Here is a 144,179-nt window from a genome sequence, read left to right on the forward strand (position 1 = left end):
AGCTCAATTAAATGAATTAAACACACACACATCCACACACCCACACACCTACATATACTCAATCCTTTATTTACTGAACTCATGCATATTTATACTTTAATTTGAGTATGACTTCCTTAAGAAAATATTCTGATTCACCCCCACATAGTTTAGTTCAGTTTTCTTTTGTTATTATCTACTATAGAAATATTTTTCCTTATGTATACCTAGGTGGCTCAGTCAGTTAAGCATCTGACTCTTGATTTCAGCTCAAGTCATGGTCTCAGGGTCATGAGACCAAGTCTCATGGAGTTTGCTCCAGATTATTTTTCCCTCCCTCTGCCTCTCCCTCCTACTCTTGCACTCTCTCTCTAAATAAATAAAATCTTAAAAAATAATTTTCATTTGCTTACATTGTTATCTTCCTTTAATATATAATTATACATGTTTGAATGATTTCATGGTTATTTTCTGTCTTTTTAACTACAGCTTAGCTCCATAAAATGGGGCATCTTGTGTAAATATTTCATAATATTTTTTGAGTTAATAAGCAACCTTTGTGAAACATTCCTATAATCCTATTACTTGATCTTAGAGCGTAGACATGGTCTTAAATTTTGCATACATATTAATATTTAGGATTTAAAAATTACTTAGCACAATACTAATTTATTTCACATGTATTATTTGTTTTTCAAAGCAGTCAAATGAACGATATGTACATATTGTCATTTTATAAGCCAGGAACGAAGATTCAGATATAATAAAACTTTTTTTACCTGGAAAATAAAAGGTGAATTTAAATTTACCTTTAACCCTAAAATACATGTTCTTAGTGATTTAAAAAAAAAAAGTCCATTATCATTTTTTTCTAAATCTCTTTAGACTATAGATTTTGTACAAACATAATTTTCATACTTTGTGAAATTTGGATATAATTACATCAAATAAGGAACATTTGTAATAGGATGTTATAAATCCTGGGTTAAAGTTTTATTTTTAAAAATTTATTATTATTATTATTTTTTCCTGCCAACCTCTGTCCCAGTCACTGTACCTCTTTCAAAATTTCAAAAGCTGAGGAGCTGGTACCAATCTTTTAGCTTTAGGCAGAAACTACTGTAACACATTTCTCAGTACAATATTTCAAAGGTATATATTGACAGAATGAAAAAGTCTGTTAAATCAACCCAGTATAATCCAAAAGGAGAAAGTGACAATCTCATTAATCATAGTAACCATTGCTTTCTGAGTACACACTAGCTCTGGGGTTTCACTTAGGTTAGATTTGTATAATTATTTCAAGAATGCATGCATATATATTTAAAGATTTCTGTATTCCAGGGAAATGATAGATCTTGTGGATGTAGATCTTAAGAATGTATCAGCTACATGCCAAAGAATGAAACTAGACCATTTCCTTACACGGCACACAAAAATAAACTCAGAAATGGATGAAAGAACTCACTGTGAGATGGGAATCCATCAAAACCCTTGAAAAGAACACAGTCACAGCAACTTCTTCCAAGAAACATCGCCAAAGGCAAGGGAAGCAAGGACAAAAATGAACTATTGGGACTTCATCAAGATCAAAAGCGTTTGCACAGCAAAGGAAATGGTCAACAAAACCAAAAGACAACTGTCAGAATGGGAGAAGATAGTCACAAATTACATATCAGATAAAGGGCTAGTATCCAAAATCTATGAAGAACTTATCAAACTGAACACCCAAAGAACAAATAATCCAGTCAAGAAATGGGCAGAAGACGTGAGCAGACATTTCTGCAAAGAAGACATCCAGATGGCCAAAATACACATGAAAAAGTGCTCCACATCACTTGGCATCAGGGAAATACAAATCAAGACCATAATGAGATACCACCTCACACCAGTCAGAATGGCTAAAATTAACAAGTCAGGAAATGACAGATGTTGGTGAGGATGCAGAGAAAGGGGAACACAACACTATGGAAAACAGTGTGGAGGTTGCTCAAAAAGTTAACAGTAGAGGTACCTTGTGATGCAGCAATCACAGTACTGGGTATTTACCCTAAAGGTACAAATTTAGTGATCCAAAGGGGCACATGCACCCAAATGGAATGTTTATAGCCACAATGTCCAGAATAGCCAAAGTATGGGAGGAAACTAGATGTCTATCAACAGATGAATGGATAAAGAAGATATAAGATAGATATAGATATGTATATCTATATCTATCTATCTATCTTTATGATAGAATTCTATGCAGCTATCAAAAAAACCTAAATATTGCCATTTACAATGATGTGGATGGAACTAGAAGGTATTATGCTGAGCAAAATATGTCAATCAGAGAAAGACGGTTATCATATGATCTCTCTGATGTGAGGAATTTGAAAGACAGTGTGGGGATTCATGGGGGTATGGAGGGAAAAAAAATGAAACAAGATCGGATCAAGAGGGAGATAAACAAGAACAGACTCTTAATTTCAGGAAACAAACTGAGGGTTGATGGAAGGATGGGGAGTAGCGATAGGGTGACTGGGATATGGACATTAGGTAGGGTATGTGCTATGGTGAATGCTGTGAATTGTGTAAGACTGATGATTTAAGTCCTGTACACCTGAAGCAAATAATACATTATACATTAAAAAAAAAAAAAAAAAAAAAAAAGATTGGATCACTAGGAACTCACATGGTGATCAATGGTTCTCAAATCCTGGCTATTCTACAGACAAATTAAAGGAGGAATCTGGGAATGAGAACCAAACATCATCAGATTACTGCAAATTGCAATGAAAGTAGAAAACTGCTCCTCGAGGCACCTGGGTGGCTCAATGGGTTAAGCTCTGCCTTAAGTTCGGGTCGTGGTCTCAGGGTCCTGGGATCGAGCCCCATGTTGGGCTCTGCTCAGTGGAGAGCCTGCTTCCCCCCTCTCTCTCTGCCTGCCTCTCTGCCTATTTGTGAGTTCTTTCTTTCTGTCAAATAAATAAAATTTAAAAAAAAAGAAAAAAAAAAGAAAACTGCTCTAATGAAATGATCACAGCTATGGCTCATCATGAGAATAATATGGCTGGAATGAGGAGAGGGCTGGATTTAAGAGCCTTCAATTATAAATTTAATTCCAACTTCTTTAACTCCATGCTCTTTGTAACTGTTTATCTTAATTGAATCCTGTCTGTAATATGAAGACATGAGTCCTTCTGAAACCCTATTTTAAGTCAAATCCATTTATATTTTGATACTTGATTTCTCTTAGAAGCAAAGAGGCAGGGTCAGAATTTTCTCATATTTCCATTCCTGTTCTATTTCTCTACATTTTCTTACAAAGCTTTTTTTGTTTTGTTTTGCTTTGCTTTTCTTTGTTTTGTTTTGGGCTCTCATCATTTACTATCCACCTTCTACCTCATTTCATTTTGTGCATAAAAACATATGATTATGTTTCCTCAACATTTTTTTTTCAATTTCCATATCTGGGTGCCCATAACTTTACAGTATTCCTTTATATCTTTGGCTTGTGCATCATTATGGAACATGGCACTTCCCTATGGACAATTAAAATTCATTTAGCATAGAAGCTCATATCTTTCACTTCCCTACTTTCTGTCATCTACCAACTTCTTCCCACTATAACCCTCAAATTCATATTTAATCCTTGTCATTGTATAGAAGTGATTCCTCTTATACTAGAATTTTTTAAAAAGATTTTATTTGTTTATTTGACAGAGAAAGACACAGCAAGAGAAAGAAAACAGGGAGAGTGAGAGAGGGAGAAGCCAGGGCTCCATCCCAGGACCCTGAGGTCAGGACCTGAGCTGAAGGCAGACATTTAATGACTGAGCCACACAGGCACCCCTGTACTAGAATTTTGAATAATATTATCTATTCAGGAAACATTCTTATAGACTATTAATTTCTTGTTACCACTAAACAAACTCACTGAAAGCAATATTTATTTGTTTTCCGATTCACCACTACATATTGGTTTCCCACACATTTAATATTTTCCAATTTACTCTAGAATCTATAATCATCACTAGGACTTAATTGTTTCCATTCTTAGACTTTAGACACTTCCTTTTCACAATTTGTTATTTCTTCCAGTTTCTGTATCAGATATCGTTCAAAAAATTGTCAAAGGTAACTTAGCATTCAAGAAATAAAAATATCAAGTAACCAAAGACAGAATCTTTCTTGGTTGGAATAATTGGGAAAAGCCTAGGAATAATTGCTTTGTTTCCACAAACATAAACCTCATAATGTCACCAAAGAATGATATGCCATTGTTTTTACTCATTATTTTCTCTGTATCCACACTTAAATATTAACTAATATACACTAATATATAGATGAAATTAGATAATATATGAGAAGTAGATAGATACACATATTAATATTGAATGAATAAATGGATGGATTACAGGATGGGTAGAATATAAACCTGCCAAACCATTTTCATTTTGTCCTCTAAAGAAGGAAGTTATACTTACGGGAAACTGACCAAATTTTACCACCAAATAAATTACAGGGCACAGGGGTTGCTTAGCCCACTAAGTGTCTGCCTTCGGCTCACCTCATGATCTCAGGGTCGTGGGATCGAGCCCTGTGTTGGCCTCTCCGTTCAACAGAATCCTACTTCTCCCTCTGCCTCTGCTGCTCCCCCTGCTTGTGTTATCTCTGTCAGAAAAATAAATTATATATATATATATGTATATATATATATATATATATATATATATATATATACACATATATTGCAGATTAAAAAGACTTAAGATGTATTTAGGGACACCTAGATGGCTCCATCCTTAAACAGCTGCCTTCAGCTCAGGTCATGATCCTACAGTCCTGGGATTGAGCCCCACTTTGGGCTCTCTGTTCAGTGGGAAGCCTGATTCTCCCTTTCCCTTTGCCTGCTGCTTCCCCCCCTCTGTCATATAAGTGAAGAAAATCTTAAAAAAAAAAAAAGAATTTGATGGAAAACAGAAGAACTGCTCTTTTATTATTCTAATTGTATGGTGTATCATTTGTTAACACATTGTACATGACCTTGTTTTTAATCCAGCAACTCTGTTTATGCCTGGACATTCAGGGTTTGTATGTAAAGCATAAATAATAAATTATATTAGTGGTCTGTAAAAAAAGAAAAGAATTTGATTTAAGATATATTTAAACAATTTGAATCACAATTCAATTAATTTTCAAAATATATATAATTTATCTGATAAGAAAATATGAGGATTGTATATATATATATAATATGAGATTTTATGTATGATAATGATATTATGGCTAACATTTTAGGAAGAAACTATTTTTAGAGATTGATTACTGAGATGTTTACATATGAAATAATATGAAGTGCTGTATCTGTTTCAAAATAATATAGGCCAGGAAGAGTGGATAGTGATACAATGGAAAAAGAATGGCTGGATTTGAAGATTACTGTATTTTTGTGGTATGAATATGGACATTCATTCACCTATTCTTTCGCCTTTTTATAAGATAAACATTTTCCATAACAGAATGTTAAAAAGTACAAATTCATAAAGGAAATGTTTAAATAATCTTCTATAAAACGTTTTTATGCATTCAAATGAGTTGACAGCATTAATAATATATCCTTTAATAAACACAAAGAGTGATTATACATCAATTCATGCTATCAAATATTCAAATATCTTTTAAAAATTATATAACACAAAGAAAGGAAAAATACTAGTTCAATGGATACATGCACCTTGATGTTTATAGCAGCATCATCTACAATAGCCAAATTATGAAATCAACCTAAATGTCCATCAGCTGAAGCATGGATACAGAAGATATAATGGAATCAGCCAAAAAAAGAATGAAATCTTGCATATAACAATGCTACAGTTAGACCTGGAGTATTTTGCTAAGTAAAATAAGTCAGTTAGTAAAAGACAAATACCATATAATTTCACTCATATGTGAAATTCAAGAAATAAAACTAATAGGGGTTAAGGTTAGGTGAAACATAAGTTTAAGGAGTGTACTTGTGATGAGCACCAGGTGTTAGATGTAAGCATTGAATTAGCTAAATTATACACTTGAAACTAACACTGTACTATATGTAAAACCTGGAATTTAAATATAAACTTAAAAATCATATAATGAGATAATGATCAAAAGTGAGTTTTCTTTTTCCTGTCTCTGTGACACATCAGAGTGGCTTTCAAACCAAAGGCATTGACATAGCCATGTTTCATTCCAACCATGAGCCAATGACAAATCTGTCTGCAGGGAGTGAGAAACGTAGGATACTGTACTACTATAAATTGAGATTGAGTAGAGAACTTTGTTGTTTAAAACTCTTCTTGAAATATCACTGCTCTTGCACATTAAAGTTTATGACAACATTATGTAAAATGAAAACTTGAAAATAAATTAAGTTCAATGTGATTCTGGAAGACATGGCTATATAGAGACAGGCTATATATCCAGCACATCAAATAAATTGGTGCAGGATGAATAAGAATGAGCAAATAAAGTGAGAAATTGAATACAATTTGTCTTTCTCTCTCACTCTCCTTCTTTCTTCCTTTATCACTCTCTTTCTCCCTTTCTTTCTCCCTCCCTCTGTCTCTCTCTCTCTGACACACACACACTTGTGGGCTCCAGTCTAATTGATATAAAATTAACTGTATTTCATATATATGTATTTCATATACATATATTTACATAATGGAATATTATATATAATGGAATATTATTTAACCATAGAAAAGAATAAAATCTTGTCATATGCAATGACATAGATAGAGCTAGAGGACGTTATGGTAAGCAAAACAAGTCATAGTGTATGATTTCATTGATACATGGAATTTAAGAAACAAAACAGAGGAACATAAGGGAAAAAAGAGAGGCAAACCAGGAAATGGACTTTTTACTATAGAAAGAAACAAACTGAATGTCATTGGAGGGGAGGAGTGTAGGGAGATACATTCCAAACATGATGGGTATTAAAGGGAAATTTGTGATGAGCGCTAGGTGTTATATATAAATGATGAATCACTAAATTCTACACTTGAAACGAATATTGAACTGTATGTTAACTAACTGGAACTTAAATAAACTTTGAAGAAAATTAGATAAAATAAAATGTGTAGCTTCTCAATAACTATGCACTCATGTTTCCATAAGTCAATCTAGTTAATGAATAATTCAGTAAAATCCATTTGTATTGATCAAGTGTTCTATATTACAAAGAATATTATAAAATCACACAAAAATATGTAACTATGTAGATATATCTATTATAGATGTAGATATATACAGATGATATATATATAATTTATATATCTATACCCACATAGATATATATAATAGAGTATTATTCAGCCATTAAAAAGAATGAAATCTTGCCATTTACATAACATGAATGGATCTAGAAAATATAATATTAAGAAAAATAAGTCAGAGAAAGACAAATACCATCTGATTTCACTCATATGTGGAACTTAAGAAACAAAACAAACAAGCAAAGGGGAAAAAAAAATAAGGAAAGACAAACAAACCAAACATACAGAACAAACAGATGGTTACCAAAGGGGAGGGGGGTGAGGGGTTGGGTGAAGGAGACTAAAGAGTACACTTAATCATGATGAGAATGAGTAATGTATAGAATTGTTGAATCACCACACTGTACACTTGAAACTAATATATATTAACTATATTGGGATTAAAATAAATTAATAAAAATTTTGGACAGGGTCTTAGGAGGAAGATAGGAATGGCAGAGTAATCCAGGAATTATAAATTTAAGGCATCAATACCACCATAGACATAAATGATAAGGAAGATAACAGTTACTAAAACCTCGAGAGGATGTTAGTTTGAAGAAGGCTGTGCTTTTTTGTACAGAGATGCAATAAAATGTGACAAATTAACAGAAATGGAAACAAGAAAAATAAACATCTTATCTCCTTTTCTCCCTCTCCTTACTCCTTCTGGTGCCTTGCATTGATTGACAATTTACAGCAAAAGTCATAAGAGAAAGAATCTTATAATATATCTCATGAGAGTTATTCCTCTGAGGCAATATACATGATGTGGGAGGATGGGGTAGAACTATGGAGTAGCAAGTAGGATATACATAATACAATATATCTGTATTATCTAATATATCTTTAAGTCTTCTACCATTGTCATCACTGAACTGCTACTTAGGGAATACAATTAATCTTGTTTTGATTTATTTTTCCTTTTTTTATCCTTTATAATTCTTATGATATTATCTCCATATATGGAGATAAGTAGGTTATATAAACTATGAAATATTTTCTCAGAATATAAAGGAGTGCCAGAAATTAAGTAATAAGATGAAAACTACCATTTTGCAGAGCATTAACAGAGCTACTTGTATAAGTAATTTCAGGATCTCAAGTTGAAGACTTTCTCTGGCCCTCAAATCTAATAGTCTAGACAATCGACAAACCTTTGCTTGACTCACATGATCTCTGTTTCTCCCAGTATGTTCATCACAATCTTTTTGTGACTTAACTTCATTGGGATTTTTTCTTCATCCTATAGGTATGATTTCTATTTTGTTTTGCTTTTTATTCTTCAAATTGATTTTCTCTAGAATTCATAGTTAATAACTTGAGACTCTCAGGTTACTGATTCTTTACTGTTCTGAATCTTTATTTACAGCTCTATTATTTTTGTCACCCTGTACCAGGTAATTTCCATCTCTACCAGCCACTGTGCCTAGTCTATTAGAGATGTCAACATTTCAGTCAACTTGGATTCCATAACATATTTGTCTTTATTTTTCAAATCTCCCATATTTAATTGAGACACTGTATTTTGTTCATTGTCTTTGGGTCTCATCTCCATATCTGCCTTTACATGCTCACCTCAGTATCACCAGTGTGTAGAAACCTGAAAATTACATTCCTCATACTTCCTTGCTAGCCAATCAGAGGCAATAAATGAATATCTTAAGTGAAAGGATGGAAGAAAGAATTGTTCTTCCTTTCTGGTCTGTTGCAGTGTCCAGTAACAAAAATGGCAACTTCTTCCTTAGGAAGTGTGGTGCCAGTAAGAACAGCTGAGGGACCTCCCAGCAGCCTCAGCCAGCAGCATAGTTCCCATGGAGTTGGTTTCGAGAGTGAACACATTAATCTCAGTAGCAGAGTCCGTAGACTGACTTCTGCAGTACCCATAACAGTAAAATATTTTGGTAATCTGAGACTGCAAAGCCTAATGATCATAATGAGATTATAGACTTCTGGCTTCTGCAAAACTTTAACAATGTTTATTCTAACAGCCACAAAACTCACAGATGCCCTAGAAACCTGAATGGCAAGGACGTTGGTTCTGGGCAATATTCTCATTACTTTTCTTTACTTCAAAAAGCATAGTGTTCCCTGCAATTTCTCATCATTGAGAAAATTTTCTTCACTTTTCTCACTTACATCTTTCTAAAACTTTTGCACCTAATTTTATACATTAAAATCTTCTGAAATACTTAGAGCGATATTCTAACAACATTTTGACAAATATACCTTTATCTAATTATCCTTTTGTTTGACTATTTTAACTATATTTAAAATAAAATTTAAAAAATAAAATAAAATAAAAAATTGTTATTACATAATGTGACATTGTATAATTTGAACACAGTTTATTTAGTATCTGTATCATTAGATTTGTTAAAGAACTTGAAGCAACTATCTTCTTTTTGCTAACATTGGATTGAAATACCCTTTTATTTTCTCTCACCCGTGAATCCAATTACCCTACTTATCTTCCAAGTAATTCAGGGTATTTTCTTATTGTAGAGGTTTATTTTCCAGCGCTCTCCAGATTAGGAAGTGCTTTTATCGCAAACCTTCTGAGCATAAATTTATATGGAAACTATTATATCATAATAATAAATCATAATCATAAATTATATCATAATCATTAACTATTAATAGTATAGCTAAAAAAACAAAATTAGTTTTTCTTCTTTAATAAATATTTGCACATGCAAATTTGCAAAACTTCTCTCAACTTTATCTACTGTATTATGGTATTCTTCTAATTTGGTGTTCTCAGAAATGACATTTTAAATATCCATATATCCTCAACTAGGGTAAAAACCTACTAGAATCTAATATACATAAGTGTATCATGGATAAAAAATATTTATGGATAAATTACCTCTGGAAAAATAATCAGTGTGAATTCTCTCATTCTTTTTTTTTTTTTTTTTTTTTTTTTTTTTATTTCCAGCATAACAGTATTCATTATTTTTGCACCACACCCCGTGCTCCATGCAATCGGTGCCCTCTATAATACCCACCACCTGGTACCCCAACCTCCCACCCCCCGTCCCTTCAAAACCCTCAGATTGTTTTTCAGAGTCCATAGTCTCTCATGGTTCACCTCCCCTTCCAATTTCCCCCAACTCCCTTCTCCACTCTAAGTCCCCATGTCCTCCATGCTATTTGTTATGCTCCACAAATAAGTGAAACCATATGATAATTGACTCTGGTGCAGCCACTCTGGAAAACAGCATGGAGGTTCCTCAAAATGTTGAAAATAGAACTGCCCTATGACCCAGCAATTGCACTATTGGGTATTTACCCTAAGGATACAAACGTAGTGATCCAAAGGGGCACATGCACCCGAATGTTTATAGCAGCAATGTCCACAATAGCCAAACTATGGAAAGAACCTAGATGTCCATCAACAGATGAATGGATCAAGAAGATGTGGTATATATACACAATGGAATACTATGCAGCCATCAAAAGAAATGAAATCTTGCCATTTGCGACAACATGGATGGAACTAGAGCGTATCATGCTTAGCGAAATAAGTCAAGCAGAGAAAGACAACTATCATATGATCTCCTTGATATGAGGAAGTGGTGATGCAACATGGGGGCTTAAGTGGGTAGGAGAAGAATAAAGGAAACAAGATGGGATTGGGAGGGAGACAAACCATAAGTGACTTTTAATCTCACAAAACAAACTGAGGGTTGCTGGGGGGAGGGGGTTTGGGAGAAGGGGGTGGGATTATGGACATTGGGGAGGGTATGTGCTTTGGTGAGTGCTGTGAAGTGTGTAAACCTGGTGATTCACAGACCTATACCCCTGGAGATAGAGTATTATGCCTCCATCAGAAAGGATGAATTCTCTCATTCTTATTTTTACAAATATTGTTAACATAAGTTTGCTGCACTTGCAACTGTCACATATATCTCAGACATATAGATTATTCAATGTGCTTTGTGGAATTTTATTATTTGTAGAACATCACTACATCTATGTTTAAACTTATGTGGGTACAAACATCAAGCCAGATCATGTCTTCTTTTGTAATGTGGATACCATCATAAAAGTTTCATTACATATAGAAACCCTAAACTGACAAAGATTTTGCAAACACTGGTTTATATCCAAGCTCTTCTCCATAATTCACTTATTTATTTATTTTACTAACCATTTTTGTGTTTATATAAATTCCATTTGATTTCCTGATTCCTCACAAAATCAATCTTAACCTCCATCTTATCTTACTGCTCTGCTATTTCAAGCCCTTTTATGGATAAATAATAAATTGCTCTCCTAGTAATACTTGATATTCTACATCCTCGTCATTTTTATCTCACATTTTATAACTACAAATGGCACAATTTTGCTGTAGTAATAACAGTTAACTTACTTACAGCTGAATGCACAGCCATCACCATACAGGAGACATTCTATTATATAATTTATGTAAATGGAAAATCTAAGAGAATATTTTATTGCTTCTTTTCTGCATCCAATGATGTCATTCCTTCTACTTTTTACTGTTAAATACAAATGAGCATTTTTTCAGTGTCTAGTGCTTTATATAAGGAATTATTTTAGTATAATTGTCCTTTGACAGCATAATTTATCTGAGATAAACCACAAACGTTTTATGCAGATAGTGCAGTACTATACTTTGCTCACAGAATTGCATTTTTCTCCAACATCCTAAAAGTTTATATTAACAATTTACTTTACCTAGAAGATTATGGCCTTTAGTTACTTTTAACTAAAGGTAATGGTCTCTAGAGATTTGCTAAAAGTTAGACAAAGATTATTTCACTTTATGATGTATATCCTCAATTCACTTGACCATATGGCTACATAGTATAGAAAATGAGTTTGCTTTATCTGCCACAGGCTAAATGCCTCAAAGTTATCCATCAGTTAGTAGTGCCACTAAACATTTGATTTTTGCAATTAAACTGCTCTTACAAGAAATTAAGTAAAAAGAAAAAGAAAAAAAATGGTCCATAGGAAAAGAAATTTCACAAAATATCATAAGATAGTGTCAAAAAATATAAAGAGAAAAAATGAAATTTTTCACATGTAAATTAAAAATCAAGATTTCTAAACAACACTTGATTGTGAAATTGTCTAAACGTTGAAAAATGTATTCAAAGAGTATGCAAAATATTTCAATAACTTAAGCCTTTTAGGTTAAGTTAAGAAAGTTTCTGCCTAAAATTTCACTATCTGCCCATTAGTACTGATCGTTTTTTGTTTTATCATATTAGTTACAAGAGGTGGATTTCCTGGTATAACACCTCCAAATAGAATTCAATTATTGTGAATTTCTCTAGTCTCGAAACTCCAGCAGTAGCTTTGACATTACTAAATTATAGGTGTTCTCTTAGAAAGATTCTGATGTGAATTAATCAGTCTTTCTGAATGCTCAGATGTTTTGTTTTTTCATCTAAATCCATCATTTTCTAAGACTTGAAGATAGAGGCATTTCTCATTTGCCTTCCAAAAAAAAAAAAAAATACAGGTCTTTTCCGCCTTAAAAATATTTCTGAACATGCATGTTTTTGGAAGAAATATTTTAGTTCATGGCAACATAGTAATCAGACTACCAGATTGAAATTCATGTCCTTCTAACACACACTATCACTGGCTTGTTTTATTACTCTCTCTAACGCTGATAGTCTCATCTATGCAATGGGGATAATAATAGACTTGTATTTGGATTTGTAACTAGGATCATATGAGATAATGTATATAAAATGTTTATCAGAGTGTATTTAGTATTAAAAATAACATATTTAGTATACATTATCTCTAGGTAGTCTTAAAGTTATAGAACTCTGATTTGCATAACATTTTATTTTTCCATATATATATTCCAAATTTTGATGAATTATAAGTTCCGTAATGATAACTGTTCATCCTTTATTCAACTTTTAAATTTTCGTCATGCCTAAAAATGTTCTCTGAATACCATTTTAATTAAACAAATACATATATTTACCTGTATGATATACCATAATGAGAACACACTATAAAATGTGAAGTTTTAGTTGTATATATAAACAATTCAAACAACACATTAATATCTCAGTAGAGAAAGCTATTTGATTCAACTGGTTATGGATCATTTTAATAAGTGTAATATTTTGTCCCTTCAAGCTTGTCTTGACTACTTCTGGTTTTAGTGATTTGTATGTAATTTAACAGAGCTTGAGCTACTAACTTTAGAACTACCACTGTGAACTCAAAATGAGTTCATGTACTTGGTGATGTGCATTACATGCTTAATTATCATTTCTAGAAATGTATCAGTATTTTCCTGTGCTTCATTTAGATAAAGCTGACTGTGTGATGGATGCTTTTATGGATTTCATGTTGCTAGTAAATACTTTTTGGTGAAGTCTCTTCAGTAGATAATATAAGTAATATGCAAACATTTAAAGTATTTACTTTGCAAAGGCTCCATTATTTCACTTGGTTCAAATATTTTTGACACTCAAGCTTTTGAAGTCATCAGTTTTATTTCTACCTGATTTTAAGGCCTTATTATTTTATATTCACACAATCAATTTCTTTTGGAGTGTGTGCCATTGAATATGTGTATGTGTGTGTGTGTGTGTGTGTGTGTGTGTGAGTGTGAGTGTGTGTGTATTCTAGAACTCTCCAGATTTTTAGATTGTATAAATTATCACACTTTAGCATTATCTTTCTTATCTTTTTTCCTGGTAGTATCATTTTCACTATGGCTGGCTACTCTAATTTATCTCTAATTTATGACAGTAAGTTAATAAAATACTTATTATATGATAAGAAGATGTGTCAAACTATCCAGGTAATGTTTTCATAAACATTTAGATGATAAAATTTAAATGCAAATTTTTGACCAAACTGGCCATAATTTTAGGTACCATGTAAAATAAATCTACAGGGAAAAAATATATATATTGTAGTGAGAATAGTCCATTTTGTATATGCTTTCAGCAACCTCTTCATTCATGCATTGGATTCATTGGGTGTTTAATATATACCAGACACTGTTTTAGGCATGAGGGAGAATAAAATGAGTGATGAAAAGCTCTGCCCTGAACAGACTTAACTTCTAATGAGTAGATGTCAACAATTAAAGTAAGCATAACAGGGGCACCTGGGTGGCTCAGTGAGTTAAAGCCTCTGCCTTCAGCTCAGGTCCTGATCCCAGTGTCACGGGATCGAGCCCCACATCAGGCTCTCTGCTCGGAGGGGAGCCTGCTTCCTCCTCTCTCTCTGCCTGCCTCTCTGCTTACTTGTGATCTGTCTGTCAAATAAATAAATAAAATCTTAAAAAAAATAAAGTAAACATAACATTTAAGTGATTCTGTGGTCTTTAATAATAGCATAAGTGATGTTATGGGAAAACGAAAACAGAAAAGGTCATCAGAACAGTGAAAGAAGCTTTTAGTATTGCTAGGATAGCTTCATTGAGAAGCCAATATTTATGCAGAAAAAGTTTAGGTATATGGGACAAGAATATACCAAGTAGGGGGAACAACATGTGAATACCTGTTATGTTCCAAAAACAATAGGGAGGGTAGTATAGCCAAAGAGATTATTATAGGAGACAAGACCAGAGTTCTAAGAAGGAACACAGCTTTTCAGGCTATTACAATTATTTATTTATTTATTTATTTATTTATTTATTTATTACTCTCAGGAAATGGTAAGTCCTTGAGAATTTCAAAGGAAAGAAATGACAGTCACTGATAAAGATTTAGAAGATTTTAGAAGATCATTCTGGCAGCCATGTTGAGAGTCAAAATAAATAATGGGAAAGTATTTTGTGCCTTTTGGAATATATCAGTAGAAAGATTGTGGTACTTGGATGGCTGGTATCCATGGAGATAATTAAGAAATGATACAATTTGTAATCTATTTGAAGGGGGAGCAGCAGAATGTCTAATTGATTGAAGAGGAGTTGTGAAATAATTTTTCAACTTGACATATTTATCCTATCTTTATGTTTTATTACATTTAGTCACCATGACTTGATGAGTTTACTTATAAAATATTTCTCAAACCTTTTAGGGATTTACATTTTTAATTAAATTACCTTAAAATTTCATTAAGTTTTTGCTTTTTCAAATCATTTTCTCTCTTAATTTTCTTTGAGCCTTTTTGAAAGCAAGGACTGATTTTGATTCTTCTTTGTAATAAAACTTCCAGTGAAGGTTTCAACATGTAGTAGATGCTAATGGTAATTTTTGCTTAATGAGCTAGTTCTGACCCTTATCATCAAAATCAGTTTTGTTTAAATATGTTCATAATTTGCCTTCCTGTCATGTGTTGTATTAGAAATGTCTCGGATTCCTCCTCACATTCTACTGGCACACTTTTTACACCAGACATTGGGCAAGGAATAGCTTTTAAAAGACATTACCTGATGACATTCTCCATCAACTGTGGTACTTGTCTCATATTCTGTACAGTGCTTCTCTGATCCATTATGTGATGTTACTAGGAAGCATAGTAACATAGCATGTTACCTAGAAGCATAGTGAAATGAATGTGTCATGTCTAACTCATTATTCAATGGAAGAAAAGGTGAATATATATTTCCAACTTCTGTTGCACACATAGGAAGTACTAAGATACATTGTACACATTTATTTAGAAGGTCCTGGTGGAATTCAGCTACAGTTGCCCATTGTGGTGACCAAACTTGAGAGTATACATTTTTACTGCTCTTCCGTTTCCCTTAGCTTGGCTTTCTGCAGACTCCATTTATACTCCATAGGATCTCTTCACAAATAAATTAAAACAGTTATGCAGTAACTTCTTAGAGGCTTCAATTCTTATGGGAAATGTAGAGTAAGACATGTGCCCTCTCTACTCGTACATATGTGATCCATTATGTAGATCCTGCCAGGTCAAGCTTCAGAGGATGCAGTATTCACCATGCCTTTTTAAAATTTTTTTCTGCCTAGAAAATGTCTGAACTTTTGACCTTCACACTATAAATACCATGTCTTAATGTATACGGGAATTCAAACAATTTTTATTTTATATATATATATATGTATATACATATATATATATATGACTGGTAATGTCAAGATTGTAAGTGTTCTTTAGTTATTGTCTTATTAAAATTAAATTTTCTCTTCAAGAAAATAGTTTTATTAGAGGCAAGAAATAAATTCTTTGATTAAAAAAATTTTCTTTCTTACAGAGCCTAGCAACGTGTTCCCATATATTAGACACTATATAGTTTTTGATGGATTGAATTAATGTCAAAGTTTGGAGGCTAGAATTTTATAAACTTCTAAATTCTACTGAAGCTTATCATTTTGAGAAAAAAAAAAGCCTTGGAAATAGATAGTAAAATTATAATTGCCACCTGACAGCTCTAGAAAATTTTAAGATTTTTAATTAAATTTTCCATTTATCCTCAGGGGCATGTTAAAAATAAAAACACCACACCAAACACAGGCAATTACAGCTGAAAGGGCATTGTTTTTTTGAGCCATGGGGCATGGAACTCTGTTTTATTTGTGATTGGTGAATCATCTGTTTTAGATTATCATTTTTTCATTTTTGTAATGTGGAATCCAAAACTATCTTTTCTACAAGATAAGGTGCTGTTAAGTTCAAATAAAAAAATTGTGAAATTATCCTGTGATCTGTACAGATATAAAGGGAAAATTATCATTATGGATAAAAGCTTTCTTCAAGATTTATGTTTAAAAACATTTTTCACTATTGGTTGACAAATAGTCTTTAGCAACATCAAACAGACAACAAAAAGAAATAAAAGGTATTCAAACTGTCAACGAAGAAGTCAAACTCTCTCTTCGCATATGACATAATACTTTCTATGGAAAACCCAAAAGACTCCATCCCCAAACTACTAGAACTCATACAGCATTTCAGTAATGTGGCAGGATACAAATCAATGTGCAGAAATCAACTACTTTATTTTACACTCACAATAAAAATATAGAAAGGGAAATTAGAGAATCGATTCCATTTACTATAGCACCAAGAACCATAAGATACCTGGGAATAAACCTAACCAAAGAGAAAGGGATCTGTACACAAGAAATTACCGAATACTCATGAAAGAAATTGAAGAAGACACAAAAAGATGGAAAAGCATTCCTTGCTCATGAATTGGATGAATAAACATTGTTAAAATGTCTATATTGCCAAGAGCAATCTATACTTTCAATGCCATGCTGATCAAAATTCCACCGGCATTTTTCAAAGAGCTGGAACAAACAACCCTAAAACTTGTATGGAACCAGAAGAGACCCCAAATTGTTAAGGAAATGTTGAAAAAGAAAAACAAACCTGGGGGCATCACATTGTCTAATTTCAAGCTTTACTATAATCTGTGATCACCAAGACAACATGGTACTGTTACAAAAACAGACACATAGACCAGTGGAACAGAGTAGAGAGCCCAGATATGGACCCACAACTCTATGGTCAACTAATCTTCAACAAATCAGGAAAAAAAATACACAATGGATAAAAGACAGTCTCTTCACTAAATGGTGCTGGGAAAATTGGACAGGTATGTATAGAACAATGAAACTCGACCATTCTCTTAGATCATACACAAAGATAAACTTGAAATAGATAAAAGACCTCAATTTGAGGCAGGAATCTATCAAAATCCTAGAAGAGAACATAAGCAGTAAACTCTTCTACACTGGCCACAGCAACTTCTTTCAAGATATGTTTCCAAAGGCAAAGGAAAAAAAGCTAAATTAAACTTTGGGACTTCATCAAAATAAAAACCTTCTTCACATCAAAGGAAATAGTCAACAAAACAAAAAATCAACCCACAGAATGGGAGAAGATATTTGCAAATGACACTAAAGACAAAGGGCTGATATCCAATATCTATAAAGAACTCCTCAAACTCAACATGCACAAAACAGATCATGTCAAAAAGTGGGCAGAAGACATGAACAGACACTTCTCCAAAGAGACATACAAATGGCTAACAGACACATGGAAAAATGTTCAGCACCATTAGCCATCAGGGAGATTCAAATCAAAACCACATTGAGATACCACCTTAAACCAGTCAGAATGACCAAAAGTAACAAGACAGTAAACAAGTGTTGGAGAGGATGTGAAGAAAGGGCAACCCTCTTACACTGTTGGTGGGAATGCAAGCTGGTGTAGCCACTTTGGAAAACAGTGTGGAGATTTCTTAAGAAATTAAAAATAGAGCTTCCCTATGATACTGCAATTGCACTACTGGGTATTTACCCCAAAAATACAGATGTAGTGAAAAGAAGGGCCACCTGTACCCCAATTTTCATAGCAGCAATGGCCACAGTTGCCAAACTGTGGAAAGAACCAAAATGCCCTTCAATGAAGGAATAGATAGGGAATATATGGTCCATATATACAATGGAGTATTATGCCTCCATCAGAAAGGATGAATACCCAATTTTTATATCAACTTGGATGGGACTGGAAGAGATTATGCTGAGTGATATAAGTCAAGCAGAGAGAGTTAATTATCATGTGGTTTCACTTACTTGTGGAGCATAAGGAATAACACAGAGGACATTGGGAGATGGAGAGGAGAAGTGAGTTGGGGGAAATGGGAGGGGGAGACAAACCATGAGAGACTATGGACTGTGAGAAACAAACTGTTTTGGGGGGGTTTGTTGTGTGAGCCTGGTGTTGGGTATTATAGAGGTCATGTATTGCATGGAGCACTGGGTGTAGTGCATAAACAATGAATTTTGGAACACTAAAAATAAATAAAATTAAATTAAATTTAAAAAAAATCAAACGCAGACAAAAAAAAAGTAGTTCCTGACAACATCTAGGTGTTGTTAAAAATAAATTCATAGTTTTTAAAATTATCCATTCTCTATTAAAAAAAAAAAGGGAACCCCATTATTGACTCTTTTGAATTTGACACAGGAACACTGCAGGAAATAAGATGACTTCAGAATTATATTTGTTACAATTTTAATTCAATAATTTATTTTCCTAATAACCAAAAAGTAGAAAAATAAATTACAAATGAAAAATATATATATTTATATATATGTATTTGGGTACTATGCTGCCAATATCAATTGGATGTGTCTTACAAGCCATACAAAGTCCACAAACACAAATAAGTATAAAAGAGGAAAAATTAAATTAAACAAAATATGTACACATATTCTTATATCAGTTTTATTTATTTATTTATTTTTACTTTTTAAAGGTTTTATTTATTTATTTGACAGACAGAGATCACAAGTATGCAGAGAGGCAGAGAGAGAAGAAGGGAAGCAGGCCCCCTGCTGAGCAGAGAACCCCATGCAGGACTCGACCCCAGGACCCTGAGATCACGACCCGAGCCGAAGGCAGCGGCTTAACCCACTGAGCCACCCAGGCGCCCTAGTTTTTTTATTTTTTTTAAATTTTATTATTATTATTATTTTTGATAGAGGGAGAGAGAGAATCTTAAGCAGGTTCCATGCCCAGCACTGAATCCAACCAGGCCTCCATCTCATGACCCTGAGATCATGACCTGATCTGAAATCAAGAGTCAGATGTTCAACCAACTGAGCCACCAAACACCCCTGTTATATTGGTTTTTATAAACTGTCTCAATTTCTCTTTGGAAACAAGCAGTATACAAATATATAGTAACAATAATAATAGTATGGCAATCATAAGTTGTTTGCTATTGGGTGTTTATAGAGTTTTATATAGCATTGTGTTTTTTCTTGCCTCAGATTCATTAAATATTAGTTGTTTTTATGGTTTTTCACTTTTATTCCTCATAGTTCTATTTATAAATATCAATAAAAATGAATCATTTCCAACAAAATCAACCAAATTCTGGAATTCCATGCCAGACAAACTCATTTGGTACTGTGGGCATTTTTGATGTTTCTTCAATGGAAACCTGGGACATAAATGAATCAGTGGACAAAAGAAATATTGAGTAAGCCTGAACAGCCTGCCTGACCATAGAGAGATAACTGCAGTTTATGTACATGTTTTATTGTGAGACAGAAGGTTATAAAATTTGCTAAAGAACAAACAAAGCAATAAACTTGGTTTCAATTAAGTGTTAAAATATTTATATATTTAGTCCTTCCTTCAATCAAACTCAAATATGTGGTGAAAAAAAAATCCATCATTTCTGGTAAACTGACTGTTCAACTCACTAAATAGTTTGAAAATTATCTGAAATTTGATAGAAAGGGAAAATGTACAATTACAAAATATCAGGATGTTTGGAAATAAGACTATCTCCTGATTCCAGGCACCACAATTTAGTAGAGTTCATAATAAACTTGTATGTAATAAGGAAGCATCATACATATTTTAAAGATTAGAAGATGAAAAAGCATAACTGTCCTTAAACGTGGACACATGGCAAGATGTGAAAAGTCTGGATACATACATTCCCATAAATCTTCATGCAAGAAACGGCAACTTTTACATGATAAGATTTTCTGAAAAGTCAATTACAGCAGTGTTCCAGGGAATTTTGGTTTTAGATTTCCTGTCAATTGGAAATATGATGTCTTAAAAGAGGATTGTAAATAGAATGGTCTCAAACACAATAGTTTTGAACTAAGGGAAAATGGAAAAACCTAAAATCCTCAAAATAATTAGAAATATATATTTCATCTCTGCTACCAAACACCTCAAATTTTGGCTGTTATATTAGTAAAAAGGTGATTAGTAAAAGGTTTCTACATTTTATATATCATAGTTTCTGTGATGTGAATATAACCTGGTTATTTCAACAATCTTGATGCCAAATATTTGGTATTTTTTCTTAGAGTTTTTCAATAAGTGTATCTCATGGTATGGTATTCTTAGTACTGTCTTAGTCCTTAATCATCATATAAGCAAAACAGAAGTCATCACTGCAATAGCAACTCTTACTGTCTATGAAGAGACAATTATTAATTGAACAACCACATTTAATCCAGTCAAGTTCAGTGGTAGGGTTTTAAACTAGGTTTACTTGAATCCAAAGCCAATGCTCCTAACTAATATATCTATTAGTTGAATCCTGGAATCTTGCCCAGGTTCAGACTCCCCATTCTCAAGATTTCTGACGTTGTTCTCTCACTTAGATGAAGTTTCCTAGTTAAAAACAAGTTGTTGCTGTTGTTTCCATTCTGATATTCTAATGTTTTATTGTTAGCCCTATAAGATTTAATTTATCTACTTTGATAAGATTAGATTATACTATTTTGTTTTTTAATACCTAAGTGTGTGGACAGAAATCAAAACATATTCTATTTAACAAAGAACATACTTCATCAATATCTTGGCATTTCAAGGAATAAGTACAGAAATAAAAATAATTGAATAATTTATAGCTTGTTTTCAATTGCATTGGTTTGTAAGAATTAAAAATAAATCAAGTTATGATAAGTATGTGACCATATTTTTAGGAAATAACTCAGAAATAAATACTAAGAAAGCAAGATAAGTTTTTAAGTATTTATTTTTATTATGGTGGATTTTTTTAATGAATAAAATGTGAATGAGAGGATTTATAAATTTGTCTGGAGTTCAAAATAATATTGAATAAACCTTTTGAAAATATGGATAGTACTGGAGAATAAGAACTCATCACTGGCAATGACATGAACAAAATAGTTTCATATCAGAAAATGCATGTCTGGAAGTTTGAAAATTTAAATATAGATCTATCATTAAGTAAGGTACATTTAATGTACATAGTACATTTTGTTTTCTTGCTTGAAAGATTTGTTTGCATATTTATTTCATTAAAATATAATAAATTGTGTAGAAAAACATTTAACATAGCATTATTTTCTTTTATGACTTTGAAATATACTGGACTTTCAATGGGGCATATAAATATTCTTTGTCCTTTTGAATCTGTGTCTTTTATTTAAACCTTGAAGGAGAAGTTGCTGTAAATATTTAACAATTCTGAATAAAAGTGGTAAAAGTGTATTTATTCTAAAACAGAGATAATGATGTCTGAAAAGTTTAATGTTAACAATAAAATAGCCACTGTACTCTAAGAAAGGCAATGGCACCTCTCCTTTTCTTCTCTTCCACAAAAAGAAACTATTGAACATGACAGCAATTAAATTGAGTTCATAAAATAGTTACAGCAATCCAAGACAGTTTGGTCTTCATAGGTTTTGCCTGTTACTGCAGATAAGGGTGAGGAACACGTTTAAACCAACATGGAACATGTTTTTAATTCATTGAATTGTTTTACTTTGATACAGGAGGTGTTTTGTGTAAATCTCTATTTTCAACATATAAAGAAAGATATTTGATTATGAACTTGCAGCATTTCTTTTCTAATGGCAGAAAGTATTTATATTAGAACAAAAAGGGACATGCTTTACTATACTGAACTGTAACAAGGATAGGGCATAATGCATACATAATCATATGCACATACATGCACAAACACACACAGCCATGCTTCCTGAATTCATAGAAATCAGCAAATCTGTTGTAATTATTTATATGTCATGCCCATTATATGTAAGCATTTATTGATTTTTCAGTAAAAAAAAATCTTTCATATCCATTTTTCTATCATTTGCATAGATGCATCAGAGTGGTAACATTTGTTTAGATTAGTAAGACCTCAATGAAAAGCAACATATTTTTTTTATTTTTTAAAGTTTTTTTGAAATTTATTTGAGAGAGAGAGAGACAGAGAGAGCATGAGTTGGGGGGGTAGTGGGGGGCAGGAAATAGACTCCCTCCTAATTCGGGGTTCAATCCTAGGACCCTGCCAGCATGACCTGAATCACAAGCAGATGCTTAACTAAGCCACACAGAGCCCTTATATTTTTATTTGTGTAGATTTTTGTAATCTTTTTAATGGAAAAAAAGAATACTTCATTATTTAGTTCTTATGGCTGCTGATAATTAAACAAATGAATTTCACTTATATTTAAACAGTCTTACCTCTGGCATCATGGCACTAAATAAACTGTTCATTCAGACGAGATCGGGCGCATTCAGGGTGGTATGGCCGTAGACTAATCTTTTCATTCAAAGGCCCACTACCTTACACATGTTTTGCCCTAAAGAGTATATCAAAATGGCATTGTCTTCTATATAGCCTCAGCACATTTGATCAAGTTCTATATCATTCTCATCAAACTTACTCTTAAAAACTCGGACCTATATTAGAAAAATGATCAATAAGAAAGAAAATAAAGCAGTAATTTCTTGAAATATGTAAGATTTGGAAAAATGGATGAAGAATAGCGATGACACATGCTCATTTGAAAAACAATACACTTTAGAAGTTCAGAAAGTTGGTTATGGAAACAGACTATTTAGTTTCAAATACTGACTCTACTATTTAATAACTATATACCTTTCTCCATATCAAAGTTTTCTTTCCTGTAAAATAGTTATCACACTCTATCTCATACAGATTTGTGGGGATTCAATAAATTTCTACACCTAAAGCACTTAGTATACCACCTAGTACATTGTGAAAGCTCAAATACTACTGAAAGCTTCCATTATATTTTTTCCAGCTGTATTAAGGATAATTGATAAACAAAACAGCATGTATTTAAGGTATACAATATAATGATTTAATTTATGTATGCATTATAAAACAATTACCACAATCCATTTAATCACTTCACATTGATACCTTTATTTTTTTTATTTTTTTTTAGAACACTTACCATTTACTCTCAACAACTTTCAAGTACCCAACTCAGTATTATTAATTATAATCATTATGCTGTATATTAGATCCCCAGATCTGAGTCATCTTATAATTGAAAGTTTATACTCTTTGACCAAAAAATTCCCATTATCCCACCCCTAGTTATGACAATTACTTTTTATTTTGTTTCTGCATGGTAGATTTTATTAGAATCCACGTATAAGTGAGACCATACAGTATTTGTCTTCCTGTGTTGGACTTACTTCACTGATCATAATGTCTTACAGGTTCATCAGTGCTGTTGCAAACTGTAGAATTTCCTCTTTTTTAAGATGAACTCTTTGTTAAATGAAATTTCACATTTTCTTTAACCCTTCACCCACTGGCAGACATTTGGGTCATTCTGTTCTTTATTGTAGCATAGTTATTCAGTGTCTTCTAAAGCAGATCCTACTTGCTAAGTGTTGCACTATTTATTTCACATATGTTAAGTTAGAAAGAAACAAGCTTCAAAATAAGTAACTAGAAATTTGCTTACTGACTTGCCCGTATCTTTTCCCATATATTTGCAAACCATATATTTTATATCTTCTTGAATATTTGTACACCTTTATACTGTCTTGAATACTCTCTCTCTTATCAAGAAATAAAAAAAATAAAAACAAAAGATAAACAGAATTGCCCCTTGGGGGACAGAAAGGCAGAAAAGCATGAAATGCTTAAGAATGTGGACTTCAGGAACAGTTCTATTTGGTTGGGTATTAGGTTAGCCATTAATCAGTTAAATGATATTAGGCAGGTTATTTAAACTATATCAAATCTCGCTTTTTAACTAAAAATCAGTAAGTAATAGGAAACTTACTCTGTATGGTGTTAGAGAGAACTCACTAAAACATAACAGGAAAAGTTCCTAGCAAAACCAAAGCAAAGAGTACATACTCGATATACAATTACTTGATCTTTCAAAATTTAGCTATAATCTCCTGTATAATGTCTGTACCAATTCCTCCTTTCAAGAATGACCACACTATATTAAGAGTATGGTGATACATTTTCCCTGCTTAAACCACAGCTCTCTCATCCATTCTCCTCCTCTCCCTCCCCCTCTCCCTTCTCCACCTCCTCCTCCTCCTTCTTTTCCTTCTTTTTCTTCTTCTTCTTCTTCTTCTTCCTCTTCTCTTTTTCTTCTTCTTTAAATAATATGTGTGTCAATGTTTTGGACTATGATATCCATAAATTCAAACTAGATATTCCTTTGTAATTCTGATACATAATCAGTACTCGGTAATAGTTTCATGAATAAACAAAAAAGGAAAGCTCCCCCATTAAAACAGCGATACAGTTATATAACTTAAAGTATTAGAGAAAAGGACATGCCTGTTGGATTTGGAAAAATATAGGTACAAAGATATATATCAATCTTTGTACCTATATGCTTTAATAATATATATATTATTAAAGTAGATTTATCCTTGAAAATTATACAAAAATCTTTGCTCAACTATAGGTTTGGGAAAATAGTTGTATTTTGGCTAAACAATTTTAGTTTAGAGTAATAAACAATTATTGAACTGCTTTTTAATATCTATACTGACTTTTCTACTATAAAATTATCAAATTCAAGGAATATTTTATTTTGCATCCCAACTGTTACTCTATAATGCTGGTTATTTTTTCATCCACTTGTGTCATAAATTTTTATTGAAGTATTTTTTAACATTTAATTATTTACAAAGTTACATGCCAAGTGCTTTGGGGAAATAAAGATTAAATAAAGTAAGGACACTGTGAGAACTTCATAATCAGGTTAATAGTGAAAATATCTATACACACTAACAAAACACAAACATTTTATTTTGTAAAAGAGGGAAGGCTGACTCCTATTAGGTGAACAAATTTGTTTGGGTGAACAAAGCAAGAGAATTTAGAGACCTCATGCAGCACAAGACAAGAAACAACAAGCGTTGAAGAGGATGTGGAGAAAGGGGAACCCTCTTCCACTATTGGTGTGAATGTGATTTGGTGCAGCCACTTTGGAAACAGTGTGGAGATTCCTTAAGAAATTGAAAATAGAGCTTTCCTTTGACCCTGCAATTGCACTACCAGGTATTTATGCCAAAAATTCAGATGCTGTGAAAAGCAGGGCCATCTGTACCCCAGTGTTCATCGCAGCAATGGCCACAATCACCAAACTGTGGAAAGAACCAAGATGCCCTTCAACAGAGGAATGGATAAAGAAGATATGGTCCATATATAAAATGGAGTATTATGCCTCCATCAGAAAGGATGAATACCCAACGTTTGTATCAACATGGGTGGGTCTGGGGGAGATTATTCTGAGTGAAATAAATCAAGCAGAGAAAGTAAATTATTGTATGGTTTCACTTACTTGTAGAGCCTAAGAATAACGTGGAGGACATTAGGAGAAGGAAAGGAAAAGTGAATTGGGGGAAATGGGGGCCGGGATGAAGCATGAGAAACTGTGGACTCTGAGAAACAAACTGAGGGTTTTGAAAAGGAGGAGGGTGGGAGGATGGGTGAGCCTGGTGGTGGGTATTAAGGAGGGCACATATTGCATGGAGCACTGAGTGTGGTGCATAAACAATAAATCTTGGAACACTGAAAAATTAAATTAAATTAAAAGAAAGAAAATTACCTTAGATTTTTGATTGACAAATAAAAGGGGCTTATTCACATAAAGATGCATTTGAAAGGAATTCCATGTTGAACAGTGGCATAGACATGAAGTTTCCTAAAAAAGATGACATTCCAAGCGTATTGTTGGGATTCAGAATAAAAATAAATAATCATATGTCCAAATGTTACAAGCAAGTTGTAGTTTAGAAATAAGCAACCTGAAATCATAAATTTCAGAACATTCTGTTTTCTGATACAGTAAAAGGCAGAATCATTTCAGTTAAATGATATTGACCTAAAGCATCATATTAATGTGTTTCAATTGTACAACTGTTGGGTCCGTTATCAAAGGAACGAGACTGAGACAAAGTTACGCAAAGCCTTATTCTATGCCAAGCATTAGAAGTTAGACTGACCGGCCAGGGAAATGAGGTTGAGACAAAGTGAAAGTTATGTAAAGCTTTATTCTATGCCAAGCATTAGAAGTCAGACTGACCGGCCAGGGCCGCCTCCAAAGAGAGCGATGCCCCTTGGTCTTACAAGCTAGTTTTTATAGGGCACAATCACAGTCATCTGCATATGTGGCTTTGGCTGATTGGATGTCTCCTACCTGTGTGTTTTAGTAACGGTTACCTGGAACCAATACTAGTAACTGTTGAGGCATTTATTAAACAACAAAATGGCCTTGTTTTAGGTGTGTGTTTTAGTAACAGTTACCTGGAACCGAGAGCAGTAACTTTTCTAGACAACAAAATGTCTACCTAGGCAACATGGAGTCACTATGGCTAAGTAGGCCCAGGCAGGCCCTAGGGGGTTAACATGTTTTAACGTGGAATCGACCCCAACACAACATAATGATTCAATATTTGTATATATTGAAAAATGATCATCCCACTTCTCCTAGTTAAGGTTCATCACCATATCTAGTTACAAATTTATTTTATTATAAATTCTAAGATTATATGTCTTAGCAACTTTCAAAAATACAACATAGTATTATAAACTAAAGTCACCATGTCTGTCTTACATTTCACTTACATTACAACAATATCCTCAAGGTTCATCCCTGTTGCAAATGGCAAAACTTGCTTCCTTAAATGGCTGAATAATATTCCATTATACATATACATATTCTTTTATCCATTCATACACTGATGGACATATAGATTATTTCCTCATCTTGGCTATTTTAAATAATGCTGCAATAAACATGGCAATGCACATATATTTCTAAGTTAGTGTTTTCATTTTCTTTGGATAAATACCCAGAAGTGAAACTGTTAGATCATGTGGAAGTTTTATTTTTTAATTTTTTGTGAAACCTCCATATTGTTTCCTATAGTGGCTGCACCACTTTACATTCCCACAAACAGTGCACAAAATTCTTTTTTCTCCACATTCTCACCAACACTTGTTATTTCTTGCCTTTTTGATACCCATTTTGACAGGTATAAGGTAATATCTTTTGTGACTTTTATTTACATGTCCTTGATGGTTAATGATATTGAGCATATTTTCATGTATTTGTATGTCTTCTTTGGAAAAATGTGTACTCAGATCTTCTGCCCATTTTTAAATCATATAAATTGAGCTGTAAGACTTCCTTATATATTTTAGATATTAACCCTTTATCAATACAGAATTTGCACATATCTTCTCCTATTCACTAAGTTGTCTTCATTTTGTTGATACTTCCCTTTGTTGTGCAGAAGCTTTTTATTTTGATGTAGCACATTTTTCTTTTCTTAAGATAGATTATTTATTTATTTATTTATTTATTGTCATTTATTTATTTTTTTTAAGGGAAAGAGAGGGGGAGAGAGAGAGAGAGAACAAATAGGAGGGGCAGATGGAGAGGGAGAGAGAATCTCAAGCAGACTCTGTGCTGAGCATGAAGTCCTATGCAGGGCTCCACAGCACTACCCTGAGATCAGGATCTGAGCCAAAACCAGTTGTCAGGTTTTTACCAAACTCTGGCACCCAAGTGCCCCTAGCATGTTTCTTATACATAATGGTAACATAAGAGTTCATATAATCATTTTTTATTGTTTCAATAAACAAAGATAATAATGTTTAGTTCTGATTCCTAATACATAAACAGTTGGAAGATATGATAAGAAAAAAAAATTAATATACTTTTTTAATTTTTTTTTTAAATTCTAAGAGAGATATTCTCAGGATAATGATAAAGAAGATCAGAGTAGGAAACCAAACCCAAATGTTGTGGGTAGAACATGGATCAGGGAATAGCTTCTCAAAATCCTCTTTGGAAGGATTTTCTTCATCTCACCTTGGTAGGTTTTTTTCTTTTTTCTTTTTCTTTTTTTCCTTTATTGATTACCCATAATATCAGTAGCTCTATGGAAAATCTATATGCATTATTTTATGGTTTTTTTTTCACATTTAGATTATAATCCAGGAAACAGAAAATATGCTATTTTATTTTATGGGTTTTATTGTGTGTGTCAATAGCAAATATATATAGACGTTGGCAAGTGCTAGAGTCTCAGAAAACATATGATGAATGAAAGATAATTAAATGAGATGGGTGTAAATAGTCAATAGAAATTACTAGGGCAAAATGTGGGATGACGAAACCTACAGGTTCACTGAATGTGAAATCATAGAGATATGAGAAGAAAGGAAAATGAATAATAAAGTATCTTAATGTAGTTGGAGTATAGGCAGGAGGTGAAAAGGATTATGTAAAGATAATCTGAAAGACATATGGAACATCCAGGTATTAAACTGTTGGATTGCAAATAATAGAAACCATGCAATACTATTATTAAGACATTATCTTACTGTTAGAGCAGTATCAAATGTTCACAGAATCAAGGGGAAAGGAAAGAATTAGACTTAGAAAATAGGACCTTGAACTGCTATTTAAGGCCTAAATGAAGGAATTACAACTCATTCCTTTTTAGTAGAAAAGTTCTGTTCAGTGTGCTGTTCTTGATGTTGTAGCACATGCAGAACATATTACCACTGCTAGACAATGCTGCCATTTTTTTTTTCTCCAGAACATATAAATCAACAGTTTACCTCTCTCTCCCTTGGTTTAAAATTAAAACCACAGCTGTAACTATTAGAGTCTAGTTCTTATAGCTGGGTCCTATGATCAGGTGTGAAAGAAAGAAAATAACCCCTTTTGACTGTTGTTGTGGAATATAGATTGTTTTAACTCACCAGCATTTCAAGCAAATGTAGACTCTACAGAATTACGGGAGTTAGAAAGTCAAATTTGTAACAAAATTTGTTAGAGACCTTGGGAATGCATGCTTTCTATTGAAAAAGAAAGAGAGAGAGAGAGAGAGAGAGAAAGAAAAAAAGCCAGCCACTGAAGGACTTTTTTTTTTTTTTAAGATTTTATTTATTTGACAGAGAGAGGGAGATCACAAGTAGGCAGAGAGGCAGGCAGAGAGAGAGGAGGAAGCAGAGAGCCTGATGCGGGGCTCGATCCCAGGACCATGAGATTATGACCTGAGCCGAAGGCAGAGGATTTAACCCACTGAGCCACCCAGGCGCCCCACCACTGGAGGATTTTAAGCATGATAGAAACATGATCACATTTATGATTTAAAATGATTACTTGAACATCCTTATAGGTAATATATTAGGAAGAAAAACACACAAAAAGAAATGTAAAGCCGGGGGAGGAGTCAAGATGGCAGAGAAGTAGCAGGCTGAGACTACTTCAGCTAGCCGGAGATCAGCTAGATAGCTTATCTAAAGATTGCAAACACCTGAAAATCCATCGGCAGATCGAAGAGAAGAAGAACAGCAATTCTGGAAACAGAAAAACAACCACTTTCTGAAAGCATATTTTCCTGGGGTTGTTGCCACCCTTTTAGTATTTTACTTGCTCCTTCATATACTCTTATCTGGACAAAATGACAAGAAGGAAAAATTCAACACAAAAAAAAGAACAAGAGGCAGTACCGAAGGCTAGCGACCTAATCAATACAGACATTGGTAATATGTCAGATCTAGAGTTCAGAATGACAATTCTCAAGGTTCTAGCCGGGCTCGAAAAAGGCATGGAAGATATTAGAGAAACCCTCTCGAGAGATATAAAAGCCCTTTCTGGAGAAATAAAAGAACTAAAATCTAACCAAGTTGAAATCAAAAAAGCTATTAATGAGGTGCAATCAAAAATGGAGGCTCTCACTGCTAGGATAAAAGAGGCAGAAGAAAGAATTAGTGATATAGAAGACCAAATGACAGAGAATAAAGAAGCTGAGCAAAAGAGGGACAAACAGCTACTGGACCACGAGGGGAGAATACGAAAGATAAGTGACACCATAAGATGAAACAACATTAGAATAATTGGGATTCCAGAAGAAGAAGAAAGAGAGAGGGGAGCAGAAGGTATACTGGAGAGAATTATTGGGGAGAATTTCCCCAATATGGCAAAGGGAACGAGCATCAAAATTCAGGAGGTTCAGAGAACGCCCCTCAAAATCAATAAGAATAGGCCCACACCCCGTCACCTAAGAGTAAAATTTACAAGTCTCAGTGACAAAGAGAAAATCCTGAAAGCAGCCCGGGAAAAGAAGTCTGTAACATACAATGGTAAAAATATTAGATTGGCAGCTGACTTATCCACAGAGACGTGGCAGGCCAGAAAGAGCTGGCATGATATTTTCAGAGCACTAAACGAGAAAAACATGCAGCCAAGAATACTATATCCAGCTAGGCTATCTTTGAAAATAGAAGGAGAGATTAAAAGCTTCCAGGACAAACAACAACTGAAAGAATTTGCAAACACCAAACCAGCTCTACAGGAAATATTGAAAGGGGTCCTCTAAGCAAAGAGAGAGCCTACAAGTGGTAGATCAGAAAGGAACAGAGACCATATACAGTAACAGTCACCTTAGAGGCAATACAATGGCACTAAATTCATATCTCTCAATAGTTACCCTGAATGTTAATGGGCTAAATGCCCCTGTCAAAAGACACAGGGTATCAGAATGGATAAAAAAAACAAAACCCATCTATATGTTGCCTCCAAGAAACTCATTTTAAGCCCAAAGACACCTCCAGATTTAAAGTGAGGGGGTGGAAAAGAATTTACCATGCTAATGGACATCAGAAGAAAGCAGGAGTGGCAATCCTTATATCAGATCAATTAGATTTTAAGCCAAAGACTATAATAAGAGATGAGGAAGGATACTATATCATACTCAAAGGGTCTGTCCAACAAGAAGATCTAACAATTTTAAATATCTATGCCCCCAACGTGGGAGCAGCCAACTATATAAACCAATTAATAACAAAATCAAAGAAACACATCAAAAATAATACAATAATAGTAGGGGACTTTAACACTCCCCTCACTGAAATGGACAGATCATCCAAGCAAAAGATCAGCAAGGAAATAAAGGCCTTAAACGACACACTGGACCAGATGGACATCACAGATATATTCAGAACATTTCATCCCAAAGCAATAGAATACACATTCTTCTCTAGTGCACATGGAACATTCTCCAGAATAGATCACATCCTCGGTCCTAAATCAGGACTCAACCGGTATCAAAAGATTGGGATCATTCCCTGCATATTTTCAGACCACAATGCTCTAAAGCTAGAACTCAACAACAAAATGAAGTTTGAAAAGAACCCAAATACATGGAGACTAAACAGCATCCTTCTAAAGAATGAATGGGTCAACCGGGAAATTAAAGAAGAATTGAAAAAAATCATGGAAACAAATGATAATGAAAATACAACGGTTCAAAATCTGTGGGACACAACAAAGGCCGTCCTGAGAGGAAAATATATAGCGGTACAAGCCTTTCTCAAGAAACAAGAAAGGTCTCAGGTACACAACCTAACCCTACACCTAAAGGAGCTGGAGAAAGAACAAGAAAGAAACCCTAAACCCAGCAGGAGAAGAGAAATCATAAAGATCAGAGCAGAAATCAATGAAATAGAAACCAAAAAAACAATAGAACAAATCAACGAAACTAGGAGCTGGTTCTTTGAAAGAATTAATAAAATTGATAAACCCCTGGCCCGACTTATCAAAAAGAAAAGAGAAAGGACCCAAATAAATAAAATCATGAATGAAAGAGGAGAGATCACAAATAACACCAAAGAAATACAAACTATTATAAGAACATACTATGAGCAACTCTATGCCAACAAATTTGACAATCTGGAAGAAATAGATGCATTCCTAGAAACATATAAACTACCACAACTGAACCAGGAAGAAATAGAAAGCCTGAACAGACCCATAACCAGTAAGGAGATTGAAACAGTCATTAAAAATATCCAAACAAACAAAAGCCCAGGGCCAGACGGCTTCCCGGGGGAATTCTACCAAACATTTAAAGAAGAACTAATTCCTATTCTCCTGAAACTGTTCCAAAAAATAGAAATGGAAGGAAAACTTCCAAACTCGTTTTATGAGGCCAGCATCACCTTGATCCCAAAACCAGGCAAGGATCCCATCAAAAAAGAGAGCTATAGACCAATATCCTTGATGAACACAGATGCGAAAATACTCAACAAAATACTAGCCAATAGGATTCAACAGTACATTAAAAGGATTATTCACCACGAACAAGTGGGATTTATTCCAGGGCTGCAAGGTTGTTTCAACATCCGCAAATCAGTCAATGTGATACAACACATCAATAAAAGAAAGAACAACCACCATATGATACTCTCAATAGATGCTGAAAAAGCATTTGACAAAGTACAGCATCCCTTCCTGATCAAAACTCTTCAAAGTGTAGGGATAGAGGGCACATACCTCAATATCATCAAAGCCATCTATGAAAAACCCACCGCAAATATCATTCTCAATGGAGAAAAACTGAAAGCTTTTCCGCTAAGGTCAGGAACACAGCAAGGATGACCATTATCACCACTGCTATTCAACATAGTACTAGAGGTCCTAGCCTCAGCAATCAGACAACAAAAGGAAATTAAAGGCATCCAAATCGGCAAAGAAGTCAAATTATCACTCTTCGCAGATGATATGATACTATATGTGGAAATCCCAAAAGACTTCACTCCAAAACTGCTAGAACTTATACAGGAATTCAGTAAAGTGTCAGGATATAAAATCAATGCACAGAAATCAGTTGCATTTCTCTACACCAACAGCAAGACAGAAGAAAGAGAACTTAAGGAGTCAATCCCATTTACAATTGCACCCAAAACCATAAGATACTTAGGAATAAACCTAACCAAAGAGGCACAGAATCTATACTCAGAAAACTATAAAGTACTCATGAAAGAAATTGAGGAAGACACAAAGAAATGGAAAAATGTTCCATGCTCCTGGATTGGAAGAATAAATATTGTGAAAATGTCTATGCTACCTAAAGCAAACTATACATTTAATGCAATTCCTATCAAAGTACCATCCATCTTTTTCAAAGAAATGGAACAAATAATTCTAAAATTTATATGGAACCAGAAAAGACCTCGAATAGCCAAAGGGATATTGAAAAAGAAAGCCAATGTTGGTGGCATCACAATTCCAGACTTCAAGCTCTATTACAAAGCTGTCGTCATCAAGACAGCATGGTACTGGCACAAAAACAGACACATAGCTCATTGTAACAGAATAGAGAGCCCAGAAATAGACCCTCAACTCTATGGTCAACTAATCTTCGACAAAGCAGGAAAGAATGTCCAATGGAAAAAAGACAGCCTCTTCAATAAATGGTGTTTGGAAAATTGGACAGCCACATGCAGAAAAATGAAATTGGACCATTTCCTTACACCACACACAAGAATAGACTCAAAATGGTTGAAGGACCTCAACGTGCGAAAGGAATCCATCAAAATCTTTGAGGAGAACACAGGCAGCAAACTCTTCGACCTCTGCCGCAGCAACATCTTCCTAGGAACAACGCCAAAGGCAAGGGAAGCAAGGGCAAAAATGAACTATTGGGATTACATCAAGATCAAAAGCTTTTGCACAGCAAAGGAAACAGTTAACAAAATCAAAAGACAACTGACAGAATGGGAGAAGATATTTGCAAACAACATATCAGATAAAGGACTAGTGTCCAGAATCTATAAAGAACTTAGCAAACTCAACACCCAAAGAACAAATAATCCAATCAAGAAATGGGCAGAGGGCATGAACAGACATTTCTGCAAAGAAGACATCTAGATGGCCAACAGACACATGAAAAAGTGTTCCATATCACTCGGCATCAGGGAAATACAAATCAAAACCACAATGAGATATCACCTCACACCAGTCAGAATGGCTAAAATCAACAAGTCAGGAAATGACAGATGCTGGCGAGGATGCGGAGAAAGGGGAACCCTCCTACACTGTTGGTGGGAATGCAAGCTGGTGCAGCCACTCTGGAAAACAGCATGGAGGTTCCTCAAAATTTTGAAAATAGAACTGCCCTATGACCCACCAATTGCACTATTGGGTATTTACCCTAAAGATACAAACGTAGTGATCCAAAGGGGCACGTGCATTCGAATGTTTATAGCAGTAATGTCCACAATAGCCAAACTATGGAAAGAACCTAGATGTCCATCAACAGATGAATGGATCAAGAAGATGTGGTATATATACACAATGGAATACTATGCAGCCATCAAAAGAAATGAAATCTTGCCATTTGCGACAACATGGATGGAACTAGAGCGTATCATGCTTAGCGAAATAAGTCAAGCAGAGAAAGACAACTCTCATATGATCTCCCTGATATGAGGAAGTGGTGATGCAATATGGGGGCTTAAGTGGGTAGGAGAAGAATCAATGAAACAAGATGGGATTGGGAGGGAGACAAACCATAAGTGACTCTTAATCTCACAAAACAAACTGAGGGTTGCTGGGGTGAGGGTGTTGGGGAGAAGGGGGTGGGATATGGACATTGGGGAGGGTGTGTGCTTTGTTGAGTGCTGTGAAGTGTGTAAACCTGGTGATTCACAGACCTCTACCCCTGGGGATAAAAATATATGTTTATAAAAAATATAAAATTAAAAAAAAAAAGAAATGTAAAGCCAAAATTTAAGAGGATTTTGCAGTAATCTAGTTATGAATTGACAGGGAATAAATTGAGGCAAAGACATTGGAAATGGAGAAAAGATGTTATTCATGTAGAATAAACAGAATTTTAGGATTTAGAGCTATGAATAGGATTTCAAATATGATTTCCAGATTTCTGGCTTGAGAAAAAAAGAAATGTGAGGTTGCTTTAACATCCAAAGCCTAATTAATATAATATACCATCATTATGGAGTAAGCAAATAATCCCATCATCATCTGAACAGATGAAGAAAAGAATTTAACAAAATTCAGCTTCACTTCTTCTTAAAAACTGAAATGACTTAGAGGGAAACTTCATCAGACTGATAAAGGGTATCTCAGAAATTCCCACGGCTGCCACCATGTTTAACTGTGGAAGGCTGAATTTTTGCTGCTAATAGGGATAAGATGAGGATTCCCATTTTAACCACTTGTATTAAACACTGGAGTAGATGCTCTTGTCAGTGCAACTGAACAAGGAAAAGAAATTAAAGTTACCCACAATTGGGAAGGTGAAAGTAAAGTTATAAAGATATAGTGGCAGATTCCAATATAGTAAGTCCCAAGGAGCCCACAAAAACAACTATTAGACTTAATAAATAGATAATAATTAAAATAAAAATTTAGATAAATAATTAAAATAAATAAATACAATTAACTTCAAGAGGTTTCAAGATCTAAGATCATGTAAACATAAAACATGTTTTTATATATTTGCAACAAGTAATCTGAAAATGAAATTAAGAAAATAATTTATTTGCAATAGCATCAAAAATGCTTAGGAGTACATTTGAGAAAATAAATGCAAAATTTGTACATTAATATATATACATATTGTTAAAAATAATTTTTCAAAGTATAGACCTAAATATATGGAAAGACAGTTATCATTATACACCAGAAATAGAATTTGGCTAGGATAATAATAATCCCCAAATTCATCTGCATGGTCAAACAATCCACATCAAAATCCCAGCTGGATTCTTAGGAAATTAACAAAATGATTTTAAAATGTATGTGAAAATGCATGGAACCCAGAACAACCTGAATAATTTTGATATAAAACAAATTGGAAAGACTCACATTTTCTGATTGCAAAACTTACTACAAAATGTATAGTAAATTTAAGATGGTATGGCACTAACATAAGAGTAGGTATATAGATAAGTAAAAAAAGATTTGAGATTCCAGAAATATTTGCATCTATAGTCAGCTGATTTTTGGTGAGGTTTAAAGACAATTCAGTGTAAGAAATAATTTGTTCAACAAAAGGTACTGGCACAACTAGATATCCACATGCAAAGAATGATTTAAATACTTTTTTAACACTACATACAAAATTAGCTCAAAATAATGAAACATAAATGTAAGACCTAAGACTTTATAATTCTTGGAAGAAAATATACACATATGTTTATGAACTTAGATTAGGCAATGGATTCTCAGAATAAAACCCAAAGCATTAGAAATTATGACAGTAAAAAGATACATTGGACCTCAACTAAACTAAATGCTTTTGTGCTTCAAAGGATGCCACCAAGAAAATAGAAAAACCCGTAAGATAGAAGAAAATATTCAAAAACCATTATCTGATAAGTCACTTGAACCCAAAATATATAAAGAACTCTCCCAAGCCAATAATTAAAAAAAGAAGAAGAATATAATTTAAATAGACATTGTTCATAAAAAGATATGGAAGTGATCAATATTATTATTCATCTGGGAAATGCAAATCAAAACCATAATTAAATACAACGTCACAAACAGTAATTTCACTATAATCAAAAGACAGTAACAAATCTTATGAGAGTGTGGAGAAATTGGAATCCACATACACTGCTTTTGGGAATGTAAAGTGGTCCATCCAGTTTGCAAACACCCAGCAATTAAACATAAAGTTACCGTATGACCCAACAATCCCACTTATATCTAACAGAAATGAAAGAAATGCCCACACAAATACTGTATTATTCATTCAATGGAATATTATTTGGCAATAAAAAATATGAAGTGCTGGGGCGCCTGGGTAGCTCAGTGGGTTAAAGCCTCTGCTTTCAGCTCAGGTCATGATCCCAGGGTCCTGGGATCGAGCCCCGCATCCGGCTCTCTGCTCAGCAGGAAGCCTGCTTCCTCTTCTCTCTGCCTGCCTCTCTGCCTACTTGTAATCTCTGTCAAATAAATTTAAAAAAAAAAACTATTTAAAAAAAATATGAAGTACTGATGCTATAACAGAGATGAACCTTGCAAAAAATGGGCTGTATAAAAGAACCCAATCACAAAAGATTACATATTATATAATTCTATTTGAAATGTCCGAATAGTCATTTTTGGACTTTTAAAGGAGATTGGTGGTTGCCTAGGCCTGGAGAGGGGAGAGAGGAGTGAAACAAAGGAGTAACTGCTAATGGGTATGGGGCTTTGGGGGGAGGTGGATGGTTATGAAAATGCTCTAAAATACATTGTGGTAATAATTGCATAACACTTTAAATATACTAAGACCATAAAATTGTGCACATATAAATGGGAAGCTTTTATATGATTTATATATATCTTAATAAAGCTATTTTGAAAATGACTCACAATTCAGAGAGAGTCATCTAATGTTAGAATCTGGAAATGCATACTCCAAAAAATGGCTGCTACAAATCTGTTATCTGTAACTTAAGCTTGTAATTGACATAATTTATGTGGAAAAAAAAATTGTTGGTAAACTAAAGTGGCTTGTTTATCAGAATGAGAAATATCAGAAATATTTCTCATTTGTGAAGTTAAAGTCATTCCACGTGTACAGATTGACTAAAAATACTTTCCCTGATGATTAGTGATGTTGAGCATATTTTCTTGTGTCTGTTGGCCATCTGTATGTCTTCTTTACAGAAATGTCTGTTAATGTCTTCTGCCCATTTTTAATTAGATTATTCCTTTTTTTTTTTTTTGGTGTTTAGTTGTATAAGTTCTTAGTATATTTTTAGTATTAGACCTTTATCAAACATGCTATTGGCAAATATCTTCTACTCTGTAGGTTGTCTTTTTAATTTTGTTAATTGTTCCATTTGCTGTACAAAAGCTTTTTTTTAAATTTTTTTAAATTCATTTATTTTCAGCATAACAGTATCATTATTTTTTCACCACACCCAGTGCTCCATGCAATCCGTGCCCTCTATAATACCCACTACCTGGTACCCTGACCTCCCACCCCCCCCCCGCCACTTCAAACCCCTCAGATTGTTTTTCAGAGTCCATAGTCTCTCATGATTCACCTCCCCTTCTAATTTACCCCAACCCCCTTCTCTCTAACTCCCCATGTCCTCTATGCTTTTTGTTATGCTCCACAAATAAGTGAAACCATATGATAATTGACTCTCTCTGCTTGACTTATTTCAGTACAGAAGCTTTTTATTTTAATGTAGTCCAAATAGTTTATTTTTGTTTTTGTTATTCTTGCTTCATGGGACATATCTAGATAAATGTTGTTACTGTCAATGTCAGAGCAATTACTGCCAAGCTCTCTTCTAGGAATTTTATGGTTTGGTGTCTCACATTAAGATCCTGAATCCATTTTGAGTTTATTTTTGTGTAAAGTGTAAGAAAGTGGCCTAGTTTCCTTGTTTTTCACACAGCTGTACAGTTTTCCCAACACCATTTCTTGAAGAGACCCTCCTTTTCCCACTGCATATTCTTGCCTCTTGACAAAGATTAATTGACTTTTTTATTGTTTAATTTAATAACGGTATTATTTTTGAGTTTCTTGTTTTTTTCTGTTAATTAATGTATTTTTTATGTATTTATATATTTTTAATGTATTTTTGTGTCACTACCATATTGTTTTGGTCATTACAACTTTGTCATATTATCTTGAAATCTGGGATTGTGATATCTCCAATTTTTTTAATCTTTTAAGATTATTTTTACTATTTGGGGTCTTTTATGATTACACACAAATTTTAGGATTATTTGACCTAATTCTGTGAAAAATGCTGTTAGTATTTTGATAAAGATTGCATTTAATCTGTTGATTGTTTTGCATAGTACATTTTAGCAATATTTTTTCTTCAAATTCATGGGCATTGAATATCTTCCTATTTCTTCTTCTTCTTTTTTAAAATTGTGTTATGTTATTCACCATAAAATACATTATCAGTTTTTGATGCAGTGTACCTTACCACTTCTTTATGTCATCTTCAATTTCTTCATCAGTGTTTTGTGAATTTCAGAGTATAGTTCTTCCAACTCCTTGTGAAATTTACTGTTAGGTCTTTTATTATTTTTGGTGCAGTTGTAAATAAGATGGTTTTCTTAATTTCTTTTTCTGCTACTTCATTATTAGTATATAGAAATTCAATGTATTTCTGTATATTGACTTTGTATCCTGTGACCAGACTGAATTCATTTATTCTAGTAGTATTTTTTGGTGTGGTCTTTAGGGTTTTCTATGTATAATATCATGTCACTTGCAAATAATGAAACTTGAACTTTTTATTTTCTGGTTTTGATGACATTTATTCTATTTTCTTGTCTGATAGCTGTGGCTAGTACTTCCAGTACTATGTTGAATAAAAGTGGTGAAAATGAACCTTGTTTTATTCCTGACATTAGGAGAAAAGTTCTTTTTCCCTGTTACAGGTGATGTTAGCTGTGGATTTTTCATATATATGTGTGTGTGGGGGGGGGTGTTCCCTCCTAATTCACTGATAATTTTTAAAAAATATTTTATTAATTTATTTGACAGAGAAAGACAGAAAATAAGCAGGGGGAGTAGCAGGCAGAGGCAGAGGGAGAAGCAGACTCCTTGCTGAGCAAGGAGCCAGATGCAGGACCTGATCCTAGGACCCCAGGATAATGACCCGAACCTTGAGCTGAAGACAGACACTTAGCAAACTGAGCCACCCAGCCATCACCATTGAGAATTTTTTACTATGAATTATGTTGTACTTTGTCAAGTATTTTTTGTCTTTATCCAATTGTTGTAGAATGGAAATGCTATCCTCATTGAATGAATTTGGAAGTTTTCCTTTCTCTTTTATTTTTTGGAATAGTTTCAGAACTATAGGTATTAACTCTTCTTTAAATGTTTGGTAGAATTCATCTGTGAAGCTATCTGGTCCTAGATTCTTGTGGTTGGGAAGTGTTTGACTGCTGATTCAATCTCATTGCTGGTAATTGGTCTGTTCAAATTCTTTATTCTTCCTGATTCGGTTTTGAAATATTATATGTCTGTAGGATTTATTCATTTTTTCTAGGTTGCCCAATTTATTGGCATATAATTTTTCATAATATTCTCTTATACTCCTTTGTATTTATATGGTGTTATTTCTCCTCTTTCATTTCTGATTTTGTTTATGAGTTTGGTTTGTTTTGTTTTGTTTTCTCTTTCTCTCTCTCTCTTTCTCAAAAGGTCTGGGTAAAGTTTTATCAGTTTTGTTGACCTTTTAGAATAAATATTTCCTGATTTCATTGACCTGTTCTATTGTTTGTGTGTGTGTGTGTTTTAGTTTCTATTTCATAGTTTCTACTGTAATCTTTAATATTTTCTTCATTCTCCTAGTTTTGTGTCTTGATTTTTTCTTTTTATAGCTTTTTTAGACATAACATTTGGTTGCTTCTTTGAGATTTTTCTTGCTTTTTGAGGTAGTCCTATATTGCTATAAACATCCCTCTTAAAATATCTTTTGCTGCATCCCAAAGATATTGGACAACTGCGTTTTCATTTTCAGTCTCCATGTATTTTTCATTCCTGTTTGATTTCTTTTTGTCCATTTGTTGCTTAATAGCATGTTATTTGAGCTCCATGTATTTGTGTTCTTTCCAGATATTTTCTTATGTTTGATTTCTAGTTTTGTATGTAGTGTTAAAAAAGTATTTAAATCATTCTTTGCATGTGGATATCTAGTTGTGCCAGTACCTTTTGTTGAACAAATTATTTCTTACACTGAATTGTCTTTAAACCTCACCAATCCATTTACCCTCAAAGTAATTATTGGTAGGTATGTACTTATTGTCATATTATTACTTGCTTTATAGTGTTTTTCCAGTTCTTCTCTGTTTCTTTCTTCTTTTACTATCTTCTTTCACAGTTTACTGGTTTTCTTAATGATATACTTGAACACTTTTTTTTTCTTTTTCTTTTCTTTTATTTTTTTTTCATATCTATTACTGGTTTTTGATTTGTGGTTACCATTAGGTTTATATGGAATATCTCATGCATGTAGCATTCTATATTAAGTTGATGATCGTTTAACTTTGAACTTATTCTTACTCCTCTCACCCCCATGTTTTAGGTATATGATACTACTTTACATTTACTATATTTACTGTATTTACATTTACTATATTTACATTTACTATACCTTTTATTTTGTGAATTCCATCACTGATTTTTATAAATATACTTAATTTTACTGCTTTTGTGTTTCTGCTTTTCTAATGCCTACCTATAGTCTTTCCACTCAAAAAGTCCACTTTTACATTTTTTGTAAAGCTCATTAGTGGTCATGAATTCTTATAGCTTTGTTTAAGAAATTCTTTATCTCTTCTTCTATTATGAATGTCTTGCTAGATAGAACATTCTTTTTTTTTTTTTAGATTTTATTCATTTATTTGACAGAAAGAGAGAGATCACAAGTAGGCAGAGAGGAAGGCAGAGAGAGAAGGGGAAGCAGGCTCTGAACTGAGCAGAGAGCCCAATGTGGGGCTCAATCCCAGGACCCTGAGATCATGACCTGAGCTGAAGGCAGAGGCTTAACCCACTGAGCCACTCAGATACCCCTGGATAGAGTATTCGTGACTCTGTTTTAGTTTTTGTTTGTTTGTTTGTTTCTTTCTTCACTTTGAATATATCATTCCATTAACTTTCGGCTTGCAAATTTTCTGCTGAAAAATCAGCTGATAGTTTTATGGAATTTGCTTTGGATCTGTTTTCTTTTCTCTTGCTGCTTTTAAAATTCTCTCTTTATCACTACTTTCTGACATTTTTATTACTACTTTTCTTGATATGGTCCTCCTTGGGTTGATTTTGTTGGAGGTTCTCTATGTCTCCTCTACCTGCATTTCTGTTTCCTTCTCCAGATTAAGGAAGTTGTCAGTCATAATTTTTTTTCAAATAAATTTTCTGCCTCTTTTCTCTCTCTTCTCCTAGGATCCGTATAATGCAAATATTATTATACTTAATGGTGGTGTTGAGTTCCCTACATGCATTTTCATTCATTATTTTTTTTCTCTCTCCATATCAGTTTGGTTGTTTTCTACTACTCCATCCTCTAGGTACTGATCCATTATTCTGTTTTCTGTAGTCTACTATTTACTCTGTCTAGTGTATTTTGAATTTGTTATTGAATTCTTCATTTTTGATAGTTTCTTTAGCATGTTTTCTATCTTTTTGTTGGGCATCTCACAGAAATCTTCCAGTCTTTTCTTTAGTCCCATGAATATCTTTATGATCACTACATTAAATACTGTATCAGGCATATTACTTATCTCTGTTTTGTTTAGCTCTCTTATTGTGATATTTTCCCACTATTCTTTCATTTGGGACATATTCCTCTGTCTCCTCATTTTGTCTAAATGTCTGCCTGTTTCTTTGTTTTAGGAATGTCAACTATGTCTCATGCTCTTGAAAATAATGGCCTTATGAAGAAGAGAGCCAGCAATGTTCTGCAGTACAATGTTCCCTATTCATCACAGGTCTTTTGATGGTGTTACATATGTGTACGGTGTGCACTGTATTGTCACTGAGCCCCTTTTTCTTTAGGTCCAGTCATCAGCAATGTCTCTATTTGTGTGGGCAACATCTGGTCCCTGTGTTGTCAATGGGAAATTCTGGGATCACCTTGGACTTGAATTGAGTCAGACCAGGAATTTGCCAGATATACAGTAGCACAAAACTGCAGGGTGTTTTCCTTGTGTTGTCCCCTAAGAAGCTTTTATTGGTGGGTCAGACCTGCAGTGAGACCACAGGTCTGCCCCTACCCACTGCTTGGACCACAGTAAAACTGGTGTTCATGGTTATCTTTTCCTGACTCCAGAACAGAAATCCCTTTAAGAGTTTGCCTGGCCTCTCTCAGGGTTTCTTGCATATAGACAGTACTGTGGAATCTCTTTGGAGGGACATATTGGTGAAGCAGAACTCCAGGGAATATGGGGTAAGGTGCATGGTGATAGTAATATTTGCACAAGTCTTTTATGAGAGGTGACCTGGAACAGCTTTAGAAAACTCCTGTTGCAGGACTGTAGGGAATAAGTCCACAAGAGAGTGTAGAGGTGAGGCATGCTGTAAGCTAGTTAGATGGAGAGTGTTGGTACTGTGCTCATTCCTGTAGATATCTATATGTATATGCTAGGGGTTGGGGAGAGAAATGACACCTACCAATCTCTTTGTTCCTAGAAAAGCCTTATAAAAGTTCCTTCCCTTCTAGCCAGTCTCTGAGAATAGTAAATAAATCTTCCTGTATGCCCCATGTGTTTTTCAGACTGATGCTTTTGTGCTGTATCTCTGTGAGACTGTTTATTGTGATGTCAGTTTAAGGGCAGGAACTCTTTCCTATACCCTCCTGGCTCTCCCAGAGAAAGACCAATGATTATTTTAAAGTTCTAAGTTTTAAGCTCCACTGATTTTAAGAACTTGAGAAATTCAGCCTCTCTGGTTTGCAAAGCCAAATGTTATGGGGGTTTATGATGCCTATGTGGATTTCCAGTGACTGGGTGCCTAAGGTCTGTTTATCTCTCTTCTCTATATCCTGGGTTCCCTACAGGTCGGTTTAGCTCCTGACCACATCTCTCCCCTTTCTGTCCTCTTTAGTGTGGCTTCTTTTGTACATTCAACTTGGTGTCTGTTCTGCAAGTCTGAAGGCCATTTCTGAGTTATTTACACTGATGTGGGTGTTATCTAGTTACAACCATGAATTGAGCAGAACTTACGGTCCTCCCACTCTTCCATCTTCCCCAGAAATCTGCTTTCATTACATCTGCTTTTCACATTGTAGAATAGCAATCCACCACAAAACCATTTGGAGGTAGTTACTGTCCACCAAAAACTAACCTAAATTGCATATAGCAAAACTAGTTTTCTTTTGTTCTCGCAGATGGCATAAGATTGATTTAAAAACCTATGTAGTTTAGTGAGATATAGATGAATGAAGTAAGGGTTTGTTTTATAAGCCGAGAGGCAGAGATTGACAAGGTTCAGCAAATGATTGTGATGAGGTTAGCAATTAAAATTTAAAATGTCTCTATCTGGTTTAAAGATTAGGATAACACTGATACACAAGATTCCTATAATTTTCAAAAAAAAAAAAAAAGATTCCTATAATTTTCTAAGGCACTTATAATAGTTTCATTATTTTGAATAGTAAAAATCTTGTGCTAATAGGTTATTTTCTTCCTCAGGTTTTTCTACTCTTAAAATATTGTATCTGTTCATTTATTTAAATCTAGCTTTATTTAAATATGTGAGATTTAGGATTTTGAATTCTACATTATAAAAGTCTATACAACATAATAGCAAAAATGTCTAATGGAAAAAGGATTAAAATATATTATGTAGACAAATCTAAGGAACTTTAACTAAATGCTATCAGAAGGACATTCTTGAAATGGCTTAAGGGAATCTAGAATTCTGATATTAGAATTGTCTTTCTTTTTTAAAGATTTTATTTACTTGCATGAGAGTGAGAGAGAGCACAAACAGGAGGCAGAGAGAGAGAAGTTGGTTTCCAGCTGAGGGCCCTAGGACTATTACCTGAGCTAAAGGCAGATGTTTAACGACTAAGCCACTGAGGTGTCCTAGAATTGTCTTTCTTCTTGAAGCAATTACTTACTAGAATCAAGACAATAGACCAGATGATTCCAAATTTTAGAAAGTACTTTTAAATATACAACTGTTAACAAAACTATTTAGCTGTAAATTATATTTTATTGTTTGTATAATCTTGCTTAATAATTTGGTGAACCTCAAAAAATAATAACTTAACGAACCTCTTTATCCAAAATATATTTGTATGAACATGACTTTTAGAATGCAGTAGAATGAAGAAATATAAGAGGATGCAAAAAGTGTTCAATGTTAATGTCTCTTTATAGAGTGATTTAATGAGACAGTGAGATTTTGAAAGATCACATGTAGACACTCAGTTCATACAGTTTAACAAATGTATGATTTGCAGAGGTTAATTTCCCAAATCTCAATTTTATTATTTAGCTGTAATATTTGAATAATAAAACAGATGATCTTAGTTTTGTAAGATAAAACTTAATCAGCTTAGTCAGTTGTAATACTCCAGTATTAATTCCATACTTAGAGAACTGCCTACTATGATGTTGGCAATCTATTTAAACTTCTCCAGCCTAGGAAGTGTTGTATTATTTGTTTTAATTTAAGGTAAGCTATATTGTAGGGAAAGTGAGATATACACACCAAAATTTTATGCTTAAGGGTATTCAGTCAGATTTTTTTTAAAAATTCAAGGCTTTTGGCGGGGTTAATATGGTGGAGTAATAGAGGGACCCTGAGATTGCCTCATCTTTCAAACACAGATAGATCAACATCCAACTATTCTGAATAACTAGGAAAATGATTTAAGACTGTGAAAATAATCTGCATAGCTGGAAAGAGAGAACATGGCTGACATAAGTTTTGGAGTAGTGATTGGAGAAGAAAGCTTCAGAGCTGCAAATAGGATGGAACCCTTTTCCTGGAGCAGTCAGGGAGAGGGAGAGAGCACAGTGGGGTAGGGATCCCAAATTACATTGCACTGAGGAGATTCCCTGGGTCACACAGAGAGATCACTCCCCTTTCAGAAGTATATTTGAGAGAGCATATTTTCCCTCGCCAAGGAAAAAGGCCAGCTGGGAGTCATTAAGCGGCACTCAACAGTAGGGTCAAAAGTTTGTGCAGAGGGCAGAAAACCTCTTAACAGCTTTTCACTGTGAACCACAATAGACTTAGATCTCATTGGACCCACCCAGTGGCTGTTTTTCTGAGGCAGAACCGAGCAGAGGAAAACACACACACACACACACACACACACACACACAGGCAGACTGCAATTAACCTGGCCACCGCTTTCTGCTATCTGCCACAGTAGATTCAAGCTTCTGTGCAACTGTTTTTCTCAGACAGAATGGGGTAGATACTGAGTCATTCATAGATGTAAGATAACCTGATTTCAAGTTTCATTAAGCATTACAATAAATTTTAGCCTCCATATATAAACTGTGTGGCTGCTTTTCTGGGACAGGACTATGCTGGTCATGCTGTAAAGCTCTCCTCTGTGGAAAGGGAGTGGATTTGTGCCTTGCCATGCCCTTTAAAACTTGGAGTTTTGAATCCCAGCAACCAGGCAGAGATAAAATATAGGAGATCTGTGGCCCCACACATGCTGATGGTCCAGGCACAGACAGGGTAAGGAAGTGATGAAAGCCCAGGACATAGGAAATTTTTCACTTTTCTGTGAGGACCTCCTGAACAGTGATGGTCAAAGGTTCCCCTCCCTTGGGTAAGAGTGTGGGGTGACACCATATTATTCCTCCTCCACCAACACAAACTACCCATCCCTTCCAACATCTTCAGACTTCAGATAGAAATCAGTCCCCCCAGTGGAGGCTGGAGTGCCCTACACTAAACCCTATTGTCCTGCACCTGGAAAGGACAACTATGAGAGGACAATTCAACTTGTGAGAGACAGCCCAGCAGGCCTTTCCTTCAGAAGATCAACACAGGCCCCTAAATGTACCAATTCTACAGATCAAAGAATGCTTCAAACTGTCAGCTTCAGGTGAAAATAGGTGGGGCTTTCTTCTTCTTTTCTTCTTCTCTTCTTCTTCTTATTCTTCTTATCTTTTTGTATCAGGGTTACAATTTTTTGTCCATTTCTTGGTTTGCTTGTTTTCTTCTCTTATTTTTTGAATCAAGCTTCTTTTTTTTTTCCTCTTTTCTTCTTTTGTTACTCTTTTTATCCTTCTTTCTTATGCTTTGGAATCAGGCTTATAGTTTGTTTTTTTTTTTTTTGTTGTTGTTGTTGTTGTTTGTTTGTCTGTTTGTTTGCATTTTTGTTCTTCTTTTCCCTTTCTCCTGCTTTGGATCAGGATTTTTCTCTTTTTAATTTTTTTCCCCTTTTACACGTTTATTTTAACAGACAAATCAAAGCACGTCTAGTTAAAGGTCCAAATACTCCCCACTATAAGCAAAGAGGAACTCTGTAGAGGATGGGCCAGAGGGAAAGAGCTGTCAAAATGCAACAGAAGAGTGTACACAGCACACACTAGAAACACTTTCTGAAGTTTTTGTTGTTACAGTTGTTTTTCTTTTCCTTTATTCCTATCTTGTCTGGACACAATGTGAGATGAAGAAATTCACACCAAAGAAAGAACAGGAGCTAGTACTCAACTGCCAGGGATTTAATCAATATGAATATAAATAAGATCTCTGAACTAGAATTTAAAACAATGATTGTAAAGATACTAGGTGGACTTGAGAAAGCATAGAAGACCCTAGAGAATCCCTTATTATAGAGATGAAAGAACTAGTATCTAGACAGGGTGAAATTAAAAATGTTATTATTGAGATGCAGGCCAAAGTAAAGGCCATAAAAATTAGGATGAATGAAGCAGAATCAATGATATAGAAGAGAAAATGAAGGAAAATAAGGAAGCCAGAGAGAAAAGGGAAATAAAACTCTTAAATCATGAGGATAGAATGGAGGAAGTCAACAATTTCATAAAGTGAAGTAATATCTGTATTATTGGGGTTCCAGAATATGCAGAGCATATGAAAGGGGCAGAAAGTTTATTTAAACAATTACAGTTGAGACCTTCCCTAATCTGGTAAAAGAAAGAATCATTCAAGTCCAGGAGGCACAGAGAAACACCCTCAAAATCAAGAAAAATAGATCAACACCTTGACATATTACAGTGAAGCCTGCAGATTACAAAGAAAAAAACCTGAAAGTACCACAGGATAAGAAGTCATTAACCTACAAGTGTAGACACATAAACCTGGCAACAAATCTGTGCACAGTGGACAGGCAGGCCAGGAAGGATTGGAATGACTTATTCAATGCACTAGATTGGGGAAAAAATGCAAACAAAATATTTTATCCAGCAAAGCTGCCAGTCAGAATAGAAAGAGAGAGTTTCCAGGACAAACAAAAACTATAGGAATATGTGAACACTGAAGCAGCTCTTAAAGAAATATTAAAGGGGATCTTTTGAGCAGAGAAAGAGACCAAAAGTAAAATAGACCAGAAAGGAACAGAAAGAATCTACAGGAACAGACACTTTACAGGTAGTACAGTGGCACTAAATTCATATCTTTCAATAATTGTTTTTAATGTAAATGGACTAAATGCTCTAATCAAAAGACATAGGATATAAAAATGCATTAAAAAATCCATTAATATGCTACTTAGAAGAGATGCATTTTAGACACAGACACCTCCAGATTGAAAGTGAGAGGCTGGAAAACCATGTATTGTGCTAATGGACATCAAAAGAAAGCTACAGTGGCCACCCTTATATTAGACAAACTAGATTTTAAACCAAAGACTGTAAGAAGAGATGAAGAAGGACATTATCATAATAAAGGGGTCTATCCAACCAGGAAATCTAACACTTATCAATAGTTATGTCCCTACCATGGGAGCAGCCAAATATAAAAACCAATTAATACCAAAATTAAAGAAACTCATTGATAATAATATAATAATAGTAAGAAACTTTAGCATCCCACTCACAGCAATAGACAGGTTATCTAAGCAGATGATCAACAAGGAAACAGGGCTTTGAGTGACACTCTGACCTGATGGACTACATGGATATATTCAGTGCATCCCATCTTAAAGCAACAGAATACACATTCTTCTTGAATGCACATGGAACATTCTCCAGAATAGATCACATAATGGGTCATAATTCAGGTCTCAACCAATACAAATAGATTGAAATCATATTGTGCATATTTTTAGACCACAAATCTATGAAACTTGAAGTTAATCATGAAAGGAAATTCGGAAGGACTATGAGTATATGGAAGTTAAAGAATGTCTTACAAAAGAAGGAATGGGTCGACCAGGAAATTAAAGAAGAATTTTTAAAAAATACATAGAGTTAAGTAAATGAAAACACAATACAGGCCTTCCTCAAGAAAGAAGAAAACCTTCAAATACACAACCTATTCTTACACCTTAAGGACCTGGAAAAAGAAGAGGAAATAGAGCTTAAACCCAGCAGGAGAAGAGAAATAATAAAGATTAAAGTGGAAATCAATGATATATTAATTTAAAACAAAACAAAATAAAAACAGTAGAACAGATCAATAAAACTAGGAGCTGGTTCTTTGAAATAATTAATAAGACTGATAACCCCCTAGCAAGACTTATCAAAAAGACAAGAGAATAGACCCAAATAAACAAAATCATGAATGAAGGAGGAGAGATCAAAACCAACACTGAAGAAATATAAACAATTATAAGAGAATATTACAAACAATTATATGATAAATTAAGCAATCTGTAAGAAGTGGATAAATTTCTAGAAATATTTAAACTACCAAAATCGAAACAAGAAGATAAAGAAAACCTGAATAGACCCATAACCAACAAAGATATTGAAACAGTAATCAAAAACCTCCCAACAAAAAGTCCAGGACCAGGTAGCTTCCGAAGGGAATTCTATCAAACATTCAAAGAATTAATATCTATTGTTTGAAAAATATTCCAAAAAATGGAAATGGAAAGAAAAAATCCAAATTAATTCTACATGGCCAACATCACCTTGATCCCAAAACCAAACAAAGACCTCACTAAAAAGGAGAATTGCAGACCAATATTCCTCATGAACATGGATGCTAAAATACTCACCAAAATACTAGCCAATAAGATCCAACGGTACATTAAATGGATTAATCAATGTGGTACACCACATTAATAGAAGAAAGGACGAGAACGATATGATCCTCTCATATAATGCCAAACAGCATTTGGCAAAATACAGCAAGCTTTCATCATAAAAACCCTCCAGCATGTATGGATAGAGAAAATATAACTCAACATCATAAAAGCCATATACAAAAGTCCCATCACAAATACCATCCTCAACAAGGAAAAACTGAGAGCTTTTCCCCCAAAATCAAGAAGATGGGAGAGATGTTCACTCTCACCAGTGTTTATCAACATAGTACTGGATATCCTAGTCTCAACAATGAGACGACAAAAAGAAATAAAAGACATCCAAATCAGAAAAGAAGTCAAACTCCCACTCTTCACAGATGATATGATATATGTAGAAATCCAAAAGACTCCCCCTCAGAATTGCTAGAACTTACGCAGCAATTCAGCAGTGTGGCAGGATATAAAACCAAAGCACATAAATCAGTTGCAGTTCTGTACATTAACAATGTGACTGAAGAAAGAACAATGCCATTTACAATTGCACCAAACCACATAAGATACATAGGAACAGATCTAATCAAAGACATAAAGAATCCGTACACTGATAACTCTAAAACACGCATGAAAGAAATTGAGGAAGACACAAAGAAATGGAAAAATATTTCATTCTAATGTATTGGAAGAACAAATATTATTAAAATGTCTATGCTACCCAATACAAGCTACACATTCTATACAATCCCTATCAAAATACCATCAGAATTTTTCACAGAGCTGGAACAAATAATCCTAAAATTTGTATGGAAACAGAAAAGATCCTGAATGGCCAAAGAAACTTTTTAATAGGAAAACCAAAACTGGTGGCATCACAAATCTGGACTTCAAGTTCTTTATAAAGCTGTGATCATCAAGACAGCATGGTTCTGACACAAAAACAGACACATTGATCAATGGAACATAATAGAGAACCAAGAAATGGACTCTCACTCTATGGTCAACTAATATGCGTACAAGTAGGGAACAATACCTAATGGAAAAAAAAAAAAAAAAAAAAACAGCCTCTTCAACAAATGTGTTGGGAAAATTGGACTACCACATGCAGAAGAATGGAAGTGGACCATTTTCTTACACCATACAGAAAAATAGACTCAAAATAGATGAAAGCCCTAAATGTGAGAAAGTAATCCATCAAAATCCTAAAGAAGAACCCAGGTAGCAACTTCTGTGACCTCAGCCACAGCATCTTCTTGCTATACTTGTCTCCAAAGACAAAGAAAAACAAAAGCAAAAATGAACTATTGAGGCTTCCTCAGGATAAAAAGCTTTTGTACAGCAAAGGAAATAGTCAACAAAACTAAAAGTCAACTTATGGAATGGAAAAGATATTTGAAAATGTCTTATTAGACAAAGAGCTAGTACATAAAACTTAGAGAGTGGAGTAGAGAGCAAGAGCTGCCACCACCACTGCAGCCTGTGCAACTCTTCCACTAAGGCTAATACTTTTTTTTTTTTTTTCATCACCAGTATCCCCCTTTAATAAAATGTGGAAGGTTGCATCTAGGCAAAGGGACAGGGAGTAAAATATGGCCATTTGCAAGCACAAAAAATCCTCTGTACTTGTCTAGGCCCTGGCAAAGGGGAAGGCAGGCAGGGCAGTAGCAGGCCTGGCCAGTCTTATTTGTAGAGGATATCCTGGTTTCCAGGCTGATAGAGGAGGTATACCTTTGGCTTGGAGCTCTCAGGAAAGATGTGTGGTTTGGTGGTGCAGCCCTTGTAAAGGTCCATGTACTCCACCAGGATGGAGACACAGAGGACTTGGGCCAGTGCAGTGATGTGAATGTGGTCACTCTCCTCATATATAGGCTCCACCTCCTGCTGAAAGAACTCCTTGATCCTCAATCCGTCAACTCTAAGAAGTGCTCAAAGAATTGCTTTCCCTCTGCAGGTAGCCTGAGGTGAGCAGCTGCATGTATACCACCAGGTATTCCGAGGTACTCTGGTCATTGAAGAAGGCCAGCAGGTTGGCTATGGAGATCTACTTCTATACTTGCTGGACCAGGTCCATGAGACTGTTGTGAAAATCCTCAGTGTGGACTCAGTGAAGCCCTGGGACACCAGGTCACTTTGGCAGACACCGCCTTAAATTACTGCAATTTCTTGCTGTCCATCCAGCAGTGCCTCCAACTGGGAGAACCCAAAAACTCAGTATATGTCATTTCAGTCAGGCCTGGTCTTGCTGATGTACTAGTACTTTTTGTGGAGGTCCTTGATCTCCTGTTGATAAATGTTATTTTTATGAACTTATCATACTCAACACTCAAAAACCAAAAATCCAGCCAAAAAATGGGCAGAAGACATGAACAGACATTTATCCAAAGAAGACAAACAAATGACCAACAGACACATGAAAAAATGCTAAACATCAGTTGGGATCTGGGAAATACAAGTCAAAAGCACAATGAGACATCACCTCACACCAGTCAGAAAGGCTAAAATTAATAACTCAGGAAACAATAGATATTGGGGAGGATGCAAAGAAAGGGGAAGCCTCTTATACTGTTGGTGGGAGTGCAACTGATACAGTGACTCTTGGAAAATAGTATGGAGGTTCCTCAGAAACTTAAAAATAGCAATTGCACAATTAGGCATTTATAGAAATGATACAAATTTAATGATTCAAAGGAACACATGCACCCCATGCTTATAGCAGCAATGTCTATAATAGCCAAAATAAGAAAAGAGCAGAGATATCTATGGACAGATGAATGGATAAAGAAGCCATCAAAAAGAATGAAATCTTGCCATTTGCAATGGTGTGGATAGAACTAGAGGATGCTAAGAGAAACTGTCAATCAAAGACAGACAAATACCACATTATTTCACTCATATGTGGAATTTAAGAAACAAAACAGATGAACATAGGGGAAGAGATGGGAAAATAAAATAAGATGAAAACAGAAAGGAAGGCAAACCATGATAGACTCTCAACTCTAGGAAAAAAATGAGGGTTATTGGAGTGTGGTGGGTGGGGAGGACTGGGCAATTGTGTGATTGGCATTAAGGAGAGCACCTGATGTAATGAGCATTGGGTGTTATATGCAACTGATAAATCACTGAATTCTCCCACTGAAATGAATAATAATAATAAAATAAAACATAGAAGAAAATTCAAAGATAGAGTTATTGGAAGTATTTGTCTTTATCTCTATGAATATACCTGCTAATTATTAATTACAGAAAAGTTCTCTTGATTAAACAGAGGACTATCTCCAAAGTAGTTTCCCATTCTTGAACAAAGTAACACATAAGAATCTCTCTCTCTCTCTTTTTTAATTCCTTCTGGGATGTTTCCTGATAATAGATTCCTAAACTTATCTGTGCTTACAGGCTGCCAGCTGTTATGGCAGAAAGTTATGGCCATAACTTATGGCCTCCAGAAAGTTCTTGATCTCCCTGTTATGAATCTTCCATTTAGTGTGATTGTTTTCTTAAAATAACAGATGTATAGACATAATTGATGCTATAGAGCAAATTATATGGTCATTTTGTATTTACTTCTTAATAAATATTTGTGTAGAAGAATTTTATGTAAGATTTGCTTTTATAATAATTTGAAAGAAAAATATGGAAGAAACTTAACTTCCATCTATATCCGTAGCTAATATTTGTGTCTTATTGAATAAGCCTAAGTCAGTTCTTGATTTGATCACATTGAATACAATTCATTTGGCTGCATTTTTGTTTCCTACCATAATATTAGATCTATAATTTCAGGAGACATCTTTTTTGCAGATCTAACACCTAGTATAGCATCAGACACATATCATAAACTCAGTTTATGTTTTAGATTAAATGGGATCATTATTATTTATGCAAAGAAAATGAAAAGTAAGGTTTCAACATTATTCTCTAATAATAATAGTGAATATGATATAGTGCCTAATATGTTACAGACATTTTTTCAGACGTTTTAAAGTTATTTTCTGATTTATTCATCCTCACCACCATCTCTCCCCATATAATTTATGTGTCTATATTCAAAAAATTTTGTGAGCTAAATTGCTTCAATCCAAGTGTATTTGATTGCCCAAACCATATTTTAATCTTATGTCCTTACTTCTTTTTTATTCATTTTGTCACCAAATTACCCAGTTACCTAAATTCAATGGGCTATAACAATAAGAAATTATTTTCATCATTTGTTTTCTTAACTATCATGTCGACCTGTTACCCAATGTGCAAGAAGATCATTTAATAATATCTTGAGCATATTCGAAAACTCACCTCTGTATCAGTTATTAAAAGTTCATCCAGACCCTCAACTCTATGGTCAACTAATCTTCAACAAAGCAGGAAAGAATGTCCAATGGAAAAAAGACAGCCTCTTCAATAAATGATGTTGGGAAAATTGGACAGCCACATGCAGAAAAATGAAATTGGACCATTTCCTTACACCACACACAAAAATAAACTCAAAATGGATGAAGGGCCTCAATGTGAGAAAGGAATCCATCAAAATCTTTGAAAGGAACACAGGCAGCAACCTCTTCGACCTCAGCCACAGCAACATCCTCTTAGAAACATTGCCAAAGGCAAGGGAAGCAAGGGCAAAAATGAACTATTGGGATTTTATCAAGATCAAAAGCTTTTGCACAGCAACAGAAACAGTTAACAAAACCAAAAGACAACTGACAGAATGGGAGAAGATATTTGCAAATGACATATCCAATAAAGGGCTAGTGTCTAAAATCTATAAAGAACTTAGCAAACTCAACACCCAAAGAACAAATAATCCAATCAAGAAATAGGCTGAGGACATAAACAGACATTTATGCAAAGAAGACATCCAGATGGCCAACAGACACATGAAAAAGTGCTCCATATCACTCAGCATCAGGGAAATACAAATCAAAACCACAATAAGATATCACCTCACACCAGTCAGAATGGCTAAAATTAACAAGTCAGGAAATGACAGACGCTGGTGAGGATGTGGAGAAAGGGGAACCCTCCTACACTGTTGGTGGGAATGCAAACTGGCATAACCACTCTGGAAAACAGCATGGAGGTTCCTCAGAATGTTGAAAATAGAACTACCCTATGACCCAGCAATTTTACTACTGGGTATTTACCCTAAAGATACAAATGTAGTGATCTGAAGGGGCACATGCACCCGAATGTTTAGAGCAGCAATGTCCACAATAGCCAAACTATGGAAAGAACCTAGATGTCCATCAACAGATGAATGGATAAAGAAGATGTGGTATATATACCCAAGGGAGTACTATGCAGCCATCAAAAGAAATGAAATCTTTCCATTTGCAGTGACATGGATGGAACTAGAGGGTATCATGCTTAGTGAAATTAAGTCAATCAGAGAAAGACAACTATCATATGATCTCCCTGATATGAGGAAGTGGAGATACAACATGGGGGGTTAAGTGGGTAGGAGAAGAATAAATGAAACAAGGTGGGATTGGGCGGGAGACAAACCATAAGTGATTCTTAATCTCACAAAACAAACTGAGGGTTGCTGGGGGGAGGGGGTTGTCAGAAGGGGGTGGGGTTATGGACATCGGGGAGGGTATGTGCTATGGTGAGTGCTGTGAAGTGTGTAAACCTGGCGATTCACAGACATGTACCCCTGGGGATAAAAATATATTATATGTTTATAAAAAATTAAAAAATTTAAAAAAAAAGTTCATCCAGGAACACTTGGGTGTCTTAGTCAGTTGCATCCCAGACTCATGATTTCAGCTCAGATTATGATTTCAGGGTCATGAGATCAAGCCCTGTGTTGGGCTCTGTGACCTGAGTGGAGTCTTCTTGAACCTCTTTCTCCCCCTCTGCCACTCCCTTGACTTGCTCACATGCACACTGTCTCCGAAATAACTCAAGATTCTTTTTCAGGCTTTTGTTTGAGTAGTGCTGTGGTTATCAGACAGTGTGTAGTCACCTCTTAGTAGTATTAAAGGGAGGTGAATGCAGCCAGTGTTTTCCCACTCCTATTGTATATTTTTCTTTGTAAAACGAAACATTTAAAACATAATTGTTCTCAGATTTAGGCCACAACAGAAAATTGTAGGACAAGAAAAATAATCTCTCTTCACATTATCTTACATATGAATACCAATGGTGACATGTGAGATTATTTTATGTGCTAGAGATGAGCATTTTTAATATTTGCAAAAATGTTTTAATTTATTAAAATTAAATATATATTAAACATATATTAACCTTAACATATATTAAAATATATTAACATATATAAACATATATTAACATATATCAAAATATTAACATATATTAAAATAAATATAATAGATATATAACATATATCAAATGTATATTAAACTAAATCATAATTTATTAAATAATAAACATATTAAAATAAATATATTAACATATTAACCTTAACATATATTAACATATATTAAACATATGTTAACATACATTAAAATAAATATAATTGATATAGAAAACATAATTTCATAAACACCAAAGCTTAGAATAAATCTTTTAAAAGATATTTCAGTTCTAAAGGAGTATTAAGAAAATATTCATAACCATAGGAATTAAATGTGGCAGAAATTGTAAGGGTGACATGTGGAGAAATGAAGGCCAATACCCCACAAGTATTTGTAATGTAAATTCAAAAATACTTTATTATTCCATTAGAGAAAAAAAAAAAAAAAACAATCTACCAGATTTTTAGTCTGATAAATCAGAAATATTTTACCTATAGATCAACATTGTATATACATCCTTGTTTTCTTCATGAGACTTGAGTAGTATTTTCTGGTAGTTCACATGCTTTGGTACATTCAAATAAGACTAAACAGAGGTTTTCTCCTACAAATAAATCATAGAGATAGAATGTAAAATGTTATTTTTATTTTCAAAAAAAATTAATTAGAAAAATATCAAGTAGTTATTACAGATTATGACCAATTACTCAAAGCTCAGTAATATGGTACTTTATTTTCATAGAGATTCAAGTGGACTTATAAATATTACTTCAGAGAAAGTTGTGCGGATATCTTTAATATGCAAAGCATATCCTGACACTCTGGAAATACAGACATAAATAAGATAGGGTCTTTGCCTTCAAAGGTGTTTACATATCTCCTTTAAAGAGAAAACAACCAACCAATCAAAACAAACAAACAAAAATCATGTTTTCAGTCATATAAGGAAAAAATGAAAGTTAAGTCAAGCAGAGAGAGTCAATTATCATATGGTTTCACTTACTTGTGGAGCATAAGGAATAACACGGAGGACATTGGGAAACAGGAGAAGTGAGGTGGGGGAAATCAGAGGGGCAGGCAACCAAGAGAGACTGTGGACTCTGAGAAACAAACTGATAGTTTTGGAGGGGAGGAGGTGGGGGTTGGGTTAGCCTGGTGGTGGGTATTAAGGAGGGTACATATTGCATGAGCACTGGGTGTGGTGCATAAACAATGAATTTTGGAACACACACACACACACACATTAAATGTAAAAAAAATATAATGGAAAAAAGTTTGTATAAAGGAAAAATGTGGGGCTACAGAGGGCTTTTTTGAAACTGAAATGGATACATGGAACATTAATATATTAATTACATGTTTTGTATTTACCTTTTATTCTGAGATGTGATCAACATGAGAGACACCTCTCTTGTATGTAAACACAAGTGGTGTAGAAGAATCTAAGGAGCTGTGACAAAAACAAACAAACAAACAAACAAAAACTAACTGACCTGAGCTTAAGAAATGGCTTAAAATGATTATTTGAGACTTAGACTGACATAGATGATGATAAGACTGCTGGCTTCAGAAATTCAAGTAGATGTAGCACAAAAAGAAAATATTAGACTGGTTATTCCTATATCAGAATCAGAGGATAAGCAGATTTGTGACCTTCTTTAATAATAGTAGATCAGTCCAGAAACATAAAATTCTGCTTTGAAAAGTAATCAATCCTCGATCTAAAAAAGATTCAAGTGGAAAATCCTGATCATAGAAGCACAGGCACAATGTTGCTAGGATAATTTAGGCATCAGCTAAGAGCGTGGTCTTAACGACCTCTAAAACTCTTTCCATAGATTTGGTACTATGATATTTCACTAGTAGAGTAGATAAAATAAATTAAAATATGTGTACCTAGAGTTCCTGTATGTATTTATCTCTGAAATGTAGATTGGTATAAATATCACAGTCTAACAGTGCCAAAATTACATACATATTCCATGTGATCCGGAAAATATGGCTTTTGAAGCAATCATTCAGGTATTTGGCTGCATACCTACATATGAATATTCATGCTAATTTAATCATAAACTTTGATAAATCTAAGGTTGGGTTCAAAATAAATGTAAAGTTTCCATGAAGGATATAAGGTTGTAATACAGTGTTTGACAGTTTTTTGTTGAAATAGCATAAAGAAAAATTATGTTACAAGCTATTTTTGAGTTCTGTAAACCTGAGAAAGGAAACCTTTCTGGCAAAAGCATCTGACCTCAATGAATCTGAAATGAAATTTTAAAATAAATTTACTGCAGCCAAAGGAGAACATGATGGATGTCAGCATATAAACTGTGTGACGTGTAATAAATAAGAAATAAAGATGCCAGATTATTCTGAAGTATTAAAATAATAATTTTATGTGAACAACTTCCATGAGAAAGTAAACTTAAATTAATACTTTGGAAATGAACAGAAGTAGATTGGACACTGTTTATTGAAGACAGAGACATTTATAATGTCAGAAATAAGCTCCCTAAGCTCTTATTTGTCATAACGCATTAAAAGGCCATGCTTAAAACTTTTCAGAAGTACAATGGGTTTAACTATTTTGTGGAAGGGTGTTATGGAAATAGAAGAAATATAAACAAGAAATTTATCTATCTCTTAAATTTCACAAGTTAGAGACTAAGGAATTCACTAATTTGGTTTCTTACCTTCTCTCTTTTTTGATTATACAATTTTACATCTGCCTAGAAATCCATTTAAGTTATTATTATACACTGAGCAGACAATAAATATTTACTGTAAAAACAATTAAATAAATAAATGAATCATTACACTACAATTTTTTTTTAAATTCAAGATATCAATGTTCTGTATTTTGGCTTATTTCTGGAAAGATTTCAAGTGGTTATTTTATTTTATTTTCATTTATTTTACCTTTATTTTCATAAAGTTAAATTTATTTGGAATCAGTGTAATTTATATCAGTAAATATAGGAATAGTCATAATTCTGTGAGCTTTTTTGGAACTATAATTTATTACTAACTTTAGTACATGTTGGTACTCTGTAATAGCACTTAGAATGGTCTCTCAAGGATATTTACTAAAACGCTGAACAGTTACGTATTTCTGTAATAAGTTTTTTTTTTTTTAAAGATTTTATTTATTTATTTGACAGAGAGAGATCACAAGTAGACAGAGAGGCAGGCAGAGAGAGAGGAGGAAGCAGGCCCCCTGCTGAGCAGAGAGCCCGATGTGGGACTCGATCCCAGGACCCTGAGATCATGACCTGAGCCGAAGGCAGCGGCCCAACCCACTGAGCCACCCAGGCGCCCCTGTAATAAGTTTTATTGAACATTTATTATTGCAAGATGCCATAACATTAACTATGAAGGTTATGAGAGATCAAGACAAACTTCCATCCCCTACTTAGGGAACAAAAACTTTATTTTAAAATGCAATGTATTTTAAATTTCTACTGTGTATCTTGTGCAAAAGTGACTTCCAACCTTTTCCAAAATTCTCAAAGACAAGAAAATGCTACAGTCCCTCTATGTATAGTCCCCAAGAGATCTTCCCATTGTTCTCTGCCCATATAAACTTTCCCAATGCTCCTTAGTACTCTTTGTTATTCTAAACAGATAATCTTGCACCGACCTTCCTTGTTTTAACGAAATGATTCGTTTGTTTTCATGGAAACTTGGCTTTGTCCTTAAAACTACTCTGCATATTCTTCTCCTCTATATGCTGCTTAAATATTGGTATCATTTGGGGGCGCCTGGGTGGCTTAATAGGTTAAAGCCTCTGCCTTCAGCTCAGGCCATGATCTCAGGGTCCTGCATTGGTCTCTCTGCTCTGCAGGGAGCCTGCTTCCCCCTCTCTCTGCCTGCCTCTCTGCCTATTTGTGATTTCTCTCTATCTCTGTCAAATAAATAAATACAATCTCTTTAAAATATGGTATCATTTTTCACACATTATGATCCTTCCTTTCTTTTTTTTTTCAATTTATTTATTTATTTATTTTTAATTTTTAATTTTTTATAAACGTATATTTTTATCCCCAGGGGTACAGGTCTGTGAATCACCAGGTTTACACACTTCGCAGCACTCACCAAAGCACATACCCTCCCCAATGTCCATAATCCCACCCCCTTCTCTCAAACCCCCTCCCCCCAGCAACCCTCAGTTTGTTTTGTGAGATTAAGAGTCACTTATGGTTTGTCTCCCTCCCAATCCCATCTTGTTTCATTGATTCTTCTCCTACCCACTTAAGCCCCCATATTGCATCACCACTTCCTCATATCAGGGAGATCATATGAGAGTTGTCTTTCTCTGCTTGACTTATTTCACTAAGCATGATACGCTCTAGTTCCATCTATGTTGTCGCAAATGGCAAGATTTCATTTCTTTTGATGGCTGCATAGTATTCCATTGTGTATATATACCACATCTTCTTGATCCATTCATCTGTTGATGGACATCTAGGTTCTTTCCATAGTTTGGCTATTGTGGACATTGCTGCTATAAACATTCGGGTGCACGTGCCCCTTTGGATCACTACGTTTGTATCTTTAGGGTAAATACCCAATAGTGCAATTGCTGGGTCATAGGGCAGTTCTATTTTCAACATTTTGAGGAACCTCCATGCTGTTTTCCAGAGTGGCTGCACCAGCTTGCATTCCCACCAACAGTGTAGGAGGGTTCCCCTTTCTCCGCATCCTCGCCAGCATCTGTCATTTCCTGACTTGTTTATTTTAGCCATTCTAACTGGTGTGAGGTGATATCTCATTGTGGTTTTGATTTGTATTTCCCTGATGCCGAGTGATATGGAGCACTTTTTCATGTGTCTGTTGGCCATCTGGATGTCTTCTTTGCAGAAATGTCTGTTCATGTCCTCTGCCCATTTCTTGATTGGATGATTTGTTCTTTGTGATCCTTCCTTTCTAAAGCAGAATAAATTAAGAGGAAGAAAGATGGGAATGAGATACATAGAGACATAACATCAAAATAACTAGTAAAAGTAGGTAGAATTTAATTCCATGATAGATTGTGATGACTTTTTTTTTTAAGATTTTATTTATTTATTTATTTGACAGAGATCACAAGTAGGCAGAGAGGCAGGCAGAGAGAGAGAGGAAGGGAAGCAGGCTCCCCCTGAGCAGAGAGCCCAATGCTGGGCTGGATGCCAGGACCCCAGGATCATGACCTGAGAGGAAGGCAGAGGCTTTAAACCACTGAGTCACCCAGGTGCCCCTTGTGATGACTTTTAAATCCCCCAGATAGGGGTGCCTGGGTGGCTCAGTGGGTTAAAGCCTCTGCCTTCAACTCAGGTCATGATCCTGGGACCCTGGGATTAAGCCCCACATCAGGCTCTCTGGTCGGTAGGGGAGCCTGCTTCCTCCTCTCTCTCTGCCTGTATCTCTGCCTACTTGTGATCTTTGTCTGTCAAATAAATAAATAAAATCTTAAAAAAAATCATTGTCTAATTTGGCAAAGAAGGTCCTCCCGTTACTGACTAATGGGTGAGGTTCTGAAGTAAGTGTGCTGGGGCTTAATTACGATAATTGGAGGGTGTCACAGTTGATTACATATCAAATTTAATGACAACACATTTATTGGGAAAAGAGCAGAGTGGGATGCAACTTCATTTGTCAAGTAATGACTGAATTGTAACTACTTGTTGACCAAAATGAAAATCTTTGTTCACTGCAGGCGCCCAGAAGTTTTTAAATGTTTTTAAATGTGGCTATCCAGTGGTCCCAACAACATTTGCTGAAAACATTGTTTCTCAAATAAACCACCTTTGAACCTTAAAAAAAAAAAAAAAAGAAAAGAATCCCCCAGATAATTAATCTGTTCTCCTAGAATTATTTTTCTTTAACCTACTCAGGCTTATTTCTTCCACACTTTTCTAGGACCATGAACATAATCTTTCCATCATCAGAACAGAACTGTACCATCACTGTCATTCTACTATAGGAAAAAATAATCTTAATAGCTATCATAAATCCAATCATCATAGGTAATTATTGGTACAAATACTCTGCTGGGTAAGTATGTAAACTTCTTATTGAAGCCAGTATAATTTGCTTCATAGTCTTTATTCTTTTTTAATTTGTATTTTTTAAAGATTGACAAAGAAGTAAAGAATGACAATGAACACCTATCATATTAATAGACATATCACATAACCATAATGTTTGGATGTTCTTGTGCAGTTTTTCCCTATTGAATTTCATTACTGATCCTGTCTGCCAGAGTAAACATTATCTAAATACAAAGTTTTATCATTTCCATGGATTTATATGTAGTTTAATTCAATTTATATAAATTCTAAGAGTTATGCATGTTTCTAAATCCTACCTAAATATTATAATGAATATATTTTCAGAAATTATATGGCATTTATTTGATTTATGTTGATCTTTTTTCCCTCTTTTTTTTCCCTCCAGCTTTATTGCGGTGTAATTAACAAAAATTTGTATATATTTAAGATGTTAAGTGTGATGATATGATATTCATATACCTTGTGAAATGATTACTACAATTAAGCTAATGATCACATCCATCATCTCACATAGTAATCATTTTGTTGTGTATTATAAGAACATTTGAGATCCAGTCTCAGCAACTTTCACGTATATAATATTGTATTATTAACTATTATGACAATGCTGTATATTATATCCCCAGAACATATTCGTCTTATAAGTGAAAGTTTATACCATTGACAAATATTTTTCCATTTCTACAAACCCCCAGTTCCTGGCAACCACCATTCTTCTGTGAGTTTGACTTTTTTAGATTCTACATATAAGTGATACCATACAGTATACAGTATACACCTTTCTATATTTGGCTTATCTTCCTTAGCATAATGTCTACCAGGATTATCCATATTATCATAAATTGGAGATTTCCTTTTTATGGCTGAGTTATATTATATTGTATACTTGCATAATAATTATAATACATAATATGTAATATTATAAAATATATAATATATTACATGTATAAACATATATGTATATGTGTGTAATATTTTCTTTGTCTATTCATCCAGTAATAGACAGTCAGTTTGTTTCAATGTCTTAGTTACTGTGAGCAATTCTACAGTGAAATTGGGAGGGAATTTATGTCTTTGAGATACTGATTTCATTTTTTTAAAGTTTTTTTTTGGAAATACATCCAGAAATGGGATTGCTTGAGCATATTTTTTAATTTTTTGAGGAAACTTCATACTGGTTTTTTTTTCTTATAGTGACTATTCCAATGTTACTGACAAGGTGCAAGGAGTCTCTTTTCTCCAGATTTTTGCTAACATTTGTGTGTGTGTATATATATATATATATATATATATATATATATATATATACCTAGTTCATTTGATTTATTACTATATAATATTGCAGTTATCAATATTATATTTTATTGAGTCAATCTCTTGTTGATAGACTTTGATGTTATTCTTATTTTTGATACAAGTGTTTTACATATGTATAAATATAAGATATTATTTAAAATAGGTTTCCATGTTTAGAACTCTGTAGCATTTGATATGAGCATGTTTAACTTTATTAAACATAGTCCAATTTTTCCTCAGAAAACAAAAGTTTGTGAAGCTTATGCCTTTTGTATTGTTTTACTGCTATATTCTCAACGCCTAAAGCAGTGTCCAGCACATGATAGTGACTTAATAAATAATTGCTTTATGAATGGATGAATATTGACTGTAAATGGTGATTTTCATACCTACCCTGGTGATTTCCTTGAATTAGGGCAGAAGTATAAATAAAGGACCACATTTCACATGTCTGACTATTCCAAAGTTATAATTAAGCTAATGAACTCTTACATAAAATAAGCTCTATTCATCTATCTTGACAGATATATTTTTTAAGTGATCTGAATGGTCAGATCCTCTTTAGGTACATGGCAGCCTAGAGAAAGAAAATTCTCTGTCCCAACTTCAGGCAAGTATTTGTCCTATTTCTCTTATCAACTTGGTTTGTATATTGAAGCCTTTCCCACATATATACAGATTCCCTGGACCACAAATTCATGCTCTTTTAATAGTCTCTGAAACATTTGCCCTTTAAGCATTTTTAGAGTAAGAGATCTACAAATCAGGGGTGTTATTTGCCCTCATGAGGTAAGACCAAGAAAAGAGGTGAGTAGAGAATTTGGAAATGGTCTGGGAAATATTTGATAGGGAAGTCAAAGTTCTCAGTTTTCAGGGATTTTTGTTTAGCAGAGGTGGTTGTAGGTTTCTGGTGAGTACATTCTTGCTTTATCTTATAAGAAAGTCTTTGGTGAGAGGAGAGCCAGAGCAGGTGCCCTCTGATGGATTACTGTTGAAACATCTGTGATAAATAGCCATTTTAAGAACAATTTGCACTCTGTTTCATTTTTCTTACAACATATAAAAATTACTTGCTGGAAACATGAGTTGAAAAAGAGAATTGTACAAGTAGAATTTCTTATTATAAAATTCTACAAAGAGAAAATTATACTTTAAAAAATAGATTAATAATAAAAAATAGATTAGATTGATAGTACTATGTAACAGAAAACTGTAAATACTGTTTTTTGAAAGAGTGCAAGTACACATAGGCAATTAATGGAGGGACTAACTCTGATACTTGAAACACTTCATTATTCAGCAATTTTAATGGAACACAAATTATAACTGAAATAATGATTTATCATATTAAACGAATATATACACTTTGAACAAAGACTCTGTGTCAATGTTTAGAGTGGTTTAACATAATGATGTTTGCTTTTTTACATTAACCTATCTAAACTTGGATAGATTGATGAAAGTAGTATTTAGGAGGGATAATATATATCTAAACTGTCTCTTTGGTTTGTTTTACTTGCATTCAATGAGGAAAAATCATTCTCACTTATGTATGCTGAGCAGATTGGAAAAAGAGATTTAATGTAATTTATTCATAAAAAAGAAAATGTTGCTTTGTTTTCAAAATTAATATTCAATCCTTTGTCAGTAACTACTTCCAGTTGCTTAATCTGAAAATTGTATTCAATGTTTTATCTTTCCAGTGAAAGAAATGGATCTTGTATCTGTAAGTTTTCCAAATATTTTCTTTTAATGTATACACAATTTAAATTTTAAAACTCTATGATTTCATATTAATAGAAAGTGTAATTTTTAATATTTTATTGAATGTATAAGGTTTTCATTGAGAACTTTCATAGCTCATCACCTACCTTTTTGATAATAATTGTTAAAAATAATGGAGCACATAGTGACAATCTAGAGAATTTCTGTATTTCTAACTTTGGGGTCCTTTTAAATCTTGTGTGTCATTAAAAAATAAATTATGTCCTTATATGGAAGTATACAAATCATTAAAAATATAAAAGGCAAACAATGAAGCAAATCTGCATATCTTGTTCAGATTATTAAAACATTAAGAATAGTTTGCTTTGTTATTCTGCATAAACTCAATAGTAGGGGCGCCTGGGTGGCTCAGTGGGTTAAGACCTCTGCCTCCGGCTCAGGTCATGATCCCAGGGTCCTGGGATCGAGCCCCACGTCGGGCTCTCTGCTCTGCAGGGAGCCTGCTTCCTCCTCTCTCTCTTTCTGCCTGCCTCTCTGCCTACTTGTGATCTTTGTCTGTCAAATAAATAAATAAAATCTTTAAAAAAAAAACAAAACTCAATAGTATAAACTTTTCATAGTTCAAAATTTCAACATAAACTATCTTCTAAATAGCCACTTGTACACTGCATGTACCTCTACAAGTGTGTATGATTAGCCTTCAAATAATAAAAGCAAAATTAAAATGTATTAACTTTGAATAATTCACAAGTAATACTGTTGCTAAACACTATTCTGCTGCTTTTTTTCCCCTTGTCCTTTTTCTTTTTCTTCTCTGTCTCTCTCTCTCTATATATATATATATATATTTTTAAAGGAAGGTGGAAAAATGGAGCACGAGGGAGGATCAAAGCTTTTCCCATGAAAAAAACAATTATGTATTTATATTATAGTAGCTGCACTATCAGTACATACTTCTGCAAAAACTTAAACTCTAAAGACTTTTTATGCATATTGGGGATACAGTTGATAAAATGACATTAAAATATTAAACATTGAAAAGTGTCTGCTATGATTGACTAAAAAGCAGCTGACATATGATCTTCAGTACATAATTTTAACAAATCCTAACTTAGTCTATCCTCAGGGTGCTACAGACATGTCAAATTGTTATGAAATCTTTAAACATTGTTCTCAACATTTCAATTATTAAATTGGTAAAAGATAGGGTAGTTATAGAAGTTAAAAATATTACTTGAGGGTGCCTGGGTGGCTCAGTGGGTTAAGCCTCTGCCTTCAGCTCAGGGCATGGTCTCAGGGTCCTGGGATCGAGTCCAGCATCAGGTTCTCTGTTCAGGAGGGAACCTGCTTCCCCCTCTCTCTTTCTGCTTCTCTGCCTATTTGTGATCTCTCTCTTTCAAATAAATAAATAAAATCTTTAAAAATAGTTCTTGATTTTTAATTTCCTTTTATTTAATGATACATAATTTTCATATCTTAAATGTCACTTTTTCATGTGTAATTTTGATGTCTATTAATATATGTGAACAGTGTTAAGTTTTATATAGTTTAGCCTAGTCGTCTTTGTCATCAGAACTGAAATAACAATGTGTCATTATTAAGAGTTTCATGGAAGTGATGCCTTGCATTATTACATAGAAATTAAAAATACTGTCCTAATTTTATTTTTTTCAATAAGTTGATCTTCCTTATTTTTTTTTTTCAGTGAGTTGATCTACCACATACTGGTTAGTTTTTAATAGATTAAGATAAAAAAAAAAAAGATATAGGTGTCCCTGTATACTGGTATTTCTCTCAATAATATTAAGAAAACATTTCTGATACAATATTTAACTAATGTTAGCAATTTATTACATAGATATTGATACAAATATTTAATTACAGCAAGTGGAAGTAATGCTTTCAAGAAACCACAAATCACTGAAGTTTTATGTAAAATATTAAACATCTGTTGAATGTTTTTAAAACAGATTTACTGAGATATAATTCAAATACCATATACATGCATTTAACATGTATGGTAAGTAGATTTTTAATATTTTCTAAGTTGTATAACCATCACAACAATATAATTTTAGAACATTGTTCTCACTCCAATAGAAGTACTACTTCCTTTAGCAGACTTCTAACATTCATTCTTCACTCACTGTCATAAATCAAAATGAATTTAATTTATGACATGACAGATATGCCTATTCTGGACCCTTCATATAAATAGAATCATAAAATATGCAGCATATTGTGACTGACTTGTTTTGTTTGGCATAATAGTTTTAAGATTTATTCATGTTATATTTACTAATAACTTTTATATCTATACCATATTAAGATACCATATTCTGATTATCCAATCATCAGTTGAGGAAAATTTGGTTTGTTTTCACCTTTTTGTTCTTGTGAATGTGAATCATAAGTGTGAACACTTATGAACATTAGTGTACACATTGTACCATGGCCATTTGATATTATTTCTCAGCAGTATATTACTAGAAGTAGAATTTCTACAAGCATTTATATTTTGAGGAAGTCTCTACCTATTTTCTAGTGCATTTCCTGAATTTTACATCCCCATCAGCAATGCATGAGTCTTCTAAGTATTCCACATTCCAAAAAACACCAGTTATTGTTATAATTATAGACATCCTAGTGGGTGTGATAGTGTCTCATTATGATTTTGATTTGTATTTTCTTTTTTTTTTTTTTTTTAAAGATTATTTATTTATTTATTTATTTGTCAGAGAGAGAGCAAGCGAGAGCGAGCACAGGCAGACAGAGTGGAAGGCAGAGGCAGAGGGAGAAGCAGGCTCCCTGCCGAGCAAGGAGCCCGATGTGGGACTCGATCCCAGGACGCTGGGATCATGACCTGAGCTGAAGGCAGCTGCTTAACCAACTGAGCCACCCAGGCGTCCCTGATTTGTATTTTCTTAATCAGTAGTGAGACTGATTAAAGTTTCATTTTACTGGCCATTCATTTATCATCTTTGGACAATGGTATTTGTGTCTTTTGCCCACCTTTTACTTGGGTTCTTTGAATACTATTGAATTGCAAGAGTTCTTTATAAATTATACATGAAAGTCCCTTGTATAGGCAAATATTATTTACACACATTTCATTTCTTTCCTTTAGTTGGCTTTTCATTTAATAGGGCTCCTTAACCTGATATATATATATATATATATATATATATATATATATATATATATATATATATTTAATTGTAAAATTGTATGTTTTGTTTTAATGTGAATTCAATTAATTTTAAGATTTATTTATTTACTTGACAGACAGAGATCGCAAGTAGACAGAGAGGCAGGCAGAGAGAGAGGAAGGGAAGCAGGCCTCTGGCTGAGCAGAGAGCAGGCTCCCTGCAGAGCAGAGAGCCAGACATTGGGCTGGATTCCAGGACCCTGGGATCATGACCTGCGTGGAAGGCAGATGCTTAACTGACTGAGCCATCCAAACACCAAGCAAGATTTATTAAGTGATAACAAAGTGATAGTACAAAGCTCCCAAGGAGGGAAGAGACCCGAGAGTGTTGCCTTCATGTTCCCTTCTTAACATCCATCACCCAGTTACCCCATTCTCCACCTACCTGCTCTCCAGTAACACTCAGTTTTTTCCTATGATTAAGTGTCCTTATGGTTTGTCTTCCTCTCAGATTTAGTCTTGTTTTATTTTTCCCTCTCTTCCTCTTTGATCATTTGTTTTGTTTCTTAATTTCCACATTTAAGTGAGATAATATGATAACTGTAGTTCTCTGATTGACTGATTTCACTTAGCGTAACACTCTCTAATTCCATCCATGTCATTGCAAATGGCAACATAAATGGTAAGTTTCATTTTTTTTAAGATTTTATTTATTTATTTGTCAGAGAGAGTGAGCACAGGAAGACAGAGTGGTAGGCAGAAACAGAGAAGCAGGCTCCCTGCTGAACAAAGAGCCCAATGCGAGATTCGATCCCAGGATGCTGGGATCATGACCTGAGCCAAAGGCAGCTGCTTAACCAACTGAGCCACCCAGGCATCCCCAAGTTTTCATTTTTGATGGCTGAGTATACACACACACACACACACATTCTTTATCCGTTCATCTATCAATGGACATGTGAGCTCTTTCAGGTTTTGGCTGTTTTAGACATTGCTGCTATAAACATTGGAGTGCAGGTGCCCTTTCAGATCACTGCATTTGTATCATTGGGGTAAATACCTAGTAGTGCAATTGCTGGGTTATAGGGTAGCTCTGTTTTCAACTCTTTGAGGTACCTCCATACTGTTTTCCAGAGTGGCTGTACAGGCTTGCTTTCCTACCAACAGGGTAAGAGGGTTACACTTCCTCTGCATTTTTGCCAATATCTATCATTTTCTGACTTGTTCATTTTAGCCTTTCTGACTGGTGTGATATCTCTGACTGGTATCTCCTTGTGGTTTTGATTTGTATTTCCCAGATCCCAAGTGATGCTGAACATTTTCTCATGTGTCAGTTGGCCATTTGTATGTCTTCCTTAGAAAAACATCTATTCATATCTTCTGTCCATTTCTTAATTGGATTATTTGGTTTTTAGGTGTTGAGTTTGATAAGTTCTTTATAGGTTTCAGACACTAGCCTGTTATCTGATAGGATATTTGCAAATATCTTCTCCCATTCTGCCAGTTGTCTTTTGGTTTTGTTGACTGTTTCCTTTGCTGTGCAAAAGCTTTTTATCCTGAAGAAGTCCCAATAATTCATTTTTGCCTTTGCTTCCCTTGCCTTTGGAGATGTGTCTAACAAGAAGTTGCTGTGGCAAGGGTCACAGATCTTACTTCCTGTGTTCTCCTCTAGGATTTTATGAATTCCTGTCTCATACTGAGGTCTTTCATCCATTTTAAGTCTATTTTTTGTGTATTATGTAAGAGAATGGTCCAGTTTCTTTCTTCTACATGTAGCTTTTCAATTTACCCAGCACCACTTATTGAAGAGACTGTTTTGTTTTTTTTTTTTTTCCATTGGATATTCTTTCCTACTTTGTTGAAGACTGGTTGTCCATAAAGTTGAGGGTCCATTTCTGGGTTCTCTATTGTGTTCTATTGATCTGTTTTTGTGCCAGTACCATATTATCTCAATGATTATAGCTTCATAATAGAACTTGAAGTCCAGGAATTGTGTTGCATTCAGTTTTGTTTTTTGTTTTGTTTTGTTTTGTTTTTTGTTTTTTGTTTGTTTGTTTTTTTCCCCACATTCCTTTGGCTATTCAGGGTCTTTTCTGGCTCCATACATGTTTTAGGATTATTTATTCCAGCTCTGTGAAAAAAGTTGATGATATCTTAATAGGGATTTCACTAAACATATAGATCGCTCTAGGTATCACAGATATTTTAACAATATTGATTCTCCCAGTTCATGAGCATGGAATGTTTTTCCCTTTCTTTTTGTCTACCTCAATTTCTTTTATGGGAATTCTATAGTTTTCTGAATACAGATCATTTGCCTCTTTAATGAGTTTTATTCCTAGGTATCATACAGTTTTTGGTTCAATTAAAATGTAAATGTAAATTGTAAATCCATTTCTTCTGTCTTATTGTTAGTGTAGAGAAATGCAACTGATTTCTGTGCATTGTATATTCAGCCACTTTCACGAATTCCTGTATGAGTTCTACTAATCTTTAGTTGGGGTCTTTTGCTTTTTCCTCATAGAGTATCATGTCATCTGTGAAGAGTGAGTTTGACTTCTTCGCCAATCTGAGTGCCATTTATTTCTTTTTCTTGGCTGATTTCTGAGGGCTAGGACTTCTAGTAATACGTTGAACAACAGTAGTGATATTGGACATCCTTGTCATGCTCCTGACCTTAGGGGAAAAAACTCTCAGTTTTTTATCTCAGTCCCCATTGAGTCCATTGTGGACTTTTTGTAGATGGTTTTTATGATATTGAGATATGTACCCAATCTCCCTATACTGTGAAGGGTTTTAATCAATAAAGAATGCTCTACTTTGTCAAAGATTTTTCTGCATCTTGTCATTAAGGATCTTAAGGATCTTGTCATTCCTTACTAATTTAGTGTATTACATTTACTGATTTTTGGATGTTGAACCAGACTTGGAGCCCAGGAATAAATATCACTAATACTTCTAATGTTCTATTGGATCCCATTGGTTAGTATTTTTGTGAGAATTTTGGCATCCATGTTCATTAAGGATATTGATCTGTAACTCTCCTTTTTGGTGGGGTCTTTGCCTGCTTTTGGGATCAAGGCAATACCGGACTCATAAAAAGCATTTTGAAGTTTTCCTTCCCTTTCTATTTTTGAAACAGCTTCAGAAGAATAGGTATTAATTCTTCTTTAACTGTTTGGTAGAATTTCCCTGGGAAGCCAGGGACTGTTGTTTGTTGGGAGATTTTTGATTGCTGCTTCAGTGTCTTTGCTGGTAATGGGTCTGCTCAGGTTTTCTATTTCTTCCTGTTTCAGTTTTGCTGGCTTATACATCTCTAGTAATGCCTCCATTTCTTTCAGATTCTCTAATTTGTTCGCATATAGCTGCTGATAATATGTTATTATAATTGTTTGTATTCCTTCAGTGTTGGCTGTGATCTTTCTTCATTCATGATATTTATTTATTTATTTATTTATTTTTCAGTCCTTTCTTTTTCTTTTTGATAAATCTGGCCATGGGTTTATCAATCTTATTCTTTCAAAGAATCAGCTCCTAATTTCATTGATATGTTCTACTGTTCTTTTGGTTTGTATTCTATTGATTTCTGCTCTAATCTTTATTAATTCTCTTCCTTTGTTGGGTTTAGGCCTTACTTGCTCGTCTTTTTCTGGCTCCATTAAGTAGAACGTTAGGTTCTGTATATGAGAACTTTCTTTTTCTTGAGAAAGTCTTGTTTATATATGTATATACACATATATACACATATATATACATATATATATACATATATATAATTTGTATTATAATGAATTATATAACTATAATTGTGTATATATAAGTATATGTGTGTGTGTATATATATATACTTTTATATATATATATATACTTTTGCATGTATACACATATACACACACAAAAATAAAATTAAATACAATGAAAGGATAGAATGTAACTATAAAATTGCAAATTGAAAAATACATAAATAAATAAATAATTGGATAATGGATTGACAAAATAAGAAATTGGTTGAAAAGGAAAGAGAAAGAAAAATTAAAGTTGAGAGATGAAAACATAATGAGAAAATAACCATCAATTCTATGTACTATTTTCCCCAGAGCTGGAGTTTTACAGTTCTGTGTGATCAGTAAACTTGGTCTTAGCCTGATTTTCTTGCTGATCTTCTGGGGCAGGGGGAGGGGGGCTGTTGTCTTATTCTCAGGCATCTTTGCCCCAGTCAGAATAGTATGCCCTTGTCAGGGGCCAGGATAAGTATTGACTTTTGATAGCTCTATGTGGCATTTGTTCCTTAAGGCTCTCCACAAGGCTTTAGAGGAAGAGAATGAAAATGACAGCTTCCCAGTCTCCAGCCCGCCCCGGACCCAAAAGCATGCACCCCCTCACTCCCTGCTCAGTGCACCCTCAGGTAAGAACAAACAACCACTCTTGTCTCCCTGGCCACCTTCTGCATTCTGTACTCACCCAGACTGTGACAAAGTGTTTCTATCTCAGGCATGTGACCTTACTTCAAGTTTCCAAATCCTGCGTCTCAGGGTGGTGTGCACCTCTCAGACTGTGGTATGCACATGTGCCACTCCTCCTGAGAAAAGTGAGTGGTCTTGCTGCCATTCTGCTGGTTGCTAGATTTCTGCTTAGATAGCTTGCTGACTGTGCCATGATTTGTGTTTATGGCAACACTGAGCTGAAAACCCACTCCTGGACTCACTAATGGCATCCAGCTTCTCTGCTCTGATACCTGGGAACTCTATCACACTCAGGCATTGACATTCTCTCTGTTACCTAAGGGATCCTGAGACCACACTGTCTCACCTAGGATTCTACCTTTTTTTTTTTTTTTTGGTCTTTTTTTTCTTAGCACTTTTCAGGCAGGGATGTCCCTCACTGGAGCAGTCTTCTAAAAGCTCTGATCTTGTGCTCCACTGTTATATTATTTCTGGTAGCTGGTTTACAAAAACTCTCTCTCCATTGCAATTTATCTTCTGATATATCACCTCAGTTTCAGTCTCTGCATTTCCTTCCATGCAAAAAGTGGTGACTTTTCTATTTGTAGAATTGCAGCAATTATTTTCTTAGATCTCCCATTGAGTTGGCATGTGTTCAGAATGATTTGATGACTCTAGCTGAATTCCTGGGACCAGATATAACTAATATCTCCTACTGTTCCACCATCTCAGACTCTAGGCCAAAGGTTATATATATTATATATCATATAAATACATATATATGTATATATATGAAATATATATATATTTAAATTGATGAAATCCACTTTTTTTTGCCATGTTTTTGCTATCTTATAATATGATCCACATACTATCAAATGTCATATAGATTTGTCCCTATCTTCCTTCTGCCAGGTTTTGCTCTTAAATTTAGATCTATTGTTCACTTTTTTAAATTTTTATATATGGTGAAAGATAGAAATTCAAATAATTATTTTACTTGCAGACATATAATTATCTTAACATGATTTATTAAATAGATTGCTTCTCCCCATTGAATTGTTTTCTTACTCTTGTTCAAAACCAATTAACCACTTATTTCTGGATCTCAAGTCTCTTCAATTGATTTACATATCTGCTGTCATGCCAATACCACAATATTTTGATTATTGTAGCTTTGTAGTAAATGTTCAAATCAGAAGTCCTCCAGTATTGTTCTTCTGTATAGGGACTGTTTTGGCTATTCTGGGTCCCTTGAAATTCCATATAAACTTTATAACCAGCTTTGACAAGTTGAAGACATTGACTTTCTTCAAGAGGTAGCTGGAATTTTAAAAGAGATTGTTTTGGAATCTATAAATCACTTTGGATAATGTTACTATTGTGATAGTAATTTTACATATCAACCTAATTAAATCATGGGATGCCTAAATATCTGGTTAAACATTATTTCTGAGTATGTGAGGGTATTTCTGGAAGATATTAGCATTTTAATTGGTAGACTGAGTATAAGAAATTGCACTCCCTGATGTAGGCACGCATCATCCAGTCCACTGAGGGTCTGAATAGAACAAAAAACGCAGAAAAAGGGAAGATTATATATTTCACTCTGTCTGACTGGTTGAGTTTGGGCATAATCTTATGTCCTCAGAATTTTTGAATCTCAGGTCTTATAAGTTAGACAGGAGTCTATCTCACTGGCTTTCTACCTCTCAAACTTTCAAACCACACCTTTGGCCTTCCTGGATCTCCAGCTTGTGGTGAGCAGATTATGAGACCTCTCAGCCTCCATAGTTGGGTAAACCAATACCTTAAAATAAATATTTTATAATAAAATATATATTATAATTATATATAGATATAAATATAGATAGATAGATATAAAGAGATTTTATAATCTCCTATTGGTTCTGTTCTTTGAGAACTTGCTGATCCAGCCATCTTAAGAATGTCAAATCTTCCAATCCATGAACATGTGATTTTTTTCCATGTTTTAGTCTTTAATTTCTTTCAACAATGCTTTGTTGTTTTTAGTATAGAAATCTTGTACTTTTGTTAAATGTATCCTAGATATTTAAATTTTTGGCACATTATAGGTAGAATTGTTTTCTTAATCATTTTTTTCAGTTGTTCATTTGAAGTGTATGGAAATGAAATTTATGTATAATTTATCTTGGATCATGCCTCCTTGCTGATCCTGCCTTTATTAGTTCTAATAGTTGTTTAATGTATACCTGAGGATTTTCTATATATAAAATCATGTTATCAACAAATAGAGATAATTTTGCTTATCCTTTACCTTTTATTTCTTCTTTCTTATCTAACATATCTGGCTAGGGTATGGAAGAAAATGAACTTATAAATTGTTCATGTATCTGATAGCATACAGATGGGACTGGGGAACACAGTATTCATTATAACTACCACAGTACAAACCAGTCAATTATTATTAGACCTATAGTAAACTTCACTGTAATATCCCACTATCCTTTCCTCTCACATGTCAAATCATCTGGAACATGGCAAGGTGATTTTATGGAGCCATAATTTGATCATGTCATGTAAAAAAAAAATGACCTCCTAATGTAAAAAATGTAAATGTGTGCTATATGTAAAGGATGGTTTAGCTTGATAGTAATTTTGAGATCACGTGGTTAAAAACAAATAATAAAAAAATTAAAGCATTATAACAATATTGTTAAGCATAGAAGCTTGTATATATTAACTAGGTACGAATGAAAATGTGCTGCAACTTCAGAGACTTTCTCCTTACATATAGACAAGGTAAGTACTATTTATCTTTATGCTTATTTATAGATTAGGAGAATAAACATGAAGAAGTTAACATCCTATGTCACAGAATTTGAATTTAGATTTGTCTAATATAAATCTCCCATAAAAAGGTCCCATGTGAGACTGGAAGAGATTATGCTGAGTGAAATAAGTCAAGCAGAGAGAGTCAATTATCATATGGTTTCACTTATTTGTGGAGCATAACAAATAGCATGGAGGACATGGGGACTTAGAGTGGAGAAGGGAGTTGGGGGAAATTGGAAGGGGAGGTGAACCATGAGAGACTATGGACTCTGAAAAACAATCTGAGGGTTTTGAAGGGACGGGGGGTGGGAGGTTGGGGTACCAGGTGGTGGGTATTATAGAGGGCACAGATTGCATGGAGCACGGGGTGTGGTGCAAAAATAATGAATACTGTTATGCTGGAAATAAAATAAATAAATAATAAATAAATAAATAAATAAATAGAAATTAAAAAAAAAAAAAGGTCCCATGTGATAATAATAACACCAATTGCAATGGATAGTTGAAGTTGAAATTTACAATTATTTCATTTGATTCTCAAATATTGTGAAATAATGTATAATAAAGGCTCAGAAATTATAAGTGATGTGGCAAATGTCTATAAAAATACTAAATAGTTTAAGACAAATGTTGCTTTTCTTATCAATAAACACAATGTTTTTAAATTTTAATTTTGTTATTCCATAGCTTATGAAATCTTTCACCTATAAATCACTATTTTCTTTTCCCAGGCCAAGTCAGTGATATGTTAAAATTGATCTTTGAAAGCATAGTGTGATTTATTATTTATGAGGGCAGTATATGGCTTTGGGACTAAAAGCACAGGCTTCATTTTCAAAAAGTCTGAATAACAACCTTAAATAAATATTCCAATCCCTCCTCCTTAATATGTAAAATGATGTAAAATGGTTATAAAACCTATTAGTGATGTTGTGGGAGATTCAAAGAGGTAAAATATGCTAAAATTTGGCATAGTTTCTTGACACATTACATAGTCTGATTGGATGATAAGTTTTAATAATGATTGAAATAATAAGGTAAGGTGGGATGATAATAAAGTAGGATTGCTATTTGTATAACTCATTTAATAAGCACCTATTAAGTGCCTCTTTTTTTCTGGCAATTCTGGCCAAATTGGGAAGATAAAATGAAAAATTCCATTTACTATTTGCAGAGTTCCAAGTAAACAAACAAAATGCAAAAATATTATTAATTGTATTACATGATGATCGGTGTTATTAATTAATGTATAAACAAGAGCATGACTAATTATTAAGGAGATAAGGATTGTTTTTATGGACATGATGGCATTTATCATTTATTATGTTTTATGTGAGAAAGACTAGATTCTAGGTTGAATAGTATTGACAAAAGGTCATATATAATGAGGATATTATCATAGAACAACTAGAGTGAAGGAGTTGAATTAGGAATTATAAGAATAAATGTAGAACCAGACCATTAGTGCCCTTAAATACTTTTCCTAGGAGCCTGAAGTTTAGCTGTGGGCAAAGAGGAAATACCAAAAGTGATGAAGCAAGGAAAGGATTTTTCATAAAGATAAATTTTGTGGAATGTGAATGGGTCAAAGTTAAGAGGTACTTTTGAAAGGAAAAGCTAGTTAAAAGCTATCTAAACAGTACAGGAAATAGATGATCATAATAGGAATTATGATATTAATAATTTATTTGTAAAGAGATAATGAATTTGATAAGATATTTAGGATTAATTTATAATACAATTTAATGTCATATTGGATTTGAAGACTGATTATGGTGAATATGTGACTGACATCATACTTTCTTATTCAGGAAGCTAAATGAATGATGATAACATTTAATCCTATCTTAAGGGTGCATTTATTGGAAGCCAACAGATTAATGAGTTTGTTTGAACTATGTTGATTTACATATACTTATGGGATAATCACTAAAGTTACTTAGTGAATATTTGGAAATACAGTAGTAAAACTTAGAAGAAACATTGGAGTTGGAAATACAGATTGGTGGCTGTTAGTATAATGTTGTAACTGCAGCATGAAAATGAATGATATTGTTCAGGCAGGATGCATTGGAAATTATGACAGAATCTAACATGGAAGCTACAAAAATGTGCCAGCATTTCTCCTTTTTTTCCCAGTCATTCCAATTATGTATATGTTGTGGTTCAGTTCTATCTCAGCCTATAGAATTAGACTCAACTATCTTAGAGAATAGGAAATTTTCAAAGGTGTTTTGCACCAAAACAAACAAACAAACAGAAAAAAAATTTTCAGTTCTCTCCTTTTTCCTTCTTTCAAATAGTTGGCAAGCAGTTTCCTTAATACTCATACTTTTCATGTATATTTCTGATATATAAACTATACTACTGATAACAATACAGCATAAGTATACTTATTGTTTTCCCAGATGACTATTTTAAAATTCCTAAATTCCAAGTATTTTTATTTCCTGAGCCAGTTTTTAAAAAATACACATACACAGACTCTTACACAAACATTTTTGTGATTCTGGGACAGCCATCAAATTGGTAAATTAATTTTGCCAAGTATGAATAGTGAAGGGAAAAAAGCATGAGGTAAACTGAAAATCTGACATCCAATTTAGTGATCATTGTGCAAAAGACATTTTAATATTCCTAATCATTGTGCAAAAGACATTTAATATTCCTAAAGAAGGCATAATCTCTAGATTTCTAGATTAGAAGAGGTCTTCTTAGGAAAGGGCAATTATAAATTATAAATTGGCAAAAACCTTGTGATTTTTTTACTCTTTTTATAGTTTGAATACATTTCCAAAGGTAAGATTTTTGCTGTTCTTTCTGTGGGGAGTCCTCCATAGTGAGTTTGCCTTTTTGTCTTTGAAGGTAATTTCTCCAAAACTGAAGAGGTATTCATGCATAAATATATAATCTATGGAAAAATAATGAGTTCATTGTTTCTTTTTGTCATTCTTTTTTTTTTTTCTTTTTGTTGTTGTTGTTATTGCTATTGTTGTTGTCCTGTATTTCTTAGGAAACATAGTATGGCCCTTAATCTGATGAAATAATTTTACTAGCATTTCTTCATAGTCACAGTCATTTCTTATTTTAACCTTTTGTTTATATAATTAGTTCACTACATAATAAATTCCTTGAAGATGTATGCATGGCTCAATTTGCATTCTCCTTAGTGCCTATAACAATAAGTCTAAATTGAAAGAGAATAATTTATTTCTTAGAAAAGCAAACTGAGGTTATTCTTTGTTTGCAGATAGGTCTACAAGAAATAGCTAATATTCTTCAGGCAGAAGAAATATGATATCAGTCAAAAACCTGCATCTAATTAGAGAAATGAAGAGTGTTGAAAATGGGGTTAAAATAAAAACATTTTTACATTATTCTTTTTTTTTTTAAGATTTTATTTATTTATTTGACAGACAGAGATCACAAGTAGACAGAGAGGCAGACAGAGAGAGAGAGGAGGAAGAAGGCTCCCTGCAGAGCAGAGAGCCCAATGCGGGGCTCGATCCCAGGACCCCAGGATCATGACCTGAACCGAAGGCCGAGGCTTTAACCCACTGAGCCACCCAGGCGCCCCTACATTATTCTTAATTGCCTTAAAAGAAGACTCCTTTTTAAAAAGATTTTATTTATTTATCTGAGAGACAAAAAATGAGCAAACAAGATATAGAGCACAAGTTGAGGGAGGGATATAGGTATAGGGAGAAGCAGATTCTCTAATGAGAAGAGAGCCCAACACAGGGCTTAATCCAGGGATAATGATCTGGGATAATGACCAGAGTCAAAGGCAGATGCTTAGCTGACTAAACCACCCAGGTGCCCCAGAAGACTAGCTCTTGAAATCAAATTAGTAGTTCTGTATGTCTGTATGTTTACAGCATATGAAGAATGAAATGTATGAGAATAATAACACAAAAGTAGGAAGTAAGAAGAAGAAATAGGCAATATAACATTATAAGGTCTAATGTAGCAGGAAAACATCATTTAAGAAGTACATATAGATTTTTAAAAATGTATATTATTACAAGTATTCTAAAAACTAAATAATAAGAAAATACATATGGCCCAGCTTAAAAATAAAAGGCCAAAATATTTTAGAAGAAATTTTATAAGAAAAAGCTTGAGGTCATATGGTTTCACTTATTTGTGGAGCATAACAAATATCATGGAGGACAAGGGGTGTTAGAGAGGAGAAGGGAGCTGGGGTAAATTGGAAGGGGAGGTGAATCATGAGAGACTATGGACTCTGAAAAACAATCTGAGGGGTTTGAAGTGGCGGTGGGGTGGGAGGTTGGGGTACCAGGTGGTGGATATTATAGAGGGCATGGATTGCATGGAGCACTGGGTGTGGTGAAAAAATAATGAATACTGTTTTTCTGAAAATAAATAAATTAATTAAAAAAATAAGCTTGAGTGGCAAATAAACATGTGAACATGATCAAGCATATTAATCATATGGGGAATAAATACAAACTAAAACTATATTGAACAATCCTGCATTGCTAGTAAAAATATATACTTGCGCTATTTTATTTTTTAAGAATCATTTGCCAATATAAATTTATCATATAAGAAATAGAACTTTTGGGGGCGCCTGGGTGGCTCAGTGGGTTAAGCCGCTGCCTTCGGCTCAGGTCATGATCTCAGGGTCCTGGGATCGAGTCCCACATCGGGCTCTCTGCTCAGCAGGAAGCCTGCTTCCTCCTCTCTCTCTGCCTGCCTCTCTGCCTACTTGTGATCTCTCTCTGTCAAATAAATAAATAAAATCTTAAAAAAAAAAAAAAAGAAATAGAACTTTTGTAATGGTGGAAGAAGGACCTCCAAATATCCACTCCTCCATAAAACAATGAGAACATTGGCCCAAACTGTCAAAATCATATATATTTTTAGAGCTGTAGTAGTTAATCAAAAACTTGAATAAGTTCATGAAATATTTATTTTTATAAAATGATTGAATCTCAGGATAAACACTGTTGTTGTTGTTGTTATTTTAGCCTTATTCCTTTAACAAAAGGTCATATATACATGCAATGAAATACTATTAAGCAAGAAAGGAAGATAGAGTATTGATAGTATGCTACAATATAAATGAAACTCAAAAATACATTAATACAAAGTAGGCAAACATAGAGTGTCTTGGTGGCAGAGCTGGTTGAGCATCTGACTCTTGGTGTAGCCTCAGATCATGATCTCAGGATTGTAAGATGGAGCACTGCCGTGCACTTTTCTCTCAGCACAGAATCTGTGCTGTGGTTGGATTTCTCTCTCCCTCACACCCTTACTCTCTCTCACCCTCTCTCTCTCAAATAAATAAATCTTAAAAAAAAAAAAAAAAAAAAAGGAAATAGTGGGATATCTGGGTAGCTCAGTCAGTTAACCATCTGCCTTTGCCTCAGGTCATGATCTCAGGCTCCTGGGATTGAGTCCCAGATCCAGCACCCTGTTCAGCAGGGATTCTGCTTCTCCATCTGCCCCTCCCCTTACTTGCACTGTCTCTCTCAAATAAATAAAATCTTAAAAAAAAAAAAAAGGAAATAGGAGGACGCAAAAGACTATATATGATTCCATCTATATTAAATGTCAATGAAAAGCAAATCTATAAAGTCAGAAAGTTGATTATCATTTGTCCAGGACAGAAGGAGGTAAAAGAGAATGATTGTAAAAGGGCATAAGGGATTGTGGTGATGGTTGCACAATTTACTAAATCTACTAAGATTCATTGATTTGTATACTTAAAATTAGTGTATTGTGTGGTCTGTAATTATATCTCTATAAAGTTCTCAACAGTAATGCACACATACACATACATATTGCAATACCATTACCAACTATTAGAATGAATATGTTTTAAAAGAGTGGTATACTTATGGGAGAGACAAGATGGCAGGAAACTAGGAGGAGGCACCGTTTTAACCTGTACCCTAAAGTGAGCTGATTATCTAACAAAGAACTCTGATTACCCATGAAATAAGCCTGAGATCAGAATTACACACTTCTGGATCTCTACGAGGGCAGAAGATGTCAATGAGCAGGTAAAGTGGAGTGAGAACATTGGACTGATATCAGAAGATAAATAAGAGGGGGAGGGAATGACCAGAAGTGACCCACTGGAAAGTAATAGCCCAATACAAGAGTGCTCTGCAACTGGGGACCTGCATTAACTTGGAGTCTGGTTGAAAGCACTCAAAAAAAGCAAAGGATCTTGGGGGGAAATTGTGGGCATTGGGGCAGTTAGGGACTGGGGCTTAAGTCTCCCGACCTAGGACAGCCACCCCTGGCACTGAGCCAGAGAGAGTGTGGCAGAGAAACCAAGACTTGGTCCCTGAGTTGCCAACACGCCTGAGAGCTTGTGGGGTCTGGCTCCTGTGAGGGGCTGGGAGCCTCGCCAGCTGGCAGAAACACAGCCTTGTGCACTCTCCACATGCACATTGTGCCATGCTATCAGAGTCTGAGTCACACCCACACCTCCCCCTGAAAGAGGTGCATGCAGGCTCCAGTCCAGCACTCTCAGACTCGGAAAGTCTTAACACTCCCAGCCCGGGCCAGGAAAATCTCAGTGTGCTATCACTGCTTGGAGCATCTTTGGCAGTTTGGAACTGCCCAGACAACCGCCACTATTGCAGTTTTGGGTACAAGCAGTAGTTACTGCGTCCCCAAGGACTGCGACTGGGAATGTGCTCTGCCAGTGACCAAGGGGGAATTTATGTGCTCTGGAGCGCCCAGAGGGGAACAGACTGAGGCTTCTCTCTGAGAGGGAGGTCTGGGTGCAGTTTGGTTTCCTCTAAACCTCCAAAAACCATCAAAAGTTGTCAAGGCAAGAGAAAACAAATGAACAAACAAACAAAAAAACCTCCAGAGAACAAAAGCCTGAAAAACAGGTTTCCTCAAAGCCCACCCCCGGGGGTGGGAGGATTAACTCAGGAACACTGCCTGAAAACACAGGTGGCAGGCCCATCCCCCAGAAAGCCAACTGTGGTGGTGGGGGGGGGGGTAAGCAATCAACCACCACTACTTCATAGATACAACTTTAATTTTTAATTCATTCCCACTATTATGGTTCATTTTTTTAATATATAATTTTTAACCTATTGACCATCAGTGAGATGTCCAGTACATCAAATTCCATAATAATCTTTTAACCTGAAATTTTGATACATATACCTGTGTTTTTCTTTTGCTTTTCTATTTTTAATTTTTTTGTTTTATTTTATTTTAGTTTAGTTTATTCTTTTTTATTTTTATTTTTTAATATTTATATAGAGTTAAACTTCAAGGTAATCACCTTTCCCCAATGAATGCTACCCCTATAGGTAAACCAATTTTTAATCCCCCTTTATCTTAGGAAAATTGAGTCCTTTAACAAAGGTACCAAGATACATCCAGGAAGAATCAAAATAACCTTCCTCACCCACACTGAGAATTTATAACCACTCTCCCATCTTTTTCTTCTGCCGGTGTTTCTGTCTATTTGTGTTTGTCCTGGTAGTATATAAATCTCATACTTGGGGTTCTTTTTAACGAGGTTCTTCTTTTTTTTTTTTTTTTTTTTTGCATATATATATTTTTTCTCTTGTCATCTACTTTTATCAGTCTTTTTGTTTGACTGTTTTTGTTTGTATACTTCATAAATCTTTCCTTGGGACCCATTTGGACTAGGCCGTCTCTTTATTTTATCTTTCTTTTCTTTCCTGCCTCTCTCTCTCTCTCTTTCTTTCTTTCTTTTTTTTCTTTTTTCTCTCTTTTTTTTTCCTCTCATTTGGGTGGGGACTCTTGATTGCTCAAGCATTCCAGGGTGCACCTTGACTGCACCACAGTCAATATCATCCAGCTATATACATTCAGCTATCTCCCACCAAAATGAGTAGGAGGAGGAATGCCCAACAAAAGAAAAATTCAGAGGCTAGGCATTCTGCAACAGAGTTAATGGCTATAGCCATAGACAAGATGTTGGAAAGATAATTCAGGCTAACAATTATCTAGGCAATAGCTAAGTTGGAGAAAGCCACCAATGACCAAATGGAATTGATTAGGGCAGAACTGAAAGCCACCAGGGATGATGTTCACAATGTTCTTAATGAGTTCCAATCTAATCTAAATTCTCTCAAATCTAGGGTAACTGAGACAGAAGATAGAATTAGTGATCTGGAGGACAAAGAGATAGAGAGAAAGGATCAGGAGGAAACCTGAAACAAACAGCTTAGAAGCCACAAAAACAGAATTAGGGAAATAAATGACACCATGAAACATTCCAATGTCAGAATTATTGGAATCCCTGACAGGGAGGAGAAAGAAAGAAGACTAGAATATATAGTGGAACAAATTCTCCGTGAAAATTTTCCCAATGGAAATTGGAACCAGTGTTCATATACTAGAGGCAGAACAGTCTCCTCCCAAGATTATAGAATCTAGAAAGTCCTCAAGACACCTGATAGTAATAATGAGGAATCATAATCTCTTGAAAGCAACCAGGACAAAGAAGCTCCTTACATACAAAGGAAAGCCCATCAGAATAATGTCAGATCTGTCCATAGAGACCTGGCAAGCCAGAAAGGGCTGGCAAGATGTATTCAGGGCACTAAATGAGAAGAACATGCAGCCAAGAACACTTTATCCAGCAAGACTGACATTCAAAATGGATGGAGAGATAAAGAGTTTCCAAAAGAGCAAGGCTTAAAAGAGTATGCAACCACCAAGCTGACACTGCAGGAAATACTAAGGTGGGTTCTATAAAAGAGGAAAAGTCCTAAGTGTATCATTGAACAGAAATATATGGAGACAATCTACAGAAAGTAAACTTCAAAGGTAACCCGATATCAATAAAAAGTATCTATCAATAATCACTCTCAATGTGAATAGCCTAAATGTGCCCTCAAAATGACACAGGGTTGCAGATTGGATAAAACGATAGGATCCATCCATATGTTGTCTGAAAGAGACCCATTTTGAACCTAAGGATACACCCAGACTGAAAGTGAAGGGATAGAGAAGCATCTTTAATGCCAATGGGCCTCAAAAGAAGGCTGGGGTAGCAATTCTCATATTAGATAAATCAGATTTTAAACTAAAGACTGTAGTCAGAGATACAGAAGGACACTACATAATTCTTAAAGGGACTATCCAACAAGATGATCTAACAATTGTAAATATTTATGCCCCCTATATGGGAGCAGCCAATTACATAAGAAAACTATTAATCAAGATAAAGAGTAATATTGTTATGAATACATTAATAGTAGGAGATATTAACATGCCTCTTTCAGTAATAGACAGATCATCGAAGCAGAAAATCAATAAAGAGCACTGAATGACACATTGGACCAGATGGACCCCATAGATGTATACAGAACATTCCACCCTAAAACAACACAATACTCATTCTTCTTATGGAACCTTCTCCAGAACAGACCACATACTGGGTCACAAATCAGGGCTCAACCTATACCAAAAAACTGAGATTGTTTGTTCATATTCTCAGATCACAATGCTTTGAAACTGGAGCTCAATCACAAGGAAAATTTCAGAAGGACCTCAAACACGTGGAAGCTAAAGACCACCTTGCTTAAGAATGCTTGTATCAATCAGGAGATCAAAGAAGAACTGAAACAATTCATGGAAACCAATGAGAATGAAGACACTTTGGTCCAAACCTATGGGATACAGCAAAGGTGCTAAGGGGGAAATATATAGCCACCCAAGTATCCCTCAAAAAAATTGAAAACTCCAGAATACACCAGCTGTCTCTACACCCTAAAGAACTGGAGAATCAACAACATATCAAACCAACTCCACACATAAGAAGGGAAATAATCAAGATTAGAACAGATATCAATGAGGCAGAAACCAGAGGTACAGTAGAATGTATCAATGAAACTAGAAGCTGGTTTTTTGAAAGAATCAATAGGATCAATAAACAATTGGCCACACTAATCCAAAAAAAAAGAAAGAAAGAAAGAAAGAAAACTCAAATTAATAAAATTATGAATGAAAAGAGAGAGATTACAGCAAACACTAAGGAAATAGAAACAATTATCAGAAGTCATTATCAACAGTTATGTGCAAATAAGTTAAGACACCTAGATGAAGTGGATGCATTCCTGGAAAACTGTAAACTCCCAAAATTGAACCAGGAAGAAATCGACAACCTGAATAGACCAATATCTAGTAATGAGATTGAAGCAGTGATCAAAAACCTCCCAAAAAACGAGAGCCCAGGATCTGATGGATTCCTTGGGGAATTCTACCAAACTTTCAAAGAAGAAATAACATCTATTCTCCTGAAGTTGTTTCAAAAAATTGAAGCAGAAGGAAAACTTCCAGACTCTTTCTATGAAGCCAGCATTACCATAATCCCCAAATCAGGCAAAGACACCACAAAAAAGGATAATTTCAGACCAATATCACTGATGAATATGGATGCTAAGATTCTCAACAAAATCCTAGCAAATAGGATCCAAAAGCACATTAAAAAGATTATCCACCATGACCAAGTGGGATTCATCCCTGGGCTACAAGGATGGTTCAACATTCGCAAATCAATCAATGTGATAGAACAAATCAATAAGAGAAGAGAGAAGAACCACATTGTCCTCTCAATTGATGCAGAAAAAGCATTTGACAAAATCCAGCATCCATTCCTGACTAAAATGTTTCAGATTATAGGGATAGAGGGCATATTCCTGAACTTCATAAAATCTATCTATGAGAAACACACATCAAATATTATCCTCAATGGGAAAAAGCTCACAGCCTTCCTGTTGAGACCAGGAACACAACAGGGATGCCCACTCTCACCACTCTTGTTCAACATAGTATTAGAAGTCCTAGCAACAGCAATCAGACAACAAAGAGAAAGAAAAGTATCCAAATTGGCAATGATGAAGTCAAACTCTCTCTCTTCACAGATGACACGATTCTTTCTATGGAAAACCCAAAAGACTCCATCCATAAACTACTAGAACTCATACAGCATATCAGTAATGTGGCAGGATGCAAAGTCAATGTACAGAAATTAGTGACTTTCTTATACACTAACAATGAAAATACAGAAAGGGAAATTAAAGAATCGATTCCATTTACTATAGCACCAAGAACCATAAGATACCTGGGAATAAACCTAACCAAAGTGGTAAAGGATCTGTACTAGAGGAAGCACAGAACACTAATGAAAGAAATTGAAGAAGACACAAAAAGATGGAAGACGATTCCATGCTCTTGGATAGGAAGAATAAGCATTGTTAAAATGTCTAAACTGCCTAGAGCAATTTATACTTTCAATGCCATCCTAATCAAAATTTTACCAGTATTTTTCAAAGATCTGGAACAAACAATTCTAAAAATTTGTATGGATCCAGAAGAGACTCTTAATTGCTAAGGAAATGTTGAAAAAGAAAACTGAGGGCATCATGTTACCTGATTTCAAGCTTTACTACAAAGCTGTGATTACCAATACAGCATGGTACTGGCATAAAAACAGACACATAGATCAGTGGGACAGAGTAGAGAGCCCAGATATAGACCCTCAACTCTATGGTCAAATAATCTTTGACAAAGCAGGAAAAAATATACAGTGGAAAAAAGAGAGTCTCTTCAATAAATGGTGCTGGGAAAACTGGACAGCTATATGTAGAAGAATGATTCTCGACCATTCTCTTACACTGCACACAAAGATAAACTCAAAATGGATAAAAGACCTCAAAGTGAGATAGGAATCCATCAGAATCCTAGAGGAGAACATAGGCAGCAACCTCTTCAATATCAGCCACAGCAACTCCTTTCATGATATGTCTCCAAAGGCAAAGGAAACAAAAGTGAAAATGAACTTTTGGGACTTCATCAAGATCAAAAGCTTCTGCCCAGCAAAGGAAAGAGTCAACAAAACAAAGATGCAACCCACGGAATGGGAAAAGATATTAGGAAATGACAGTACAGAGAAAAGAGTGATATATAGGATCTATAAAGAACTTCTCAAACTCAACATACACAAAACAGATAATCCTGTCAAAAAATGGGCAGAAGACATGAACAGACACTTCTCCAATGAAGACATACAAATGGCTATCAGACACATGAAAAAATGTTCATCATCACTAGCCATCAGGGAGATTCAAATTAAAACCACATTGAGATATCAACTTGCACCAGTTAGAATGACCAAAATTAGCAAGACAGGAAACGACATGTGTTGGAGAGGATGTGGAGAAAGGGGAACCCTCTTGCACTGTTGGTGGGAATGCAAGTTGGTGCAGGCACTTCAGAGAACAGTGTGGAGGTTCCTCAAGAAATTAAAAATAGAGCTTCCCTATGACCCTGCACTACTGGGTATTTACCCCAAAGATACATGTAGTAAAAAGAAAGGACATCTGTACCCCAATGTTTATAGCAGCAATGGTCACGGTCACCAAACAGTGGAAAGAACCAAGATGCCCTTCAATGAATGAATGGATAAGGAAGATATGGTCCATATACACTATGGAGTATTACGCCTCCATCAGAAAGGATGAATACCCAACTTTCGTAGCAACATGGACGGGACTAGAAGAGATTATGCTGAGTGAAAAAATCAAGCAGAGAGAGTCAATTATCATACAGTTTCACTTATTTGTGGAGCATTACAAATAGCATGGAGGACAAGGGGAGTTAGAGAGGAGAAGGCAGTGGAGGGAAATTGGAAGGGGAGGTAAACCATGAGAGACTATGGACTCTGAAAAACAATCTGAGGGTTTTGAAGAGGCAGGGGTTGGGAGTTTGGGGGAACCAGGTGGTGGGTATTATGGAGGGCACATATTTCATGGAGGACTGAGTATGGTGCATAAACAATGAATTCTGTTATGCTGAAAAGAAATTTTTAAAAAAAAGGAAAAAAAGTGTGGTATACTAAACAATGGTCAGGAAACGGAGAAACTGGGGTTCTCATGCTTCTGATGAAATATAAATACTACAAGCACTCCTTGGTGGCTCCACTGGTAAATGTCTGCCTTCTGCTCATATTATGATCCCGGGGCCCCGGGATTGAGACCCACATCAGGCTCCCTGCTTGGTGGAACCATGCTTCTCCCTCTCCCACTTCCCCTGCTTGTGTTCCCTCTCTCATGTCTCTCTCTCTCTGTCAATGAAATAAATAATATCTTCAAAAAAGAAATATAAATAATACAACACCTGTACAAAACATATTGCCTTTTTTTTTAAAGTTGAATATACCACTCTCATATGATCCAGTCATTTAAGTCCCAGGTATTTATCCAAAGCAGAAAAGCATATATTCATACAAAAACTTCACATGAATATTTGTAGAAGATTTATTTGCAATAGCCCTAATGAGAAACATCTGAATAATCATCAATGAAAAAACGATGGATAAACATTTGATGGTATATTTATATGATGGAATAATACTCAAAAACAGCAAAAAAGAATGAATTAATAATACATGCTTATCATGAGTTAGTCTCAAAATAAGTTTATTGGGTAAAAGAAATCATTTACAAAAAAGCATATTCTGTATAATTTCATTTCTCTAAATTCTAGAAAATTCAAACTAATCTATATTGGCAGATACAAATTGGTTATTTCTTGAGAAATGTAGGAGTGGTGGGGAAAGGAGAAATGGTGGAATACAAATGGGTAAAAAGAAACTTGGAGTAATTAGTATAGTCACTATTTTGACTGTTATTATGGGCATATCCACTTGTCAAGACTTCTTAAAGACTAGGAACACAAACTTTCTTAAAATTTTCCACCAAATTATTGAAATACATCCGAAAAAGTTCTTAAAATTCCTTAAAAAATAATGCCTCTTTCTCCCTTACTTTTGGGCTACTGTTCATTATGTGGTAACTTATATTTTAAGCCTTATCTTCAAAGTAATGTTATTTTCAACTACTATAGCTATTCTTTCATCTGTTAATTGCCCTATTTCTTTAATTTAATAACTTAGTACCTAATTATCCAATATATTTAATCAGCACTTTAAACTTTTAAGTATTTTCAGATATCATATATTATTTGATGCAATAGGTTTTTAATTATAAAGAATATTAACATACTTAGATTCTATTTTTGATCAGTAGATAAAATTTCTAAACATAAATATTATTAGTATTTTATGAACAACTTAGTCACATGATTATTATTTTTCTTATATTTTATTCTTTCATCTGAAATTTCTATGCTTTCATTACTTATAAAAGATTTAATAGTACTTACAGTAATTTCTCTTGTTACTGTTTTTCTGGCTATTTATATCTATTATCATGTTTGATATTTATGATAGTATCCTGAAGAAGATATCATATCCTCATTTTATAAATGAAGAAATTTAAGTTTATTATAGTTAAAATAATGTTATTCAGTTGACAACCAGGGTACATATTTAATTTGGTTTGATTTGAAGATAAGGGATAGTAAGTTCTATGGTAGTATTATACCATTTTAACTCTTTCTTGCAATGATAAACTGAATTTCTACTCTCCAAAACACTGGCTTTCTTGTCATATCATAAACTTTTTGTAGTTTTACTTCTGCTTTAAGATGCATTTTTCAGGAGGAGTCAAGATGGCGGAGAAGTAGCAGGCTGAGACTACTTCAGCTAGCTGGAGATCAGCTAGATAGCTTATCTAAAGATTGCAAACACCTGAAAATCCATCGGCAGATCGAAGAGAAGAAGAACAGCAATTCTGGAAACAGAAAAACAACCACTTTCTGAAAGGTAGGACCGGCGGAGAAGTGAATCCAAAGTGATGGGAAGATAGACCCCGGGGGGAGGGGCCGTCTCCCGGCAAGCGGCGGAGCAACGGCGCACAAAATCAGGACTTTTAAAAGTCTGTTCCGCTGAGGGACATTGCTCCAGAGGCTAAACCGGGGCGAAGCCCACACGGGGTCAGCGTGGCCTCAGGTCCCGCAGGGTCACAGAACGATCGGGGGTGTCTGAGTGTCGCAGAGCTTGCGGGTATTGGAACGGGAAAGCCGGCTACAGAGACAGAGCCGGCAGTATTCTCACAGCTCGGTGTTACGTTGAACCGGTCGCAGGCTCGGTGAGCTCGGAGCGCGGCCAGAGGTCAGGCAGACGGGAGTAACTGGGCGCTGTTCTCTGAGGGCACACTGAGGAGTGGGGCCCTGGGCTCTCGGCTGCTCCGGGCCGGAGACCAGGAGGCCGCCATTTGTATTCCCGTCCTCCGGAACTCTACGGAAAGCGCTCAGGGAACAAAAGCTCCTGAAAGCAAACCCGAGCGGATTACTCACCCGGCCCCTGATAAGGGCGGTGCAATTCTGCCTGGGGCAAAGACACTTGAGAATCACTACAACAGGCCCCTCCCCCAGAAGATCAACAAGAAATCCAGCCCAGACCAAGTTCACCTACCAAGGAGTGCGGTTTCAATACCAAGGAGAGCAGCAGAATTCCAGAGGAGGAGAAAGCAAAGCACGGAACTCATGGCTTTTTCCCTGTGATTATTTTTAGTCTTGCAGTTAATTTAATTTTTTTCTTTTTAATTTTTTGTTTTTTTTCTCGCCTTCTGGTTAAATTTTTTTTTAACTTTTACCTTTTTCTTTTTTAAAGTTTTTTAACTAGTTTATCTAATATATATATTTTTTCTTTTTTATATTTTTCTTATTTGTTTTCTTTTTTTAAAATTCTTTTCTTTTCTTTTTTCTTTTTTTTTTTCTTTCTTCCTTTTTGAACCTCTTTTTATCCCCTTTCTTTCCCCTCACGATTTGGGAACTCTTCTAATTTGGTTAAAGCATATTTTCCTGGGGTTGTTGCCACCCTTTTAGTATTTTACTTGCTCCTTCATATACTCTTACCTGGACAAAATGACAAGAAGGAAAAATTCAACACAAAAAAAAGAACAAGAGGCAGTACCGAAGGCTAGGGACCTAATCAATACAGACATTGGTAATATGTCAGATCTAGAGTTCAGAATGACAATTCTCAAGGTTCTAGCCGGGCTCGAAAAAGGCATGGAAGATATTAGAGAAACCCTCTCGAGAGATGTAAAAGCCCTTTCTGGAGAAATAAAAGAACTAAAATCTAACCAAGTTGAAATCAAAAAAGCTATTAATGAGGTGCAACCAAAAATGGAGGCTCTCACTGCTAGGATAAATGAGGCAGAAGAAAGAATTAGTGATATAGAAGACCTAATGACAGAGAATAAAGAAGCTGAGCAAAAGAGGGACTAACAGCTACTGGACCACGAGGGGAGAATTCGAGAGATAAGTGACACCATAAGACGAAACAACATGAGAATAATTGGGATTCCAGAAGAAGAAGAAAGAGAGAGGGGAGCAGAAGGTATACTGGAGAGAATTATTAGGGAGAATTTCCCCAATATGGCAAAGGGAACGAGCATCAAAATTCAGGAGGTTAAGAGAACACCCCTCAAAAATCAATAAGAATAGGCCCACACCCCGTCACCTAATAGTAAAATTTACAAGTCTCAGTGACAAAGAGAAAATCCTGAAAGCAGCCCAGGAAAAGAAGTCTGTAACATACAATGGTAAAAATATTAGATTGGCAGCTGACTTATCCACAGAGACCTGGCAGGCCAGAAAGAGCTGGCATGATATTTTCAGAGCACTAAACGAGAAAAACATGCAGCCAAGAATACTATATCCAGCTAGGCTATCATTGAAAATAGAAGGAGAAATTAAAAGCTTCCAGGACAAACAAAAACTGAAAGAATTTGCAAATACCAAACCAGCTCTACAGGAAATATTGAAAGGGGTCTTCTTAGCAAAGAGAGAGCCTACAAGTGGTAGATCAGAAAGGAACAGAGACCATAAACAGTAACAGTCACCTTACAGGCAATACAATGGCACTAAATTCATATCTCTCAATACTTACCCTGAATGTTAATGGGCTAAATGCCCCTGTCAAAAGACACAGGGTATCAGAATGGATAAAAAAACAAAACCCACATATGTTGCATCCAAGAAACTCATTTTAAGCCCGAAGACACCTCCAGATTTAAAGTGAGGAGGTGGAAAAGAATTTACCATGCTAATGGACATCAGAAGCAAGCAGGAGTGGCAATCCTTATATCAGATCAATTAGATTTTAAACCAAACACTATAATAAGAGATGAGGAAGGACACTATATCATACTCAAAGGGTCTGTCCAACAAGAAGATTTAACAATTTTAAATATCTATGCCCCCAACGTGGGAGCAGCCAACTATATAAACCAATTAATAGCAAAATCAAAGAAACACATCAACAATAATACAATAATAGTAGGGGACTTTAACACTCCCCTCAATGAAATGGACAGATCATCCAAGCAAAAGATCAGCAAGGAAATAAAGGCCTTAAATGACACACTGGACCAGATGGACATCACAGATATATTCAGAACATTTCATCCCAAAGCAACAGAATACACATTCTTCTCCAGTGCACATGGAACATTCTCCAGAATAGATCACATCCTCGGTCCTAAATCAGGACTCAACCGGTATCAAAAGATTGGGATCATTCCCTGCATATTTTCAGACCACAATGCTCTAAAGCTAGAACTCAACCACAAAAGGAAGTTTGGAAAGAACCCAAATACATGGAGACTAAACAGCATCCTTCTAAAGAATGAATGGGTCAACCGGGAAATTAAAGAATTGAAAAAAATCATGGAAACAAATGATAATGAAAATACAACGGTTCAAAATCTGTGGGACACAACAAAGGCAGTCCTGAGAGGAAAATATATAGCGGTACAAGCCTTTCTCAAGAAACAAGAAAGGTCTCAGGTACACAACCTAACCCTACACCTAAAGGAGCTGGAGAAAGAACAAGAAAGAAACCCTAAGCCCAGCAGGAGAAGAGAAATCATAAAGATCAGAGTAGAAATCAATGAAATAGAAACCAAAAAAACAATAGAACAAATCAACGAAACTAGGAGCTGGTTCTTTGAAAGAATTAATAAAATTGATAAACCCCTGGCCCGACTTATCAAAAAGAAAAGAGAAAGGACCCAAATAAATAAAATCATGAATGAAAGAGGAGAGATCACAACTAACACCAAAGAAATACAAACTATTTTAAGAACATACTATGAGCAACTCTACGCCAATAAATTTGACAATCTGGAAGAAATGGATGCATTCCTAGAAACATATAAACTACCACAACTGAACCAGGAAGAAATAGAAAGCCTGAACAGACCCATAACCAGTAAGGAGATTGAAACAGTCATTAAAAATCTCCAAACAAACAAAAGCCCAGGGCCAGATGGCTTCTCGGGGGAATTTTACCAAACATTTAAAGAAGAACTAATTCCTATTCTCCTGAAACTGTTCCAAAAAATAGAAATGGAAGGAAAACTTCCAAACTCATTTTATGAGGCCAGCATCACCTTGATCCCAAAACCAGACAAGGATCCCATCAAAAAAGAGAGCTATAGACCAATATCCTTGATGAACACAGATGCGAAAATACTCAACAAAATACTAGCCAATAGGATTCAACAGTACATTAAAAGGATTATTCACCACGACCAAGTGGGATTTATTCCAGGGCTGCAAGGTTGGTTCAACATCCGCAAATCAGTCAATGTGATACAACACATCAATAAAAGAAAGAGCAAGAACCATATGATACTCTCAATAGATGCTGAAAAAGCATTTGACAAAGTACAGCATCCCTTCCTGATCAAAAAAGTGTAGGGATAGAGGGCACATACCTCAATATCATCAAAGCCATCTATGAAAAACCCACCGCAAATATCATTCTCAATGGAGAAAAACTGAAAGCTTTTCCGCTAAGGTCAGGAACACGGCAGGGATGTCCATTATCACCACTGCTATTCAACATAGTACTAGAGGTCCTAGCCTCAGCAATCAGACAACAAAAGGAAATTAAAGGCATCCAAATTGGCAAAGAAGAAGTCAAATTATCACTCTTCACAGATGATATGATACTATATGTGGAAAACCCAAAAGACTCCACTCCAAAACTGCTAGAACTTGTACAGGAATTCAGTAAAGTGTCAGGATATAAAATTAATGCACAGCAATCAGTTGCATTTCTCTACACCAACAGCAAGACAGAAGAAAGAGAACTTAAGGAGTCAATCCCATTTACAATTGCACCCAAAACCATAAGATACCTAGGAATAAACCTAACCAAAGAGGCACAGAATCTATACTCAGAAAACTATAAAGTACTCATGAAAGAAATTGAGGAAGACACAAAGAAATGGAAAAATGTTCTATGCTCCTGGATTGGAAGAATAAGTATTGTGAAAATGTCTATGCTACCTAAAGCAATCTACACATTTAATGCAATTCCTATCAAAGTACCATCCATCTTTTTCAAAGAAATGGAACAAATAATTCTAAAATTTATATGGAACCAGAAAAGACCTCGAATAGCCGAAGGGATATTGAAAAAGAAAGCCAACGTTGGTGGCATCACAATTCCGGACTTCAAGCTCTATTACAAAGCTGTCATCATCAAGACAGCATGGTACTGGCACAAAAACAGACACATAGATCAATGTAACAGAATAGAGAGCCCAGAAATAGACCCTCAACTCTACAGTCAACTAATCTTCGACAAAGCAGGAAAGAATGTCCAATGGAAAAAAGACACCCTCTTCAATAAATGGTGCTGGGAAAACTGGACAGCCACATGCAGAAAAATGAAATTGGACCATTTCCTTACACCACACACAAGAATAGACTCAAAATGGATGAAGGACCTCAATGTGCGAAAGGAATCCATCAAAATCCTTGAGGAGAACACAGGCAGCAACCTCTTCGACCTCTGCCGCAGCAACATCTTCCTAGGAACAACGCCAAAGGCAAGGGAAGCAAGGGAAAAAATGAACTATTGGGATTTCATCAAGATCAAAAGCTTTTGCACAGCAAAGGAAACAGTTAACAAAAATCAAAAGACAACTGACAGAATGGGAGAAGATATTTGCAAACGACATATCAGATAAAGGACTAGTGTCCAGAATCTATAAAGAACTTAGCAAACTCAACACCCAAAGAACAAATAATCCAATCAAGAAATGGGCAGAGGACATGAACAGACATTTCTGCAAAGAAGACATCCAGATGGCCAACAGACACATGAAAAAGTGCTCCATATCACTCGGCATCAGGGAAATACAAATCAAAACCACAATGAGATATCACCTCTCACCAGTTAGAATGGCTAAAATCAACAAGTCAGGAAATGACAGATGCTGGCGAGGATGCGGAGAAAGGGGAACCCTCCTACACTGTTGGTGGGAATGCAAGCTGGTGCAGCCACTCTGGAAAACAGCATGGAGGTTCCTCAAAATGTTGAAAATAGAACTGCCCTATGACCCAGCAATTGCACTCTTGGGTATTTACCCTAAAGATACAAACGTAGTGATCCAAAGGGGCACGTGCACCCGAATGTTTATAGCAGCAATGTCCACAATAGCCAAACTATGGAAAGAACCTAGATGTCCATCATCAGATGAATGGATCAAGAAGATGTGGTATATATACACAATGGAATACTATGCAGCCATCAAAAGAAATGAAATCTTGCCATTTGCGACAACATGGATGGAACTAGAGCATATCATGCTTAGCGAAATAAGTCAAGCAGAGAAAGACAACTATCATATGATCTCCCTGATATGAGGACGTGGTGATGCAACATGGGGGCTTAAGTGGGTAGGAGAAGAATCAATGAAACAAGATGGGATTGGGAGGGAGACAAACCATAAGTGACTCTTAATCTCACAAAACAAACTGAGGGTTGCTGGGGGGAGGGGGTTTGGGAGAAGGGGGTGGGATTATGGATATTGGGGAGGGTATGTGCTTTGGTGAGTGCTGTGAAGTGTGTAAACCTGGTGATTCACAGACCTGTACCCCTGGGGATAAAAATATATGTTTATAAAAAATAAAAAATTAAAAGAAAAAAGATGCATTTTTCAGTTTTTTTTAAATGTAATCTTGGCCAAATGATTCCAAAGTACTTTTCTATTTCATATTAATCACTATCAATGAACTCTTCTTACCCTCTTATCCCTGCTCTCTTTTCAATAGCTTTTTCCTACCATATTTTTCTCTCATATTTCTGATTATTCTACTATTTTACTCCATGTGTTTGCTCTGTGAGAGTCTGGTTTCTTCTAAAAAATCTTTCAGTCTCCAAATGTACTATTTAATTTTCTCATCCTGAAACACTTTACACATGATTGGATTTTTTTTTAACCCACTCTTTTCTGCTTTTCCTTTCAAACTACCAAATTTATATTCCTCTCTGTCTTTTACTTCAATATCCTAATTACCTTAATAAGTGACTAATATTTTTTTCTTAACTGATGATGAAAATACTGAAATAAAACACTTATACAATAACTCTTATGAGCCTGTCACTGTTTTAAATGCTTCAAACATTTTTATTTATTTTAAACCCACAGTATGCCTATGAAAATAAGTAGTATGACCAGCTCCAACTTTATAAGTGAGAAAAATATGAACAATTATACATATTACCCCAAATCACCCTGCTAGTAATTGAAATTGGGTTTGAATTCAAGCAGATGCCTCCAGATTGTATGCAACTAGTCTTTGTTATACTGATTCTCATTAACGAAAGAACATACGTTTTTAGCCTATTGTCAATTTCTCTTTTTCAAAACTAATTATCAGAGTACATTCTGTCTATTTTTGTCATAAGAAGGCAGAATTTAAAAGCTGCTTCACAACTTTTTCTGAGTCCTAACAAAATACAGATATTGAAATATAACCTTCCCTATACAGACTGCAAAATGACCCCATCATATATACAAATAAACTGAATTATAAGAATGATATCGAAGTGTCTTCCCCTTAGGCTAGTTGCCCCTCTTGAATGTGCCCTTGTTATTTGAAACAATTTTATCAGATTCTGACTCTTTTTCCTTCCATTTATTAGAAGCACACACATACAATATTCCAAAACTCTAATGCCAGCAAATATATATTCTATTCACCCTAATGGTGATTTTTGCAGACCTTCATTTGACAATATTCTTCTGCAATGCTTATCTTTTTAGTTTTATAAACTATATGCAGAATTTTCTCACCATTTTCCTTCCATTTAAAAAAATCATTTTCAGTATCATTTCATCTTCTTCACTGTCAAAGCATATCATTTCTTTTTAATCTTATTTTCTTCTGTTACACATGAAAAACAAAATCCAAGTTCTTCAAAACTGTATTTTCACCAGTCCTCAGACATCTACAAAATTCAAAAATGAGCCCTGTCAGAAGGATGCTTCTTTTCATTGACAATCATATTGTTACATCAGTTTTTAAACATTCAAAAGATTTTATTAAGAGATCAGAAAGAACAACAGCAAAATAGATCAACAGACAGCAAAAACCATCAAGGCATTCTGTTCACACCTTTTAGATATGGCCTGAGAATTTCAAATGCTTTTCTCTAGTTTCTCAAAATAATTGAGCTATATAGATCCTTAATAGATGGATTGGATTGCATCTTTCCTGGAGAGGTGTACATAACAAACTACAGAGTCTCCTTATGTGACTGACTTACCTAGTTCTTAAACTATCTGCAAGAAAGTAGCAACTTTTAACATCCACGCCTTAGAGTGTGCTGGCTAGACAAAATGACATTTTCTCATCAAGAATAATTCCATTCTCAAACCCCAATATCAGGGGAAAACAATACATTAAGCTTCTGGTATTGCCCTAAAACCTATATATTTCATAGACACAACTTCTATTTTTCATTCATTCTCACTATTCTTGTTCTTTTTAAAATTTTTAATCTACTTACCATTACAACTAGATATTTAATACAACATATTCCATAATAACCTTTTAAATTAAACTTTTTTCATACATATACTTGTGTTTTCTTTTCTCTTCTATTTTTTAAATATACATATAGATATAAGCTTCAAGGTAATCCTCTTTCCCTAATTAATACTATCCCTATATATAAAAAAGTTTTAATCTCCCTTTATATCTGAAAAGTTGAGTTCTTTAACAAATTAAAACCACATTGGCATGCAATTTTACACCAGTTAAGAAATTAAGAAGACTGTAAACAACAAGTTTTGGAGAGAATATAGAGAAAGGGGAACCCTCTTACACTGTTGGTGGGAATGCAAGTTTGTGTAGTCACATTGGAAAACTGTGGAGATTCCTTAAGAAATTAAAAATAGAGACACATTATGACCCTGCAATTGCACTACTGGGTATTAACCATACAGATGTAGTGGAAAAAAGGGCCATCTGTACCCCAATATTCGTAGTAGCAATGGCCACAATTGTCAAACTATGGAAAGAGTCATGATGCCCTTTAACAGATGAATGGATAAAGATGATGTGTCCATATATGCAATAGAGTATTATGACCCCCTCAGAAAGGATGAATACCCAACTTTTGTATCAATGTGGATGAGACTGGAAGAGATTGTGCTTAGTGAAATAAGTCAAGCAGAGAAAGTCAATTATAATATGGTTTCACTTATTTGTGGAGCATAAGGAATAACATGGAGGACATTGGGAAATGGAGAGCAGAAGTGAGTTGAAGGAAATTGGAGGGGAGACAAACTATGACAGACTGTGGACTCTGAGAAACAAACTGAGGGTTTTGGAGGAGAGTGGGGTAGGGAGTTGGGTGAAGCCGGTGATGTGTATTAAGGAGGGCATGTATTTCATGCTCCAGGGAGCCTCCTTCCCATGGCTGCCTTTGTCAGTACTCCTATCTGGGATCCATACCTCAGCATTGCACAGGTCACCGCTGAGGGATTATGACCAGAGATGGTACTGAGTTCCTTCAGGCGCAGGCTGGGAGTATCCAGACCCTCAGCAGGTCTTAGAGGTCACAGGCTAGCACCCACATGGAACTTTCTCAGGCACAGTCATGGAATGGGTCAGACCCCAGTTGTGCAGTACTTGCAGAGCACAAAAGTCTGTAGTTTTAGAGAGCACAGGCTGTCACCCAAATCATACTCCCTCAATGGGGGTGGGGGGTGGAGGGAGTGGGCAGAAGTGCACCCAGCTGAGCGGTGGTGCAAGCTCTGCAACCCCAGGGCCTCAGGGACCAGGAACTGGACACTCTGCCACAATCTTTCTGGCCTGGGTGGTTGTTGGCAGTGGCTGTCCACTGAGTCCGTGTGCTTAGGCCCGTGTCCCTGACTGCCTCATTCCACCAGTTGCCCCTTAAGATCTTTTGTTATTTTTGAATGTTTTTAACCAGACTCCAAGTTAATGTTGATCCCCAATCAGAGGGCACATTTGCATTGGGGTATTACTTTCCATTGGGTCACTTCTGGTGGCTCCCTCCCCCTTCTGTTTAATCCTCTAATATCAGTCCAAGTGTTCCCACTCCACTTTACCTCTCCACTGATGTTTTCTGTCCCCATAGAGATCCAGAAGTGTATAATCCTACATCTCAGACTGATTTCTTGGGTGTTCAGAGTGTTCTGGTAAATAATTAGCTTACTTTAGGGGACCACTTAAAACAGGGTCTCCTAATTCTCTGCCATCTTGCCCCTCTTCCTGATTGCAGAATTATACTTTGATTTCTGAGAGGTAATGTAACTCCCAAATTATGTCTGGTTGCATGTATAATGTATAATGTGCATATTATATATTCATGCTGTATATTATTATGTTCTTTTCTTAAAAAAACATTTTATTTATTTCAGGAAAGAGAGAGAGAGAGAGCTTGAGCAAGGGAGAGAGGCAGTGAGAGATGCAGGCTCCCAGCTGAACAGGAAGCCTGATGCTGGGCTTGATCCCAGGACCCCGGGATCATGATCTGAGGCAGAGACAAGCACTTAACTGAGCCACTATTTATATATATATATATATATATTTTTTTTTTTTCTAATATTCTAATTTACCTAGACATGTCTTTCTTGGTCTAATCCAAATAACATATGAAAATATCCATAAAAATCTACTCATTAATTGTCACCACTATTTGTTTCCCAAAGGAGGTAATCAATGAGATTTAATTACAGAGTTAAAAGTATTTAAAAAAACTTACTTCTTATGACACAAAAAGGCAGTTAGCAACTTAGATGCATGGGTTTTCTCAGAATTATGCCTCAGTGTTTCTAATGAACAAATAAAATCAGCTGAGAATTGTCAGGAATATGTCTGTGGAGTCATAAATTAATGTTTAAAGACCTCACAGTCTTTTTTTAACTAATTAAACAAAATAGAAGAAGGCTTGTTACATTTTTTCAGAAAAGCCAAATAAATAATCAAATGTAAAACTATTTCTACCCATTTATTTGCTAGACCTGTCACAGGACAATTTTATCTGTTAGATTTTGTTATCAGTCGTGCTGGTTATTCTCATGTAATAACAAAAATCCAGCTCCTTCTGCAGGGAATGTGTAGGTGGGTAGGAGCGTGGCAGGGGAAGTGTGGAAGCTGTGGTGAGTGCTTGCATGCTTTGTTCTTTGTAATGTCCAGGGTACTTGGTTGCAAGTGTTGATCAGCTCTCTGAAACAGATGGGGTAGAAACCAATCCCTCTGGTAACACCTAGAAAATTTGAAGACTTAGATGTGAACCCAACTCCTTAACTGCTCAGGGAGCATTTGGGAACTGAGGAGTTCTCTCCTGATCACATGACACTGTACCAGATGTGGAAATTTTGGTAAGAAATTGTTTTCACTTGTTCTACTTGTTTCAATATGGCTGATTTCATACTTCCTAGGGGTGCAGTGGCCTCCTAACTAGTTTCCGAATTTGTCATAAGGGAAATGATCTGTGTGAGGAGAGGGTTAAAACTATCTATTCAGCCATCTTGCTGACCTTGGACAAATTATTTAAACTCTGTAAAATTCAGTATTATGGTGTGCAAAATGGTGATTAATAATAATAATAATAAAATCTTACTTCAGAAAGTTGTTTTGGAGATTAAAGGAACACGAAACTATTTAAGGCACTGGGCACAGTGTCTGACAAGTAGTAAGTGTTAAAGGAATATGAAGTATTATTAGGTATTAATATTGACATATAGCTAGTGCTTAAGATGTTAGCTTGACTTTAACAGCTTCTGAATCCCTACTGCAGAAATATATTCTCTTAATATACAGATAGACAATAGTGGATTGTTTCTTTTTCTTTCCATTTGTGTTGAATCAATTCTTCTCCTCCCTCCACCCCCCCCCCCACCCCGGAAAGTTAGTCTGTTGTGTAAATGACCAATCTGGCACCTATTCCATGCTGTGAAGTGAAAGAACTAATTCACAACTAATTAGATCCAGAAGCAGCAGGAAAAGATCAGGCATGGGATGGAAAGAAAGGAGGAGAAGGAGGAGGAGGAGGAGGAGGAGGAGGAGAAGGAGGAGGAGAAGAAGAAGAAAGGGAGGAGGAGGAGGAAGAGGAAAAGGGAAGAATATTTTTCTAAGTTCATCAACAAAATGGGAATGGAAGCCAATACAATTAAATTCCTTTAAAATGCACTAAAGAAAACCACTAGAACAAATCAATAAAATGAGGAGCTGGTTTGTTGAAAAATTTATCAAATTGATGAAGCCCTAGCCACAGTTACCAAAAGGTAAAGAGAAAGAACCCAAATAAATAAAATCACAAATGAGAGAAGAGAAATAACAACCAACACCACAAAAATACAAATGATCATAAGAGAATATTATGAAAAATTATATGCCAACAAATTGGATAAGCTAGAAAAATGTATAAATTCTTAGACATATATAACCTATGAAAACTGAAACAGGAAGAAATAGAAAACTAGAGCAGACCAAAAATCAACAGATTTAATTGCTTATCAAAAACTCCTAATAAACAAAAGTGCAGGGCCAGATGACTTCATAAGTGAATTATACCAAACATTTAAATAATAGTTAATAGGTATGTTTCCCCAAATATCCCCACCCCAAAATAAATAATAAAGTAGAAAAGGAAGAGAAACTTTCAAATTCATTTATGAGGCTATCATTACTCTGATACCAAAACCAGATAAATATTCCCCTAAAAGCCCTGAAGAACATAGATGCAAAAATTCTTAATAGGGGCACTTGTGTGGTTCAGTTGGTTCACTCTTGGTTTTGGCTCATGTCACGATCTCAGGTTTGTGGGACTGAGTCCTGCATCAGGGTTTGTGCTTGGCAGGGAGTCTGCTCGAGCTTCCCTCTCTCCCTCTCCCTCCACCTCTCCCCCCAACTTATATTCTTTCTCCCACTCACTCTCTCAGATAAATAAATAAACATTTTAAAAATGCTCAGTAAGGGACATCTAAGTGGCTCAATCTATTAAACACTTACCTTCAGCTCAGGTGATGATCCCAGAATCCTAGGATCAAACCCCCCATTATGCTCCCTGCTCAGTGGGGAGTCTGCTTCTACCTCTCCCTCTATCCCTTCCCTGTTTGTGTGTTTTCTCTCTCATTCTCCAAAAAAAAAAAAAAAAAAGTTTAAAAAATTCTCAATAAAATGCTAGTTTATTGAATTCAAAAATTGTTCACCAGGATGCCTGGACATCTCAGTCAGTGAAGCATCTGCCTTTGGCTCAGGTCATGATCCTGGGGTTTTGAGATCAAGTCCCATGTTAAGGTCCTTCCTCAGCAGTGAGCCAACTTTACCCTCTGCCTGACACTCCTCTTGCTTGTGCTCTTTCTCCAACAGATAAATAAATATATCTTTAAAAATATGTCTTTCACAATGATCATGTGGGATTTATTCCTGAGTTGCAAGACCGGTTCAATATTCACAAATCAATCAACATGATACACCAAACCAATAAAAGGAAGGATAAAAAAAAATTAAAAATAAAAAAAAAGAAAAGAAAAGATGAGAACCATATGGCCATTTCAGTAGATGCATTAAAAAAATTGATAAAACACAGAACCAAATCATGATAAAAATCTTCAACAAAGTAGGTTTAGAGGGAACATACCTCAACATCATAAAGGCAATATATGAAATTCATGGCTAATATCATTCTCAATTGGGAAAAGATGAGATCTTTTTATCTACAATAATTAACAAGACAAGAATATCTACTCTCACTGTTGTTATTTAAGATAGCATCAGAGATCCTAGCTTCACCAATCAAACAACCAAAAGAAATAAAAGTACCCAAATCAGGAAGGAAAAAGCAAACCTTTCACTGTTTACAGATGACATGATATTCTTTATGGAAAACATGAAACACTCCAGCAAAAAAAAATGCTAGAAGTGATAAACAAATTCATTTAAGTAGTAAATAAATGCAACAGAAATCTGTTGCACTTCTATACACCAATAAATGAAAAATCAGAAAGAAATTAAGAAAACTATCACATTTACAATTGTAACCAAAATTAACCTAACAGAATAAATGAAAGACCTGTACTCTGAAAACTATAAAACATAGGTGAAAGAAATTAAAGATGACACAAAGAAATTAAACACATTCTGTGCTCACGGATTGAAAGAACAAATATTGTTAGAATATTTATTCTGCCCCAAACAATCTAGGCTTTTAAAGCAATTCCTATCAAAATCCACAAGCATTTTTCAGAGATATAGAAGAAACAATCCTAAAATTCGCGTGGAACCAGAAAATACCCCAAATAGCCAAAGCATTCTTGAAAAAGAAGAGCAAAATGAGGAATCACAATTCTGGACTTCAAGTTATATTACAAAGCTGTAGTGATCAAATTAGTATGGTACTGGCACAGAAGTAGACACATAGATCAATGGAACAAAATAGAAAACCCAGAAATGAATCTACAATTAAATGGCCAATTAATCTTTTACTAAATAGGAAGGAATATCCATTGGGAAAAAGAATCTCTTCAAAAGTGTTGGGAAAACCAGATAGCAATATGCAAAAGAATGAAAGTGGACTACTTTCTTATAACAAGCTCAAAAATTAATTAAAAATAGATGAAAGACCTAATTATGAGAACTGAAGCCAAAAAAATCCACAGTCAGTAATCTCTTTGACATCAGCCATAGCAAGATTTTTCTAGATATGGCTCTTGAGGCAAGGAAAATAAAAGCAAAAATTTAAATATTGGGACTTCATCAAAATAAAAGGCTTCTGAGCAGCAAAATAAACAACAACACTAAAGGCAATTTACAGAATGGGAGAAGATATTTGCAAATGATGTGTCTGATAAAGGATTAGTATTCAAAATATACAAAGAATTTATAAAACTCAACATCCAAAGAATGAATATTCCAATTAATAATTCAAAAAAATATAGACATGTTTCCAAAGAGGACATATGAAAAGGTGCTCAAATCACTGACCATCAGAGAAATACAAATCAAAACTACAATGAGATATCACCTCACAATTGACAGAATGGCTAAAAGCAACAACACAAGAAACAACAGGTGTTGGCAAGGATGTGGAGAAAGCAGATCAATCTTGCACCATTTTTGGGAATGCAAAGTGGTGCAGTCAATCTGGAAAACAGTATAGAGGTTCCTCAAAAGGTTACACAAGCAAACAAATAAAAAACTATGACCCAGCAATTGCACTGCCAGGTATTTAGCCAAAGTATAAGAAATGCTCATTCAAAGGGATACATGCACGCCTATGCTTATAGTTGCATTACCTACTATAGCCAAATTATGGAAATGGCCCAAACGTCCATTGACTGAAGAATGAATAAAGATATGGTGTAAATAATCTATGGAATATTACACAGCCACAAAAAGAATGAAATCTTAGCATTTGCAAAGATGTGGATGGAACTAAAAAGTATGCTAAGTGTGATAAGTCAGTAAGAAAAAGATAATATATGATTTCACTCATATGTGTAATTTAAGAAACAAAATATTCTGAGCAATAAAAATAAAATTAAAATAAATGACATGCACTAAAAAAGATAAACAATCAAATTATTATTTTACAAAATATGGGCTGTTAGATGTGTAAAATAACATACTGACATGTGCAGAAATTGAAGGAAATAATGAACTGAATAAGCACACATGAGGACAACAGAAGTTTATAATTATATCCATTATATTAAATTTAAATTTCTTATTTAACACATGTGAAGGTCCTCTTTATGTTGACAAATAATTATATCCTACAACCTATCAAAATATTCTCAATAGTGGAAAAAATCCATCTCTCTTAACATTATCATATATCCATTTCCACATTCTAGAAACAAAAATAAAACTGATGTTTTTGATATAATCATTAATTTCTGAAATGAATAATTTTATTCAAAAATTTTTACAGTCTCTAAGATGTTTAGTGAATTTTCTGACATTTCAAGGTGAAATTATTATTAGAGACAAAGGAAAGGTGGAGGGAAAGTGAGAAGAGAGACTGATTTTAAGGAACTGGATGACACGATGGGTTAGTAAACCCAAAATCTATAGGATGGGCAAGAGCTTAGAGATACACTCAAGGAGAAAAGCACTTTACTGGTAGAATTCTTGGGGGGATCAATCATCTTCTAGGGTAGGTCATTCAATCCTCTTTCTTGGTGAGGTCTACCTTTTTCCTCTTAAGGCCTTCAGCTGGTTGGATGAGGTCTATTCACAATATTTAAGAGCATAATTTGCTTTACTCAAAATCTATTGATTTAAATGTCAATCTCATATAAAGATTTCTTCACAGCAACACTAGACAAGTGTTTGACCAAATACCTGGGTACTGTGGCTTATTCAAGCTGACATGTAAAATTAACTGTTCCAGTAGAAATAGAAGGAAGGTATTTCATGTGGATAGGTCATAGCAAAAAATATATGGAAAGGACAATGTATAGAGTTCATTCTGAAGAGACACTGTTCTGGAAAAAGAAACAAAGTATGTTTCACTGCATCATAGTGGAATATGCTATTAATCAGATAAACTGTTCAAAATCATGACTTTTCTACTTGCTAAATATATGACATAAAAAATTTATAAACCTCTATTTTCCAGATATTCAAATTGGCATGGCAAATCTTTGTATTCTGACTTGTGGGCTCACTGAACCCAAGGAAGTATTAGTGACTTTTATAACTCAGTGCCTGAAAATTGGCAGAAAACATCCCTTACCCAGTCCTCTACTTGGAAGTTTCACCTCACTTAATGGGATAAATATGCACTTGTTATTGAAATATAATATTAAAGGAGGCTAGAAGGATGTAGCTTTAACCAAGGTTAGATGATGAAGGTGTTTTGAGTATTTCTATGAGTGAAGTAGATAGATTCTCAAATATTACTGTGCTATGCATCAGATGAGTAACTCCTGATACGTTTTCCAGACAATTATCAGCAAGTCTTTATGTTAAATATGCTTAATGGTGAGAAAAGCAGAAAGAACACTTTTGATCCTTCCAATAACAATAGTGCTATATTGAGTATAGAGGACCAACATTTGGTAGCAGTACTATCTAACAGAAGGACTAAAGGTGATGATGGAAACATCAGGAACTAAATACTACAGCCATGTCCCATTTTTCCAGGTATTATTCAAACCCTAAGGTCCTTTCTAACTATTTCAAGTTGATGCTAATAGTGTGGTCAGTGGACCAAATTTGAGTAGCAAATTATTAAATTATCTTTTGTCTTTTGGAACAATCTTTTAATATCTAGATATTTTCTACTCAAGTTTTCTAACTTTTATCCTTGTTTCTTGAAAAAAACCTTAAAAAGAAAAAAAATGGTCTCATTAGCTGTACTTTTAAGCATTCTGATTCTGACGAAGCACTCTACAATACTATGTAGATATTTGTCATTTATTCACTTATCATATATTGCTTAAATAATTAAATATTGGTTATTAATCTGTTATGATGTGCCAGGCAGTATTTTAAGCACTGAAGATAGAGTGAGGACAGGGAGAAGGAGTAACATCCTTTTATTATTATTATTATTATTATTATTTTCTGTAGAGGGAGAGAGAGAACATGGCATGAGGGGAGGGAGAGGGAAAGAGAGAGAAAATCTTAAACAGACTCAATGCCCAGCATGGAGCCCAAGGCAGAGCTAAATCTTACAATTCTGAACTTATGACCTGAGGTGAAATCAAGTCAGATGCTGAACCAACTGAGACACCCATGTGTCCCTAGAGTAGCATCTTTTGATTAAGGCATTAAAAAGATAACTTTTCTATAAGTACATAAAAAGATGCTCAAGCCTTGAGTCATTAGGAGAATTCAAATAAAAACAACAATAAGATATCATTTCACATTCACTAGAATGACTAGAATCAAAAAGTTAGATAAAACGTTTTGGTGAGAATATTGAGAAGTCAGAAATTTCATACACTGCTTGAAAACATAAATGGTGCAAGTGTTTTGGAAGATGGTGTGATAGTTTCTCAAATGATAAACACTCAAATGATTACCATATGATCTGATAAATATTTTCAGTCTTTGGCATATACACAAGATAAATGAAAACATATGTCCACACAGAAATGTATACATAAATATTCATAACAGCATTATTCGTAATAGTCAAAAGGTAAAGGCAACCCAAATTTCTCTTGATGGACAAATGTATAAACACACACTATTTATCAATACAACAGAATATTATTCAGCCATAAAAAGAATGAAGTACTAATACATAGCATGAATGAACCAAAGGTCAGTATACTAAGTAAAGGAAACCCATTTCAAAGGACAACATACTACATTCAGTTCCCATCAACATCCAGATCAGGGAAATCTACAGACAGAAAGTAGATTAGAGGTTGTTTAGAGCTGGAGTCAGGGATGGGGGAATATAGAGTTATCATTGAAGAGCATGCAGCTTCTTTCTGAGATAAGGGAAATTTTCTAAAATTGACTCTGATGTGGTTTCAACTGTCTGTGAGTATACTAAAAAGTACTAAGTTGAACAATTTAAATAGGTGAATGATATGAAAATCATATTTCAGTAAAATTTTTTTTTTTGGCGGCTTTTCCTATTTGGTGCATTGATTAGTGGGGGGAAATCATGGAAACTGAGAGGGTACATATGATATAATTTCAGCAGTCCAGTGAGATACAAAGAAAACACTGACCACTGGGGCACCAGGGTGGTTCAGTTGGTTAAGCATCTAGTTGGTTAAACATCTGCTTTACGGTCAGGTCATGATCCCAAGGTCCTGGAATTGAGACCTACATTGTGCTCTCCACTCAGCAGGGAGCCTGCTTCTCTCTCTTTCTCTATCCCTACCACTCTGCCTGCTTTGATTTTTCTCTCTGTCAAATAAATACATAAAATCTTTTAAAAATGACTATAGTAACAGTGGGAATAGAAAAAAAGTTAATTAATTCCAGATTTATTTTGGAGAAATAGCTGGCAAAACTTACTAAAGAATTTGTTATTGATAATAAAAGAGAGAGGAGGGAGAGATCAAGGCTGACTGACACATTTTTAGCTCAGCAACTGAATAATAAGGACGTGGTTATTGAGAAGAGATTTTCTAGGAATGAAGGCAAGGTGAGACAGTGTTGAGTTAGATATTCTATGGGGGAAATCTAGTTTACCATTTAATAATAACTAAGCAGATCAGTATGTGAATCTAAAGCTCAAATAAGATTAAGTCTGGGATATAAATGTCAGTTATTTATTGGTTATTCATATTAGTAATTTGCTTTCTGCACATCAGTGGAACACCAAAGAAAACTAGATGCATTCCTTGCCTTTAAGGAATTTACAGTGAAGGATACATTATTCTCTTTAAACCAAAAAATTAAATAAAAGTGTGAATACAATAAGTGCAGTGCAATGAAGCATTTGCTATTTAGTAATACTTTATTTAAACTTAAAAAATATTTTATTTAAACTAAGCTTGGTTAAGGGACTTTAAAATCTGGCACTAGGGATCTTCTCAGTATGTAAAGAACCTAAATATTTTCAAACTCCATGTTTATTCTCTGGAGCTATTAGCAGGAATGATTGTACAGAGATCTGTCTTACAACTGCACACATCGTGCAGAGATGAAAAATAATTAACAATACTTAGATATGCTTCTATGACTACAAATCCAGATACCAATTAGATCCTTTTTTTTAATTTAATATTTTAACTAATTATTTTTTTTTATTACTCCCTTAGCTCAACTGATTCTAATTTCATTGAGGGCTGAAAAAAACTACTTGCTTAAGGAAAAGGAAATGATTTTTTTCTTGTTGTTGTGTCTTATTTATTTATTTATTTATTTATTTATTTATTTATTTATTTATTTTTAATTTCCAGCATAACAGTATTCATTATTTTTGCACCACACCCCGTGCTCCATGCAATCGGTGCCCTCTATAATACCCACCACCTGGTACCCCAACCTCCCACCCCCCGTCCCTTCAAAACCCTCAGATTGTTTTTCAGAGTCCATAGTCTCTCATGGTTCACCTCCCCTTCCAATTTCCCCCAACTCCCTTCTCCACTCTAAGTCCCCATGTCCTCCATGCTATTTGTAAAAGACACAACAACAAAAAAACAATCTGCTCTTAAAAATGCGTCAAAGACCTTAGCAGATAGCTCACCAAAGATTTATAGATTGTAAATAAGCATGTAAAAAGATGTTTTACATTGTTTGTCATTGGATAAATGCAAATTAAAACAACAAGACACCACTACACACTTACTAGAATGGCCAACGTCTGGAACACTGACAATACCAAATGCTTGTGAGGATGTGGAGCCTCGGAAACACTGACCTGTTGCTGGTGAGAATGCAAGATGGGTCAGCTTCTTTGGGAGACAGTTTTTAGGTTTCCCACCAAACTCAATGAGAGATCTTGACATCGTGCCCTTGGTATTTACACAAAGGAGTTGAAAACTTTTGTTCATGAAAAAACATGAATAGGTAGATATTTATAGCACCTTTATTCATAATTGCTAAAACCTAGAAGCAACAAAAACTATTCAGAAGGTGAATATATAAATAAACTGTGGTACATTAAGATAGTGCAATTTTATTCAAAAGAGAAGGGAAAAAAAAGAAATGAGGTATCAAGCCATGGAAAGACATGGACTAACTTAAGATGCATACTACCAAGTAACAGAAGCCAGTCTGAGAAGGCTATGTACTATAAGATTACAATTGCATGATATTCGATAAAAGCCAAAATATAAAGACAACAAAAAGATCAGTGATTGTCAGGGGTTTGGATGGGAGAGATGAATAAGTAGGGCAGAGAAGAGTTTTAGGGCTGTAAAAATGCTCTCTATGGTATTATAATGATGGATATATGTCATTATACTTTCGTCCAAACCCATTGAATGTACAACACTAAGTGAATCTTCTGATAATCTGTGGACTTTGGGTGATTATGTTGTGTCAAAGTAGGTTCATCCTTGGTTAAAACAAAACAAAACAAAACAAAAAAAACAAAAAACACCATTCTGGTGAGTGAAGCTGATAATACGGGAAGCTATGTGTGTGTAGGAACAGGTGTTTAGGGGAAATCCCTGTATTCACTCTCAACTTTATTGTAAACATAAAGCTGATCTAAAAAATTAAGTCTTTAAAAATGAAGAAGAGATAATAAAGTATGTGTGAATTCTTTATTAATGTTATTAGTGCTCATTTTTCATGTATTTTCTTTCTTTCCACTTAAACTTAAATTTAAGTATAACCTTCACTATTCACTCAGATAAAAATAAATAAAAATAGTAGTAAAATTGAAAAAAAAAAAAAAGGAAAAGGAAATGATGTTCACAGAAGCAGTTGAAATAAATGTGAAGCTAGTTGAAAATAGGAAAGAAAAAAAAAGTTCCTGCTGCAGAGTTGCTCTAATTCTACTCAAGATCTAATGTATTCTCCAAACTAATCACCCCCCAAACTGAAGTTTCACCCTCTCAGAAATGTAAGGTGCTTGTTACAGCCCTGTTCCAGTGAGGGGAGAACAGGGCAATGAAACATAAGGCAGGAGACCATGGTATTTTGAGCCTGCTTGTTTATAGAGCAGAAAACTCTAAAAGTCTTGTGTGTCCCAAGAAAAATTTAACTCAGTGTTGTTTTCCTTTTAGCTATATCTGTTTCTATCTGTTCAGAGAGAGCATCAGTCCTGATACTGTCAGTGCCCTCAAGGCGAAGAAGGGAGGGCAGTAAAGTCAGAGTGGCAATGTCATCACCATAGTGTAGTGACAGGGATGGATGTCAGTGTGGTTATGATGAGGATGACAGCGATGGTAATGGAGAAAGTATCCAAAAGCATCAAGGATTTGGCACTGTCCCCAGAGATGAAGTCTTGATTTCAGTGACATTTCTAGCAGGGGGAAAAGTCTCCTGAATATAGCCTGGATTTGGTGAGGGGATGACTCAAAATATTGTCATCCTTTTTTAGTGGTATAAAAGGAATCAGACATCACTTAGGACTTATTGAAGTATGGAGATGTGAGTGTTATTTTTAAACATAATTTGTTTATATGTGTTAGAAAATAATTATAAAAGTAAAATAGGAATAAAAAACACAAATAGTACTTCCTATATTTGTCCATATTTGAGGGTTCCAAATATATCAAATAATAAACACACACCATAAAGAAGACATAAGAGGCACCTGGGTGTCTCAGTTGCTTAAGTGTCTGCTTTTGGCTCAGGTCATGATTCCAGTGTCCTGGGATGGAGCCCTATGGGATAGTAGTAGTCCAGCGCCCTGCTCAGTGGGGAGTCTACTATCTCCTCTCCCTCTGTTGCTCTCCCCACCTCACCACATGTGCTCTCTCTCCCAAATAAATAAATAAAGTATTTTTAAAAATAAAAAGGACCTAATTCAATACTGTGTTTATATATGTGTTTGAAAACAATGCAATAAGGGAGTTGAGGAAAATTGCAAGAGGAGGTGAACCATGAGAGACTATGGACTCTGAAAAACAATCTGAGGGTTTTGAAGTGGGGGGGGGTGGGAGGTTGGGGGAACCAGGTGGTGGGTATTAGAGAGGACACGGATTGTATGGAGCACTGGGTGTGGTGCAAAAACAATGAATATTGTGACGCTGAAAAGAAATAAAAAATGTAAAAAAAAATGCAAAAAAAGTCATTACAGATATTAGCAAAAATATAAAATAACACTAGATATTAAAATACCCTGAAAGCATATTAATGCAAATATTATTATATTAATGGGAAAATTACTAAAAAATATGAACTGAGCTGAACTTTAGCTATGACTAATCTAAAGAACAACAAAAATAATTTCCAATTTCTTAAAACCACTAAGGTAGAATAGTTTCCTATTTAATATAGCTATATTGTTATGTTTATCCATATTCCCAAATTAATAAAATATGGGCTTATTTTTTAAAATATATCTTGTAACACAGAAGTTTTTATTAAATTAAATTGCCTTTCTACTGGGCGCCTGGATGGCTCAGTCATTTAAGTGTCTGCTTTTGCCTCAGGTCATAATCTCGGGATCCTGGGAGGGATCTTGGGACCTAGCCCTGCGTTAAGCTCCCTGCTCAGTGGGGAGTCTGCTTCTTCCTCTGCCTCTGTCCACCCCTCTCCACCACCTATGTTCTCACTCTCTTCCCTCCTCAAATAAATAAATAAAATCTTTTTAAAAATTACCTTCCATTGATTACTCTGAAATAAGGAGATTCCGACCTTTATTTATTTTAGGATGCCTAAGAATGCATTATATCAGGGCACCACAGTTCTCCACATAATAGACTAAATCAAATCCATACCTTTTTTTATTTCCATTTTATTTTATTTTATTTCTTTTCAGTGTTCCAGCATTCATTGTTTATGCACCACAGCCAGTGCTCCATGCAATATGTGACCTCCATAATACCCACCACCAGGCTCATCCAATTCCCCACCCCTCTCCCCTCCCAAACCCTCAGTTTGTTTCTCAGAATCCACAGTCTCTTGTGGTTTGTCGCCACCTCCCATTTTCACCATCTCATTTACCCTCTCCATTTCCCAATGGAGATGTCTTGATGATCAAATAATCTATGAGTTGACATCAGATCAGGGAACTTCTTAAACTATACAGGAACAAATTTTTCACTCTCCCTTGGTTATATAAATAAACAGTATCAAAATGCTGAGAATATTAAAACAATTCTGCTGAATTATAATATGAATCAGAAAACCAAGACAACACTTGATCCTCTTTTCTCTACTTATATAATTATAATTACAGCCATTTTTAAGAATACCAGCATATGAGAAAAAATACCTTAGGACTTTAGATTACATATTCCTTTTCTTTACCTGAACAATTAGGGACATCCCTAAGTTGGTTGATTCAAGCAGGACCAATTCTTTAAGTGACTTTCCTGCAGTTGCTATTTCTTAGCCCCTTGGTTGAACCAGCCTTTACCAGTGGCATAAGCACTTTGTTGCAGTCAATGAAGTTGATAAATGAAGCACCCTTATGTAAGCAGCAATTATTAATAAAACTGCTCTTAATAGTGGTCTGACTGCTTGTACCATGCAAGCTCATATACTGTCACAGAGGAAGAAATAAAAGACTTACTCATCATTGTTTTTTATTGATCAGCATGGCAGTCTCACTTTGTGGACAAATAAGACAGTTAAATTTTGTAGTTAACTGTCTTGGTCAAAATGTTGCTATCTTCATAATATATCCAATAGATCATTTAAAAAAAACACAAAGTAATTGTACTTTACTGTGTCTATATGAGACAATGATAGCACGTGATTTGTTGCAAACAATTATTTGATTCATTTTGTTTATTTATTTATTTTTTACAAGTAAAGGAAAAGGATTTATATAGTTCAGGCATAACTTGGTGATTTAATAACTAAACCCCACCTATCATTAAGACTACATATTCAATCACCTGGTGTATATTATTTTACAAGATCGTTTGACTTATAGATCAGCAGTGAGATGTAATTCTTAATTTTAGTAGTAAATTGTTATTTTTCCCCTGATAATTTCTGTGGGTGTGTTCTGCTTCAAAATACCTCATTTATAAGATCATAAAAATAGTTTCTTTTACAATATTCTATGAATCTTTTAACTTTTAGACTTGGACTTGTTTTCCAAACTGCTGTAAATTGTTTTATGAACAGAAAATGCCAATTTCTTAAATATCCTATGTATACTTGAAATTATAATATCCTCAGCAGTTGCTAAGTATAGAGTTCTATGTAGGTAAATTCAGCCATGTTTGTTACTTGGGTTGTTTAGAACATTTACTTATTTTGTCTATTTATCTTATTAGTTAATGAGAAGTATATTAAATTTTCTTACTGATTTTATTTCTTCTTCATATCTGTAAATGTTTTCATTATATAATTTGATGTTATTTTGGATGGACATTAAAGATTTTGATATATTTTTTATCGATTGATCCAATTATTGCTATTAAATATCCCTGCTTTTATGTAGTACTACTTCTTGGTTGAAAGCCTGCTTTATCTGACAGCTAGTCTTCTTTTCATTAATGCTTACAGAGTCTCTATCATTTCACTTTCAAAAAATCTTTGTTTTACATATTTAAATTTTCTTGAAAATCAGCTTTTGTTTTATTATCCAGTCAGGTAGTCTTCGTGATTTGCTTGGATTATTTTTCCTCTTCCTTTAATGGGATTACTGATTTACCTATGTTGTAATCTAACACTTTACTATTTGTTTTTTAGTGTTCTTTATTTTCCTCCTTTTTTCTATTAATGATTTTTAAAAATTATTTAATCAACTCTCATTTAGCTTGTTGGATATATCATAGAGAATACAACATGCATTCTTATTAGAATATACTAAAAATTACTTTTAGCTCTTATAGATAATATCATGGACCTCAAACACTTTAGTTCAATTATGCTTCTACCTTTGATGCTATTATTGTCATGAATCTCAGTATATATAACAAAATATATCTTAGTAATATTGTATTACAGTCAACATGTGTATTTATTAATCAAACATTAATATTAGAAAATTTTGATGAATTCCAAAGTGGTTGTTTCATTTTATAATCCTAACAATAATGTAGGAGAATTCAAATTGTTCCATATTTTTGCTTACTATTGGGTTTATCAAGTTTTAAAAAGTATGCATGTATACATGCATCAAAATGAAAATGAAGTCTCATGATATCTTATATTGTTTTTAGTGGCTGTTCACATATCTCCTTATGTAAAGTGTCACTTCTTGCCTATTGCTCATTTTGTAAGTTGGGTTATGGGTATTTTATTATTGATGGTTATGTGTTCTTTAAATACTAAGGGAATTTGTCTCTTGTCATATATATAATATGTATATTTATATGTGCAGAGAGTGTATATTTATTAAATTTGATGATACTATATATATACACATACATATATGTATATGTACATATATACATAGTTATGTATTAAATTTGATGATATTATGTATGTATACATACATATATTATGTGTGTGCATATATATATATATATATATGCACACACTACATACACAAATACTTAATTTATTTGTTTGTTTTAGAGAGGGAGAGAGTGAGAGTATGGATGGAGGGCAAGTAGGGGCAGAAGGAGAGAGAAAGAATCTTAAATAGGCTCCATGCCCAGCTGGGAATACAATGAGGGACTTAATCTCACAACCTTGAGATCATGACCTGAACCAAAATCAAGAGTTAGACACTTAAGACTGAACCATACAGGCATCCCTATATTTTGATTATAAAATTCATTTTCCAATAGTTTTTTGATAGTATATAAACATAAAATTAAACTTTGTATGCTGATACTTGATTCATCAAATTTTTAAATCCAATTAATACTATTCATTACTTGTAGATTTTTTCTTAAAAACAAATTTATTTAAATATGATTGATATACAAAACTCTCCATTTTTAATGTGTACAGTGGGATGAGTTTATTTATTCATTTATTTATTTATTTTTATTGTGTTATGTTAGTCACCATACATCATTAGTTTTTGATTTAGTGTTCCAAGATTCATTCTCTATGTATAGCACGAGTCCTTCATACAATATGTGCCCTCCTTAATACCCACTACTAGGCTCACCCATCCCCCACTCCCCTCCCCTCTAAAACCCTCAATTTGTTTCTCGAAGTCCACAGTCTCTCATGGTTCAACTCTCCCTCTGATTTTCCCCCTTTTACTTTTCCTTTCCTTCTCCTAATGTTCTCCATGTTATTCCTTATGTTCCACAAGTAAGTGAAACCATATGACAATTGACTTTCTCTGCTTGACTTATTTCATTCAGCATAATCTCTTCCAGTTCCATCCATGTTGGTGGAAAAGTTGGGTATTCATTCTTTCTGATGGCTGAGTAATGTTCCATTGTATATATGGACAACATCTTCTTTATCCATTCAGATGTTGAAGGGCATCTCAGCTTTTTCCATAGGTTTACAATTGTGGACATTTCTGCTATGAACATTGGGGTACAGATGGCCCTTCTTTTCACTATATCTGTATCTCTGGGGTAAATATCCAGTGGTATAATTGCAGTGTCACAGGGTAGTTCTGTTTTTTTAATTTTTTGAGGAATGTCCACACTGTTTTCCAAGGTGACTGCACCAAACTGCATTCCCACCAACAGTGTAGGAAGGTTCCCCTTTTTTCACATACTCTCCAAAATTTGTTGTTTCTTGTCTTGCTAATTTTGGCCATTCTAACTAGTGTAAGACGATATCTCAATGTGGTTTTGATTTGAATCTTCCTGATGGCTTAAGATGATAAACATGTTTTTCATGTGCTTGTAGGCATCTCTATGTCTTCTTTGGAGAAGTGTCTGTTCATGTCTTCTGCCCATTTTTTTGACATGATTGTCTGTTTTATGTGTGTTGAGTTTGAGGAGTTCTTTAGAGATGTTGGATATCAGCCCTTTTTTTTTTTTTTTTTTTTTTTGTAGTGTCATTTGTGAATATCTTCTCCCATTCGGTGGGTTGCCTCCTTGTTTTGTTGACTGTTTCCTTTGCAATGCAGAAGATTTTGACCTTGATGATGTCCCAAAAGTTCATTTTTGCTTTTGTTTCCTTTGCCTTTGGATACATATCTTGAAAGAAGTTGCTGTGGCCGATGTCGAAGAGGTTACTATCTATGAGATCTTTCATTTATTTTGAGTTTATCTTTGTGTATGGTGTAAGAGAATGGTCGAGTTTCATTCTTCTATACATAGCTGTCTAATTTTCCTAGCACCATTTAATGAAAGGACTGTCTTTTTTCTACTGGATATTTTTTCCTGCTTTGTTGAAAATTATCTGACCATAGAGTTGAGGGTCCATATCTGGGGTCTCTACTCTGTTCCATTGCTCTCTGTGTCTTTTTTTAATGCCAGTGCCATGCTGTCTTGGCGATCAAAGCTTTGCAATATAGATTGAAATCAAGCAACATGATGCCCCAGCTTTGCTTTCTATTTCAGCAGTTCCTTGGAGATTCTGGGTCTTTTCTGGTTCCATACAAATTTTAGGATTTTTTGTTTCAGCACTTTGAAAAATGCCAATGGTATTTTGATCAGGATGGCATTGGACGTATAGATCATTCTGGGCAGCATAGAGATTTTAACAATGTTTATTCTCTTGATCCATGAACATGGAAAGTTTTTCCATCTTTTTGTGTCTTCTTCAATTTATTGTTTTTTTTTTTTTTTCATGAATGTTCTATAGTTCCTCAAGTATAGGTTCTTTACCTCTTTGGTTAGGTTTATTCCAAGGTATCTTGTGATTTTTGATAGTATTGTAAATGGAATTGATTCTTTAATTTCCCTTTCTACTGTTTACTTTTAGTGTATAAGAGAGAAAATGATTTCTGTGCATTCCTTTTGTATCTTGTCACATTACTACATTGCTTTATGAGTTCTAGTAATTTGGGGTTCGAGTCTTTTGGGTTTTCCACATAACATATCATGTCATCTGTGAAAAGAAAGAGTTTGACTTCTAGTTTGCCAATTTCAACAACTTTTATTTCTTTTTGTTTTCTGGTTGCTGTTCCTAGGTCTTCTAGTACTATGTTGATCAATAGTGGTGAGATTGGGCATCCTTGTCATGTTCCTGAGCTCAATGTGAAGACTCTCAGCTTTTCCCCTTTGAGAAAGTTATTCTCTGTGGGTTTTTCATAGATGGATTTCACGAAGTTCAGGAATGTTCCTTTGATCAGGAACGGGATGCTGTATTTTGTCAAATGCTTTTTTGGCTTTAACTGAGAGGACCATGTGGTTCTTTTCTTTTCTATATGGGTTTGTTCTATCACATTGATTGATTTGTGAATGTTGAACCACCCTTGCATCCCAGGGACAAATCCCATCTGGTCATGGTGGATAATCTTCTTAATGTACTGTTGGATCCTATTAGCTAGGATCTTGTTGAGAATCTTGGTATCCATATTCATCAGGGATATTGGTCTGAAATTCTCTTTTCTGATGAGGTCTTTGTCTGGTTTGGGGATCAAGGTAATGCTGGCCTCATAGCAAGAGTCTGGAATTTTTCCTTCTGTTTCTATTTTTTGAAACAGCTTCAGGAGAATAAGTATTATTTCTCGTTTGAATGTTTGGTAGAATTCCCCCAGAGAATCTGTCCGGCCCTGTACTCTCATTTTGGAGGAAGTTTTTGACCACTACTTTAATCTCGTTATTAGTATTGGTCTATTCAGGTTGTCAATTTCTTCCCGTTTCACTCTTGGAAGTTTTTATGTTTCCAGGAATGCATCTATTTCTTCTAGGTTGCTTAACTTGTTCACATATAGCTGATGATAATAATTTATGATGATTGTTCTATTTTCTTTATGTTAGTCATGATCTCTCCCCTTTCATTGATAATTTTATTAATTTGGGTCCTTTATCTTGTCTTTTGGATTAATCTGATCAGTGGCTTACTGATCTTATTAATTCTTTCAAAGAACCAGCTTCTAGTTTTTTTGACATGTTTTATTGTATCTCTGGTTTCTAACTCATTGATCTCTGCTCTAATCTTAATTATTTCCCTTCTTGTATATGAGGTAGGCTTAATTTGTTGTTGATTCTCCAGTTCTTTAAGGTGTAAAGAGTTTGTGTATTGGGGAATTTTTTTTTTTTTTAAGTGAGGCTTGGATGGCTATGTATTTCCCCCTTAGGACCATCTCTTCCATTTTCCATAGGATTTGGACCGATGTGTCTTCATTTTCATTGGTTTCCATGAATTAAGTTCTTCTTTCATTTCTTCTTTGATCCCTCTTAAGCAGGATGGTCTTTAACTTCCAAGTGTTTGAATTCCTTCCATACTTTTTCTTGTGGTTGAGTTCCAGCTTCAAAGCACTGTGGTCTGAGATTATGAAAGGAAAAATCTCAGTCTTTCAGTTTTATTTGAAAACTGATTTGGGACCCAGTATATTCTGGAGAAAGTTCCATTTGCACTCAAGTAGAATGAGTGTTCTGTTGTTTTAGAATAGAATGTTCTGTGTGTATCTATGAGGTCCATCTTGTCCAATGTATCATTCAAAGCTCTTGTTTCTTTATTGATTTTTCTGCTTAGATTATCTGTCTATTACTGAATGTGGCATGCTATGATCCCCTACACTTAATGTATTCTCATAAATATATCTCTTCATTTTAATAGCTGGCTTATGTAGTTGGCTGTTCCCCTATTGATGGCACAAATATTCATAATTGTTAGACCTTCTTGGTGGATAGACCCTTTAAGAATGATGTAGTATTGGGGCACCTGGGTGGCTCAGTGGGTTAAAGCCTCTGTCTTCAGCTCAGGTCATGATCCCAGGGTCCTGGGATCAAGCCCCGCATTGGGCTCTCTGCTCAGTGGTGAGCCTGCTTTCCCCTTCTCACTCTGCCTGCCTCTCTGCCTACTTGTGATCTCTCTCTATCAAATTAATTAATTAATAAGTTAATTTTAAAAAAGGAATGATGTAGTATCTTTCTGTATCTCTGATTAGAGTCTTTAGCTTAAAATAAAGCTTCTCTAATATGAGAATTGCTACCCCAGCTTTCTTTTGAAGTCTGTTGGCATGAGAGATGGTTCTTCATCCCTTCACTTTCAGTTTGGATGTATCTTTATTTTTCTTAAGATTTTATTTATTCATTTGACAGAGAGAGATATAGCGAGAGAGGGAAAACAAGCAGGGAGAGTGAGAAAGGGAGAATCAGGCCTCCTGATGAGCAAGTAACCCAAAATGGGGCTCGATCCCCAGCACCTGGGGATCAAGCCAAAGGCAGATGCCTAATGACTGAGCAGCCCAGGCACCCCTGGATGTATGTTTATGTTCCAAATATGTCTTTTGTAGACAGCATATGGATGGGTCCTGTCTTTTATCCAATCTGCAACCCCGTGCCATTTTATGGGTGCATTTAGGTCATTTCCATTGAGAATGATTATTTTAAAATTATTATTTTTAATAATAATAATGATAATTTAATTATATAATAATTATTATTATTTAATTATTTAATAATAATAATTATTTATTGTCATCATATTACCTGTGAGGACCTTGTTTCTATAGATTGTCTCATAAATCTCTGTTCTATATCACTCTTGAGTTCTTTCTTCTTTTATAGAACCCCACTTAATATTTCTTGTAGGGCCAGCTTGGTGGTCACATATTGTCTTAATCTTTGCTGGCCTTGGAAATTCTTTATCTCTCCATCCATTCTGAATGTCAGCCTTGCTAGAAAAAGTATTCTTGGTTGCATGTTCTTATTTAATGCCCTTAATGTGTCTTGCCAGCCCTTTCTGGCTTGACAGGTTTCTGTGGACAGGTCTGACGTTATTCTGATGTTCCTCTTCATACCCAAGAAATCTCTTCCCCTAGCTATCCTTAATATATTTTATCTGGTTTTATGATTCACAAATTTCACAATCACATTCTGGTAGGTGTTTCTGCCCTCTTGAATCTTGGTGGGGGGTGCCCTCTCTGCCCCTAGGACAAGAACACTTGTTCCATTCCCCAGGTTAGGGAAATTTTCAGCTAGGATTTGCTCAACTATATCTTCTAGTACTCTCTCTCTCTCCCTCCAACCCCTTAGGGATCCCAACAATTCTGACACTGGAATGTTTCATGGCATCATTTATTTATATAATTCTATTTTCATGACTTCTAAGCTGTTTGTTCTAGGCCTCTCCTGATCCTTCTTTTCTATCAGTTTGTCTTCAAGATCCTAATTCAATCCTTGGTCTCATTAACCCTAGCTGTTAGAGTATTTAGTTTAGATTGGATCTCCTTGATAACACTTTTAAGTTCTGCCAGATCAGCTCTCATTTCTGCCTTAGAGATTCTATGTTACCACTAATGGTTTTCTCCATCCTAGCCATTATCTACGTAACTATTACCCTGAATTCTATTTCTGATATATTGCTTATGTCTATATCCAATAGTTCTGTGACAGAGGTCTGAATAGGTCTGTGACAGTCTCTGAATTTTTCCTCTATTGGGCTCCCCTCCTCCTAGTCATTCTGGTGAAAGGAGGTGAGGGGATGTATAGCTGAAAATATCAACCATGATCCAGACAAGGTGCACCCTGGAAAATTTCAGAACAATTGGAAGTCACCACGAAAAAGAAAGAAAAAAGAAAAGGAAAAAAGAAAAATAACCAAAATGAACCCCATGAGTAAGATTTATAAAGTATAAAAACAAAAACACACAGAAAGACCTACAAAAGAAAAAAAGAAAAAAAGAAAAAAAAGAAAAAAAGAAAGTAAGAAAGAAAAACCCAGCCAAAATAAACCTCAAGGATAAGATTTATAAAGTACAAAAACAAAACAAAGAGACCAACAAAACAAAACAAAACAAAACAACAACAAAAAAACACAAAAAGTATAAAGGAGGGGTACCTGGGTGGCTCATTGGGTTAAAGCCTCTGCCTTCGGCTCAGGTCAGGATCCCAGGGCCCTGGGATCAAGCCCTGCATTGGGCTCTCTGCTCAGCAGGGAGCCTGCTTCCTCCTCCCTCTCTGCCTGCCTCTCTGCCTACTTGTGATCTCTGTCTGTCAGATAAATAAATAAAATCTTAAAAAAAAAAAAAGTATAAAGGAAGAGGTGATGAAAGTTGGTTATAATCCCTCAATGTGGACAAAGAAGGGTATTTCAGTTCTTTCTGGTTGTATCTTGTTCTCTTTTTAAGATAACTTAACTTTCCAGAGATACAGGGAAATTATAAGTGGAGGTAGTATCGAATAGGGAAAAAATGACTACATTGAAGCTTTTATCTATGTATATATAAAAGAAATAGAAAAAGAAAAAAAAGTATATGTGTGGAAAATAGTTCAAGTTAAATAAGTTACTATGGAATATGTTGTATTAAACATCCAGTTAAAATGTTAAGTAGGTAAAAAAAAAAAGTAAATAAAAGAACAAGAATCGTGAGAATGAATTAAAAAAAAGAGATAGAGAGAGAAGTTGTATCTAAGAAATACATAGGCTGTGAGGCAATACTGGGAGCTTAGTATATTGTTTTCCCTTAGTGCTGGGGTTTTACACTTTTATGGGAACCCTGTGGTTGTTGCTCTCTTGTTCTTTCTGCTGGTCTTTTGCAGGAGGCACTTGCTGCATTTTTTTTTTTTTTCAGTCAATCCTGCTTGGGCAGAATTGCCCTGTCCATTATCAAGAGGCTGGACTCTGAGGGGGTCAGTTTGTTTTGGCTTTTGTTTTCTGGAGGTTGTTGTTCTCTGATGGCTTTCACAACTTTTTGGAGGGTCAGAGCAAAGTAAACTGACTGCACACAGACGTTCACTTCAGAAAGTAGCCACAGTCTGCTCCTCTCTGAATGGTCCAAAACACAGATTCCCCCTCTGCAAACTCCATTGAGCATCACAGCCTCTTACAGGTGGTGTGCACCCCCAACCACAGTTTCAGTGGTCACCTGAGGTCCCCCGCTTGTCTCTGTACCCTGTGCCACCAAAACCATGAGTGATACTCATCCAGGCAAGCCTGCTTCCAACAGCTGCCATTCTTACCTGGAACTGCTGACTCAAGCCTAAGGTGGGTGCCGTCAACCGAAGCAGCTCTGGAGGCAGTGGAGGCAACTGTGGTGGCCACAGCAGCTGTCAGCTGAAAGGAACTGCTGACCCAAGCCCATGTGGGCAGGCAGATGCTGTAGCCTTCCTGTGACTGTGGGACTGTCACAGGGTGGCTATTTGGTCCCAGTAATTGTCCCTTAAGTCCTTTTTTTGTGTTAGAGAGCTGTTATCAGTTCCTTCCAATCTCTCAGCTACCATCTCCAAGCTATTGCTTGTCCCTAGGTGCAGGGCACTTTTGCATTGGGATATTACCTTCGAATGGCTCCCTCCCCCTTCTGTTTATCCACTGATATCTGTCTGTGCACTCTCAACTCCTCTGTACCTTTCCACTTATAAGCCTCTGCCCCCATAGAGATCCAGAAGTGTATATTCTTACATATCAGTCGGATTTCATGGGTGTTCAGAGTGCTCTGGTAGAAATCTAGCTCAATTCAGGGGACTGGTTGAAATAGGGTCTCCTACTCCTCCACCCTCTTACCTCTCCTCCACTTGTAAATTATTTCATATATTTGTTATACACAATCATATCACTCCCAAACACAGACAGCTGTACTTCTTCCTTTCTAATATATAAAATTCCTCTTCTCCATCCTCTCCTTCTCCTCCTTCTCCTTCTTCTTCTCCTCCTTCTTCTTCTTCTTTCTCTTTCCCTCCTCCTCCTCCTTTTTCTTTAATACACTATCTATGAATTTCATCAAAGTCCAAATAAGCAAAATGGTAGTAAACACCTTTGCCTTATTCCAGATCTCAGACCTCAGGGGAAAGTACTGAACTACTACATCATTTAATATTATTGTAGTTAATATTTGTAGATAATATTTGTGAGATTGAGTTCCCTCTAGCCCTATGTTGCTGGAAGTTTTCATACTATAGTGCTCATGAAATCTGTCAGATTTATTTTCTGCACCAAATATTATGCTATAACTTTTTATCTTAACTATGTTAAAATGTATTATATTGATTCATCTTTCAAAAATTCTAACCCATTCTTGCATTCCTAGAATAAACATTACCATTTTTGGCTAGTTTTGCTTTAATGTTTAACATTTGTTGTGTTATTGGGATGGATTCCACTTGGAAATAACTGTTCACTTATTATTTTTTTTTCTAATCTTCTTACTAATATTTTGTTTAAGGTACTGACATATTTTTGGGTGTTTTTACCCCTAATTTTCATTCTCAAAGTTTTTTTTTTATTTATATGTTCAAAATTTTGATAGTTATAGACTGTATCTATATTTTGGTTTTATTTTAATTCCAGTTAGTTGACACACAGTATTAAATTAGTTTCAGGTGTATATATAGTGATTCAACACCTACATAACAGCATTAATTGCTCTTTACAAGTTCACTCTTTAATTCCCATCACATATTTTATCCATTCCCTCCTATCTCTCCCCTCTGGTAACCATCAGTTTTTTCCTCTATAATTAAGAGTCTGTTTCTTGGTTTGACTTTATCTCTTTTACTCCTCTTTGCTCGTTTATCTTCTTAAATTCCACATATGAATGAAATAATATGGTATCTGACTTTCTGTCTTTATTCTACTTAGCATTATACTCTTTAACTCTATCCATATCCTTGCAAATGGCAAAATTACATTTTTATGGCTTCATAATGTTTCATTATCTATGTGTGTGTATGCATGCACACATATGCACACACACACACTCATGTGAGAATCATGTATTTTTTATCCATTCATCAATTGATGGATACTGAGCTGCTTCTGTATTTTAACTATTGTAATTAATCCTTCTATAAACATAGGTGTGCATGTAAAATTCTGTATTAGTATTATTGTATTCTTTGAGTAAATGCTAGTAGTACAATCCCTGGATCATTGAGTAGTTCTATTTTCAATTATTTGAGTACCCTCCAAACTGTTTTTTAGAATGTCTGCCCCAGTTTGCAAACTGACTAAAAGATCACAAGCATTTTTTATTCTTCTCACCAACACCTGTTGTTTCTTGTGTTGTTGATTTTAGCCATTCTGACAGGGGTGAGGTTATATCTCACTGCAGATTTGATTAGCATTTCCCTGGTGGTAAGTAGTGATGAATAGCTCTCCATGAGTCTGTTGGCCATTTGGATGTCTTCTTTGGAGAAATGTCTTTATATCTTCTGACCATTTTTAAAATTGAATTATTTATTTTTGATGTGTTGAGTTGTATCAGTTCCTTCTGTATTTTGGATACTAACCCTTTATCAGAAATATCATTTGCAAATATCTTCTCCCATTTAATGCATTGACTTTTAGTTTACTTAACTGTGTCCTTCATTGTGCAGAGGTTTTTTTTGTTGTTGTTGTTTGTTTGTTTTTGTTTTTATGTAGTTTAAAAGTTTATCTTTTTGCTTTTATTCCCCATGCCTCAGGAAACTTATCTAGAAAGAAGTTGCTATGGCTTATGTCAAAGAGGTTACTGCCTGTTTATTTTTCTAGGATTTTTGTTTAGGCCTCACATTTGGATCTTTGCTCATTTTTAGTTTATTGTTATGTATGCTGAAAAAAGTGGTCTAATTTAATTCTTTTTGCATATCCTTGTTCAGTTTTCTCAACACTGTTGAAGAGACTCTCCTTTCCCACTAGGTAGTCTTTCCTGTTTTGTCAAAGATTAGTTTGCCATGTATTTGGGTGGTTATTTCTGGGTTTTCTCTCCTGTTCTGCTGACTTGTGTGTCTGTTCTTGTGCCAGTACCATACTGCTTTGATTACTACAGCTTTGCAATAGAGTATGAAGTCTGGAAAAGTGATGCCTCCAGTTTTGATTTTCTTTTTCAAGGTTGACTTAGTTATCTGGGAATTTACTGGCTCCACACAAATTTTAAGATTTTTGTTCTAGCTCTGTGAAAAATCCTCATGGTATTTCAATAGGAATTGTATTAAATGTGTAGATTGTTTTAGGTAGTATAGCTATTTTAACAATATTTGTTCTTTCAATCCATGACCATGGACAGTTTTTGTATTTCTTTTGTCATCTTCAATTTCTTTCATCAATGTTTTATAGTTTTAAGAGTACAGATCTTTCACTTTTTCTGTTAAGTTTGTATTGGTTATAATTGTAAATGAGATTGGTTTCCTATTTTCTCTTTCTACTGCTTCATTATTGGTGAATAGAAATGTAACAGATTTCTCTAAATTGATTTTGTATCTTGGAACTTTACTGAATTTGTTTATCAGTTATAGCAGGTTTTTTTGTGGAATCTTTCAGTTTTTCTATAAACAGTATCATGTCATCTGCAAATAGTGACAGTTGTACTTCTTCCTTACTGATTTGAATGCCTTTTATTTATTTATCATTATTTTTTTTTTTCTTGATCGATGTGGCTAAGACTTTCAGTACCATAATAAATAAAAGTGAAGAGGGTAAACATCCTTGTCTTGTTTCTGACCTTAGAAGAAAGTTGTTTTTTACCCTCGAAGGATGATGAAAGCTACATTTTTGTTTTATTTTGTTTTGCTTTCCCCATATGGCTTTTATGATGTTGAGGTATGTTCACACTGAACTTATTTGGTTGTGGGTATTTTTTTAAATTATGAATTGATGTACCTCATTTCCACATCTATTGAAATGATCATATGTAAAGTGGCGTTTTTAGTGGATGGTCAAGAAAAAAAACATCGAGACATTTTCAGTGTTAAAAAAAAAAAAGCATTTTCAGTGCTTTTATTATAGCTTGGAGTAGGGAACCTTGGACAGAAAGAACTGTACTTTTGCTGTATTAAGCCAGTGGTTATATGTTTAGTGCTCAAAGAGGAGGGATCATGGAGAGACTTAGATCATAAATGTCTTGTTTGAATTTTTATTCATAAAACTCCTTTTGCAAGATTTCTCTGGTCCTTATCATTTAGCTCAATATTAACTATTTGGGAGATTTTCAGGCAGTCACGAGAGGTTTTAAATATATACATCCAGCATTTATTAGACCCTTGCTGAAATTAAACAGGCTCTGGGTTTTAGGCTAAAGGTGAACTTTTTTTTCTGCTTCTAACCCTCATCATTTCCTCTCTGACTAAATTTTTTGTCCATAGATCTCTAAGGTTATTGAAGAGTGAAAAGCTGAGAGGGGCCATAGAGATGTCCCTACCTATGGACTGAAATTGGTCACTATCTGTTCCTACAAGTAACCATTATGGGGGATACCTGGGTCTAAATCTTGGTTATTTTCTAACCAATAACAAAGAGCTAAATGTGAGGCCTGAACAAAAATCCTAGGAGAATAAACAGGCAGTAACCTCTTTGACATAACCACTAATAGTGTCTAACTCTTGGTTTTGGCTCAGGTCATGATTTCATGGGTTATGAGAATGAGCCCCATATTGGGCTCCACATTTAGTGGGGAGTCTGCTTGAAGATTTTCTCCCTCTGCTTCTCCCTGACTCATGCTTTCTCTCTCTCTTTCTCAAATAAATAAATAAATAAATATTTAAAAACAAATGAGTGATTATTATAGAAGTCCATTACTATAGAGTCAAGAGTGGACACTGGGGTGAATTCATTTCTAGTAGTTAGGAACATACTGCTTACATGTATCTTGGCAATAAAAGAGAACAAACCAAATGGCACCTAGGTAACTCAGTGTGTTAAAGCCTCTGCCTTCGGGTCAGGTCATGAAGCCAGGGTTCTTGGCTTGAGCCCCATATCAGGCTCTCTGCTCAGCAGGGAGCCTGATTACATTTCTCTCTCTCTCTCTCTGCCTACTTGTGATCTCTATCAAATAAATAAATAGAATCTTCTTTTAAAAAAGAGAGAACAAAGCAAGAGACAAAACATTTACAAAAACATTAATGCTATTATTATAATAAAAATAAGAGCAATGAGAAGCCCTTTCCACATGGGCCATAAATCATCTCTTGACCAGGAATATAACCAATCATTAAGTGACAATGTTGAGTCTTCAGGAGCACCAATTTAGTTATTTATATCAATAAAAAAATCCTGTCATATTTTTGTTATAATTTAGAATGTAGACAAAACAGTCCACTTTAATAATGGCATATATTCCTCCTTGTGGTGATACTAAGACACATAATATCATTCTATTTTAGAGAATTTCTTTATACATTTGAGTGACTTTAGTTTTTAATAATGTAATGGTATTTTGAGAATCATTTAAAGTCTTCATTTTCTATTTATCCAGGGTTTCCATGTGCCACATGAAGTCTTCTAAACCTACTGATGGAAGACAAATAGATGTCAGAAAGTTATACCAAAGGAACACAGATATTGACCATCATTGTTTTAGATGTGGAAGATTAGTTGGACTTGTCATTGTCTTAGTGTTGCAGTGATTGCCTTAGTGTTGTATCTAAGAATAACCTATAGTGCATCTTCCAATCCAGCCTCGTGTAAGCCGTGGCCATAAATTTGACCCATATAACAATTGTGTTTCATTAAGTGCTACCCATTTGAAACCTGATCCCCTAGTCCAGTCAGTGGTTGCCTGTAAAATAGTGGAATGTCTACAGGCTTCTGGGGGAAGCATCCCATATTTGACATTATCCTTCTTTGGTGTATCAATAAGAAGGACTACATAGGAAATTTGTCATGAGCCTATATGTGGGTTGACATATTCAACTAAAATTTTGATAGTTTAGTGATAAAAGAAAGGCCTTTTAAGGCCTGGGCTGTCTCATGAAACATTTACCATGGGCCAGCAAGAAAATTTTTTTTTTTAAAGTAATAGAAATACCCCTATATGTTCTAGAATTGTGGTGATGTATGATATCAGCTATTTATTGATTTAAATAATGTCAATCTGTACCTTTTATTTTTTTTTTTTTTTTTTTTTTTTATTTCCAGCATAACAGTATTCATTATTTTTGCACCACACCCCGTGCTCCATGCAATCCGTGCCCTCTATAATACCCACCACCTGGTACCCCAACCTCCCACCCCCCGTCCCTTCAAAACCCTCAGATTGTTTTTCAGAGTCCATAGTCTCTCATGGTTCACCTCCCCTTCCAATTTCCCCCAACTCCCTTCTCCACTCTAAGTCCCCATGTCCTCCATGCTATTTGTTATGCTCCACAAATAAGTGAAACCATATGATAGTTGACTCTCTCTGCTTGACTTATTTCACTCAGCATAATCTCTTCCAGTCCCGTCCATGATGCTACAAAAGTTGGGTATTCATCCTTTCTGATGGAGGCGTAATACTCTATCCCCAGGGGTACAGGTCTGTGAATCACCAGGTTTACACACTTCACAGCACTCACCAAAGCACATACCCTCCCCAATGTCCATAATCCCACCCCCTTCTCCCAAACCCCCTCCCCCCAGCAACCCTCAGTTTGTTTTGTGAGATTAAAAGTCACTTATGGTTTGTCTCCCTCCCAATCCCATCTTGTTTCATTGATTCTTCTCCTACCCACTTAAGCCCCCATGTTGCATCACCACTTCCTCATATCAGGGAGATCATATGATAGTTGTCTTTCTCTGCTTGACTTATTTCGCTAAGCATGATACGCTCTAGTTCCATCCATGTTGTCGCAAATGGCAAGATTTCATTTCTTTTGATGGCTGCATAGTATTCCATTGTGTATATATACCACATCTTCTTGATCCATTCATCTGTTGATGGACATCTAGGTTCTTTCCATAGTTTGGCTATTGTGGACATTGCTGCTATAAACATTCGGGTGCACGTGCCCCTTTGGATCACTACGTTTGTATCCTTAGGGTAAATACCCAATAGTGCAATTGCTGGGTCATAGGGCAGTTCTATTTTCAACATTTTGAGGAACCTCCATGCTGTTTTCCAGAGTGGCTGCACCAGCTTGCATTCCCACCAACAGTGTAGGAGGGTTCCCCTTTCTCCGCATCCTCGCCAGCATCTGTCATTTCCTGACTTGTTGATTTTAGCCATTCTGACTGGTGTGAGGTGATATCTCATTGTGGTTTTGATTTGTATTTCCCTGATGCCGAGTGATATGGAGCACTTTTTCATGTGTCTGTTGGCCATCTGGATGTCTTCTTTGCAGAAATGTCTGTTCATGTCCTCTGCCCATTTCTTGATTGGATTATTTGTTCTTTGGGTGTTGAGTTTGCTAAGTTCTTTATAGATTCTGGACACTAGTCCTTTATCTGATATGTCGTTTGCAAATATCTTCTCCCATTCTGTCAGTTGTCTTTTGATTTTGTTAACTGTTTCCTTTGCTGTGCAAAAGCTTTTGATCTTGATGAAATCCCAATAGTTCATTTTTGCCCTTGCTTCCCTTGCCTTTTGCGTTGTTCCTAGGAAGATGTTGCTGCGGTTGAGGTCAAAGAGCTTGCTGCCCGTGTTCTCCTCAAGGATTTTGATGGATTCCTTTCGCACATTGAGGTCCTTCATCCATTTTGAGTCTATTTTTGTGTGTGGTGTAAGGAAATGGTCCAATTTCATTTTTCTGCATGTGGCTGTCCAATTTTCCCAGCACCATTTATTGAAGAGGCTGTCTTTTTGCCATTGGACATTCTTTCCTGCTTTGTCGAAGATTAGTTGACCATAGTGTTGAGGGTCTATTTCTGGGCTCTCTATTCTGTTCCATTGATCTATGTGTCTGTTTTTGTGCCAGTACCATGCTGTCTTGATGACGACAGCTTTGTAATAGAGCTTGAAGTCCGGAATTGTGATGCCACCAACGTTGGCTTTCTTTTTCAATATCCCTTTGGCTATTCGAGGTCTTTTCTGGTTCCATATAAATTTTAGCATTATTTGTTCCATTTCTTTGAAAAAGATGGATGGTACTTTGATAGGAATTGCATTAAATGTGTAGATTGCTTTAGGTAGCATAGACATTTTCACAATATTTATTCTTCCAATCCAGGAGCATGGAACATTTTTCCATTTCTTTGTGTCTTCCTCAATTTCTTTCATGAGTACTTTATAGTTTTCTGAGTATAGATTCTGTGTCTCTTTGGTTAGGTTTATTCCTAGGTATCTTATGGTTTTGGGTGCAATTGTAAACGGGATTGACTCCTTAATTTCTCTTTCTTCTGTCTTGCTGTTGGTGTAGAGAAATGCAACTGATTTCTGTGCATTGATTTTATATCCTGACACTTTGCTGAATTCCTGTATAAGTTCTAGCAGTTTTGGAGTGGAGTCTTTTGGGTTTTCCACATATAGTATCATATCATCTGCGAAGAGTGATAATTTGACTTCTTCTTTGCCGATTTGGATGCCTTTAATTTCCTTTTGTTGTCTGATTGCTGAGGCTAGGACCTCTAGTACTATGTTGAATAGCAGTGGTGATAATGGACATCCCTGCCGTGTTCCTGACCTTAGCGGAAAAGCTTTCAGGTTTTCTCCATTGAGAATGATATTTGCGGTGGGATTTTCATAGATGGCTTTGATGATATTGAGGTATGTGCCCTCTATCCCTACCCTTTGAAGAGTTTTGATCAGGAAGGGATGCTGTACTTTATCAAATGCTTTTTCAGCATCTATTGAGAGTATCATATGGTTCTTGTTCTTTCTTTTATTGATGTGTTGTATCACATTGACTGATTTGCGGATGTTGAACCAACCTTGCAGCCCTGGAATAAATCCCACTTGGTCGTGGTGAATAATCTTTTTAATGTACTGTTGAATCCTATTGGCTAGTATTTTGTTGAGTATTTTCGCATCTGTGTTCATCAAGGATATCGGTCTATAGCTCTCTTTTTTGGTGGGATCCTTGTCTGGTTTTAGGATCAAGGTGATGCTGGCCTCATAAAATGAGTTTGGAAGTTTTCCTTCCATTTCTATTTTTTGGAACAGTTTCAGGAGAATAGGAATTAGTTCTTCTTTAAATGTTTGGTAGAATTCCCCCGGGAAGCCGTCTGGCCCTGGGCTTTTGTTTGTTTGGAGATTTTTAATGACTGTTTCAATCTCCTTACTGGTTATGGGTCTGTTCAGGCTTTCTATTTCTTCCTGGTTCAGTTGTGGTAGTTTATATGTTTCTAGGAATGCATCCATTTCTTCCAGATTGTCAAATTTATTGGCGTAGAGTTGCTCATAGTATGTTCTTATAATAGTTTGTATTTCTTTGGTGTTAGTTGTGATCTCTCCTCTTTCATTCATGATTTTATTTATTTGGGTCCTTTCTCTTTTCTTTTTGATGAGTCGGGCCAGGGGTTTATCAATTTTATTAATTCTTTCAAAGAACCAGCTCCTAGTTTCGTTGATTTGTTCTATTGTTTTTTTGGTTTCTATTTCATTGATTTCTGCTCTGATCTTTATGATTTCTCTTCTCCTGCTGGGCTTAGGGTTTCTTTCTTGTTCTTTCTCCAGCTCCTTTAAGTGTAGGGTTAGGTTGTGTACCTGAGACCTTTCTTGTTTCTTGAGAAAGGCTTGTACCGCTATATATTTTCCTCTCAGGACTGCCTTTGTTGTGTCCCACAGATTTTGAACCGTTGTATTTTCATTATCATTTGTTTCCATGATTTTTTTCAATTCTTCTTTAATTTCCCGGTTGACCCATTCATTCTTTAGAAGGATGCTGTTTAGTCTCCATGTATTTGGGTTCTTTCCAAACTTCCTTTTGTGGTTGAGTTCTAGCTTTAGAGCATTGTGGTCTGAAAATATGCAGGGAATGATCCCAATCTTTTGATACCAGTTGAGTCCTGATTTAGGACCGAGGATGTGATCTATTCTGGAGAATGTTCCATGTGCACTAGAGAAGAATGTGTATTCTGTTGCTTTGGGATGAAATATTCTGAATATATCTGTGATGTCCATCTGGTCCAGTGTGTCGTTTAAGGCCTTTATTTCCTTGCTGATCTTTTGCTTGGATGATCTGTCCATTTCAGTGAGGGGAGTGTTAAAGTCCCCTACTATTATTGTATTATTGTTGATGTGTTTCTTTGATTTTGTTATTAATTGGTTTATATAGTTGGCTGCTCCCACGTTGGGGGCATAGATATTTAAAATTGTTAGATCTTCTTGTTGGACAGACCCTTTGAGTATGATATAGTGTCCTTCCTCATCTCTTATTATAGTCTTTGGCTTAAAATCTAATTGATCTGATATAAGGATTGCCACTCCTGCTTTCTTCTGATGTCCATTAGCATGGTAAATTCTTTTCCACCCCCTCACTTTAAATCTGGAGGTGTCTTCGGGCTTAAAATGAGTTTCTTGGAGGCAACATATAGATGGGTTTTGTTTTTTTATCCATTCTGATACCCTGTGTCTTTTGACAGGGGCATTTAGCCCATTAACATTCAGGGTAACTATTGAGAGATATGAATTTAGTGCCATTGTATTGCCTGTAAGTTGACTGTTACTGTATATGGTCTCTGTTCCTTTCTGATCTACCACTTGTAGGCTCTCTCTTTGCTTAGAGGACCCCTTTCAATATTTCCTGTAGAGCTGGTTTGGTATTTGCAAATTCTTTCAGTTTTTGTTTGTCCTGGAAGCTTTTAATCTCTCCTTCTATTTTCAATGATAGCCTAGCTGGATATAGTATTCTTGGCTGCATGTTTTTCTCGTTTAGTGCTCTGAAAATATCATGCCAGCTCTTTCTGGCCTGCCAGGTCTCTGTGGATAAGTCAGCTGCCAATCTAATATTTTTACCATTGTATGTTACAGACTTCTTTTCCCGGGCTGCTTTCAGGATTTTCTCTTTGTCACTGAGACTTGTAAATTTTACTATTAGGTGACGGGGTGTGGGCCTATTCCTATTGATTTTGAGGGGCGTTCTCTGAACCTCCTGAATTTTGATGCTCGTTCCCTTTGCCATATTGGGGAAATTCTCCCCAATAATTCTCTCCAGTATACCTTCTGCTCCCCTCTCTCTTTCTTCTTCTTCTGGAATCCCAATTATTCTAATATTGTTTCGTCTTATGGTGTCACTTATCTCTCGAATTCTCCCCTCGTGGTCCAGTAGCTGTTTGTCCCTCTTTTGCTCAGCTTCTTTATTCTCTGTCATTTGGTCTTCTATATCACTAATTCTTTCTTCTGCCTCATTTATCCTAGCAGTGAGAGCCTCCATTTTTGATTGCACTTCATTAATAGCTTTTTTGATTTCAACTTGGTTAGATTTTAGTTCTTTTATTTCTCCAGAAAGGGCTTTTATATCTCTCAAGAGGGTTTCTCTAATATCTTCCATGCCTTTTTCAAGCCCGGCTAGAACCTTGAGAATTGTCATTCTGAACTCTAGATCTGACATATTACCAATGTCTGTATTGATTAGGTCCCTAGCCTTCGGTACTGCCTCTTGTTCTTTTTTTTGTGTTGAATTTTTCCGTCTTGTCATTTTGTCCAGATAAGAGTATATGAAGGGGCAAGTAAAATACTAAAAGGGTGGCAACAACCCCAGGAAAAAATGCTTTAACCAAATTAGAAGAGATCCAAAATCGTGAGGGGGGAGAAAGGGGATAAAAAGAGGTTCAAAAAGGAAGAAAGAAAAAAAAAAGAAAAAAGAAAGAAAAAAAAAAGAAAAAAGAAAAGAAAAGAATTTAAAAAAAAAAGGAAAACACCTGAGAAAAATGTAAAAATGAAAAAATATATATATTAGATAAACTAGTAAAAAATCGTTAAAAAAGAAAAAGGTAACAGTTAAAAAAAAAAATTTACCCGAAGGCGAGAAAAGAAAAAAACAAAAAAATGAGAAAGAAAAAAATTGAATTAACTGCAAGACTAAAAAAAAAAATCACAGGGAAAAAGCCATGAGTTCCGTGCTTGGCTTTCTCCTCCTCTGGAATTCTGCTGCTCTCCTTGGTATTGAAACCGCACTCCTTGGTAGGTGAACTTGGTCTTGGCTGGATTTCTTGTTGATCTTCTGGGGGAGGGGCCTGGTGTAGTGATTCTCAAGTGTCTTTGCCCCAGGCGGAATTACACCGCCCTTACCGGGGTGAGTAATCCGCTCGGGTTTGCTTTCAGGAGCTTTTGTTCCCTGAGCGCTTTCCGTAGAGTTCCGGAGGATGGGAATACAAATGGCGGCCTGCTGGTCTCCAGCCCGGAGGAGCCGAGAGCCCAGGGCCGCACTCCTCAGTGCGCCCTCAGAGAACAGCGCCCAGTTACTCCCGTCTGCCTGACCTCCGGCCGCGCTCTGAGCTCTCCGAGCCTGCGACCAGTTCAAGGTAACACCGAGCTGTGAGCTTACTGTCGGCTCTGTCTGTGTAGCCGGCTTTCCCGTTCCAATACCCGCAAGGTCTGCGACACTCAGACACCCCTGATCCTTCTGTGACCCTGCGGGACCTGAGGCCACGCTGAACCCGCGTGGGCTTCGCCCCGGTTTAGCCTCTGGAGCGATGTCCCTCAGCGGAACAGACTTTTAAAAGTCCTGATTTTGTGCGCCGTTGCTCCGCCGCTTGCCGGGAGCCGGCCCCTCCCCCCGGGGTCTATCTTCCCGTCGCTTTGGATTCACTTCTCCGCCGGTCCTACCTTTCAGAAAGTGGTTGTTTTTCTGTTTCCAGATTTGCTGTTCTTCTTCTCTTCGATCCGCCGATGGATTTTCAGGTGTTTGCAATCTTTAGATAAGCTATCTAGCTGATCTCCGGCTAGCTGAAGCAGTCTCAGCCTGTTACTTCTCCGCCATCTTGACTCCTCCCTAATCTGTACCTTTTAATTTAGAAAACCAAGGGCTAAAGAGCTCAATATGGGTAGTAAGCCACAAATCAAGCACAAAGATAGGTTTTATAGCTCAGCATAATGTTGTGCCCATTAAAAAAAAAAAAAAAGAAAAGAAAAGAAAAGGGCTACCACTAAGGCATGTTGGGTATGTCTGATAAAACTTTGGATACATTAGGAGAGTCATCAGGGATATAGACATGATAATTGCTTTCAATGTTAGCATAGTAAGTTTTTCTTTGACTTGCAGTCAAGATATCAAGGGCCATTAAGTTTTAAAGGATCACTTTTCAAATTTATGGGTGACTTCATGTTGGGTTTGGCTAACGGTGGTTTCTATATGTTTGGCTAAAGCTTTAACTTTTTACAACAATAGACATGACTCCCAAGACAAACATGGCTAAGAGATAAAACCATCAAGAAACCTTTGCCTGATGTCTAGTCTTAATATCTTAATTATGAAGAATCGCTGGAAAGTAGATGACTTGTTCTGGGAGATAAGGGCATCCCCAAGTGCATTATCCAATCCAGTGATAAGGAAGATGGGACCCTCTATTATTTCCATAAGTCCATAGTTAACCACATGGAGGGAGTTATGCCTTGGTTTTTTTGAGCAATTTTGTTATATCAGCCACATAGAATTGATCGAGGTGACAGCTGAGGTATATAATTGCTGGGGAGTGCATCCCATTGTCCAGCTATTTAAATAATCATATACCCATAGAGTCCCTTTTATTTACCCACAGAGTAACAAGAAGGAAGATGGCCTATACATGAGCTGTTATGGCAAACTCTCCAAAGTTTACCTCACATTGCCTAGCTTAAGCAAACATTTAAAGGCAATCAAAACTGGAATCTAATGTTCATAAGGATGCATTCTTGAAATATATTTCTCTTTAAATTCACCCTTAATTACATAGATAGCCAAATCAAGACTAACTTATTAGTCTTAACAAACTTAGCTTAATTATTTACATAATCTCAGTGAGAATAATGATTAATCATATAGATCATTTAAAAACTGCTTTGCTAGAATTCTAGCAAATGAGGAATATTTAGGTTGACATTTTAATAGCCTTTTGAGGCCAGAGCCAAGCCAAGTACTTGTTATCAGATTTGCCTTCACTACCTGTTGATTTGGGTTAATTCCTCTTCCTGAGGCCCCCAAAGTATCCTGAAATTGCTTTACTTTCCAGGAAGTGATATTCTTTACTCATCTGGTAAGATTGTTGGGAACTCTCTAAACAAGGTTAGCAGGCCAATATTTCCAAGGGTCACCACTGTCTCCATAAAGTCAACATTAATTCCTTAAAGCTGTTTGGTCTTATCTAAATCTATCTCTAATTTTCTCTCAAATATGACATTCCAGTTAAAACCCTGGCAATATAACCAATGTTTCCAATGGTGTCCTGTTACAAGGAGAACAAATTCTTATTGAATATATGCAAATAACTGTAACTGCCATACTCATTGAGAATTGCTGAATTTTGGAGAGTTCAGGTAGGGAGAAAAGTTAATTTTTTCAATTTGTTTGCAAAGGAATATTTTATCATCTTCCTCAAATCGTTCAGTCCTGTGATATTAATTTTTGCTCTATTTGAATGCAGCTTTCCTATTAGTTCTAGAAATTCTAACCCAGTTTGGTTTTATGATTTTAAACATATCAAAATTGTTTATTTGTGAAAAGTCCTTTTTACAAATCTCCTTGAAGATGAAACACATTTTGAGAGAGCATCAGAATAGTAACTATATGTGACCAAAACCAAAACCAAAACCAAACAAAACAAACTAAAAAATGGACATGGTTAAAGATCTGATATGAAAGTTCATTATAATGAAATTGACAAGAAATCCACTTATTTCTTTGACACATAGCATTTCAATAATTCAAATAATGACCTTATAATAAGACACATTAAAACTTCAGGAATTTCATATATATTCTTAAATTCTTATAGTATTTACCCATATAATACAACTTGTGGCTTATCATTATTGGTTTAACAGTATTTTCCAAGTATCTTAACATACCAAATTAATAAACCTAATTAGTTAAAAAAAAACTTCATTTACCATTTAAAGAACATACCCTAATAGGATTACATATCATTATAAATTTAATAGTTAATTATCTATTTACACAAGCTGGCAATAAGATAGTCTACAGAATGTTATACAATTTTTTAGGAAACTTAGTTCCTTTAATATGAGAAGTTGCAGTCCTCTTAAGTAATCGAAGTTTTGCTAAAGACAAAACACAAAAACTTTGGTATTGGGCAGATTAAAAAAAAAGGAAAAATGTGTTTATATTTTCTTATCAAGAGCAGACCAACAATCTAAGAAAACTTTGTCTTCTTAAGAAAGAGCGAAAAAAAAATTCCATTTTATGCCATTGTACTTTTAAAATCTATTCATTCAAACCTTACTCCTGCCTTCCACAACTTTCTTTTACATTCAGATTTTTTTTCCTAAACATTTTCTCTCAAACAATGAGTCTCACTTTAGGATAAAATTGCTTCCATTTCCCTCAATAAAATGTATCCCCATTCCTTATATATTTCTTATTAAAAGAACATCTTTTCTTGTATATAGAATTGTTTCTCTTATTTCCATCAGTCTTAATTACATTTGGTGGAATTTTAACTCTTAGAAACCTTAGTCTCTGGTGAAAATTAAGTAGCAACCAATTTGTGAACTGTCTGTTATATCAGAATTCTTCAGATCAGCAAATTTAAAAATATATTTCATAATTTCTAAAAAAAACATATTTTCCATTATAATCTTCCAATAATACATAAAGCATATTTGCCATCAGAACCAAGTATCCGGGGAGCCTGGGTGGCTCAGTGGGTTAAAGCCTCTGCCTTCGTCTCGGGTCATGATCCCAGGGTCCTGGGATTGAGCCCCACATGGGGCTCTCTTCTCTGCAGGGAGCCTACTAACTCCTCTCTCTCTCTCTGCCTGCCTCTCTGCCTACTTGTGATCTCTGTCAAATAAAAAAAAAAATCTTTAAAAAAAAAAAAAAAAACAAGTATCTCATCTTCTCTGTAATAAAAAGCCAAAAGCATAAACCTATATTCAATAACCAAAACTTCAGTATTTTTAAAAAATATTTTATTTATTTATTTGACAGGCAGAGATCACAAGTAGGCACAGAGGCAGGCAGAGAGAGAGGAGGAAGCAGGATCCCCACCGAGCAGTAAGTCTGATGCGGGGCTCGATCCCAGGACCCTGGGGTCATGACCCGAGCCGAAGGCAGAGGCTTTAACCCACTGAGCCATCCTGGTGCCCCAAAATTTAGTATTTTATCTTACTTAGAAAAGGGTTAGATATTAAGGGATTTAATCCAATTTGTCATCTAACTTAGAAAAACTTAAACATTTCAGGTTACTAAAGATATCACAAGCTATCTTAACAATTACCCATGAGAACTTTATTAAACAGGCAAAACTAACCATCATTTTAAGTCATCTTTTTTTGCTAACACATTGCAACAGACATAACATAAACTTATCTGACTTCTAGTAAACATGAGTAGAATGGAAGTATTAAATTTAATGATAAAAACGCCAAAGGTATGTCTACCTTAATTAAACTAGCTTAAAGTAGCTTTAATATGGAATAGTTGCACCTATGTCCATTCAAAAGTTAATCAATTTGTTCCCCATTGTCAATTTTTACATGGGCAACCAGTGGTGAAATATGAAGTGGGTTGTCTTAGTCCAAGGAGGATGCTCCTTGCTCTTGTTACCTAGGGCAGAAGTACCAGGAGCTGATGGCCCTGGAGGCACAGAGGACAATATAAGAGCTGGTTATGCAAGCCTTGCCCATGGTAGTACAGAAAATGGAAGAGGAAGGGGGAAGCAGAAGAGATGATTTACTGCCAGCAGGGCTGAAGGCAGATAAAAGCCCAGAGGGCAGAGAAAGAGGACACCCGGTCCTAAAGCTGATCAGCTCAGAAAGATGAGCAGAGGCATGTTTTTATTTGTTTGTGTGTTTGTTTGTTTTCCCCACTAACAAAAAGTGAAAATAGGCAGTCCAGATTGGGTCAGAGAAGACAGGAAACTTCCCCAAAACAAAAGGAGTCCAGCAGCTGCTGGGAATATTCCTTAAAGTCCTTATTCCAAGGTAGACAACACAGATGATTGGTTTTAATTATCATAGCCTTTAACCCAAGAAATGAGTGAAAGAGGAAACCCCACATACAAGAGTAACTTGGATCTATTAGGAGGAGGAACAGTGAGAGAGTCAGTGTCTTCTTTGTTAGGGATGGGCTGTGTTTCCTCTGGCAACCTGGGTTTACTAGGAGGAGGCCTGTGTTGATAATCATCATCCAATATGACAGGAGGGCATTTATTAGTTTGGCTGGTGGCCAAACATTCTTCAAGAGACCCTTAGGTTGGGATCCAGATTTAAAACCATGAAGGTCTGGATATAGGGTACCTCATTCGATTCTATTTCTTACAGAACAGATCTAACTGATAGATCACATTAAAGCTTAATGTCCCATTAATGGGGCATTTTTCCTTGTCTCCTACGGAATACTGAGATCATGCTGTGTTACAGAAGATCACTCCTTTTTTTTTTTTTTTTCTTAAATCTTGCATTCAAATTGATTCCAGTGAGCTAAAAATTTTCTCAAGAGAAAGTTCTTGAGGATAACCTATGTTTCTAGAAAAGTTGAGAGGTTCCCATTATCAAGGTGGCATCCCACAAAGAATATGTCATAGTTTCCTAGGGTCAAACTGACTGGAGGTATCCCTCAAATAAAAATTGCTAAGAACACAGCCTTATAGTAGGAATGCCAGAGTCTCTCCCCTTCCCCATTGCATTCTAGACTACAAATGGGTGCCAGTGAATACACCAAAAAAACATGCTGTGCAATGAAGAACTTGCCATTTTTAACCCATGGAAAACACTAGAAATATTTTATAAGGGAAAATTGTCCAATGTTATAAATTAAGTAGTCAGTAGGGGACACTGATGAAAACAGTAAAGATAGAAATCCATTATGGTCTAAGCGACAATCCAACATATATAGTCTTCATAGCCAACTTCCTTAGGAAACAGTGCCCAGTGGAGTTTTAATTCAAATGGATGTTGGTTTCAGTCAGCTCTAGGCAGATATCTCATAACCAGAAGTGGCTAAACCAGAGATCTAGAGGGATTCACATTAGATCAATGAGGAGGAAATCTTAACATGGCAGTCTTAAGATTGGCAGCTATCCGATTGGCTTAGGTGGTTCTCCCCTGCTCAAGAAAGACAACTTTCTATAAAAATAGGGATTGATAGAGGGTATCAGGTTTCTGGGTCTCATTACCATTCTTTCCAGGGTACTAGTTTCCTCCCTATAGAGTAGCCACAGGCTAGAGAAATGCATCCTGAGCAATCTACGTGAAAGTGTTTCCCAAACACCCTACTCCTTGAAAAGCCCCTGGAATGAAATCAGAAGAAGTTTGCACCAAATTTTCATCAAGTGCTTGAAGTCCGGATGAGAGGACAGGCTCTACATTGGCACCTAAATGATGTGGGTCTGTGAGTGGATGGCCAAGAAAGAATTCTTAGATGTTTATGGTGCAAAAAAATGCTTTAATTATAACACAGGGCTAGGACCTGTGGTCAGAAAGAGCTACACTTTTGCTCTATGAAACTGCTGGCTATCTACTCAGTGCTCAAGGGGGAAGGGATGTGAAGAGAATATTAAATTACAAATGTCTTCTTTGAATTTTTACTCATAAAGTTATTTTTGCAAGATTTTTCTGGTGCCTATCATTCAGCTCAATATTAACTATTTGGGAGATTTTCAAGAAGTCATGAATACCATTAAGAATGTAGCAACCAGGGGCACCTCGCTGGCTCAGTGGGTTAAAGCCTCTGCCTTCAGCTCAGGTCATGATCCCAGGGTCCTGGAATTGAGCCCCATATTGGGCTGTCTGCTCAGCGGGAAGCCTGCTTCCCTTCCACTCTCTCTCTGCCTGCATCTCTGCCTACTTGTGATCTCTGTCTGTCAAATAAATAAATAAAAATCTTAAAAAAACATAATGTAGCAACCAGCATTTATTATATCCTTACTGAAGTAAAGCAGGTTATATGTCAGTCTTCTGGGCTGAAGGTGAACATTTTTCTGTATCTATCCCTCATCAATATGGTTCTATCCTTTATCTTATTAATGTGATCCATCACACCAGTTGGCTTCCAAATATTGAATGACCCTTTTAACCTGGGAATAAATCATATTTGATTGTGGTGAATGATTTTCTAAATATATTGTTGAATTCAGCTTGCTAGAATTTGGCTGAGGATTTTTGTATCTATGCTCATCAAGGATATGTATCTATGTTCATTTGACCGGTAGTTCTGTTTTTGTTTTTGTTTTTCTGTTTTTTTGTTTTGTTTTTTTAGTGGTGTATTTATCCAGTTTTGGTGTCAGTATAACACTGGCCTTACAGAATAAATTCACAAATTTTCCTTCCTTTTCGATTTTCTGGGATAGTTTGAGAAGAATAGGTATTAACTGTTCTTTAAATGTTTGGTATAACTGACCTGTAAAACCACCTGGTTCTGGACTTTAGGTTGTTGGGAGTTTTTTGATTACAGATTCTATTTCATTGCTGGTTATCAATCCGTTCAAATTTTCTATTTCTTCCTGTTCCTGTAACATAGGTTATATGTTTCTAGGAATTTATGAATTTCTTCTAGATTGTCCAGTATGTTGGAATATAATTTTTCTAATATTCTTTTATAATTGTATCCCCATGGTATTGTTTGTCATTTCTCCTCTCTCATTTGTGATTTTATTTATTTGATTACTTTTTTTTTTCCTTCTTCATAAGTCTGGCTAGAGATACCAATTTTATTGATTTTTTTTCTTTTCTTTTCTTTTTTCTTTCTTTCTTTCTTTTTTTTTTTTTTTTCCAAAGACCCAGCTTCTGGTTTCATTAATCTGTTTTTCCTTCTTCCCCGCTCCTCACCCTCCTCCCTGTTCTCCTCCTCCTCCTCCATCTTCTTCTTCCTCTCTTCTTTCTTCTATGTCATATCATTTATTTCTGCTCTAAGCTTATAATTTTTTTTTTCCTTCTTCTGGCTTTAGATTTTGTATGTTGTTACCTTTCTAATTCCTTTAGGTGTAAGGTTAGGTTGTTTATTTGATATTTTTCTTGCTTCCTGAAGTAAGCTTGTGCTGTTATAAAATTCCCTCTTGGAATCACTTTTGCTGCACCCAAAGGTTTTAGACCATTTTGTTTTCATTTTAATTTGTTTCCATGCATTTTTTAAAAATTTTTTGTTGACCCATTTATTGTTTAGTAACATGTTGTTTCACCTCCATGTATTTATTGTCTTTCCAGATTTTTTATTGTGGTTGAATTCTAGGTTCATAGTGTTGTGTTCAGAAAAGATGCATGGTGCAACTTACATCTTCTTGAATTTGTGGAGGTTTGTTTTGTGGGCTAATAGGTAAAATCTATTCTACGGAATGTTCAATGTGCTTTTGAAAAAAATGTATATTCTGCTATTTTAGGATTGAGTGTTCTGAATATATCTGTTAAATCTATCTCACCCAGTTTACCATTGAAAGCTATTGTTTCCTTGTTGAAACTCGGTTTGGATAATATGCCCACCAATGTAAATGGAGTGTTAAAGCCCTCTACTGTTATTTTATTACTGTCAGTTAGTTCCTTTATGTTTGTTAT

At 35.1% G+C, this 144,179-nt stretch overlaps 1 pseudogene; it reads right to left on the minus strand.

The window, feature by feature from the left end:
* Nucleotides 1–52,113: 52,113 nt before the first annotated feature.
* Nucleotides 52,114–110,820, minus strand: LOC116599716 (annotated as a pseudogene).
* Between the last annotated feature and the right edge of the window lie 33,359 nt (nt 110,821–144,179).

The sequence above is a fragment of the Mustela erminea genome, chromosome 9, assembly GCF_009829155.1.
Source record: "Mustela erminea isolate mMusErm1 chromosome 9, mMusErm1.Pri, whole genome shotgun sequence".
Taxonomy (NCBI): Eukaryota; Metazoa; Chordata; class Mammalia; order Carnivora; family Mustelidae; genus Mustela; species Mustela erminea.